The 144,179-nt window shown below is 42.5% G+C and overlaps 1 protein-coding gene across 2 annotated transcripts; it reads left to right on the top strand.

Moving 5' to 3' along the window:
• Positions 1–32,412: 32,412 nt before the first annotated feature.
• PGR7 (proton gradient regulation 7) lies at positions 32,413–93,793 on the top strand. 2 transcript variants are annotated; one of them, XM_086505189.1, is made up of 5 exons: positions 32,413–32,908; positions 89,050–89,130; positions 89,216–89,320; positions 93,039–93,188; positions 93,367–93,793. In XM_086505189.1, exons 1-5 carry the CDS (start codon positions 32,474–32,476, stop codon positions 93,577–93,579), a joined length of 984 nt encoding a protein of 327 aa, XP_086361315.1. In that variant the 5' UTR covers positions 32,413–32,473; the 3' UTR covers positions 93,580–93,793. The 2 variants fall into 2 exon arrangements, with proteins under 2 accessions (XP_086361315.1, XP_086361317.1); XM_086505191.1 differs by lacking the exon at positions 89,216–89,320.
• The last annotated feature ends 50,386 nt before the right edge of the window (positions 93,794–144,179 follow it).

Genomic DNA, 144,179 nt, shown 5'->3' on the forward strand with positions numbered 1-144,179 from the left:
TCATGTTAAAATCGAATGGAGTATTAAGACTATCACTAAAAGTCTAGGACTAATGAGAAATGAACCTACATTAACCTAAGGTCAAGGCCAATTGCCTATGATTAGCACACATCAAACCAAATTTTTTCATGAGTCAATATTCACAAAGCAAAGTGTTGAAACTTTAGTATGCTTAGCTTTTGAACATGAAAGAACCATAGCTTAGAAGCAAAATTTCACTTAAGCCAAGCATAGAGAATGGAGATTTGAACAAAAGAGCAAAAACATGGAAGGATTACACCTATTCATGCTCTTTGTGCAGCCTTTGATCAATCATCCACATTGTGTAGAGAAGTCTCTTGATCTTTTTATTACAATCCAAGCTTTTTGAAGCTAGGTGTAACCACAAGCTACAAAAGCCTTTTATTGAAAGCCAAAAGCACACAAAACCATTAATGAAAACCTAACGCTAGGGTCTTGCATACCCAAATTTGCCAAAGGGAAAAAAGTCCCTTTGGTTATGCACATGATTCTCTTTGATAGCAAATTTATACATACATAACAACCATGAGAGATAAAATGCTTGCAAATAATCAGATTTTGCAATTTTTACAACCTCTCATGCATGATTCCAAGTTGATTAGTTGTTAGCTCACTTGAAATATGGAATTTAAAACAAGCAAAGAGCTAGAAATAATGCAACTTTGATGAAATGAAGTGACTCTTGAAAGCCAAATTTTGCATTTTTAAAGCTTTCCAAAAAGTTGGCTAACACTAGCTCACATGAAATTTTACAATTTTAGAGAAATCTATGAGCTAGAGATGACTTCAACTTGATGTAATGAAAATGAATGGCTCTCAATAGCCTGTTGGCGGATACGTCGCGACGGACGTCAGCACAGCGAGAACTCACTTAACACGATTTGTCAGCTAAGGACAAAGCTCGACCTGCAGGCGTGTGGAAGCAAGCATAGGGTGTCAACCTACACTCGACCGGCTATTGACTACTTCCTATAGAGGTCTCTACCCAATGTCTAAATTACAGCCTTCAAGAGTACACAAGAGGAGATTTCCTATAACTCTTTCAAGAGCCAAATACCCATCAAACGTTCTCGAAACACTACGGAACTTGAGGAAAATCCTATTAACACCAATAGGTCACTCTCCCTAAGGTCCATGAACCAAAACCCCAACCCTAAACACCCGGTGCAGAATCACGTAGGATGGCTGGTCGAAATTTACAGGTTGGCGTTTTTGAAAACTAAAGTGCCTAATGTGTAGCTCTACTCATTGCGAACGCGTGGATATGCTGAAATGCAAAAACGGACAACATATGCTCATCGAATCACCAGATATAGCTCGTGGATCGATCTCACAAAGCCGGGTCGTACACCTGCAATTTAGGTGTTGGCGCGTAGCTCTCTCCGAGGGCAACACGCTGCACTTCTTCGCACTCGATTCCGACCACGAGTGTGCGAGTAGCGTAAAGATAAACTCTCAATTCTCTCTCGTACACAGAGTACGCTCAACTCACACAGACAAAAACTTATAAAAATGACAAAAGGTTTTTTGCATTATACTGCTTTCCTTAGTCTTGCCTTCTTCCAACTTCTTGTCTTACCTTTCTCTTGTTTCCACTTTCGACAGTTTTTCTTCATATGACCCTTTTTGTGACAATGATAGCACTCAATGTCTTTTCGGCCACGTGACTTGCTACGAGATTTTCCTCTCTGATAACCTCTTCAGTAAGCAGACTGCCCTCAACATCAGCACATGTTAAACCATCAGGAGGTGTTGAGTTACATATGCCTATGTGAAAAGTATCCCAACTTTCTTGCACCATAACTAGCAAGAACATTGCTTTGATTGAATTGTCAAAATTGACTCCCTGCACAGAAAGCTAACTGAAAATTATGTTGAACTCATTGAGATGGTTGCACACGGGTGTGCCCTCATCCATCTTCAAATCAACAAACTTTTTCAACCAATAAACCTGTGATGCTGCACTTTGCTTCTCATATAGGTCACATAACTTCTTCCACAGCTCATAACTAGTCTTTTCCATGTTCACATTGAAGTACACGTTCTTTGACAAAGTCAGCATGATGGTGGACCTGGAAATCTCATTTAACTCCTGCTAATCATACTCATCCATATCCTCAGGCTTTATCCCTTTCATCTTTATCGTCCGGATCTGCTTCTTCTGTACTAGGACATTGTAAATTTGTTCCTTCCAAAATGGGAAGTTAGTGCCATCTAACTTCTCAATGTTGAACAAAGAGTTCTCCGATGATGAAGCCATCACTCGACAAGGAACAAAAGTGATAGATCCGCTGCACTAAAGAAGATGATAGAAAACTTGAACAAAATTTCAACAGAGTTTCCCCTGCAAAACTGACTTCTAAACCCAAAACAAATGTGTACAATGACTGAAATGCTGATCAAAGTGGCTAAACCAGCAAGATAAAATCTCAAAGAACTATCATTGTCAATGTCTCCAACTCTAGAAGAGTGTCTCTGACCAACTGAACATTGTCAAAGGCATACACATAAAGATGACAGCAATGCCAACAATGGTGGGTCAGCAGATGCACACCAATATTGCACTAACCGCATAAACATACATCCTATGTCAATGCCGAAACTATGGGGATGTCGGCGGCTCACTCCAAAACCTATATCACCGAAAGGATCTCCACATTTGAGAATCCCCCAGTTCAATAAAACCTTACCACGACCCTCAACAATAGACTTTGCATATTTCCATCACAATACATAAACTGCATAAGATCTTACATTAACCACAAAAACCCTTTTCTGCAACCGCTGCGGCAGTTTGTCTGATATAACAGACCCTCAAGACCTTACATCAAATATGGATGTGACAGACATTGCAGAAAGAGTCTGCAATGAAAACCTATACGCAAAAGAACCAATGAGGATAGACCACCCTGCTGTCTGAACTAAATATCTCTCAAACTGTGCAAAATTTGCAGAAACTTCCTTCTACAAAGTTGTAGACCACGTGAAAACGGTTGGGGAGCAAAGAATGGACTTGAAATAAGCTGCTTTTATAGATCAAAACAGATCTGTAAAAATCTGCATCTTCTACTTCACAACCTACAGGCAGTCTAAGTGACGTATCTCAAAATTGGTGAAGATTTTGAGAGAACTTTCTTCTGCAAAGTTGAAGAGGACAAAAAACCAATCGGGAGTGCACAAAATCGGCTTTAATGAAGACATATTAGTAGGCCAAAACAGATCTGTAAAAACGTGCTGTAGTTTTTGCTGCTTCTCCGCTTGCCTCCCCGCTGAGCTCGAATGGTGCTCCCAATCCCTGAGCTCTGATACCAATTGAAATGAGTCCTTATTCTTTTATTATAGAATGAATGGTCAGTGTTAGTTCACGGTAGTCTTTGACCGCCCAACACTTAGGCACGGCACATTGGGCTTTACCACCCAACAAGCCTTAGGACAAGTGTCCCCCTTTCCCCTTTGAGCGAGAGGACTTGATAAATGCATAAACAATTAATTCAATTAGCTAAATTATCATTGGACCCCTTTTGAGGCCAACCAATAGGCTTTTAGGCATCTTATGATGGAAACATGGAGAGGAACTTGAAATGTGTCCTTGTTGCTTCTTTAGACTAGGCTTGCCTTGTGTGAGGTGTGTGTGTTCTCTCTCATGCCCCTACAATTAGGGCTCGCCCCCCCATGAGTAGGGATCTTGGTTGACTTTTGGAACACCTTAAGCCTCTCAAGCACCTTAGTCATGGAGTATCTTAAGCACCTTAGTCTTCAAGCACCTCAAGAACCTTAGTCAGCAAGCACGTCAAGCACCTTAGCCAGCAAGCACGACAAGCACCTCGAGCACCTTAATCAACAAGTACCTCAAGCTTGGGCCGCGTTCCCACCTCAAGCACAACCCTAGCTTGCCTAAATTCTAAGTGTTGGGGTATAAAGCCCAATGTGGTCGCCCAGGTAAGTGGGCGGGCCGCCAGGTATGTACACATATTCTTTTGTTAAAACCTAATAAGAACTCACTATGCTCTACACATTACAGTAGAGCGAGTTCACCATATCGTCGTGCTCTTCTTCTCGCACTCTCTCTCGCGTCGCACTTCCGCTCGTACTCCTTCAACTGGTATCAGAGCTTAGATTGAAGCTCGGGGCAGCACTGCAGGAGGCTAGAGTCACCAGCTCAGATTGGAGTGAAATTGGACAGGTGAAGACATGGCCCAAAATCCTGTGGGAAAGCCCGATGGGCTTGGTGTTCTCAGAATTTCATTCTGAGGTCATCTCGACCACCGTTCGGCTTCGACAAAGGTCTGCGCAGGCCATTTTCGACTACATGGTCTCGGCGGGTGCAGATCCGACTCTGCAAATTTGGGGTTTTCAGCCTACGACTACAGGTGTTGAGGATATCGACACTCCCAGAGTGATGATTTGTGGCTGTCTACACATCGAAGGACGGCTCATAGTTCTTGGAGGCGTGTCACATACGACACGGGCGCATCTACACACAGACTGTAGGCGACATCCACTAGTTCACCAGGTAGCTTGTGTTTGCTGCTTGATATTCCAGATTTCATCCTGACATTGCAGGTACTTCCACATGGGATGTATTGTCAGAGATGATGTATGTCTGTTGAGGGTTTGTTGGCTGTGAGTCACGCAGCAAACAACCGCCGCAGGGGTTATAGCATACAGTGGGAAATTTGTGGATGTATGACTTTGTGGGAAGTCTATGTACTGTCAGATTTACTGCAGCCTTTGTTGAGGGTCGAGTGAGGTTTTATTGAGCTGGGGGATTCTCGAATGTTAAGATCCTTTCGGTGATACAGGTCTTGGAGCAATCCCTCGAGCACCCTTAGATAGGCAACTAGGATGTATTGATTGTGAGTTAGACAGTTGGGATTGCATCTTTTCTTTACTGCCGTTGAGGCATTGTCGCAGTCTATGCTTATAGGACAGTGACAGAACAGTCAGAGACAGTACAGGTGCAGGACAGGTTTACCCACAGCTTACAGTGTCAGAGAGACAGTGTTTTTGAGCTGTTTTTTGGTCTGTTTTTTAGTACACCAGAGCCATTTTACAAAGGAAACTCTGCCAAAATTTATGCAGAATCTGAAGCTTTCTTGGTTCATTTGATAGGTTGATATTGGTTCAGAGGTCAGTTTACAGGGGAAACTCCGCCGAACTTTTCCCAGGAAAGTAAACTACTGTAAAGCGTAGCTATGGCTGGATCACAGGACACTGCTCTTTACAATATCAAGAAGCTGGATGGAACCAATTTCCCATTGTGGAAGCAGCAGATTTGACACGTGTTGGTACAAAAGAAGCAGATAAAACCTATAAAGCTCAAGGGGATAAAACCAGAAGATATGGACGAAGATGAATGGAGCGAAATGGATGAATTGGCACTTTCTACCATTATGCTGACTTTGGCAGAAAGCGTTTACTTCAATGTAGCAGACAAGATGTCGGCTTATCAAGCATGGTTAAAGCTGAGTGATCTTTATGAGAAGCAGAGTGCAGCTTCACAGGTATACTGGCTTAAGAAGCTTGTTGACTTGAAGATGAAAGAAGGGACACCTATGTCCAATCATCTGAATGAATTCAACACAATCTACAGTCAGTTGTCAGCTCAAGGTGTCAAGTTTGATGAACCAGTTAGAGCTATGTTCATGTTGATCACATTGCCGGAAAGTTGGGACACTTTTCGCACAGCTTTGAGTAATTCTGCACCTCCAGATGGTTTGAACATAGCAGGCGTAGAAGGAAGTCTGCTTACTGAAGAAACCAATAGAAAGACAATGGACAAAGGCAAAGGAATAGCCTTAGTTGTCAGGGGAAGGACCAAAGAAAAGTACAAAGGTGGAAAGAGGAATAAGTCTCGTAGCAAGTCCCGCAGTGCTAAAGGCAAGAGTGACATAGAATGCTACCATTGTGGCAAGAAGGGTCACATGAAAAGAGACTGCAGAGAATGGAAAGCAGAAAAAGGAAATGAGAAATCTGAAGACCATGGTGAGAAGAACAAGTCCTCAGTGAAGATTCAAGAAATAAATGTGACAAACACTGTTGCAGAGGATGACAGTCTAGTGTCAGGAGACATCTACTTCTTGAAGAATGCAATGGACTCAGCTCTTCTTACAGCATCTGATGGAAATGCACTGAGTGACTGGATTATAGACTCAGGGGCATCACTTCATGTGTCTCCAAACAAGGAGTGATTTACCTCTTATGTGACCACTAAAGATCATGTTCGGCTAGGCAATGGGCAGACATGTGAGATCTTAGGTGTTGGAGATGTACAATTGAAGTTTCAGAATGGCTCTTCTTTCACGTTGAAGAATGTGAGACAGGTTCCCGCAATTACAAAGAGCTTGATCAGCACAGGTTTACTTGATGATGCTGGCTACGTCACCACTTTTGGACAGAACATGTGGAAGATATCCAAGGGTTCTATGACAGTAGCACATGGAGTAAAGTCTGGAGGACTTTACATGATTTATGTATCAAATGTATCTAAAAATGTAATCAATGTAACCGAGCAGCCGAACGTTTCTTTGTGGCATAGCCGGTTAGGACATATGTCCAAGAAGGGAATGGAAATCTTGTCTCGTTCTGGTTATTTGCCTGGCTTTTCATTTAATGATTTTGAATTCTGTGAACATTGTCTGTATGGTAAGCAAACACAGCAGCCACATAAGCATGGAAGCAGTAGAAGAGATACACAGTTGGCACTTGTTCATAGTGATTTGTGTGGACCTATGCCTAACCTATCTCTAGGGGGAGCTTCTTACTTTATGACATTTATAGATGATTACTCGAGGAAAGTATGGGTTCACTTTCTCAAGCACAAGGATGAAGCGTTTAGTGTTTTCAAAACGTTTGTGACACTTGTGGAGAATCAGAGTGGCAAGAAGCTTAAATGCTTACGCACTGACAATGGTGGAGAGTATGTTTCAAAGGCCTTTCAGGACTTTTGTGAGTCAAAAGGTATAAAACGTGAACTTACTGCTCCATACAATCCTCCTCAAAATGGTGTTGCTGAGAGGATGAATAGGACCATACAAGAGAAGGTCAGAAGTATGTTGTCTAATGCACATCTGCCAAATGGGTTTTGGGTTGAAGCTGTATCAACAGCTATTCATCTTGTAAATAGATCTCCTAGCAAGGTTTTGCAGAAGGATTCAGTGCCAGAGATGGTATGGTCAGGCAAAATGCCCTCATACAAGCATCTCAGAGTCTTTGGTTGTGAGGCATATACTCACGTTCCAAAGGAATTTAGGAACAAACTTGAGCCAAAGAGTAGAAAGTGCATCTTTCTAGGCTATGGTAATTTTGGTGAGATGGGGTACAGACTTTGGGATCCCGAATCCAGAAAGGTTGTCCGCAGCAATGATGTTCACTTTAATGAATCCAAATATCATTCTAAACTAGAGAGGGTTGAGGAGATTAGAAGATTTGTCTTCCAAGAAGATGGACCTACACGTGAAAGACAAAATGTCAGGGCTGAAGAGGAGCAAGGACAGGATAGATTGGAACCACAGGTTGTGGCTGAGCCTAAGCCACCTATTGTGCGTAGATCTGGATGTGTCACGCGACCTCCTGATAGGTTTGTTCCATCTATGAATTATGTCATGTTGACTGATTGCAATGAGCCTTCATGTTACAAGGAAGCAGTGCAAATGAAGGACTCTGGGAATTGGCAATTGGCCATGCAGTCAAAGATGACAGCTCTGCATAAAAACAAGACATGGAAGCTAGTTAAATTACCACAGGGCAAAAAGGCTCTACCTTGTAAATGGGTTTACAGGTATATGATCACCGCTCATGATAGTCAGCCAAAGTACAAAGCAAGGCTTGTTGCCAAGGGCTTTAAGCAAGAACAAGGTATTGACTTTGATGAAGTCTTCTCTCCGGTGGTCAAGATGACTACATTGAGATGCTTTTTTGCATTGGTTGCCATATTAGATTTGGTGTTGCACCAAATGGATGTCAAGACAGCGTTCTTGCATGGTGATTTAGATGTGGAAATTTACATGCAGCAGCCAGAAGGGTTTGTTGAGAAAGGCAAGGAAGATTGGGTATGCCAGTTGTTAAAGAGTCTTTATGGCTTAAAACAATCACCGAGGGAATGGTACCATAAATTCCACAAGTTTATGCTTTCTCAAGGCTACAAACGTAGTGAGTTCGATCACTATCTATATACAAAGAAGGCTAAGGATGGTAGTTGGCTGATCCTTATTTTGTATGTGGATGACATGTTGATTGTTGGCAAGCACTTGGAAGAAATTTCAGCTTTGAAGTCAAAGATGGCAAAATCGTTTGACATGAAAGACATGGGTGAGGCAAGTCATATACTTGGTATGCGCATTGAGAGAGACAGATCAAAGAAGTTGATTTGGTTATCTCAAACAGAGTATATTGACAAGGTTTTGCAACGTTTCAATATGGAGAAGGGAAAGGCACTGAGTGTTCCATTGCCACCATATGTGAAACTTAGCAAACAAGATTGTCCTGTGTCTGAGGAAGAACATGCTGAAATGGATAAGATTCCATATGCGTCTGCAGTGGGTAGTTTGATGTATGCAATTATTGCTACTCGCCCAGACATTGCATTTGCAGTGGGAGTAGTAAGTCGATACATGTCAAACCCAGGCAAGAAACATTGGGAGGCAGTGAAAGGAATATTGAGATACCTGAAAGCTACAAAGAGTATGCGTATATGCTATGGGAGTCAGGAGCTAAGTGTAAAGGGTTTTACAGACTCAGATTATGTAGGTGACTTAGACAACCGAAGGTCTACGTCAGGGTATGTCTTTACATTGGCTGGTGGAGCAGTATCATGGCGTTCTAGATTACAAGATTGTGTTACTCAGTCTACTACAGAGGCTGAATATGTTGCAGCATCAGAGGCATGCAAAGAATCAATTTGGCTTAATCGACTAGTAACAGATTTGGGAATCAAAGAAGAGATGCCTGTGTTATATTGTGATAGTCAAAGTGCTATACAATTGGCTCGCAATCCAGTTTATCACTCAAAGACAAAGCATGTGGATGTGAAGTATCATTTCATCAGGGAAATGCTCGAGGATAAGCAACTTCAGCTTGTCAAAGTTCACACCACAGAAAATCCTGTTGATCTACTTACAAAAGGACTTCCCTCAGAGAGCTTTGCGCATTTTCGCAAGCAGTTAGGTGTAGGGTAGTACATCACTTCTCTACATCTCTTGTATATTAGCTTGTATAGTAGCTTCTCTCACACTTAAAGTACCACATTGGACTTTAAGTGGGAGGTTGTTGGGGTATAAAGCCCAATGTGGTCGCCCAGGTAAGTGGGCGGGCCGCCAGGTATGTACACATATTCTTTTGTTAAAACCTAATAAGAACTCACTATGCTCTACACATTACAGTAGAGCGAGTTCACCATATCGTCGTGCTCTTCTTCTTGCACTCTCTCTCGCGTCGCACTTCCGCTCGTACTCCTTCACTAAGGACTTTTAAATAATCATTGGAGGTCTTTAATGAAGCTAACCCTAAGGTCTTTCAAATTCCATTAGCTAGCATTGCTCTTTGACAGACCATCTCTCATTTGGACCCATTAACTTCGGCCCCGTGTCGAGATAGATCCATAAGCACATGTCTATATTCTAACTCTTGTTCCCATTTATTCTCCCACATTAAATGATCAGTTTAATATGAGAAAATCATTTGGGTAAGTTAGATATTAGGCTTTATGACACTTACTACCATGAGTGATATTTATCATGTGGCCTTCACATCATAAGGGTGGAATTCCATGAGGAAAATCATGCATAAATCAAACCCTAGCTTGAAAAAAACAACTTGGTATGAGCTATCTGGAGGTGGGTGTAGTTTGGCAGATACTTCATCAAGAAGGACAAGGTATGTTCTATTTTGCTTTTTGATAGATTTCTTAGCTTGTGCTTGTGAAAAAAGTGGAAATTTTTCATGTTCAATTAAGATGAATGCAAAAATATTTATTATTATGCGTGAGAATGAGTGAACGTGTTTTACAATCAATTGGTGGATTGAATTCATGCCGAAATGAAATACCCAAGATCACATCAATTCCATACAAAGATGCAACTACGAATGTGCATTTTTGTGAAAAGCTCCAATAGAAATTTCAACTTGCACTTGATTCTTACAATTATTCTATTGATTTTTGAAGACACTGTTAACCTTAAAATGTGATGAGACATGATATAGAGTTGCTCTATAAGTTGTGAAAGAAGGAAATTATGACTAAGACAATCATTAAGCAAAATTGTGACATCCTTTCTTTGCACTGTGCCCTTCAATTTAAACAAATTTTGAGGAGAGATAAAGGTACCTCGAGAATGTCTATCATTACTATCATTGTCAGGATCGTACCCCTCACCATAGTCAGCTTCATCTTCTTTGTCAGTTAAAGGAGTTTTTTCAATTAATCTTAGTGTTGCACCATTGTTATGGTTGTTTTTGTAGCCTTGTTGGTTGTTGTTTGTGATTACCCCCATTTGATTGACTATTACCTTTGCATTTGTTGGTTGGACATTTATGGACATAATGACCAAATTGTAAACATTTAAAACGTTTGATCTTCTTTGCGCCATTGGAAACTTGATTACATGTTGCACTTACTAGGAATTGGGATTAGCATGTTGAGAGTTGTTGTGGTTGTTTTTCTTGATGACAAAATTATCAAATTGATGTCTCTCAAAGAAAGCACAACTTTGGTTCTCATTCTTGTCAAAGTTAGAAAGAAAAGTAGGGCATGTTGTTCTTGTTAGTGATTGAGAAGTCAATGTTTTATCATCACTATCCAATATTCTTCTCATCATACATTTCCAAGTTAATAGACTTAGATAGATTTGCATCCTCAAACATGTTAACCTCAACACAAAGGTGGGATGCTAAACTAGAGATGAATCTATGCTTCAGTTTCCTCTTGCACCTTGTTGTATGAAATCCCATTGCCTACAAGCCTTTAATTTATACTCTGATTGGAAAAAAATGTGACAAAAAAGCTTTTGAAATGTAGACCATGTGCATGGACACCATAACGTAGCACTACCAGTAAGATGAGTGGATGCACATTTACCTTTTTCATACTCTGACTGAATTTATTACAATGCAAAATAAAAATCTGTCTATCAATGATTATTCATTGAACATATGTGTGTCCCTTAAATTGATGTTATAATTTCTAATGATGATAAGGTGGAATTATACCAGTGAGATTTAAGCCCAGAATAAAAACAATTTTAAGACTGTCATCCACCTTTGAGAGAACATTCCCTCCCTTACAAATTTAGTATCCTTGTTGATTATGGAAGAGAAGGAACTTGAGAAATAGTCCTCTACGTAGGAAGAGGACGCAACACAAGTCATCAAGGTGGTCAAGGAAGAGGCAACCACCAAGTGCAGAATTAAAATAATTATTAGAGATAGAACACAAATGGTCGATAAAATTTTTCATGAAGGGGGAGCCAAAGAGGTCATCGAAATGCACAATGTAAAAATACGAGTCAATATGAGAATGTTGTATAATGAAATTGTGGGAGACAAAGTCACTTTGAATGTGGTTGTCTAGACAATAGACAACAAAATAACCATGGAGCCACTAGCAAGAATGTAGATATTGAGAGCTATTTGTGGTACAACACATGCTAGGTACTATGATTGTAAATGTAGCAAAGTCTGGTGATAGTATCTAGTATGTAAATTCAAGTGCATGAAATCACATGACCAATCATGGTCAATGGTTCAAGGAAATACAAACTTTGGTTGCATAGAGAGTAGGGATGATGATGCACATCCGCTTATGCATGCAAAAATGTACTTGTATATGATCGATGGTGAAGTAAATTATCTCACTAATGCATTGCATGGACCTAATATCACAAAGAATATGGTTTCTATTGTGTAAATGCTTGAGCGGGGTTTGTAGGTTAGATTTAATTCTGATGGTCTCTATGTTGAGGAGTTCAAGAAGAATGGGAAGTTGGTTGCACGGAAAGAAAGTGGACCATTAGGGAAAATTTGGACTCTCAAAGGGGCTCTATAAGGACTTTGACTTTCTCTCTCTTGTCCAAAATGGACGCACGGTAATTTTTTTACAAATGAAATCAAAACTTATCAAACCTTTTGGATTTAGAATGTACTCATCGAGATCTATAACATGACATTAGATTTCTTATATTCTAGAAGTTTCCATTTTTTGATGTAACAACTCCGTCTTATAAATGGAATCTCTCTCCACATTTTGACTTTAGTGGGGAGGTCATAACTTCTACAAATCAACTCCAAATTTGTCGGAGTTTGGGGATTTAGAACCTACTTTCTAAGATCTTTCCAATGATATGCTGGTTGATAAGGTTTTGACAAAGCGTTGATGTACTTACCGGGTTGCCCACTTTGGACAAGAGAGGCAAAGTGAAACCTCCTATAGGGCCCCTTTGAGAGTCCAATTTTTTTCTAATGAAAATGTTTATTCTAAATCTAAATACGACCAAGGTGAATTCTCTCATGTTTGAACAAGGTATAGAGTTGTTGTAGATAGAAATATGGCACAAGAAAATTTTTCATGTGAATGTATAATGATTGAGATCTCGATTGAGATGGTTATAGGTTTGCCAACAATTAAATTCGCTAAAATGCAAAAAACATATGAAGCATGTTAGTTTGGAAAGTAGGAAAAATAATTCTCCTCATTATAAGCATGCTATCATGCATGCATTGGAATTAGTGCATATATGTGTATGGGGTTTGAAAAGGACTACGTCTATGGGTGGATGCAAACACTATGTGAGATTCATTGATGACCATACGAGAAAGGTATGGGTCTATTTCATGAAGTAGAAAAGTGAGATGTTTATGCACTTTCAAAATTTCAAGGCTATGGTTGAAAAACATATTGGGAGACATATAAAATTCTTGAGGTCAAATGAGGGGGATAATACTTCTCAATGAGTTAAACAATTTCATAAAAAAAGCATGGAATTTAGAGGTAGTCTTCATGTCGGTATACTTTGTAGCAAAACAATGTTTCTAAGTGAAATAGTAGGCACATAACAAAAGTTTCTTGAGAAATAATGAATGAGAAGGACATGCCCCATTGTTATTGGATTGAGGTTGTTGTCACAAGTGTGTATTACAAACATGGCCCCTATTGTTGTAATGTATGATATGACACCCGAAGAGGTTTAGTGGTGAGAAACCTGATGTGTTAGGATTTAGTGTTTGGTTGTACTTCTTAATATGTATGTTCCAGATGATCTAAGAAGCAAGCTTGATCCAAAGGTAGAAAAATGTGTGCACATTGGTTATTCCCTTGAGTAGGAAGGGTATAAGTGCTACAATCCCATCATAGGGAAAGTGAGGGTGGCAAAGATGTTTGTAATGGGGTCGCCTAGTGCAAGTTATGGTAAGAAGCCATGGAATGGCAGGTTGTATGAGAAAGTGAGTCCTACTAGATCAAGAAAAGGAAAGAAAAATATTGATGATAAACCTAAGCGGCCAAATTTGAGTGCATGTCATGATGATGGTGACAACAATGGTTTTGTGCAGTGTTCAGATGAGGAGTTTGGTATACACTTTGTGAAGACTCTAGATGCAAGAAGGATGCAAGCAGGGAATAAGGAACCTAGAAGTGACCCCGGACCATGCATACCTAAGAGAGTAAGATTTTCTAGTGCAAATGTTTTACTTATAATCTCAAGCTTATGAGGGTTATGTGGCTCATCGTTGTGTAGAGAAGATTCAAGGGAGGTAGAATCCACTTGTTTAAGGATTTTAAGGATGCAAGACAGTGGCAATCTATGGATGTGAAGATGGCCACCCTTGATGCAAATGGAACATGGGAGTTAGTGCCATTGCTAGAGGGAAAGAATGCAATTGGATGTAAGTGTGTCTACAAGGAAAAGCACAACTCTCATGGTAGCATGAGCAGGTACAAAGCAAGGCTAGTGGCCAAGGGTTATGCATAGACATATGGGATTGATTATTAGGAGACATTCAACCTTGTAGCTAAGATCCTTACTGTTCATGTGTTTTTTGTAGTGGTTGCATCTTTATAATGGAGGATGTCAAGAATGCTTTCTTGAATGGAGACTTGGATGAAGTTGTGTATATGATGCAGTCACATGGTTATGTGAGTATGATTCTATGTGACCCTGCATAAGATTTATGGGTTGAAGCAAGCATATAGAGTTTGGTATGAGAGGATTATGGTGTTCCTCATGTGTTTGGATTTTAAATATCTAATGCAGATCATTATTTGTATGTGTTGAAGAATAATGAAAGATTTGTGATTATTTGCATTTATGTAGATGACTAGATCATTGGTGGTCATAATGTGGCAGTAGAGGGTTTGCATGCTCTACTTATGCAGGAATTGGGATGAAAAATCTAGGAGAATCGTGTTACTTTTTAGCATTGAGATTATTTGCATACCAGAGAATGTATGATTGTCATAGAGGAAGTATGTTTTGAACATGTGACAAAGTATGGTATGGTTGATTTTAAGCCTATTAAAATGCCCTTATATTAGAATTTGAAGCTAGGATATGATACGGGTTAAGTACTTGAGAAATCTACCATGCACATGAAGATTGTGGTAGCTTAATCTCCTTGGCTATCTCACATCTAGACTTGAGTTACACAGCTGGATTGGTGAGTCACTTTATGCAAATTCCTAGGAGTCACACTTGGATGCACTAAGGTACACATTGGATCGTGCACTCTTTTATAGTGTTGATATGGAGTTGCACCTATATGGTTACACACATGCAGATTGGTCTGGAAGCATATATGATCGTAGGTCTACCAGAAGATTCATGTTTCTACTTGAGAGTAATGCTACCACATGGAGAAATGGCTGCTTTATTGAGTACAGAAGCAGAGTAGATCAATGCTACAGTCGTAGCATAGCTGCGATTGCTATTTCAAGACTTTGGAGTACACATATAGAGGTCGATTTTCATCTACTATGACAACCTTAGAATTATACAACTTGCTTGGAACCCAATGTTTCATGCACAGATGAAGCTCATTGAGGTGCATTACCATCTCATAAGAGAGAGGGTCTTGGAAGAAGGCGACATCGACCTTGAGTATGTGGAGACGGATGAGTAGGTTTCAAATAATTTTCATGAAAGCCCTTGGAGTAGAAAAGCTACGACAATTTCACTCAATGCTTGAGGTACTAGAATGGCGTTGGGCTTGAGGGAGAGTGTTGATATGTCAAGCTCATACTCATGGATGAATATCATCGATAGTCATCATCAAAGGCACTCATTGATGGACACCCATTTCTTTACTAGTAATATTATAGCTAGACTAAACTGACTTGGTCTACATACCAGAGTGATGGAACACTTACCAAGCTAGCTCATTAATTGGCAGTTCATACAATACCATTGCACTACTTTCCCCTTATGTTATTTAATCTCTTTAATGCATTGTAGACTTCGTATCTTGTTTTAGAGAATAAGCAAAAGAAGATGGTTCAACCTCCATCTCTGTGCTCTCTTCTCTCTCTACGTGTGTGTGTCTATGTACGTGCTTGCAAGAACTCTAGCTCTATTCTTATGTATCTCTTAACAAAAATGTTGCCACAAGATTTTAAGATGTATGAAAAGGCTTTTGCACTATAGTCCCTCTAATAGATCTTGCTCTTCATCCTCTTCAACAATATAAAAAATTGGCAAAAAAGTTATCCTCAAGAACATTGGGTTCTTTGAAAGCACACCACAATTTGCATACATTTTCATCCACGTAAATGTCCAACCTAGCAGCATTTGTGCCCTCCATAGCTCATCAACGTCAATGGGCTTTCAAGATGAAAATGTACCATTGTACAATGGGAGAGACATCCAAACTATACTAATTGTAAAGCATTGGTCCCACACCTTGTGATCAGCTACTCAAAAAAATTTGCTTGTACAAATAGCCTTACACACACACACTCACTCACTCAATTACTTACTCAATGACGAGGATGGTGATGTCACCTATGTGACGTTCTTTCCTCTCCTCTTAATGTTTGCTCTAAGAGACTATCAAAATAATCTCCAACCCGTTGACTAGCTTTGCCTTTTCTTGTAAAGACACTCTTGAAGGCAAACGACTCGTATGATGTAGGGCACTAAAAAATTAGACTCCTCACAAAAGTTACAAATAGGTTTCCATTGTAACTATCCTTGAGAACTACCACTTTGTCCTTAGCCTTTGATTACAAAGTCAAAGCCTCAAAGTATCCCTCAAGTATGCATAACATTAGATACCATCCCTATTGATAGAAACCTTCTTTCAACCTCTAAAACTACTAAGAAGCACTTGCGGGCCACCATTGTTCTTGAGAAATCTTAGCCTCACAAGCAATCCTACTAATAGCAACCTTATTTACCTCTAAAACTACTAAGAAACAATTGAGGCCACCATTGTTCTTGAGAGATCTTATGCTTATGAATTAACCTCACTTCCCCACCAAAGACCTATACCTTGTTCATGAGGAAACATAAGATAAAAGAGAAATTTTTAATTAACAAAAAAACCTAAATCTAGGGACCCCATTTTTTTTTATGTTTTAATCCTAAATATTGGAGCCATGTATCTTAGTTTTTATCAACAATCCATGTGAGCCTGCATGAAACCCTGATCACCGAAACAAAATTGCAACAAGAACCTTCGATATCCTTGTGAGTCTGCATGAAACCCTGATCGCCTCAACAATATTGCAACAAGAGCCTTCGATTCCAATTTTTCAATACAGAACCCCCACAATGGTTGGCAATGGTTAGAATTATGCTTTTCTAGTTTGAACCTCAACCAACTATTGAAACACTTGGATGTAGTGAGGTGCACATTGTGCTATGTGAGTGTTCCTTTTGATCATGCACTCTATTATAGTGCTCATGTGGAGTTGTAGATCGATGATTACATACATGTGGATTGTGATGGTAGTGACCACGAGTCTACCAATGGATTCATCATTTGGGAGTAATGCTATCACATGGAGCAGCAAGAAACAACCTATGGTTGCTCCATCGAGTACATAAGCGAAGTACATCGATGCTTCAATGGCTGCATGAGAGGTAGCATGGTTGCAATTGTGCTACTTAAGGACTTTGGAGTACACATATAGAGGTTGATTTTCATCTACTGTGACAACCTTCACAACATAAATCTCGCTTGGAACCCAATGTTTCATGCACATAAAAGTTCGATGAGATACATTACCACCTCATAAGAGAAAGGGTCTTGGAAGGTGACATCAACCTTGAGTATGTGAGGAGTAGATGAGTAGGTTACATATATCTTCATGAAGGCCCTTGGAGCAGAGAAGCTACGAAAAATTTTGAGCAATGCTTGTGGTACAAGAATGGTACTGGGCTTGAAGGGGAGTGCTTAGATGTTAAAGCCATACTCTTGGATGACTATCATCAATAGTCATCATCACATACACTCCTTGGTGGATACTCATATCATTGTCAATGATATTACAGCTAGACTACACTAACTTGCTCTACCTATGGCACACTTAAACAGTCAACTCATTCACTAATAGTTCATATTAGACCATTGCACTAGTTTCCCCTTATGTCGTATAATCTCTTTCATGCATTATAGACTTCTTATCTTGTTTTAGTGCAGAAGCAGAAGAAGAAGGTTCAACCTCCATCTCTGTGCTCTCTTTAATGTGTGTGTGTGTGTGTGTGTGTGTGTGTGTGTGTGTGTGTGTGTGTGTGTGTGTGTGTGTGTGTGTGTGTGTAAGTGCACATGCACAGGCTTGCAAGAGCTTAAGATCTCTTCTTTTGCATCTCTTAACACAAATATTTCTTGGTTGGATTTGCATTCCGTAGCCAAGAGTTGTTGGTGTAGGCCTCTACTTCTCAATGCTTAGAGAAGGAGATGGAGTTCTTCTTGCACACATGAGTTGTGTGTGTGTATGTAGCATAAAAGATAGACTAAAATGCCAAACTCCCTCTCTCTTGGTCAACCCCTCTTGCTTTTTGCTCATGCTGGCATCCTATTGGCTCCTACAAAGCTTAGCCAATCACAAATTAGAAGCATAATTGATAGCCTTGTGACATGTGTCCCCCTTTTCCCTTTTGTGAGAGCTTTAGGAATTAAATAATTCAATTAAACTCTCATTGGACCTCTTAGTCTTTTGGTCAATAGGAATCAGGCAAGCCATTGGGCTGCTGGATGCTCATTAGACCCCTTGGTAGACTGTCCAATAGTCTTCTAGGGAGCTTAATTTCTATGGTTCTTTTATCAAGCATTGTAAATTGATTAGACTAATTTTACTCTAGCCTAATTCTCATTGGTCGCCTCTGATTTTAGGGGAGATTAGGGGCAATTGGCCTATGAGCCTCTGACCTGTGTCTAGTATTCCCTTTGTGTAAAGGGGGAGCTTTGGAGAGTGTGTGTGTGTGTGTGTGTGTGTGTGTGTGTGTGTGTTTCTCTCTCATCCCCTACTATTAGGGCTCGCCCCCTCCTTCCTAGGGATGTGGGAAGACTTTTGTCTTCCCATGACCATCCAACTTTCCCTAACTTTGGCCATTGAACAATTGAGTTAATTTTAGGAACTTTAGTCTATGGAAGTCTTAATGGAGCTGAACCTTGAGTGTTTTAAGCCCCATTTAAGCACATTCCTCTTTTGTAAATTGTCCCCCTTTGGATCCCTGCAGAGACCGGTCTGGCCGCCTTACCAATATTCTAGCTTTCACTCCCCTAGTACTTCCCCATATTAAATGATCACTTTAACATGAGAAAATCATTTGGGCGAATTAGATATTAGTTTTTATGACGTTATCTCTCTCTTGAAATCATAGTCATCCTCGACTATGAGGTAGAGAAGATAAATCCTAGTCATTAGTCCGTTTGCTAGCGAGGTAGAGGATCCCTATTTTACCCTACGACACCATTCCAGAATGGATGACTAGTCCATTTGGTGCTTGAGAGCCTTAGTTGCTGCAAGCATGTCTGCACTTTAGTCCATATCAATCTTCTATAGTAGACTGACAAGCTCTACTTGGTGTTTGGGAGACGTCGTCTCCAGAAACATGTCACCACATGTCAATCACGGCACTTCATCAATAGCTACACACACGAGGTGAATGGTGCTAGAGTTTCATAAAACCTATCTACACACAAGCAAACAATAGGGCACACACACTAATTACAAGATTAAGATCCAACTTAATCAACCTAATTAATGATGCTAAATATCACAAATCGAATGCTTATAGAATAATAGGAGTGGTTAATAGCAAGAAGTACATACCTCTCTCAAATCTAGAATAATGAGAGTGTAATACTACTTCATGACATAATGAAATGTAGAGAAGAAGTAGACTAATGAGAAAATAGGGATTAGATTAATCAAGAAGAGCTTACAATGATTAGCACTAGCCTCTTAAGCATGGACATTAGGCTCAACGCTAGGCCATAGAGTGAACACTCAAGAGAGAGGGAGCTCTCAAAAGTGGATCCTCAAGAGTGGATACTCAAGAATGAAGCCTCCTTGCATAATGGCTTCCTTTTAAAGGCTTTCACCACAATCCCTTCTACTATGGGTTTAAACTTGAGCCCTCTAACTAGCATATAAAACTTTGGAACTCCCAATGAGCCCAAGACTTATACAAAGTGAGTGGGAAATATTGTGACATCCATAGCATATCTCCCGCTTGATGCATAATCGGTGTAGCATGTGTTAGCCGTTGCTAGTAGAATCCCATGCTCCTTCCTATGCGGGACATAGAGGCATTCAACCTACTCTTCGAGAAGTAGAGACGTACTTCTATTGGCCTACCATGAAAGTGGACATACAAGACTATGTTTCAAAATGTGTGGTATGCCAAAAGACCAAGTATGATAGAGGTAAGCAACCTAGATTAATCCAGCCCTTGCTAATCCCTAATTCACCATGGGAAAGTATATCCATGGATTTTATCTTTGGATTACCCAAGTCTATCCATGGGGATACAGGAATATGGACAATAGTCAATAGGTTAAGCAAGCAAGCACACTTTATTCCTATCAAAAATACTATTAAGATACACCAAATGGCAACTCTCTTCATATCTCAAAGTTTCAAACACCATGGATTACCAACATCCATTGTGTCATATAGAGATCCTTTATGGAAAGGTCTCTTTGAAAATCTAGGTACAAGATTGAATTTCTCTTTGGTCTATCACCCACAAACGGCTGAGATAGCCAATCTTACGATTCTCGATTCTACTAAAACTTATGTTATAGAAGTAGACCAACGCTCACAATGGGAGAAGTAATTACCCCATGTAGAGTATGCGTACAATACTATTGTCCATACTACTACGAGAAAGGCACCTTTTGAGATTATAGAGGGAAGACCTAAAAGTCCATTGCTACTTGAAGTACATGGAAAGGTCTTCGTTGTTGATGAATATAGCCATGACCTACAAGAATCTTTCCAAAAGATTAAGGAGGCTATATCCATCTTTCAACAAAGGCAAAAGGATGTTGTTGATAAGCACGGGAGGGCCTTAACGTTCAAAGAAAATGATTGGAGCCTACTCAACTTTCCCAAGGCTCGATTAAGGCAAACCATGGGCAAAAATCCTACGGGCCACCAAAAGTATTATGCTAAAGTAGCAAAAAGATACTATTGTACTTTTCAAATCTTGAAGCCAATCAATGACATAGCTTATCAACTCAAGTTTCCCAACCATTGGCTCATACACAATGCTTTTCGTGTGAGCCTACTTAAGCCCTACAAAGGAGAGCCACCAAGAGAACCAATTATTGAAGACCCCCAGAAATCAAACACCAAGAAGAGGTGCTACAACCCAAAGCTATCCTTCGCCATGAGGACAAGGTACTACAACATGGTCAGATTATCCGACAGTATCTTATTAAGTTCAAAAATAATCCTTTTGAAGATGCTAGATGGATGCAAGGAATATAGCTTAAGGATAGTATGAACCTTGTCAATGCTTACAATACTACGTTAGAGTAAGCAAATGTACATGTTTCTTTTAAATGATCATGTTTTTGTCTTATAAGACTAATTCTCTTTTTCTTGTGCACAAATTTAAGTAGTATGCAGACTTAGAATCATGTTTGTGATGACGACGTCTCTCAAACACCAAGTAGAATTTGTCACTCTACTTTGGGAGAATGAAATGGACTCAAGAGCAGACATCTTGCGGAAGCTAAGTCTCCCAAGTCCCAAATGGATTAGTCATCCATCTTGGAATGATGTCGTAGGGTAAAAAGGGATCCTCTACCCGCTAAGAAACATCAACTAATGACTAATGCTTTATGTTTTCTACCTCATAGTCGAAGACGACTATGATTTCAAGAGAGAGGTAATGTCATAAAATCTAGTATCTAACTAACCCAGATGATTTTTTCATATTAAATTGATCATTTAATGTGGGAGAATAAACGAGAACAAGAGTTAGAATATAGATATGTGCTTATGGATCTATCTCAACACGGAGCTAAAGTTAATGGGTCCAAATGAGAGATGGTCTATCAAAGAGCAATGCTAGTTAATGGAGCTTGAAAGACCTTAGGGTTAGCTTCATTAAAGACCTCCAATGGTTAGTGTAAAATTTTTAAGACCTTAGGCAAGCTAGGGTTGTGCTTGAGGTTGGAACCCGATCCAAGCTTGAGGTGCTTGTCGTGCTTGAGGTGCTTTATGGCTAAGGTTCTTAAGGTGCTCCATGACTAAGGTGCTTGAGGGGCTTAAGGTGTTCCAAAAGTCAACCAAGATCCCTACTCATGGAGGGGCAAGCCCTAATTGTAGGGGCATGAGAGAGAACACACACACCCTCACACAAGGCAAGCCTATTCTAAAGAAGCAACAAGGACACATCTCAAGTTGCTCTCCATGCTGCCCTCATAACGTGAGTAAAGCCTATTGGTTGGCCTATAAAGGGTTCCAATGATAATTTAGCTAAGTAAAATTACGTTGTGAGCATAGTGGGTGAACATAATTGATGGTAGCAACATAAGCATAGCATTTAGCTAACTTGGCATGAACGATACTCTTGCAAAAGAGAGAATTTAGAGAACATGACAACAATTGAGGACCGGATTCATGTGGAGTCGGCCCCCCCTCCAATAGGCATTTGTATTATGGTTTCTTCCATCAAGAGAGACTTGTTACAATACAATCTTTGTGTTCCTTGTGACCTAGGTGATGCAATGAAGATGGAAAGCTTCATGCATCACAAGCATAACATAAACTTTGTGGAAAGCATTAACTATCCCAAGACCTCAAACACCTTCGAAGGTGGAGAGAGCTAGCAGGGAATGAGGGTAGGGAAGAGGAAGAAGAAACATTTCATAGGAGAAAGAACTAGTTCCTCACTTATCATCACTCTCCTTGCTAGCATACATAATAGCATAGTAATGAAGATGGAAAAGATGGCAAGCTTAAGCATTGAAGCATGGCTCTTGGTTGGATTTGCATTCCATAGCCAAGAGTGTTGGTGTCGGCTCTCAACCTCTCTACTTGCTTGGAGAAGGAGAGGGAGCTCTTGCACTTTTCACTTCACACAATGAGAGTGTGTGTGAGTGTATGTGGGAGAGTATATCCCCTAAGCAGGTCCCCCTACTTGCTTTGGTCGACCCCCCCCCCCCCCCCCCCCCCCCCCCCTTCTTGTAGCTCATGCTTGAAGCTCATTGGACCCCTCCAGGCTTAGCCAATCACAAGCAAGAGTCATACCAAGCAACAAGGGTAGCCTTGGGACAAGTGTACCCCTTTCCCCTTTGAGAGAGAAGGATTGATAAATTCTAAAGCAATTAATTAAATTTGCTAAATTATCATTGAACCCCTTGGAAGGCCAACCAATAGTCTTTAGGCACACCATGAGGGTAACCTAGCTAGGGGATTGACATGTGTTCTACTTTCCCCTTGGGCAAGGGGTGCCATTTTGGTGGGAGAGTGGTCAAGAAACCACCCCCCCTTCTTGCATGGCTCGCCCCCTTCTTGTAGGGATTCACTTTGACTTTTGTGCCACCTAAAGCCCCTCAACCTTGGGCCTAGTTCTCACCACAAGCTTGGCCCTTAAGCCCCTCAAGCTTGGGCTGGGTTCTCACCCCAAGTACATCCCTAGCATCTCAAGAATGACAATCACTTCAAGCATCTCAATCATCAAGCACCTCAAGCATCTCAGTCATCAGGCATGTCAAGCACCTTAAGCTTGGGCCGGGTTCCCACCTGAAGCACAGCCATAGCTTACCTTAGGTCAAAGGACTTTTAACACTAACTATTGGAGGTCTTCAATGAAGCTAACCCTAAGGTCTTTATGCTCCACTAGTTAGCCTTGCTCTTTGATAGACCATCTCTCATTTGGGCTCCATTGCCATTGGCCCCGTGTTGAGATAAATCTATAAGCACATGTCTATATCCTAACCCTTGTTCCCATTTATTCTCCCACATTAAATGATCAGTTTAATATAAGAAAATCATTTGGGTTGGTTAGATATTAGATTTTATGACATTACCTCTCTCTTGAAATCATACTCGACTATGAGGTAAAAGAGATAAAGCCTTAGTCATTAGTCAATCTTACTTAGTGGGTAGAGGATCCCTTTTTACCCTACGACATCTTTCCAAGATGGATGACCAATCCATTTGGTGCTTGGGAGACATAGCTGCTGCAAGCATGTATGCTCTTTAGTCCATTTATTCTCCGAAAGTAGAGTGACAAATTCTACTTGGTGTTTGAGAGACACCGTCATCACAAACATGATTCTAAGCATGCATACTATTAAAATTTGTGCACAATTAAAAAGAGAGCTAGTCTTATAAGACAAAAACATTGGTCATTTAAAAGAAATTTGTACATTTGCTTACTCTAATGTAGCATTGTAAGCATTGACAAGGTTCATACTATCATGAATCTCTATTCCTTGCATCCATCTAGCATCTTCAAAAGGATAATTTTTGAACTTAATAAGATACTGTCGGATAATCTTCCCATGTTGTAGTACCTTGTCTTCATGCCGAAGAATAGCTTCACGTTGTAGCTCCTCTTCTTGGTCTTCAACTTCGGGAGGGTCTTCAATAATTGGTTCACTTGGTGGCTCTCCTTTGTAGGGCTTGAGTAGGCTCACATTAAAAGCATTGTGTATGAGCCAATGGTTGGGCAACTTGAGTTGGTAAGCCATCTCATTGATAGGTTTCAAGATTTGGAAAGGACCATAGTATCTTTTGCTAGCTTAGCATAACACTTTTGATGGCCCGTATAGGATTTTTTCCCGTCGTTTGCCTTAATCGAGCCTTAGGAAACTTAAGTAAGACCCAATCATTTTTTTTGAATGTTAAGGCCCTTTTGGTGCTTGTCAGCAGCAGCTTTTTGTCTTTGTTGAGGGATAGATATAGCCTCCTTAATCTTTTGAAAAGATTCTTGTAGGTCATGCTTTTTTCCGTAGAGGTATGTACAGTATTATTGTAGGCATCCTCTACAAGAGGTAAGTAATTTTCCCATTGTGATCGTTGATCTACTTCTGTAACATAAGTCTTTAGTAGATCGAGTATCGTAAGATTGCCTATCTCACTTTGGCCGTCCGTTTGTGGGTGATAGGCCGAAGTGAAATTCAATCTTGTTCCTAGATTTTCAAAAAGACCCTTCCAAACATTACTGGTCATTCTAGGATCTCTATCTGACACGATGGATGTTGGTAATCCATGGTGTTTGAAGATCTGTGATATAAAGAGAGTTTCCATTTGGTGTGCCTTAATAGTTTTTTTTACAGGAATAAAGTGTACTTGCTTGCTAAACCAGTCCACTATTGTCCATATTCCTGTATTTCCATGGATAGACTTGGGTAATCCAAAGATGAAATCCATGGATATACTCTCCCATGATGAATTTGGGATAGGCAATGGCTGGAGTAATCCAAGTTGCTTCCCTCTGTCATACTTAGTCTTTTGGCATACTACACATTTTGAAACATACTCTTGTATGTCCAGTTTCATGGTAGGCCAATAGAAGTATGTTTTTACATCTTGGAGAGTAGGTTGAATGCCTCTATGCCCCGCATAGGGAGGAGCATGGGATTCATACATAACTTTCTCACGAAGGGAATGAGTAATACATAGCCTATTTTCGTGGAGAAGATAATCGTCTTGCAAGGTGAATGGTTCCTCTTTCTTCCCCAAAGCAAGGGCTGGAATTATGTCTCTAAAGTTAGGGTCAGTAGCATACTCATCTATCATAAAAGATAGGTCATTGTGAGTAGCTATAGACACTGCATTAACTTTTGGTCGTCGTAAATGTGCATTGGCCACTTGATTGTGCTTACCAGCAATGTGAGCAATATGGAAATTAAATTACAAAAGAAAATTTGCCCACCTCATTTGTTTGTCAAAAAGCTTGGTTTGCGTCATAAAATACTTGAGACTTTGGTGGTTGGTTTGTAGAATAAATGGAGTCCCCAATAAGTAGTGCTTCCATGTGTGTCGAGGGCATGTAGAACAGCTAAAAGCTCTTTCTCATAAATGCCCAAGACTCGTTGATCAATATTGAGCCTTCAGCTCTCATATGTTATGGCATGCCCTTCTTGAAGGAAAACTGCTCCAAGGCAATCACCACAAGCATCACATTGGACCTCAAATGGCTTTGAGAGATCTGAAAGCATGAGGACTGGTTGGGAGGTAAGCTTTCCTTTGAGCTTGTCAAAATCATTTTTTTCTTTAGCAGTCCATACATACTTAATGTTCTTCTTAGTTAAGTCATGTAGTGGTCCTGCTATTTGAGAGAATTTTGCTATGAAGCATCTATAGTATGCGCACATAGCAATAAAGCTTCTTAGCTCATGTAGATTCCTTGGATTAGGCCATGCTTTCTTTACCTCTAACTTTGATGGATCCATATGGATACCATCTTGAGAGATAATATGACCTAGGTATTGAATCTCTTGAAGGTAGAATTCTCTTTTCTTTTGGTTGAGAAAAAGCTTGTTCTCCCTCAATGCTTAAAAAAATCACTTGGAGATGTTGCTTATGTTCCTCCAAAGACTTGGAGTAGATGATGATATCATCAAAGAACACTCCAGTGAAATTGCAGGAAGGTCTAAAAATTTTCTCCATTAGGCGATTGAACGTAGCTGGTGCATTAGTTAAGCCAAAAGGCATGCCTAGATACCCATAAAGACCAAACGTTGTGCGAAATGCGGTCTTTAGGATATCTTCATCCACTATCATTATTTGATGATAGCCAACTTTAAGGTCAATCCTACTGAAGTAGGTAGCACCTTGTAGCTTATCAGACACATCTTCTACCCAAGGCATGGGAAATCTGTTTTTGATAGTGATATGGTTTAGTGCTCGATAGTCCACACACATACGGTATGTACCATCTTTCTTTTTCATTAAAAGCACCATCCCTTTGTCTACCAATTACTGTACTTGCCTCATGATATCCTCTTGTTGAGCTTGAGAGACTCGATAAGGAGGCTTGTTAGGCGGTGAGCTTCCTGAAAGGAGCTCAATTCGATGGTCATCATCCCCTCGTTTTGGAGGTAAATCCATAGGGATATCATTGATGAACACATCTTGAAATCCTTTTAAAAAATTAGGCAAGTCTAACTCTTCTTGATTCCTACCATTTACATATGTTGAAACATTAGGATCTTTTAGAGACTCTTTGACAAAAATCATGTACGCAGAAACTGAGCTCTTCATTGATTTATCAAAGGCGGGAGGATTTACAAGTGGAATAGTGCAACCACGCTCACTAGCATGTATATACATGTTCTTTCCCATGTAGGTGAAGTAGATTCTCCTTTCAGAGAACTTCATATTGGCATCATGCGACAAACCATGGTGCCCCTAGGATAGCATCATCATGTTGGAGAGGAGAGATGAAAAAGTCTTATTTGTTGACATACCTTTGGACATGAAGCCTCAACTTCCTAATCAAGGGAGTAAGGGAGGCTTGCTGTCCCTTGAAAGCTGTGTCAGCTGTTACAATATCTCCCATCTCAAAATCTTGAATGCCCAACTTGGTGGCCAACTCCGTCGATATGAAGTTGTGAGTAGAGCCAGGGTCAAACAAGATGAAGACATCATGCTCTCTTACCTTTCCCCAAGCATAGGAAAGTGATGATCCTTTGCAATGAGTATCCTCTTTTGGAGCTTTGATGGTGGAAGCCCTAAGAGTCTCATTGCGAGCATTCTCCTTGGGGAAAGAATGATAGCCATGTCCTTGCTCCCCACCCTTGAAACACTTATGGTCCTTGCGAAAAGCTTCAAGCTCTTTAGGAGAGAGTTTGTTTTTGCCTTTGTAAACTCCCTTCTCCTTGGACCGATTGTTGTTGTTGTTGTTAGAAGTGCCTTGGGAAGAATTTTGAGCATTGGTTTTCCCCTTTGCATCATTTTTATTTTTGTTTTCCATGGGCTTGACATTCCGTCTAGCCCCTTGTTGGAAATTGACGCGTGAAGCAACCATGGTGTGATGGATTACTTCAGTGATAGAACCAGGCCGTTGAGAGTTGACATACTCGGCCATCTCTTCAAGTAATCCCGCACAAAACTGTTGCTTTTGCTCGACAAAGTCTATCTTTTGAAAGACTGTAGCCTTGAGATGTAAATCCCAAAACTTGTCTATATACTTGTGGATAGACTCATGAGAGAGAAGCTTCAAGCTGCGCCATTGGGTAAGCACTTTGTCCTTTGCATCGCTTGCAAGGAATTGATATATGATGGAAACTCATAGAGTTTTCCATGTCTTTGGGGCTTCACCATTGCCACAAAGGCTAGCCCACCATTGACGAGCTGATCTTTGGAAGTGCATAGCTAATGGAGTAGCTTGGAGGACTCCGTGAACCCCTCGTCTCCAAAGGCCGCATCAAATTGCTGGATGAAGGCCAACACTTTGTCAATAGCACCAAAGGTGCCATCATACGTGAGAAAGAGATACTCTTTCCTCCCTCTTTGAACTTCTTTAGCTTTCGTGACCTTCTCCATGCAGAGTAGGATTTGTGATGTCCTCCCCTTCTATATTCTCTAGGAGAATAGCTATAGCTTTCATTAGAAGAGGAGAACGGTGAAGAAGAAGGAGAAGAGGGTGACCTCTTTCTTGCCCTTTTCTTCCTTTGTTTCCTCTCTTCCCTTTCGGAACGACAAGGAGAAGGACTATGTGTTGATCTTTTCCTCTTGGGAGGAGTTGGTGATCCTCTAGACCGCCGTCTTCATGGAGCCACATCTTCAGAGGAGCTTAAAGTTTCATTGCTTTCTTGCTCTTTGGATTCCTCCTCTCGTATGGGAGAGAGTCTTCTTTTGGAGGTCTCTTCAAGAGGCCTCCTAAGCTCTCTCTCCTCTTGGAGAGGAAGGGGAATTCCATAAGCACGAAGTTTTTGAGTAACTTTGAGTATAAGTTCTCATATAAATCATAAATTTTGTTCCTATGCCTGATACTATGCACATGATGAAGACTTTCAAACCACATGGCTGCATATGACCGAATATGCCACTCATTCATTCTCGAACTACACAAATTCACAATCATTTTCTTGATTTCAAGCATAGCTAGTGTGCTATTGTACTTTGTTTGAAGAGTTTAATAGAATGCTCTATGCTAGTAATATAAGTTTTGCATGTACATTTCAAAATTTATGTCGCGATTTTTGTTGGTCAATTATGTGTATTTATGAAAAGACGTATGTTACAACTTGTTTGGTATGTCAAAATTAAGTCTATCACATGTAAGAATATAGGGTTTTTTGTATCCACTTTTCATTCTTGATGAACCTGGGGAACACATTTCAATAGATTTTGTTACAAGTTTTCCACTAACTATTCATAAGCGTGATATGGTCTACAAAGTTATTGATCATTTTTCTAAACAAGCATTTTTATTCCTTACAAGAAAACTCTCACATCACATCAAGCTCAATTATGTTTCTCAAATTCACATCACGGTTTGCCAAAGGTAATAATTTCATGGAGGACTTCAAAGTTTTGCAGTTCCTTTTGGACCACTTTATTTGAAAATCAAGTTTCTTGGTGAGAGAAATTTGAGCCCTGACTTGCATGAACATATGTAGGGGCAATGTGCACACATATTGCTCCATCGTCCACACATCTAGTTGTATCGTTTGATATCATAGGATTCTCTACACTCATTCATGGGCAATTATTCAAAGACTAGCATGTACCATAAAAGGAAACAACTACTAGCCGATTTTGATGGGCCAAAGAGGGAGCACTATGGTGGATGGAAGCATGTGGAGATATCCATTAGTTATCTTTATAGCACGCATGATGAGCATGAAGGCCTCAATTCCACACAAGATTATAAGAGCATAGAAGGACACAACACCTATGGTGGTTGAAATCTTGCTTTAGGTAGTGGCTTTTCTATGCAAATCATGGGATCTCCCTTGAGATAGATATTCCCAACTAAGGTTGACATCCTCCATGCAACTACTATTGAGATGCCCTCCTCATATACTCATACGAGCACTCGATTGGGTCTATATGATATGCATATCAATAGAATGTCATTGTTTGAGTGTTGGGGTCAAGGTGGCCTAGGGTGGCCAACACACCATGTGAACACCTTGTAAAGCCTATTTAAGGATCAAGATAACCTAACCAAATATCTCTTTTGATTTTTCTTATCCGCTCAAGTACTCTCTCTCTCTCTCTCTATCTCAACCTCTTCTCTCTATTGTTTGCTCCTACTCGCCATAGCCATGTTGATTAGGTATAGCATCTGCTTCCTTATAGTTGGTATCAAAGCTTCAGATCGAAGATATTGAGCCTTAGAGATCTTACAAGAGCTTGTGGAAGTGTGCAATAGCATAGGAAGTAAGAGGAAGAGGCCCGTGAGGCGGCTGCTAGGAAGAATGCAAGTACTTGAGCAAAGCAACGTGCCATAGGAAGATGTACAATCCTAATCAATAGCTTGTTCTATAAATGAGAATGGGGGCTGTGGGCATGTTGTTGTTGGTTTGCAATATGTTGGTTAGCTATTGCAAATGCACCCAAGGCAACAATAAACCTCAAGACGACCTTCAATAACAATGTGTTGGCATTGGTAAATGTCATGCTGCCGCTTCACAACTTCATGAAGGTCATTCCTAGACATCGCTTTGGAGTCACTTCCAGCTGTCATCAATCATGATGTTGAAGCCACGACGATAGCCATCCGTAATCCCTATCTCATAAGAATTCTCATGTTTTATTTTTCATTAAAGTGGTCCTTTTTTGTTTGAGTGGTGATTCACACTACTTCGCATGTGAAATCCATGGACAATGATTCTTCATTCGATATCTATGGTGTATGAAAGATTTTATTTTTGTCCAAAGCCCATCATTCCTATGTTTGTAAGGGACTAGACACTACCCCGATTGAATGAAGAGCTTGAGCTTTATGAATTGTTTTTTTCCTCCAAACTAGCAAAGAACGTTAAACTTTGGCATTATAGTTGGAGACAACTATTGAATGCCCTTGAAATTTAACCATGCATGCAACAAGGTAGACACCAAAATAATTGTAAACTTATAAATTTACATAGGATAAAAGTAAATTCTTAATACAACTCCACTCTTGTGCATATTCCATGTTCATATTTTGTAATACACTAGCGTCATGATGAAACCTGAAAGATCTTTGCAATAAACATGCAATTCCTTCTCCTCACACTAAACATCTTACCTTTTTGGTTTTTTCATCAGATTTTCCTTTTGACTAAGAGACCCAACTAAACTATTCTCTCATGCCTATGTTGATTCTTGATTCAAGGTAAGAATTAAAGGCATCAACCAAAGCTCGTTTTTTAAATTTCATTATGTAGTAGTCGTTGTTACTCTAGAAAAAAAAACTGAGAAAGTAGTTTTTGCTAATAACATACAATAACATACAAACTTCTGTCATTCAACTTTGTAAGATTTAGTGATAATATTGGTTTTACTTTGATTGGTGTATGTAATAGATATTTCCTTCTTTCTCTTTGAAATTTCTTCATCCTTTGGAGGGACAAGGAGAAGAGGTAGATTATATGCCTCGATGTTTGCAAGTAGTATGGTTGAAAGCAGGAATCAGATAACCTCAAGTTTTATCTTTGTAATTGATTTTATCGACTGAGTTGCCACTTAAGAGAAGGATCATGCACGAGCGGGGTTTCAACATTGAATTTATCTTTTAAGGGTTGTTTTTGGTAAAGAGTAGCAAATGTATTAGAAAGGTATCGTCATTGTTTCTATGTATGGGAGTGCAAAAACAAGGAGATTTTTGTGATAGGTATATGTGATTATATATCCAAGGTTTTTGTTGATGATATGTGTGAATCTAGCTAGAGATATTGTTTTCACTTTGTGGCAAGAAATGAGACCATTTGTCGACAATGTTGGCAACATTCTTGGATGATTTTGTGCAAATTTATACAGGTGCCACTTCTCCTGCTTAAGTCGTGCTTTTGTACAGCTTTACTAATGTGGATTCACATGAAATGAGGCACATGCCAATGAAATCAATCACTTTATCTTTTCTTAGCGCTAAGGAAGTTGCTTGGTTTTTTCCTCGCTTCAAAGCATTTACTCGAACTTACTGGCACATATTAAAAGAAACCCCATTACTCAATGGGATCCCAATGGATATCCCCCCCTTTCCACGTCAGCATCCGCGAGAGAGAGAGAGAGAGAGAGAGAGAGAGAGAGAGAGAGAGAGAGAGAGAGAGAGAGAGAGAGAGAGAGCTCTATGCAGGGACACATCATCAGTAACTCTTAGGACCTCCTCTTCTGAGACCCTGTTGATGCCATTTGCAATCGTGCCCTTGCCCTTGAGGGTGATGATGCATTTCTCATTGGGAATCTGCGCTATAGAAGCATTGACACAACACCTCCCTTTTCCCTCAGGGTGGGCCCCAGCTGCCCCTTCCCCAACTCCTCTTCTCTCCGCCCTCTTCTACAGCTTGCTGATCACGAGAGAGAGAGAGAGAGAGAGAGAGAGAGAGAGAGAGAGAGAGAGAGAGAGAGAGAGAGAGAGAGGCGCTCTCAGAGAGAGAGAGAGAGAGAGGCGCTCTCCCTGTCAGCGTGGCCCACCTCCCCTCTGTCGCCCTCCCTCGCCATGTTCCTGTACCCTCCCAAAAGCCACTACTTTGCGCTCGACCAATCTGTGAAGCAGGAAACTTCTCAAGCGCTTGTTTATGAAGGAGAGGTCGGTGAGCGGTAGCGAGAGCCTTCTGGAAACAATGCAAAGAAGGTCGGTGAAGGGGAGCGAGAGGGTTCTCGAATGAGCTGGCCAATGCACTAGGAAGTGAGAGAGCTTCTGGTGTGTGAGAGAGAGAGAGAGAGAGAGAGAGAGAGAGAGACGTTGCCTCAATTCCAAAGAATGAATCAACTTCGCCTTTTTCCATGGTCAATTCTCGCCGGTAAATATTTTACAGGCCATTTTGGTGGGACTACCTTGCAGCTCGCTCTCAACTCTGGATAACATTTTTGAATGCGCCTGTTCGAAGGAGCAGAATGAACGCTCTGCAGCGAGCGGGAGGGTCCGTTAAGCAGCCTTTCTTCCTCTCTGCCGCCTCCGCTTCTTCTGCGGGACAGGGACCATCGGTGGTACGCTGCGTCAGCTTCGGAAGCTGCAAATGGGCATCTCTGAGGTGGGTCTGCAGACGAGAGCTGCAACGTTCCCGGTATGCCCCTCTTTGTGTGGCTGCTTCTTCTGTTGATGCAGCAGCTTCTGCAAGGCCATCTCCTGCGGAAGCGGCACGAACTCTGGCCGATGTATGCAACGAGGGTGTTCTATGCACTTCCTCTGCCTCTGATGGTTGGCCCATTGGTTCTGCTGTTCGTTTTGCTGTTGATCAGGCGGATGGATCACCTGTCTTTTACCTCCCCCCTTCTGCCTTCCATAGCCATCACCTTCAAGGGGATAGCAGATGCAGCTTGCATATCCAGGTCACATTCTCACTGCATCTTTGTTTGGCATACTGTATTTTATCTGTGTCACCTAAATAAAACAGGAGTTCCAGTGAAATCGCACCCCTCCAATGTGTTGATGGTGGGACAGAAGCTTTTGGTATGCTTCCTTCCTTGTTTCACAGGGGCGACAAACATTTCGGAACATTGGCATATCAGAGTTAGGAAAATTTTCTTTTATTTGCCTTCTGTGTTTCTAGTTAGAGGAGTGATATGGCAATTTTTAGGCACCATCACACTCCACCCTTCCACCATGGCTGGAAAGGAAAATCTCGTTCTTCCTCACCTTCTTGCACGCATGCACGCGTACACAAATAGACACATACACACACATTTTTAAGCATGTCCATACACTGCCACTTTTTAACAATGCAAAAATAATGTGTGAGACCCCCTTAACCATAGCTATTCGCAAACTCCTTAGCCACAACCTCCCTAGAGCTGTGCTTTGTTGAATGTGAGGGCTACCAACTGTTTCAATACCATGCCAATCACTACAAAGGATAAGATAACCTTGGATCACAAGCGCTTGTGAGAAAGTCCACTAGCTTTTACGTTTGAGATGGCACTCTTAATGAGCCTAAAGATAAGGTTTGGTGCCCAAGTATCCCCTTGGCCCCCTATATAGGCCCATCTACAAGCTGCCCGACCCAGCCTCCAAGCTCCACGACTAGAAAAAGGGTCCCAATGGGAATACCTAGATGTTGAAGCTATCGACCCAAAGGGCCCTAGGACAACAAGGGAAAAATACCCTAAGGCAAGAGGAACCTACCCTCGCCATGGAACAAAGCCAAAACCCGAGCTAAATATGGCTAAATACCCTCAAGGCAACCCATCGTGTGGACATCCCCAGTTAGAGGCAAAGCACCATCCCTTGTGTGCCGGCCTAGGAGAGCAGAGATCAAGTATTGTCTCTCTCTAGTTCTTCCTTGATGCCAGGAGGTGGATCAGCGTTGGGGTTGTAGCCCATGTTGTGGATGTGTATCACAAACTGCTAAGGTGTCAAGCCACCGAAGAACGGAGCCAACCTGCAAATCCCGGCAAAGGGACGTAAACCCTAAGAAGTAAGAAGAAGCAGCTAAAGAAGAAGCAACAACAAAAGAAGTTTTCACCAACTTACAAGTCCTCGTCAACTTTAAAGAATGTCCCACCAGCTTATGGGACCCTGTCCGACGGTGCCCAAGTGTCTAGAGCTATTTTAAATAAGCAAGACCACACACAACAAAATCTTTGCGAAACTGCTGATGATGTGGCAACTACATGGACGCTCGTGTTTTACGTTGATGACGTGGCACACAATACGGACTTTCGAGAATTGCAATGGTAGGTGCCGACGTAGCAAAGTTGTACGGAATTCCGCAAATGGCGTTGGCTGCTTTTGAGAGGCAAGATGTTTTTAGAATTGAATGCTTTTCGTGTAAATTGCTTATAGAGGCCAAGGGCCTTGAAACATGACCCAAGGGCTCTCACTCTGGCAGTCTGCTTGCAGGATATGCAGAGCAGAGCCATGGGAGTTGTACCTTGTTGATGCAATATAAAGAAATACCTAAAGGGGTGCCAAGGTTTGGGGTCAGTGCTCTCTTGGGGTGGAACTCCGCCACTCCTTGTCTCGTGTGTTGTGCATCTTTTCCAGTTCCGATGTTATTTAAAGTGTTCAGCCTATTCTTGTTCGTTGGCACGTGATGCCTGTTCCCGTTACAGTGGTATCAGAGCTTCAGGTGTGTGCTATTCTGAAAGCATACCGCTACCGAAGAGCAAACGACGCAGATGCCGCTTCTAAGTTTTACAGGTTATTTTATCAAAGAATGATCGTGTCTCGATTGCGGACTTATTAGCCACTCCCACCCTTATTCCATCGCGCATTAGGTGCGCTTCCGTTTTCATCACTGTGTCTTAGTTGTAACACATAGATACAAATAACTTAATGAGACCTTCATACTTTTGTCATTTCCATCTATTACACTGAATTTTTGATGTGCTAGCTCTATCATTACCCCTCCTTTGCACACGTTGGGTTGGGGCATAAGTAGGTTGTGACCCAAAGGCTTCAATGTAAAGCTGCAATACATTTGGTGACTTTGACAGTTCATGCTCTTCCATCCACTTTGCATCCATAGACGGATAGCTCTTGAACTTCACCAAATAGCATCTTGCAACCTGTCGTTTTAACTTTTCTGTCCTTATGTGCCAAAACTTGCTCAAGTACTAGGATCTCAACAAGTTCCTCAACTTCTGGCTGATTCTCATATGGCATATCTTCTGGCACATCACCCACGAAGGGTCTTAGAAGACTGACGTGAAACGCATTATGAATCTTCCACGCATCAGGCAATTTCAGCATGTTAGCCACATGGCTGATCTTGTCAAGCACTCGAAAAGGCCCATAGTAATGCATAATGAGCTAAGAAAACAACCGTTGCTTGCCCTTCATCTTCTTTAACCTTGCCTTTTTGAACCTTAACAAAACCGAATCACCAGGTGATAACAACAATTCACGACGGTGACGATCAGCAGCCTTTTTCTGTTTTGCCTGAGTCTTCTTCAAGGCAACTTTAATTTTCTTATACATTTCATCCATGTTTTCAACATATCGACCTGCCTCAAAGATCTTGTCCTTTGTATGCAAAATGGGAATTTTTTTGCCGCCTTCAATAATCCCAAAAGGTGCTTTGCCAGTCGACGAATGCACGATATTATTGTATGCATACTCAAGCATAGGCAAATACTGTTCCCTCTTGCCCTCATTATCTGACACATAGCATTTCAGTAGATCTAAGATAGTGGAATTAGCCTCTTCTGACTATCCATCAGTTTGTGGATGAAACGAAGACGAGAACTTGAGCGTAGTGCCCATGTTCTCAAACAATCCTCTCCAGAACAAACTGGTCATGCGAGGATCACGATCACTGACATTCGATTGTGGCATACCATGGTACTTATCCACATTGTACATAACAAGCGTGCCATCTGATCAGATTTTATCTTCTCCCTAACAGGGATAAAATGGGCCTGCTTGCTAAACCTGCAGATAATGGTCCATATACCATCATTCCGTGTTGGCGTTCTTGGAAGATCAAAGATAAAGTCCATAGCAATGCTTTCCCATGGCTTATCCGGAATCGGCAGTGGTTGTAACAACCCTGGTGCCTTTTGCCTGTCAAACTTGACCTTTTGGCAAATCAGCATGCTCGCACAAAGGCATCTAGATCTCTTCTCAAAGTAGGCCAATAGAAGAATGTCCCTACCCCTTTAACTGTCTCATCAATACCACGATGCCCTGCATATGGTGGAACATGACTTTCTTCCTTGACCTTATGTCCCAATGGCCTAGTGACACAGTCTGCCATGCATCATCATAAAACCATCTCTGAGGAGGCAGTGCTCATGATGTTGCCCATCCTTGCAAAATCTTCATCAGTAGCATACTGTCCCTTCATGTCATCTAAGTCACGATGATAAGGAATTGACACAGCTGAAATTTGTGGCTTCCTTGATAACGCATCAGCCGCAACATTCTTGCCTTCCACAACTGAGTGTAGGTAGTGGGGTATCTGAGGAGGGATGGAGCTCTATCTCTAGGGGTATATGCATGTCTATATGCTCAAGGTAGTACAATCATGAGAATGCATCAAGCTATCTAGCTCCATCCTGTACTAATGGGGGGATGTAAGATGTGGTACATGGGCGGGTCTGGTGCCAAGGCTGCCCGGATGAAAGCTGTCGGGTCGGCCCTCATCCGGGCCACTCGCTCCTCAGTGGCATGGCGCTCCCGGGCTCGGATCTCCTCGATCTGTCGGTGGTGGGAGCTCGCGCCCCTGTAGCCTGTGACTCGTGGTCGTCGTCTAGCTCGGCTCACCTCCGCCTGTGGGAGTGTCACTCCCCTCTGAGTGTCTGGTGGGGGAGGGGCGGTAATCCTCTGAAAGAAGTCTGTGAGCTGCGACTGTCTCCCCTCTGTCTGTGTAGCTGTGTGTGGCTGTAGTAGTGTGTCCCGATGGCTCTGTATCTCTAGTAAGAACCGTCCGAGCTGTCTCTGATCTCGAGAGTCCATGATCTCTCGGAGAGTGGGCTGTCCTCTGAATAGGGCCTCATACCTGCCTCTGATCTCAGTGTATGCTCTGCATCTACATACAAAGTGCTCCTCACTCTCCACCTCCTCTGTGCAGGCTCTGCAGACGCGCTCCTCCCTGGGAACACCAGTATGTCTCCCGATCTCAATCTCTCACCTGTGTGAAGCCACTCTCAGCTGACCAATCGCCACCTGTGAGCTATGTGGCATATATGTGTCCATGTAGCGTGGTCTATGTATGAACCCCCCGGACAATATGGTGAGAAACTGGTCTCTGTAATCTGACATCCTCGTCCCCAAGCCAGGTGACTCCCAGACTCTCCTAGTGTATAGCTGCCACAGATCCTGTCTCAGTACCAAGTTCCTCTCACTGCGAGAGAGGTGAACATATGGTGAGTGGGGGTCGTACTGGAATGGTGGTAGGCTCTCCATGTCAAGACCGTGTCCCTCAAACCATGCTCTGACCTGTGAGTACCATGCTCTCTCATGCCCACTCTCTGATAGCTGTATAGCTGCCTCAAATGCTCTACGAGTAAGTCTGTCAGGAGGTAGCTCTCTCATCCTCTGGATGAAGCAGACTGTCTGGAATAGTGCCTCTACCACCATGGGTGGTGTGGCGAGCTCGGCTCTAATAATGTCATGTGGCACTGTCTTCTTGCTGCGGAGCAAGCGTGAGATCATACATACCTGTGGCCTCTCAAGCTGTGTCCAATGGTCAGCTGTCAATCCTGGTGCCCATACTGCCGCCGAGTACATCAAGGCCGGGGTGACTAAGGTGTCGAAAAGCCACCCCTTCGTGCGGGGTTCCTGAAAGTGTGCCTGGTGGCATCTCCGCTCTAGCATGGCCAGAGCTGCATATCCTCGGGTGAGCCTGTCAGCAGCAGCCTGCCTCATAGTGAAGGGTCCTGGTAGGCTGGTGAATGTGATGCCAAGGTAGACATAGGAGGTGACTACATCAACCTTTCCTCCTGCTGCTGTGAAGGTGGCAGCGCTCCTCACTGCACTGGATGTGTGAAAGATCATAACCTTGGTTTTGCCAAGGTTCACAGTCAACCCCCTGTGTGTGCTGAATTCGTCCAAGGCCTCAAGATGGCGTTGCAAGCCCTCGGGTGACTCTGAAATCAACACAATATCATCAGCATATAGCATGATGTGGACCGGAGTACCTGCCAAGTCGCTCCCCTCTCCCCCTGCTCGCAGTATGTAGTCGGAGATCTCGTCGATGTAGAGCCCAAAGAGTGTCGGGGAGAGTGGGCATCCTTGCTTAACACCAATGGTGCTAGCAATGGCCTCTGAAAAACCGCCTGGGCAACGAACTCGACCCGTCACCTTCTTGTAGAGAGCATATATGGCCCAAATCATCTCTGTTGGTACCCCAATGCTGTGAAGGCGTTGGAAGAGTCTCTGAAACCGGCCTGTAAGATCCAAAAAGGGCGGTAGACTTTATTTTAAACCTTGATTTAGCTTTCACCCATTATTAGTCGTCTATTTTACTTGTATTTTCAAGACACAACAAAGGGGAGAGGGATACAGGCTGCTAGATTGCACCTGTATGAGTAGACGGACACCAGATTGGCCCCTAACTTAGGCGCCCCTTTCGGTATTTCTTTATTATTCAAAAGAGGGAATAAACGCTGTGGTTCCTACAAGCTGCCCCGCACAAACTCGGCTGAATTTCCACTGTTCCAGCCCGATTTCGGCAGCATAACTGTACTAGAACCCTTCACGGTCAGTATTCCCACGCATTGACTGACTTTCCCGACGCATACGGGCACTTTGCAAAACCTGGCGAGAATCTGCAGCACGCTGAATTCTCTGTTTTCAGCCCTGAAAATGCTCCAGATCGCCTGTACAGCGGTCCCCTTGCGTCCCCGAACCTCCTGGGGGTATTAGGGTCCGTTTAGGGCCAAAACCCTAAACCTGCAAAAATACACAGCAGGCTGTAATTCACTGTTTCGGGCTCCGTTCCGCGTGCCGGTCGCATCCCTAGCAAGTCCTCGAGCTCCCGCACCTGTAGGGCTACTTGCCCTTTGAATCGGACGAGATTTCTGGCGTGAAACCTCTCCGAATTCACCTGTACCTGCGGGGGGATTAGCCGCTAGCTAATCCAGTACCTGTGCAAGAGGCTCTTGCCTCGGCAATCGCGCATGAACCCACACAACTGTACATTGGTCAAATGAAGAGCCCACTAGAGGGGCATAACATACTGCCAAAGGGGAGAGAGAGGGCAGTGCGTAGCGTGCAGGGCATCACTCCTGGCACCGCACTGTGCATAAGAGGGAAAGCAAGCACTCCATAGCTCTTAACCTGTGACAAATCTGAAAATGAGGCTCTCCCCCTCCTAAATTCAGCGCCACTTCTTGTTGCATGAGGCAAGTGCACCAGAAGGTGCCACTTGGCACTTTTACAAGCATTTTCCCGTTTCGGGGTTGCCGCCTAAAAATATCCCAACCGGTTGCCCAGTTGACTTCACGGCAGAGTAAGAAAATGTTCCCTTTGTCATTCCGGAGGTAATGACGCCAACACATTTTCAGGTCCCAAAATAGCAGTTCCCTAAATTTTAGGAGATGCTGCCATTGTATCTTTCTAGGTCATCCGACCCTCTTTGTACACTGCGGCCACATCCAGAACTGAAATGTAGCCTCTGTAGCAAAGGATTCCACTTTGGCTAGTCAATGACCCCACTTGGCTAACCATAGTCCTTGTCCAACCTTAGTGCTCTCTTGCCCTCAGGCCTGGACTCCCTCTGGACAGTTCCACACTAGCTATGCAATGCAGGGCAGTTAGATTTCCCGAGGGGTGTTTCCAAAAAGTGAAAGTAAATAGATAATAAGAAAGAAATCAACAAAAAGGATAGATAGTAGTCACACGCTGGTGACATACCCCCCTCTTGAAATCTCAAACGTCCTCGTTTGCATCTATGTCGTACATGCTTACTGTCAACACTGATGTATTCAACACCTGTCGACACATATACGACACATACATGCTCATTGTCAACCCTGGTGTATTCAACACCTCGTCGACTCATGTATTGCCTGCGTGTGAACCCTGTCCCAATGACATAGTGGTAGCTTCGCACTCTGCCATTGTTTTGAGTCACTAACTTTCCAATGACAAAATGGTAGCTGCACATTTTGCCACTGTCTTATAGTACACGTTGGATCCCGTAACACTTTCGAGCATACCCAAACCGACAGTTTAAGAATGCAGTTACACATGTACTCTTCAATAGAAGCAATCACTGTATCCTTGACAAACTGACAAGAAATACTCACTTCTATAGCACTAACCAAACTTTTGGACATTCCATAAGAGCAATTGCCAAACTGACAATCTGTACAGCTCTAACATTCATGTAACAGGTATTTCATTTGAGCTCACTTTAAATACCATGTACATCATTTGTTTCAGAAGCCATTGTCACACTGACAATCCATGTAGCTTTGAAACTCAAGGGGTCAAGGTAGGTTGCAAATCGAAGGCTTCCAAGTAGAGTGATAACACAGTTGGTGACTCTGCAAGTTCACCTTCTTCCATCCACTTAGCATCCATTGGTGGATAGTTTCTGAACTTTACCAAGTAACGCCTAGCAACCTTGCCTTTCACTTTCCTTTCTTTGTGTGCCAAAATCTGTTCAGGGAGCAAGATCTCGTCAAGTTCCTCGACTTCCGGCTGATCTTCAGCTGGCATATCTTCTGGCACATCACCCACATAGGGTCTGAGAAGACTCACATGAAACGCATTGTGAATCTTCCAACTGTCAGGCAATTTCAGCCTATATGCAACATCACTGATTATGTCGCACACTTGAAAAGGCCCATAGTAACGCATGCTGAGCTTTGGAAACAGTCTTTCCTTGCCCTTCATCTTCTTTAACCTTGCCTTTTCAAACCGTAGAAGCACCCAATCACCAAGTGAATATACCACTTCACGACGGTGACGATCAGCTGCTTTCTTTTGCTTTGCCTGAGTCCTTTCTAAGGCCACTTTGACCTTCTTGTACATTTCATCCATGTCTTGAACATACTTATCTGCTTCAAATATCTTGTCCTTTGTATGCAGTATGGGAGGAACTTTCTTGCTACCTTCAACTATCTCAAAAGGTGCCTTGCCAGTTGATGAATGCACTGTATTATTGTATGCATACTCCACCAATGGCAAATACTGCTCCCACTTTCCTTTATGCTCTGACACATAGCACTTCAGCAGATCTAGGACAGTAGAATTTGCCTCTTCTGACTGCCCATCTGTTTGAGGATGAAATGACGAAGAGAATTTGAGCGTGGTGCCCATATTCTCAAACAAGCCTCTCCAGAACAAACTTGTCATGCGTGGATCACGGTCGCTGACAATCGACTGTGGCATGCCATGATACTTGAAAATATTGCTCATAAACAAGCGTGCCATCTGATCTGGCTTTATCTTCTTCCTGACAGGAATAAAATGAGCCTGTTTGCTGAATCTGCAAATAATGGTCCAAATACCATCGTTTCCTGTCTGCGTTTTCGGAAGATCAAAGATAAAATCCATAGCAATACTTTCCCATGGTTTATCTGGAATAGGTAGTGGTTGCAATAACCCTGGTGCCTTTTGCCTGTCAAACTTGACCTTTTGGCATATTAGGCATTCTCGCACAAAGGCATCCACATCTCTTCTCAATGTAGGCCAATAGAAGAATGTCTCAACCGCTTTAACTGTAGCATCGATACCACGATGCCCTGCATACGGTGGGACATGACTCTCTTCCATAACTTTGCGTCGCAATGGCTTTGTGACACACAATCTGCCATGCATCATCATGAACCCGTCTTTAAGAAGATAGTGTTCATGACGTTGTCCATCCATTAGTTGCTCGAAGACCCTTGCAAAATCTTCATCATTTGCATACTGTTCTCTCATATCATCAAGTTCATGATGATAAGGAATCGACACAGCTGAAATTTGTGGCTTTCTTGACAAGGCATCAGCCACAACGTTCTTCTTGCCTTCCACATGCACAATCTGAAAATGGAACATGGACAAGATATTTGCCCATCGCATATGCTTCTCAGATAACTTTGTCTGTGTCAAGAAGTATCGCAAGGTCTGATGATCCGTTTGGACAACGAAATCTGCACCTAGCAGGTAGTGTTTCCAACTTAAGAGCGCATGAATCACAGCCAGTAACTCTTTCTCATAGACCTGCATGGTCATCTCTGGCCCTTGCAAAATTCTGCTCTCATAGGCTACTACCCTGCCATCTTGCATTAGCACAGCACCAATGCTACTACCGCAGGCATCACATTGGACCACAAATGACTTCCTAAGATCTGGCAACACAATGACTGGATCCGAAGTCATCTTTTCCTTTAAGAGATTAAAAGCTGAAATCTCTTTTTGTGTCCATCTAAAGGTGACTGCCTTCTTTTGAAGAGCATGTAAAGGTGAAGCAATCTCAGCGAAATTTCGAATAAACCTTCTGTAATAGGAGCATAGTCCCAAAAAGCTTCGGACATCATGCACCGTCTTCAAATTTGGCCATGACTTGATCGCTTCGACTTTTGCAGGATCCATTCTGACACCGTCCTTTGAGACAATGTGTCCCAGAAAGTGAATCTCTTCCAGAAAAAACTCACTTTTCTTTGCATTGATGAGCAACCTATGACTGCGTAGCTCTTTGAACACAATGGCTAAGTGATGCCTATGCTCCTCTTCATTCTTTGAGTAGACTATCATGTCATCAAAGAATGTACCAACAAACTGCTGGTGTGGACGGAAAATTCTGTCCATCATCCTATTAAACGTAGCAGGAGCATTTGTGAGACCAAAGGGCATCACTAAAAATTCGTAAAGGCCAAACGTTGTTCTAAAAGCAGTCTTGTGCACATCCTCTGATCTAATGCGGATCTGATGATACCCACTCTTTAGATCTATCCTGCTAAACATAGCTGCTCCTTCTAATTTGTCCATAATATCATCAATTCTAGGTATAGGAAACCTATTCTTGATGGTATTCTTGTTCAGTGCACGGTAGTCGATGCACATACGCCATGAGCCATCCTTTTTCTGCACCAACAACACTGGAGAACAGAATGGAGATGAACTGGGCTGAATCAGCCCCTTTTCTAACAACTCCTGTACTTGGCCCATTATCTCTTTCTGCTGAGCCGCACTAACCCTGTACGGAGGCTTATTTGGTGGGCTACAGCCTGGCACCAAATCTATCGCATGGTCCTCGGGTCTCTCTGGCGGTAATTGAGACGGTAATGAATCGGAAAAACAGTCACTATACTGTTGTAAAAACATTGACCTTTCTTTATCTAGCACAGATAAATTTGATTCATCACAATCTGACACTTCACGTGCAAAAACCAAGTACGCAGAAAGATGCTTTTTCATTACAGAAGTAATAGCAGAAGCTGATACAGTGGGAATAGACTCCCCTTTAAGCTTTACATCCAGAATGTGAGTCTTTCCCCTGCTCTGTACAGTGATCTTTTTGTTGTAGGCATCCATGATTCCCTGTACACGAAATAACCAAGGAATACCTAACAACACATCACATCCGTCCAGTGGCATGATGTAAAATTCTTCAGCATCTACATAGGACTGGATATGTAGACGCAACTTTCCAATGATGGGTGTCACAGCCTCTGTATGGCCAGGACATGCCAAACCTGCCTCTGCTGTATACCCCATCTCTTCAGGTCTGATTCCCAACTTTGAAGCCAATTCTGGGGAAATAAAGTTGGCTTTGGCACCTGGATCAAAGAAGATAAGCACTGTTTGATCCCTAACCTTTCCCCATGCTCTGCAAAGCTCACTTGCATCTGAATTTGGCTTGTCGCCCACCATATCTGGCACTAGACCAGCCATGGGCTTCTTTCCCTTCCTGTCCTCCTTGTCTTCAGAATCAGCTGGCCTTTTCTTTGTAGGACAGTTGTAAGCAATGTGGCCAGGCTGCTCACATATAAAGCATTTGTTCTCTGTCCTCAGGACCTTCTTTTGCTCTTCTGACTTGCGAGGAAAACGTCTTTTCCATTTCTTTGCTGGTCCTTTTTCTGATTCAGCCGTAGCTTTGTCTTTCCCTGCGTTGGCGGACTCCTGAGTCCCTTTAGGAGCCTCATTGGGAACGTGCTTCTTGGCTGAATTTTTCTTGCCTGATCCTGCCTTGACGCCAGTGTTAAATTCACAATCTTCTCCCTTGAGCAAACCATTGCCAGTGTTTGCTACCTCGATGAGCTGCGTCAAAGTAGTGACTTTTGTCTTCGTGCAGTATTTTCTCAATCCTTTGGGTAGGCCACAACAGTATTTTTCAATCTGTTCTGTCAATGGCACAAACCTATAGGAAGTTACTGGAAGTAGAGCTTTCCAAAACTTCCGATTGTAATCATCCAGATTTCTGCAAGTGGCAGCATTAAGCTGGTGCCATTCTGTCATGACATCTGCTTCGAAATCATCAGATAACCATGCTGCTGCAAAAATCTGCTTGAAGTAAATCCATGTGGACGGAGCTTGCCCTTGAAGCAATAAAGTTGTCCACCATTGTCCCGCATTCCCTGTCAAGAAAGTGGCTGCCTTGCGGACCTTTGAAGCCTCTGTAAAGTTTCCCCCTGCATAGGCCTTGTCAAATTGCTGGAGGAATGAAAGAGCCTTCTTCCTGTCATCAAACCCTGTAAAGGTCGTGAATGTCACATCTTTGCCACCTTCTTTGTACGGAGTTGGCCTCTCCAGCGGCGTTAGATTGTCATATGGAAGTGACTGAAACATGGGAACACTATTAGGGTTCATCTGTGTTCCTTGGCCGCTATTAACTTGACCTGGAAATGCCATATTTGGCTGCTGATTTGTAATTCCAGCCATACCAAAATTTGCTTGTGGCATCCCAAATTGTCCCTGAGTGCTTTGAAACCCTGGTTGCATACCCATGACACTGTACATGGGGTTAGGCATCATCGTTTGAGCACCCGCAAACACTGTTCCTGGCGTATAAAACTGGTTTCCAGGTGCATGACCAGCCATGCTTTGGAATACGGATCCACCTCCAAAATAGCCAGGGTGTACTGAAGGTGGTGGGAAGACCTGTTGCATAGCCTGTAAGTTGCTTCCCTGCCCATTAGAACCAGCTATAGGCTGCTGAAAGGTGGCGGGCTGAATTGGTACAGCTTGAAAAACTGGCATCTCAGCCACCTGTTCTTGCACCTTAGGCATACGTTGTGGAGACTGCATGTTCTCCGTCAAGTGTACAGGTGTTTCCATTGACTGTGCGGTATGAATCACCTGTGTTCGAGTCTTAACAGGCTTTTGAATATGATCCAGTGACCCAACTTGCTGAGACGGAACAGGAGGTTGCAGAAAGGCTAAAAACCTCGGATTCTGCATTACTTGTGTGAACATAGCCACAGCAGTAACCAACTGGGTCCTGAATATATCATCATCAGTCTGTGGTGGTCTTGAGGACTCACCCACTTCATGTGTCTGTTGACCCTGTGAAGAGGAAACCTCTTCAGTCACATCATCTGGTCTGTCAGCCATAATTGCAATTCCCTGTGTCTGGTCTATGATCCCCTGTGTCTTCAAGCCCAAAAACTGACCAAGGCTCACTTCTATGGAAAAAAGTGATTTAATCCCGTCGATGGAACCATGAAACCGGCCTGTAAGATCCAAAAAGGGCGGTAGACTTTATTTTAAACCTTGATTTAGCTTTCACCCATTATTAGTCGTCTATTTTACTTGTATTTTCAAGACACAACAAAGGGGAGAGGGATACAGGCTGCTAGATTGCACCTGTATGAGTAGACGGACACCAGATTGGCCCCTAACTTAGGCGCCCCTTTCGGTATTTCTTTATTATTCAAAAGAGGGAATAAACGCTGTGGTTCCTACAAGCTGCCCCGCACAAACTCGGCTGAATTTCCACTGTTCCAGCCCGATTTCGGCAGCATAACTGTACTAGAACCCTTCACGGTCAGTATTCCCACGCATTGACTGACTTTCCCGACGCATACGGGCACTTTGCAAAACCTGGCGAGAATCTGCAGCACGCTGAATTCTCTGTTTTCAGCCCTGAAAATGCTCCAGATCGCCTGTACAGCGGTCCCCTTGCGTCCCCGAACCTCCTGGGGGTATTAGGGTCCGTTTAGGGCCAAAACCCTAAACCTGCAAAAATACACAGCAGGCTGTAATTCACTGTTTCGGGCTCCGTTCCGCGTGCCGGTCGCATCCCTAGCAAGTCCTCGAGCTCCCGCACCTGTAGGGCTACTTGCCCTTTGAATCGGACGAGATTTCTGGCGTGAAACCTCTCCGAATTCACCTGTACCTGCGGGGGGATTAGCCGCTAGCTAATCCAGTACCTGTGCAAGAGGCTCTTGCCTCGGCAATCGCGCATGAACCCACACAACTGTACATTGGTCAAATGAAGAGCCCACTAGAGGGGCATAACATACTGCCAAAGGGGAGAGAGAGGGCAGTGCGTAGCGTGCAGGGCATCACTCCTGGCACCGCACTGTGCATAAGAGGGAAAGCAAGCACTCCATAGCTCTTAACCTGTGACAAATCTGAAAATGAGGCTCTCCCCCTCCTAAATTCAGCGCCACTTCTTGTTGCATGAGGCAAGTGCACCAGAAGGTGCCACTTGGCACTTTTACAAGCATTTTCCCGTTTCGGGGTTGCCGCCTAAAAATATCCCAACCGGTTGCCCAGTTGACTTCACGGCAGAGTAAGAAAATGTTCCCTTTGTCATTCCGGAGGTAATGACGCCAACACATTTTCAGGTCCCAAAATAGCAGTTCCCTAAATTTTAGGAGATGCTGCCATTGTATCTTTCTAGGTCATCCGACCCTCTTTGTACACTGCGGCCACATCCAGAACTGAAATGTAGCCTCTGTAGCAAAGGATTCCACTTTGGCTAGTCAATGACCCCACTTGGCTAACCATAGTCCTTGTCCAACCTTAGTGCTCTCTTGCCCTCAGGCCTGGACTCCCTCTGGACAGTTCCACACTAGCTATGCAATGCAGGGCAGTTAGATTTCCCGAGGGGTGTTTCCAAAAAGTGAAAGTAAATAGATAATAAGAAAGAAATCAACAAAAAGGATAGATAGTAGTCACACGCTGGTGACAGTCTCTCGCGTGGGACTGTGTCAAAGGCCTTGCGGAAATCCACAAAGCAGCAGTAAAGCCTCTTCTTCCGCGCCTTTGCCCCATCAATGAGGCAGCGCAGAACGAAGATGTGATCAGTGGTGGAGAAAGCTCGTCTGAAACCTGCCTGGCCTGGAGCTCGTAAACCCTCGATCTCTGCGTAGCAGCTGAGCTGTGCCTCAAGTACTGCTCCATATAGCTTGGCCATCGTGTGGCCAATCATGATAGTCCTGTAGTTCCCTGGATCCAGGGTGTCGCCAGATTTGTGGATAGGCACTATGGTGTGCTGTGTCCACTCCTCTGGGAAGCCCTCCCCTATAGCCCGGTTGAAGACATGTGCAATCAACGGGGCTATAGTGGAGGCCGCATAAATGATGTGCTCACTCTGTAATCCAGTATGGTCAGCTGATCGTCTGTGCTGCATGCGGCGTATGGCCCTCTCTACCATCTGTGTTGTAAAGAAGGAGGAGCACGTGGGGCGTGGCTCGTGTGGCTGTGGGATAGGAGGCTGTCCTGGCACCTCGTAAAGTCGCTCTGCATAATCATGCCATATCGGTGGATCCTCAATAGCTGTAGTCGGACGTGGCTCGCGCAGGGTGCGCCATGCTGTCGCGCTATCCATGCTCATGAATAGGTGGTATAGCTCAAGCTCCTGTGCCTCTTCGAATGCTCGCCGCTTTTGGCGTGTCAGCGTCTTCATATGCCGTCTGGCCTCTCTCTCTGTGATCTCTCCTAAGGCTCGCTGTGCGCGGAGGCGTCGGTATAGCTCTCTGCACTCATCATCATACCAGCGGTTCTGAGGCATAGTCCCGGGGGGGGGAGTGCGTCCTGTGTGAGTGGTGTGTGGAAAGGAGCTAATAGCTGAAGTGTGGAGAATGGAAGAGATATGTGATGTGAGAACTGAGAGTGGTGTGGATGGGTGGAGGAGGCATAGGCCATGCTCGACCTCGGCCGAGTAAAGAGAGGCTAGCTCATGTGTGAAATGGATGGTGGTGTGTGGAGTGTGTGCTGTGGAGCTGTGTGGGATGGTATCTCCGGTGATGGAGAAAGAGAGGTATGTGTGGTCGGCTCCGATGGGTATGGGTGGAATGGTGAAGGATGTGATAAGGTGTGTAGCCTCCCTGGTCCCAGAATATAGTCGACTGTACTCCCCCCTCCCTCTGCAACTCCATGTGGCATACAAGTCAGGCCCCCTGAGGTGGGCCACTGGACCATCCCGTTATAAATAACGAGACGGTGCTGGGAGCCAAGTCGAAGTAGATGTCGTCCGTAGGCTGTGACTGGAGCTCTGTCTGCTGTATCTCTCATAGTAGCCTCCTCATCTAGAGTGTGTAGTGCCTCTGCGTCCTCGTGGTCATATGCCTCACACTGCTCACTGCGCGTACGAGCATTGAAGCCCCTGTCTAAAGAGTATGGCCACTCCTCCTGAGCCACGAGTGGTGTGCTGGTGCATACACCCCCGATGTAGAGACTCCCACTGGAATCCATGTATCCGTGGTAGCCCTCTCTCTGGGCTCTCGTGTGTCTCTGTAAGTAGAATGATGTCTCGACCTCTCATCACCTCCTCAAGTCTCTCTGGGTGTGTCCATAGGTCTCCATTGCAATTCCAAACCGTGACATGAATCTCCTCGTGTGTCCCACAGGCCGCGAGTCCCTATGCGATGGTCTTGCCATCAATGATAACCCTACCATCTCGATATACTGCCTTCTTCCCTTCTTTGCGGGCTTGGTAGACTCTAGGCATGCACGCGCGACGGTGATCTTGTTGCATCTTTGTGAGGTCATCATCAAGATAAATCGGGGGGCCTTCTAGCCCTCTCAAGATGACCCTCTTTCGGAGGAAAGAAGTTCGAGACTCCTCGGAGGCGAATTGGAGGATGAGAGCTCTCTTCTTTGGATCTTTGCCGGCTCTCCAAACTTTGGAGAAAGGGATCTCTTCTTCCTTGTATCCCACTTTCTTGCATAAAGCTTTCCCATCGCTCTCGGGTGTAGACCCTTCTTCTTCTTTGATGCCGGTCACTCGCACATTGAGACGGCGAGCTTGTCGCATCTTCTCCTCCTCGATGGTTGTGTGTACGATGAGTACCTCATCTTTTTGGGCTTCCTCTCTGTGGGGGAGCAGGAGAGAGAGCCCACTTGCTGTCCTATGCAATGAGAGTGAAGGAGGAGAGGAGATTGGCGCAGAAAGAGCACACGCAGAGAAGAACGTGAGAGAGAGAGAGAGGGCTCGTTGGATTTTGGGAAAAAGCCACGCTATGTATTATTTGGGCTTCACCTTTGAGTATATGAGTAAGTGACTAGGGGGCCATTCACACTTGGGCCCCCTCACTTATAAGTCTTTTTAACTTATAAGTTATAAGTACAAGGCACTTAGGCCTTTATTCCCTAACAACCTCCCACCTAAAGGCAATGTGACTTGGGAGATCAAAGAATCAGCTAACTATGATACAACAGCTGATCATGCACTTACTCATCCAACACCCATCATCTGACGGCAATATGCAAACCGCTCTGCTGGAAGACTCTTGGTCAAAAGATCTGCAGGATTGTCATCTGTGTGCACCTTGACAAGTGTAATGCTCTTGTCATCAAGCACACTCCTGATAAAATGATACTTCACCTCTATGTGCTTTGTCTTGGCATGAAAAACAGGATTCCTTGCAAGCATAATAGCACTCTGACTATCACAGTGTAGCACAGGAACCGGTGACTTAATGCCAAGCTCTTCTACCAAACGCATGAGCTACAAAGCTTCTTTGCATGCCTCAGTGGCAACCACATACTCAGCCTCAGTGGTAGACAAAGCAACACATTTTTGCAGTCTGGAAATCCAAGAAACTGCACCTCCTGTGAAAGTAAACACATATCCAGAGGTAGACTTCCTGCAATCTGGATGTCCAGCAAAATCTGCATCTGTAAAGCCATGCACAGATGTCTCACTCTTCCCAAAACAAATGCACAAGTCTTTAGTGCCTTTCAAGTATCTCAAGATACACTTCACTGCTTCCCAATGCTTTTTGCCAGGATTGCTCATGTACCTGCTTACTACTCCCACCGCAAATGCAATGTCCGGACGTGTAGCAACCATAGCATACATCAAACTGCCAACGGCTGATGCATAAGGAACCTTGGCCATTTCAGCCCGCATATCATCTGTGTTTGGGCAGTCATGTGCAGTCACTTTTACATATGGAGGCAGCGGAGTACCAAGTGCCTTTCCCCCATCCATATGAAAACGATGTAGCACCTTATTGACATAATCTCGTTGAGATAGATACAGACGCCTGTTGATCCTATCTCGAGAGATACGCATGCCCAAAATATGATTAGCATTACCAAGATCCTTCATGTCAAAGCGATTCTTTAAGCTTTGCTGTAGTGCATCCAACTCCGTGATATTGTTACCCGCAATAAGCATGTCATCAACATACAAAATCAGCAATAGAAGAGATCCATCACTTGCCGTTTTGATATACAAACAGTGATCAGAATTACTTCTTTTGTATCCTTGAGACCTCATGAATGTATCAAACTTGTGATACCATGCACGGGGAGACTGTTTCAAACCATACAAGCTCTTCAAGAGTCTACATACTTTCTTCTCTTGCCCCTTTGACACAAAACCTTCTGGCTGCATCATATAGATCATCTCAAGCAAATCGCCATGCAAAAACGCTGTTTTGACATCCATTTGCTTTAACTCCATATCTTCAGAAGCAACCAGGCTTAGAACAAGACGTAATGTGGCAAGCTTTACAACAGGAGAAAAAATCTCATCAAAATCAACACCATGCTTTTGCTTGTACCCTTTAGCAACCAAACGTGCCTTGTACTTAGAAGAAGCATCAGATGTGACCTTGGTCTTGTAAACCCATTTACATGGCAGAGCCTTATGCCCTTTAGGCAAATCAACCAAGTCCCATGTATGGTTTTTCTCCAAAGACTGCATTTCCGAAACCATTGCTTTGAACCATTTCTTACTGTCTTCCCGTTGCATAGCCTCTTTATAGCAAGACGGCTCACCACAATCAGTAAGCATGACATAGTCCAAAGACGGTTCATATCTATCGGGGGGCCTTGTCACCCGAGTAGACCTACGCACCCAATGATCCATAACAGGTGGATTTTCAGCCTGTAAACCATCAAAAACAGCAGGCTGTTCAGCCGGTTGTATCGCAACAACGGGCGGTCTAGGAGCATCAACCTGTTCCCCTACCTGTGGTGCATCAATGGCAACTTGTTGGGGCTGATTTTTAGCAGCTAATGGCTGATTTTCAGCACCATTTTCAGCATGTAAAGGCTGCTGAACATTGGGCCTTCTTGGCTGTCCATATGTAACATCTTCACGAAAAACAACCCGGCGCACTTCCTCGACCTTTGTGGGCTGTTTGTGCATGCAATTCTCATTGAAGATGACATCATTGCTGCGTATGATTTTCCGTAATGCGGGATCCCATAATCTATACCCCATTTCACCATCCTCACCATATCCTAGGAAAATGCATTTATGAGACTTTGGTTCTAGTTTGGTGCGCAGTTCACTCCGGATGTGAACATAGGCCTCACAACCAAACACTCTTAAATGTGCATATGAGGGTGGCTTGCCAGACCACACTTCCTCAGGCACCTTTCCACCCAAAGCCTTGCTAGGTGAGCGATTAATCAAGTGAATAGCTGTTTGCACAGCTTCTGCCCAAAAACCATGAGGTAATGCAGCATGTGACAGCATACTCCGAACTTTCTCTTGGATAGTCCGGTTCAACCTCTCTGCAACTCCATTCTGAGAGGGATTAAAAGGAGCCGTGAGCTCTCTTTTAATACCTTTAGTAGCACAAAAGTCAATAAATGCTTTTGATACATACTCCCTCCCATTGTCTGAGCGCAAAGACCTAAGCTTCTTGTCAGTTTGATTCTCAACAAACGCAAGAAACTTCTTGAAAGTATCCAAAACATCGCTTTTAGCACGTATTGGATACACCCACACCTTACGTGTAGCATCATCGATAAACGAGACAAAATATTTCTTTCCCCCTAAGGACAACTGTGGCATTTCACATACATCGGAATGCACTAAGTCTAACCTGTCAGACTTCAAAGAAAGTGACCTTTTGTGCGGTGTTTGACTGTGCTTACCATAAATACAGTGCTCACAATGAGAAAAATCAGCATACCTCAAACACGGCAAATAACCACAACGAGACAGAGTTTCCATTCCTCTTTTACTCATGTGTCCCAACCGGCCATGCCACAAAGAAACACTTGGCTGCTCGGTTACGGCGACAACATGGTCACGCACACTAGATATATGCAAAGGATACAAAGTGTCCGATTTACAACCCTTGGCTACAATCCGGGCCCCTTTACAAATTTTCCACTTACTATCACCAAAAGTGGTGTGATAGCCTGCATCATCTAGCTGCCCTGTACTAATCAAACTCTTCTTGAGTTGTGGCACATGACGCACTTTGTGCAAAACAAAAGTCATACCATCAGCAAAAGAAAACTGGACACTGCCAATACCTGCAATGTCACATGCATAGTTATCTCCCAAATAAACAGTGCCCTGCACCTCACCTGAGTACTGTGTAAACCAATCCCTATGAGGTGTTACATGAAAGGAGGCACCTGAATCAAGAATCCAAGTATGCATGTCCACATCAGAACCCATAGCAAGGGTATGTGCATCCACAGAAGAGGCATTGAGTACATCAGTGCTGCTGTCACTGTCACAACTACTAGCAACATTGATTTCCTCAATCAACACAGTGCTCTTCTTGGCATTTCCCTTGTCCTTTGCATCAGTTTCAGCACCCTTGTTCTTCTCTTTCTTCCACTCATAGCATTCCCGTTTATAATGCCCTTTCTTTCCACAATGATGACACAAAACATCTTTCCTACGAGATTTGCTGCGTGCCCTGTCCTTACTGTTAGATTTCTCCCTCTGTTGAGACCTGCCTCTCAAGTGCAATGCATTAGAAGACCCACCTGTGGTGTTCTTCCTGTTCATCTCTTCCATCAGGAGAGAACTCTCTACATCTGCATACTTAAGTGACGCACTTGAGTTACTAAGAGCTGTCCGGAATACATCCCAACTCTCGGGCAATGTGCATAGCAGAAAAGTAGCTTTGAACTCCTCATCAATCGTGAATTTCAGCTTTGTTAGTTGGCTGAAAATAGAATTGAATTCATTGAGGTGCACCGACATGTGCGTGCCCTCCTTCATGCGGAGATCCATAAGCTTCTTGAGCCAATACACTTTACTGGCAGCACTCTGCTGTGCATACAACTCGTCTAAACGCTTCCACATGCCCCATGCTGTCTGCTCATTCTCTACATTGAAGAGTAAATTGTCAGACACCGAAAGCATGATCGTGGAGCGAGCCAACTCGTCCACTTCTTCCCATTCTTCAACCTCCATATCGACCGGTTTCACACCCTGTAACTTAATAGGTTTCGCCTGTTTCTTCTGCAACATCACATTATAACATTGCTTCTTCCATATAGCAAAGTTATGGGCACCTTCAAGCTTGCGAATGTGCAACAAATTGCCACTTTCACTGCTAGAAGCCATTCTGAGTGATTGCAAACACTGAAACCCTGTTTTGCCGACCTAAACACGCCCAAATGTGCGCAATCGGGCAAAAAACAGCTTGCTGTTACAGAAAAACAGCGAGCAAATTTCACGCGAAATCACCCCAAAACAGCGTACATTCACTGCCAAACCCTTACCAAAGGTTTCCACAAGGTGTATACATCATTTGCTTGCTGAAATTCCCTGTTTTAGGGCAAAAATCAGACCTGTAAACACCTGTTTTGCTGAATTTTCAGAATCTCGTTGGTGGAAACACCTGTAAGATTGACGTGTGAGACTTGCCCTAATGAAATTACATCAAATTGACCCCGAAATTGGTCAATTTCAGCAGAAATAGGCTGCTGTTCGCCAGTTTTTGAAACCCTAATTTTGGGGAAACTGTCACCGGAGGTCGATTCTACACGGTGAGAGGATCCCTTCGCGACAGAGTTGATCGAAAACGGTTGAGTATCCTTCCTGCAGCGAGCAAAAACAGAATTCTGATCTGTGTTGCGAAGATGGCTCTCTTGGAAACCCTAAAGCTCTGATACCATGTGTGGGGGAGCAGGAGAGAGAGCCCACTTGCTGTCCTATGCAATGAGAGTGAAGGAGGAGAGGAGATTGGCACAGAAAGAGCACACGCAGAGAAGAACGTGAGAGAGAGAGAGAGGGCTCGTTGGATTTTGGGAAAAAGCCACGCTATGTATTATTTGGGCTTCACCTTTGAGTATATGAGTAAGTGACTAGGGGGCCATTCACACTTGGGCCCCCTCACTTATAAGTCTTTTTAACTTATAAGTTATAAGTACAAGGCACTTAGGCCTTTATTCCCTAACACTCTCTTGCAACCTTCTTGATGTTCTTTTTGACCACTTCGACCCATCCTTCTTTGGTGGCCTCTAATTTGTCCTCAATGCTTGCGGTGAGGGCTTTGGTGATCTCCTCCTTGAGGGCTTCCTTAGCCTCCTCTTTAATCTCTCCTTCTTCGGGGGTGAGGGATGTGATGGAAGCATGAAGGAGATCGATTTGTGCCTTCATCTCTTCTTGCTCTTTCCTCCATCTCTCCCTCTCCTTCCGGTTCTCCCGTTCCCTTCTCTCCTTCTCCTCTTTGAGATTTTGGATTTCCGCTCTCATGTCCTCCTTCTCTTCGTTCCATAGCTTGATGAGGGTGGCTTTCTCCTCCTCCCATATCTCTCTCTCCATCCGCCATTCTTTCATGTCCTTCTCCAATTGTGCAAGCCTCTTGTTCGTGAGTATGAACGTTGTCTTCATTGTCGATGCCGGCGTCTTGATGATGCGGGAAGACATGGCTATCTTCGTAACTACCCTCTCTTCATATTGTGAAGAAGAGGGGAGAAGGGGAAGAGAGGGAGTACTTGTGTGTATGCGTGTATGTGTGTAGTGTGTGTGTGTGGGTATGTATCCGTGTGTGAGAGATTGGGGGCAGCGGGCCTGGTGCACTTGGTAATGCTGCCACAGTGAGGCAGCGGCAAGTGCTACAGCCTTGGCAGCGTGCAATCGCAACAGGTCAGCTACAACGGGTTCAGCAGCAGCAGCAGTGGCGCGCGCAGGGGGTGAAACAGCAGCAGCAGTGGCGCGCCCAGGGGGCAGCAGCAGTGGCGCGTGCAGGAGCAACAGCAGTGGCGCGCAGAGAGAGAGAGAGAGAGAGAGAGAGAGAGAGAGAGAGAGAGAGAGAGAGAGAGAGAGAGAGAGAGAGAGAGAGAGAGAGAGAGAGAGAGAGTACTCTGCAAAAAGAACCTGCGACGGAAATTTACACTTAAGTACACACACGGCGCGCAAGCTAGAATGCCCCGAGCAGACGCCGACAAGGCGCCCCTATCGGTATTTCTTTATACTTTGAGAGGGTAAATTACAAAGTAGAGTCGTGGGAATTCTTTACCTGTATCCAACTAGATACCACCTGTTTTGGCCAAATTTCGGCAGCATAACAGCCCCAAAACTTGCGTGAAACCATTTCCTATGCTGAAACTCATTTCCACCCTCTGATTTCTGCCCAAAAAACAGTAAATACAGCTTGCTGTATTTACTGGTTTTTGCCCTGTTTTCAGCCCTAAATGGTCCCCGAATTGTTCTCTGTCAGTGGGGCACTGTTCCCAATGGATCTAGCATCCGTATGGCTGAAAAACAATCAGTATACAGCGCATAACCAGTGCTGAAAACGCACCTCATTGGTGAGGTTATGACCCTCGCCGGTGCCTGCTTTGGAGTACCAATTAGCTACTCCTGTTCTTGCTCAATGAGGCTCTTGCCTCAGCACAAAACCATGAAACTACACAACTTTACATCAGTCAAATGAAGAGCCCTCTTGTGGGGCATCACATAACTGCACGTAGGGGGGGGGAGAGAGTAGTGTGCAGTGTGCAGGTCATCACTCCTAGCACCACACTATACATAGAGAGGAAAGGAAGCACTCCATAGCTCTTAACCTGTGACGTTTCACAAATGAGCCTTCCCAGTTACAAAATTCAGGGCCCATTTTTCTACAAGAGGAAAGTGCACAGAGATGTGCCACTTGGCGTGATTACAAGCATTTTCCTGTCTTGGTGTTGCCGCCTAAAAATCTCCCGACTGGTTGCCCAGTTGACTTTGCGGCAGAGTTCTAAAATGTTCCCCTTCTCGTTCCAAAGGTAATGATGCGAACACATTTCATGGCCCATGTTATGTCCCACTCACCAGAGAGGGGATCTAGCCCAGATGCCGTCGGGATGGGCGTCCAGTGTCCGGGCGGACGTAGTGTGAACACGGGCAGTGTGGCCGGCCATTATTATAAAAGGGAGGCCAAGGCCTCATTTGAAGTTATCGATCCCCAGTGGCAGAGTGCCAGTGGTTAGCCCGCGAGGCTAGGAGTGCGCGAGGTCACCTCGAGGAGGTGAGGCCGGGTGGTATGGGACGTCGGGTCTTACAGGTGCACGCCTACGTCCTCGGACGTTGGCCCCACCGCGGGGGAGCTGCCGGATGGTGGCTATGGTCGGGTGGTTTGTCCGACCCATGTCTGTAGGCGGTCCTTGTAGCCGGGAGATCCACTCTCCGCTTGCGTTTCATGGTATTAGAGCCGGCTTGGCTGCAGGAAGGACTATGTGCACACGTATAGACTGGTTCGAGCCGGATAATACTTGTTTCATGCAATTTTTAATGAAATGGTTATTTAATTAATCGTTTTTTTTTTCTCATAAGTGTGGGTGCAGGTGAAAGTTAATGTGTGTTTTGCTGATTTTTGATAAACTTCAGCAATTTAGCGGGCAAAAAAGCTGGAAGTGCAAGTTTCTCATTAAATTTATTGATTTTTGACAAAATTAGTGAATTTCTTATTGGATTGCTGATTTTACATTAAAATTCAGCATACAGTTAAAACTCTCTCTTTGTAATGTTCTTTGTGCGAAGCGAAGAGAGAGAGAGAGAGAGTGAAAGAGAGACACAAAAGAAGTTTGGCTCTCCTTCTGTGTTGCCTCCAGCGTGGAGCAAAGAGAGCGGGCTGCTCTCTGTATGCAGTGAAGAGGTCTTGCGCTAAAGAGAGAGAGAGAGAGAGAAAGCGTAAGAGGAGAGAGAAAGCGCAAGAAGAGAGAGAAAGCCAACGTGGCTTTTCTCGCGTGGTTTGCACAAGCGGGCACACGCCAAGATTTTTCCCTCTCTCCTCCCACGTGTCATCTGCTGCTTGCGTTCGATTTCCCTTATCGCCGGTAGCTTGGTGCTGGAGTTAATTTAACGCTATGTGATGGGAAGTTTAATAAGTGGCTCTTTTATTTTAAGTGGCTTGGACACTTTGAGTTTTTCTAAAGAAGTATGAAACCTGAGTTTATTAAAAAACTCACTTACAGAGACTCATAAGTTACAGAAAACTGACTTTTTGGCTCTGCTGCTTCTCTCCCACTGCTCCTCTCTCTCACCTGCTTGCACTCCCGCACTCCCGCTATCACATGCTCGCCTTCAGACGCTCACGCTGACGCGTAGAGCTCCTCGAACTTCAACTTTTCGCGAACGCAAAGTGCAGAAAAGGCCGAGTTTCGCGTGAAATTTTCAGTTTTTCACGCACTTTGCCATGGATTCCTCCAACTCAGATGTGCAGCATGACGACGCACCAGGTAATATCCAAATTCCATCCACGCATGCTCTCTACACATGGATTACAAGTACTTTCCAGAGTTTCGACCATCATGTTACCGCTCTGGAAAACGCGAACGTTCAGACGAACCTTCGCTTGGCCTCTCTCGAAGGGGTCGTGCAAGGGCTTAGTTCCCGACTCTCTACTCTCGAAAATATGGCTCAGTCAACGACTGCGGGTATTTCCGAGGGCGAAACCCATCTCCAACAATTGCGGATGCAGATTGCTGCTTTTGGGCGTTCACAGGGTGGTCCGACTACCACGATTCCGTACAAAACTACAAATTTCTCAGGGGAAGAGAAGGAGTGTACGGAACTGGCCGTAAATAACTGGCTGCACCAGTGGACCATATACTTTGATCTCCATGGGGAGCATGATGAACGGAGGATTCAGACGATTCCTCTCTATTTGCGTAGTAAGGCGCTTACCTGGTGACGCGACATGACAGAGAAGCCTACGACGTGGGCTGATTTTTGTGTGAAATTCAAGAGGGATTTCACCAAAATAGATCCTTTGAAAGCCTATGCCAATCTGCAGAGTCTTTCGATGAAAACTCTGTCTTTTGATAAGTATACGGCAGCTTTCAAGGAGGCGCTCACCTTCTGCAAGGTGGATTATACTCACGCTGTGCACATGTACCTGTTGGGATTGCATGAGGATTACCGTTGGGCCTTAATCAAGGACAAAGCCCCGATTGATGTCGAGGATGAAGTGACAAAGGCCAGGACGTTCCATTTAATAAATGGAGCGAATTATGAGAAGAAAAGAACTGCAGACCATTAATCCGGTGAGGGTGCTTCGAGGAAGTGACCCCGATTCCAACATAAGTCCAAATCATCGCCAAGATCTTCTCAGGAGAAGTAGAAAGCCAAAAATGCTTCAGTTGCTGATGCAATGAAGAAGGGGCCTTGCTTTGGATGTGGCCAGATGGGTCACCAAATTAAAGATTGCCCCAAGAAGAAGACGAAGAAACCGCAAGGCCGACCTTCGGTTCTGATTCATGATATCTCAGGTAACTCTGATGTTGTTCAAGTTGAAATCCATCATTTAGCGCACAGTTCATGGTCTAACTGTACTTTTAGCACCAAAGTGTTTGATAAGCACGATCTTCTTCGTTTCCCCGGGAAGATCAATCGTCACGACGTGATCGTACTCCTTGATAATGGAAGCTCACATAATTTTGTGGATGCAAAATTGGTGTAGAAAATGAGCCTGCGGACGCGGGACACTGACCATGAGTATCGTGTGAAGATTGCTCGTGGCGAGGATACGGATGTATGGAATCGGATGGTTCTAGATTTGTCGCTCGAGCTGACTGATTACAAAGAGAACCTGGATTTCCACATCATGCGCCTGGACAGAGCAAATGTTATTTTATGAATTCCATGGTTTTATGATAAACAAGACTCATTGTATATAGACTATGTACATCACTCTCTTGTTTTTGTTAAGCAAAACATGCCTCATGTATCTGTGTCGCTTTGTAATCAGAAGTCTGTAAATAATAGTTTTGCAATACGAGTTGTTACTGCTTTGAAATGTATAAAGAAATAAAGTCTTATGATGTTGACTTTTACCAATGTGTACCATCTCTTTGGTTTGATTCATTAGTGCTTGGTACTTCTGTCACTGAATTTCGTAAAAATATTTCATGTTCTTCTGTTGAACTTGGGGATTCTGACGAATCCAACCTTATCCGAGAAATCATGAGTGATTTCTAGGATGTTTTTCCTGATCATCTACCTCTTGGCTTGCCGCCTTCGAGAGGTGTAGATCATGGCATTGAGTTGGTGGCTGGTAGCCAGTCCTTCTCAAAGCAACCCTATTGGTTTAGTAAAACCGAGGAGGACGAGATTCAACGACAACTGAAAGATTATCTCGACAGGGGTTTTGTTCGACCAAGTAAATCTCCGTGGGGAGCGTCAGTGTTACTTTCTCGAAAGAAGGATAACACTATGCGCTTCTGCGTCGATTACAAAGGGTTGAACAAGCTCACTGTCAAGAACAAGTATCCACTCCTGCGCATGGACGATCTGATAGATCGGCTCCATGGAGCGTTCTATTTTACGAAGATAGACCTGGATCAGGCTATCATCAGATACGGATCAAACTGGAAGATATTCCTAAGACAGGCTTCCATACGCGTTATGGTCACTACCAGTTTTTGGTCTTGCCTTTTGGTTTGACCAATGCTCCAGCTACGTTCCAGCAACAGATGATGAATGATCTGCTTAGACCATTTCTAGTCAACTTCATTGTTGTATTTCTCGATGATATCTTGATCTACAGCCGAAGTTTGTCTAACCACCTAGTGTGTATACGCACTGTTCTCGAAGTACTAAGAACTGAGAAGCTTTATGCTAAGGCTTCTAAGTGTAAATTCTTTAGGAAAGAGCTTCTGTACTTGGGTCACATCATTACTTGCGATGGGATTCACGTCGACCTTGAAAAATTAGATAAAGTGTGAAATTGGTCCATTCTGAAGAATGTATGCCAAGTAAAGTCCTTTTTAGGCTTTATTGGATTTTTTCGCAAGCTTATCAAGGATTACTCTAAAGTTGTTGCTCCGCTTACGCAACTTTTAAAAGGAGGGGTGAAAGAGCCAAAGACTTCGGGTCCTCATCGTAAAGGTAATCCCCCTGTTGTCTGGAATGAGCGTCTCGACGAGAGCCTTCGGACACTAAAGCACTTGGTGACTACTGCGCCAATATTGTAGATCCTACCAAACCGTTTGTGGTTGAAACGGATGCTAGTGATTATGCTATTGGTGCGGCATTATACCAGGATCGACGTCGTGTTGCGTTTGAAAGTAAGAAGCTTTGTGATGCTGAGATGCGTTATCCAACGTATGAAAAGGAGCTTTACGCCGTAGTCCATGCCTTGAGGAAATGGCGGCACTACTTGTATGGCTCTATGTTTGTTGCATGGGCAGATCATCATTCCTTGCGCTATATCTGTGATCAGGGTGATCTCAGAGGCGGGAAGGCCAGATGGGTTGAGCTTATGCAAGAGCTTGACTTTGAGATCCGTTATAGAAAAGGATCGAGCAATGGAGTTGCCGATGCGCTCAGCAGGATTCCTGAGGTCAATGCTGAAATCTCGACGGATTTCTCTCTCTCTCTCTCTCCGAGGGCTATGTCGTTCCGATTGCCATTTTGGCAAGATATGGAACGAGGTCGAAGCGGGGCGTGACTCGCATACAGGCTTGGGTGGTCCAGAGACCCAAGTGAGTCGTGCTGGAGAGACGAGACAGCGACAATATTCCATTAGAGGTTGACTATTGTTTAGAAATGGTAGAGTCTGCGTGTCGGAAGTCTGTAACAAACTTGGACACTCCAAGTCAAGAATCAACCGCGACAGCACCAAATAACCACTTCAAAACAATTCACAGATCACAATAGATTTGCACTGGCCCGACGGAGTTCCGTGCCTAGAGATATTGGCCCCAAAGACTGGCGCCCCTTTCGGTATTTCTTTTTGTATTAATCAATCATCAAAGTACAAGAGAGCGGTTAGGGTTTCACTCTCAGACTCTGCGTCCAGATGCTCTGAGAAGTGAGGCCCTCACCACTAATTTAAAGGTTACAAGGGATGCCCAAAAGCAGAGCCCCAAAAGCTTTTAAAATCAAAAGCATCAGTTCTCTCTCTCTCTTAGAGAGTCTTTTCTCTTTTTTTATAAAAAAAAGCAAAAGCAAAATTCGCGTCGCTCATCATTTTTCAAAAAAAAGAAATAATTTTTTTTTTAATAATCCGTCTCCGCGATTTCTGGAATTTAGGGTTTTTGGCAAAAATTAGGGTTTGCAGGAATTTTAGGGTTTCTAGCAGAAATTAGGGTTTCTGCTGTCCGCCACGTCATCACTTTGTGACATACCCCCCTCTTGAAAGCATTGTAATCGACCGCGATTACGCCTGCAAAACCGACAAAAGCCATAAACCGTCTTAGCAGACACTGACTGTTAGTACCTACGTACTAGGAACACACATCTAGCACATGTACAAAATCGACAGTCACATCACACGACATCACAGGACATCACCAGACATCACAGGACATCACATGACATTCAACATTCATTCGGATCTTAGACCATGATTTATCGGCAATGTAGCTAGCAATCACATCTAGGTCCAATCGGGACCTCATCGATGTCCGATTGACTAACCCCTATTGCAACCATGTCTATTCGAGATCAAGTAGACCAAAATGCTGCAGTCATTTCGTCTATCAGTTCCTGCACTCACAAGAAGTCAAGAACAAATCAGTATCATAATCAGGAATTCCATTTCATAAAGTCATCCAGCAGAATACTGTCAGCTCTCAGTATCCCTGAAGCTCAAAGAGACATCAGTGACTTTAGTATCAAAATCGAGGCATCTGTTGACAAAGGAGCGGAGTAACTCCCCTCTTGTGCATCCCACTGCACCAGATCTTCGGCCAAGCTGAGTTTCTGGGTTCCGTTTGGAGTAGACTATGCTAAACCAAAACATCGAGGTAAAGTTTCACAATCCGAGGAGTATCTGCTAGGTCCTCCTCCTCCATCCACTTCGCATCAAATGCAGGAAAGTTCTTGAACTTAACCAAGAACCGCCTTCAGACTTTACCTTTCTTCGTATCATTATGTGCCAAAATCTGTTCAGGAACAAGGATCTCCTCGTTTTCTTCCACTTTGGGTTGCTCATCAGGCTCCCCATCATCAGGCACATCACCCTTAACAGGGTTCAAGAGACTCACATGCAATGCATTGTGAATCCTCCAAGTATTTAGCAGTTTCAATCGGAAGGAGACATCATTTATCTTGTCAGTAATCTGGAAAGATCCGTAGTATCACATACTAAGCTTTGGAAAAAGCCTCTCCTTTCCCTGTTTCTTTCTTAGGCGTGCCTTCTGTCCCTGCACATGGACAATCTGGAAGTGGAACTGTGACAAGATGTTCACCCACCGCATCTGCTTTTCCGGAAGCTGCTTCTGTGACAAGAAGTAGCGCAAACTCTGATGGTCTATAAAGACAGTAAAATCCGCTCCGAGTAGGTAATTCCGCCACTGAGTAAGAGCGTGGATTACCGCCAAAAGCTCTTTCCCATAGATCTGTGCTGTCATCTGCGGCCTAGAGAACAAACGGCTCTCGTAAGCTATGACATGGCCTTCTTGCATCAAGACCGCACCCAAACTACGACCACAAGCATCACAATATACTTCAAATGACTTCTGCAAGTCCGGCAAAGTCAAAATAGGTCCCATAGTCAATTTCTCTTTCAACGTCTGAAAGGCAGTCACCTCTGGGGGTCCCCACGAAAAAGGTACTCTTTTCTGTGTCAAGATATGCAAAGGGGAAGCAACCTCTGCAAACTTTCGTATGAACCGCCTGTAGTACGAACACAGTCCCAAGAAGCTTCTAACTTCATGGACATTCCTCAAATCGGGCCAATCACGGATAGTCTCTATCTTGGCCGGGTCCATTCGCACTCCTGCTGCTGACACAATGTGTCCCAAAAAGTGTATCTCTAGTAGGCTCTGATACCACTGTAACAAACTTGGACACTCCAAGTCAAGAATCAACCGCGACAGCACCAAATAACCACTTCAAAACAATTTACAGATCACAATAGATTTGCACTGGCCCGGCGGAGTTCCGTGCCTAGAGATATTGGCCCCAAAGACTGGCGCCCCTTTCGGTATTTCTTTTTGTATTAATCAATCATCAAAGTACAAGAGAGCGGTTAGGGTTTCACTCTCAGACTCTGCGTCCAGATGCTCTGAGAAGTGAGGCCCTCACCACTAATTTAAAGGTTACAAGGGATGCCCAAAAGCAGAGCCCCAAAAGCTTTTAAAATCAAAAGCATCAGTTCTCTCTCTCTCTTAGAGAGTCTTTTCTCTTTTTTTATAAAAAAAAGCAAAAGCAAAATTCGCGTCGCTCAATTTTTTTTTAAAAATAATACTTCTCCGCGATTTCCGGAATTTAGGGTTTTTGGCAAAAATTAGGGTTTGCAGGAATTTTAGGGTTTCTGGCAGAAATTAGGGTTTCTGCTGTCCGCCACGTCATCACTTTGTGACAAAGTCGATGAGATTCGACAAAGGATTTTGTGCGAATGCCACGATGTTCCTAGCGCTGGGCACACAGGCATCTAGAGAACTTTGGCTTTGGTCAAGGGATATTTCTATTGGCCAAGGATGCGCTCTTACATAGAGAGCTATGTGAAGAGATGCGCTCAATGTCAGGTCAATAAGGCAGAGCGCCTTAGGAAAGCTGGCTTGCTACACCCATTGGAAATCCCAGATGCCAAGTGGCAAAGTATTTCCATGGACTTCATCGTTGGTTTGCCAAATACTAGTCGGGGCAATGTCTATTTGGGTTGTGGTCGATAGACTCACAAAAATGGCGAAGTTTATACCAACGAAGTCAACAGTAAAAAGCCATGAGTTGGCGGTTTTATTTGTCGATCAGCTTTATAAGCTATATGGTTTGCCAGAGGATATCGTCAGTGATCGAGATACAAAGTTCACTGGCCGATTTTTGCGAGATGTGTTCGCTCATCTTCAGACGAAGTTGAGTATGTTGTCTTCTGACCATCCTGAGTCCGACGGACAAACTGAGAGGATGAATCACACGTTAGAGGACATGTTGAGAGCCTATGTCTCTCTTAGGCAGTATGACTGGGAAAGGTATCTTCCACAATTAGAGTTATCGTTGGTTTGCCAAATACTAGTCGGGGCAATGTCTCTATTTGGGTTGTGGTCGATAGACTCACAAAAATGGCGAAGTTTATACCAACGAAGTCAACAGTAAAAAGCCATGAGTTGGCGGTTTTATTTGTCGATCAGCTTTATAAGCTATATGGTTTGCCAGAGGATATCGTCAGTGATCGAGATACAAAGTTCATTGGCCGATTTTTGCGAGATGTGTTCGCTCATCTTCAGACAAAGTTGAGTATGTTGTCTTCTGACCATCCTGAGTTCGACGGACAAACTGAGAGGATGAATCACACGTTAGAGGACATGTTGAGAGCCTATGTCTCTCGTAGGCAGTATGACTGGGAAAGGTATCTTCCACAATTAGAGTTTGCCTATAATAGTAGCAAGCATTGTGATACTGGATTTAGGCCATTCATGCTGATGTATGGATTTGAGCCTAAATCCCCAATTGCTATTGGCTTAGAGAAAGTCCAGGAACGCAAAACTCGTGATTTCTTGTATGACATGCAAGAAATACTCGAATTGGCTAAGGATAGTATAAGAACGGCTCGTGATCGAGTCACTACTTATGCTAATCAAAAGAGATCTCCAAGGACTCTATATGTGGGACAATGGGTCTATCTGAAGATACCCAAGGATTCCAAGACTATGCGAACAGGAAAGCATTATAAGCTTTCAGCTAGATATTGTTGTCCATTCTTGATCATAAAGAAAATTGGCCAAGTTGCCTACAAATTGGCTCTTCCTTCGGATGTTAGTGTACACCTAGTGTTTCATGTCAGCCGTCTTAAAGTAAAATTGGGCGAAGCCGATGTTGTTGTGTCTATCGAGGAAAATGTATGGCAAGATATGCAAACTGAGTACATTCCTCGAGAACCAGAGGCAGTTTTAGATCATCGTACCCGTCATTCACGTCAAAAGGCTTATGGCGAGTACTTAATTAAATGGAAGGGTCAATCTGAAAGGTTTGCTACTTGGGAACCTGTTAGAGCTTTGAAGGCTCAGTATCCCCACTTCATTGATGAGGACATCAATGGTTTTTAAGGGGGGAAGTATGTTATGTCCCGCTAACCGGAGAGAGGATCTGGCCCAGATGCCGTCGGGATGGGCGTCCAGTGTCCGGGTGGACGTAGTGTGAACACGGCCAGTGTGGCTGGCCATTATTATAAAAGGGAGGCCAAGGCCTATTTGCAGTTATTCACCACCACTGGCAGAGTGCCAGTGGTTAGCCCACGAGGCTAGGCGTACGCGAGGTCACCTCGAGGAGGTGAGGCCGGGTGGTATGGGACGCCGGGTTTTATAGGTGCACGCCTACGTCCTCGGACGCTGTCCCCAGTGCGGGAGCTGTCGGATGGTGGTTATGGTCGGGTGGTTTGTCCGACACGTGAGGGTGGTGGCCACACGCATGCACGTTGGGTGCATGGGGGCTCGATTCCTCTCCACGCGTCCACAGCTTACGGTTGATTTTTCCCAACTCTCCCAGCGTTGGAATTTTTACGGTCCCCTCTCTCTTCGTTACATTTTATTAAGTGACTTTCATTTTAAGTGGGCCTTTTAATTTAAAGTGGCCAAGACACTTTGTTTTTTTTTCAATAAGTATGAAACGTGAGTTTTATTAAAACTCACTTACAGAGACTTGTAAGTTGTAGAGAATTGAGTTTTTAGACTCTACTGCTTCTCTTCCCGAGCCTGCTCTGTCTCACCTGCTCGTGCTCCCCAGCTCTGCCATGGATTCCTCAAGCTCAAATGTATAGCGTGACGACGCGCCACGTAATGTTTAAATTCCATTCACGCATGCTCTCTACACATGGATTACAAGTACTTTCGAGAGTTTCGACCAGCGTGTTACCGCTCTGGAAAACGCGAACGTTTAGACAAACCTTCGCTTGGCCTCTCTCGAAGGGATCGTGCAAGGGCTCAGTTCCCGACTCTCTACTCTCGAAAATATGGCTCAGTCGACAACTGCGCGTATTTCGAGGGCGAAACCCATCTCCAGCAATTGCAGATGCAGATTGTTGCTTTTGGAAGGCTTTTCATGCAGTTGATGATGCCACAAATTCTTATTCAATGCCATGTATGAGCGTGGTGAAAATCTCATCGTAAAGGTAATTCCCCTGTTGTCTGGAATGAGCGTCTCGACGAGAGCTTTCGGACACTAAAGCACTTGGTGACTACTGCGCCAATATTGCACATTGTAGATCCTACCAAACCGTTTGTGGTTGAAATGGATGCTAGTGATTATGCTATTGGTGCGGCATTATACCAGGATCGACGTCGTGTTGCGTTTGAAAGTAAGAAGCTTTCTGACGCTGAGATGCGTTATCCAACAAATGAAAAGGCTTTACGCCATAGTCCACGCCTTGAGGAAACGGCGGCACTATTTGTATTGCTCTATGTTTGTTGCATGGGCAGATCATCATTCCTTGCGCTATATGTGTGATCGGGGTGATCTCAGAGGCCGGAAGGCCAGATGGGTTGAGCTTATGCAAGAGCTTGACTTTGAGATCCGTTATAGAAAAGGATCGAGCAATGGAGTTGTCGATGCGCTCAGCAGGATTCTTGAGATCAATGCCTTGTCTATGGATGAAATCTCGACGGATTTCTATCTCTCTCTCCGAGGGCTATGTCGTTCCGATTGCCATTTTGGCAAGATATGGAACGAGGTCGAAGCGGGGCGTGACTCGCATACAGGCGTGGGTGGTCCGGAGACCCAAGTGAGTCGTGCTGGAGAGACGAGACAGCGACAATATTCCATTAGAGGTGGACTATTGTTCAGAAATAGTATAGTCTGCGTGCCGGAAATCGATGAGATTCGACAAAGGATTTTGTGCGAATGCCATGATGTTCCTAACGCTGGGCACCCAGGCATCCAGAGAACTTTGGCTTTGGTCAAGCGATATTTCTATTGGCCAAGGATGCGCTCTTACATAGAGAGCTATGTGAAGAGATGCGCTTAGTGTCAGGTCAATAAGGTAGAGCGCCTTAGGAAAGCTTGCTTGCTACACCCATTGGAAATCCTAGATGCCAAGTGGCAAAGTATTTCCATGGACTTCATCGTTGGTTTGCCAAATACTAGTCGGGGCAATGTCTCTATTTGGGTTGTGATCGATAGACTCGTAAAAATGGCGAAGTTTATACCAACGAAGTCAACAATAAAAAGCCATGAGTTGGCGGTTTTATTTGTCGATCAGCTTTTTAAGCTGTATGGTCTGCCAGAGGATATCATCAGTGATCGAGATACTAAGTTCACTGGCCGATTTTGGCGAGGTGTTCGTTCATCTTCAGACGAAGTTGAGTATGTCGTCTTTTGATCATCCCGAGTCCGACGGACAGACTAAGAGGATGAATCACACGTTAGAGGACATGTTGAGAGCCTATGTCTCTCACAGGCAGTCTGATTGGGAATGGTAACTCCCACAATTAGAGTTTGCCTAGAATAGTAGCAAGCATTCTGCTAGTGGATTTAGCCCGTTCATGCTGATGTATGGATTTGAGCCTAAATCCCCAATTGCTATTGGCTTAGAGAAAGTCAAGGAACGCCAAGCTTGTAATTTCTTGTATGACATTCAAGAAATGCTCGAACTGTTGCTAAATTGGCTTTATCTTACAGAAAAATAATTCTAAATGAATAATTGGATTTATAAGTGAGAGGGTTTTCTCGCTTGGAACACCAGGAAAAATAATTCTAAATGAATTATTGGAATTTTAAGTGAGAGGGTTTTTCTCACTGGAGACATCCGAGTACAAAATATTCCTAGTGCGTCATTTAAAGTAATGACGGGAACACTCAGAACGGGAATATCTGTAAGGCCACCAAGAACGGGTACTTCTGATGCGTCACATCGGATGGGTGACAGGGAGCATCGGAAAGAAGTATCTGACCATCCGGGAACGGACATCTCTGATGCGTCATAGGATGGGTGACATAGAGCATCGTGAAGGAGATTGTACCGTAAATTCGGTAAGAAAGGACTAGGTGATGGGTATTCCTGATGCGTCACAAGGTGGGTGACGGGTGCATTGGAAAGGGAATATCCATAGTCGGGAGGAAATTCCGAACTGTGTTAGAATTGTGCACAAGGAAAAGCAAGCACTTGAATGAAGATGGGTTCAGAGGAAACTTTGAGGAAAAACAGATGCTTTCCCGCGAGGAAGTCTATGTCTGCATTGCAACTGTGCATGTGATTGCATCCAGGGACGCCTAAAAAGTCCTGTGAAAGCATTGTTTTTAACTTATAAGGTTTTATTGAGTTTTTGGGCAAGTTCAGATTATTTTTAAAATACGCCGGTCGTCCACTTATTAAGTGGGCAGCCATCTGATAAATAAGGCAACAGATCAGCCAGCGTTTTCTCTCTCTCTTTTTCTGGCAGAACAGAAAAAAGAAAAAAGGGAAAAAAAATTCTGGAAAAAAAAAAAAAACTGCCGCGATCTCTACGCGAGCAGCTATTCGTGCCCGTGGCTAGGAGCTATAAAAGCATCACATGCCCTCACTCAGAGAGGAGGACCAATCTTTGCAAGGAGGAGATGCTACTGCAGATTTCAGCCATAAAGAAGACGTTGCCAGTGATGCTCATGGCTGCCCCAAGTGTACCAGATGTCGCCAAGACCCAGTGCGCGAGTTCCCTCGCGAAGAAGTGCCTACGAAGTGTGTTTCCATCGCGACAAGTTGCTGTTTTTCTCTGTTTTCAGCCCGTAAACGTCGTAAACGGGGCTGATTTACGAGAAGGAACCCGAGAACACACCTCTTTTGTGTGTAGGATTGGAAGAGAGGATTTTTCTATGTAAAGATCTCTTCCGGGGAATTGCTTTTCGAGAACGGAGGTGCGTTTCGAGCGTCGAGACTTTGAAGGTAACGTTTTTCATGTTATGATCTTTGAGTATTTGATTGCAGGTGTAATTCCTCTTCGTGAGGGAGTAGGAGCAGAGGAAGGCATGAGCCTCTGCAGGAGAAAAGCGCTCTGAGGAACTAGAGCCAGATCAGCCCAAGGGTTTCGTACCCGAGTTTGGGAAGAAGATCCACGGATCGGAGAGAGGTAGTCTCTCAAGTTGCGATCCGGAAGTTGGGATTCCCAAGTAAGGACTTCGTGTCCGGGAAAGCAGAGTTGTTCTGCGGGAAGAGGACTCTGGAAAGAGAGTTAGAAAGAGTTACAGGGATGTCATGCCTTGAGTCTGGAAGGTGAGATCCAGAGGCGAGAACCTTGGTTCTCAAGGATTTGGAATAAGGAACGGAAGTTCCTTGGAATAGGGTTTTGCCCTAGGAATCGGAAGCTGAGGCTTCCGGGAACCATCAAGTCATTCTAGAACGAACGTGGTAATTCGTTCGGTTCAAGTGCTTGTATAGACTTCTCCTCAGTAATAAAGATACTATTACGGGGGGGGGGGGACCAGCCCATCTTCTGGTCCCCAGTACTGTGTCGATCTTCTCACTCTCTATCTCTCTCTCTCTATTTATTTCTCTCTATATCCTCTGGCTTCAGTAATAAGTGATAAATCCTATTTATCCGAATGTATTTTATATTGTTATGCGCTCCCGTTTGTGACAGTGGTATCAGAGCATGGTCTCCTCTCTTTCTCTGTAAAGGAGGACGACTCTGGGAAGATACGGGAAGAAGCCATGACAAGCCAAGAGAGAAGTAAGCAGGCGGAACCCTAAGTCCTGCAAGGAAAAGCTCGCAGAGTTGGAAATTTTTTTCTCTCTGCAAGAAGTCGACACAAGGCTTGGGATTCTCTGAGAAGGCGACAAGAGCATGATGCTCAAGAACCTAGAGAATCCAAGGAGCGGAATGCTCGAGATTCTTCAGAATCCAGAAAATATCCATGAACGTCAATCCAGAACTATAGCCATGAAATCCCGTCATTCCGGGAAGGATATGAAGAAGGTCTCTAGACCTAGGAACACTTCCAGTCAAGTTTGATGCTTTTGACAGAAGGGAAGATGCCCCGAAAGCTACCGCTTACAGTCGATAGTTTGAAGTTGCCTTTGCATACGGCAATTTCTGAGAAGCGTCGAAGATGAGGCATGTGATTAAACACCTCAAGGGGATTGCAAGTACTTGGTGGTATACCAAAGCTCTGCAAGGAACTTATAACAAGACTTCGATTCAATTCAAGGCTGAATTTTCCGACAAATTTTTTTCCTCTACGCTTTGAGGAAGGCATTCAAGAAGATTGGGATTGGTTTGCCGAATAGGAACACGAGCGAGTCAAAGCAAGTAGTGGTTCACTCTTGCCAAGGTAGGCCCATTCTTGATCTTCTCTGAGGAAGGAAAGATGAACAAATTTAATGAAGGACTTTTGTCCGAATTTTGTAAACCCATCTGCAAGATACTTTGCAGCAGATGGTGGAGTCAGCAATAAAAGCTGAAAGTGTACACCTTAGTGTACATAGAATCCAATCCCCGTAGTGGGACGGGAATCATTGAACACAGAAAGTTTGGAGTAAGGGAATTCAATCTAACTCTTGAGTTCTTGAATAGAAGACCCTCGAACTTTAAGTGAGAGGGCAGGTTTTCAATCAAAGTTACATCTTTGAGGAAATCATAAAGTGCATTGTGCTTGTTTGCTCTTTTGCACAAGATATGGTTATGTCTAACCTGGACTACCACTCTCGAGTGTTTATGAGAGCAGGATCAAAGTGAACCATTGTTTTGTCTTCTGAGATGAATTGGTTTGCTTAACTAGCCGGAAGGTCAACTATTGATCTAGTATCCGGTAATTCTCGAACAGATTACCTGCTACTGCGGGTAGGAAATTATGAAGGAACCATTCTGAGCTTTCAAGCAAAGAAAATCTTTCATGAAGCTTGAGTACTCTTTAAGCCCACACCCCCTACATGGTAAGGGAAGATATGGTAGTGCTTTTTGCACAAGTGAATGAACACTATCTTTAGGAGGGAAGGAACAAGCGACGACTACGGCCTGTGCTAGAGGAATCCAAGGATTAAAATCCTAGATTATTTGATGAGCGGGTTTTGCTCTAAGATCGAGCCAAGTGATCGTCAAGTTGAGCGTCTTCGCTCTAAGGATTTTACGAAGGGAAGGTAATTTCCCAGGTTCACCGAAACTCTAACACAGCTTAAGAATTATGTACACTTTTGAGTACATGGATAACACACGAAGATGCAGACCTATGCCAAGGAACTCGACGAGAGTTTGTTATACTCTCTTGAGCGCCTTTTTGCGCAAGAATATTCCGACACGAGAATCTCTATTTGAGATGTGTTTGGTAGAAGGAATTTGAGTTTCTCTACGGAGAAGAGGTTTTCCGATGGTCGTTGATCATTGAGTACGCTATGTGCCTTTACCATTACAGTAGCAACTTTTGGTTGCGGTATATGTTTCTCCATGAGAAGGTCAAGTAGCATTTACACGTTGCTGGAATAAATTTGAACTATTATGTTCGTAAGAATATAGCTCGCCAACCGTTTCAAAATGGTAAGAATTACATATGGGAGAACATCCCTGAGAATCAAAGAAGGTTCGCTCTATTGTGAACCGGGTTTGAACGTACGTTCAGAAAATGCTATGGCTAGAATCCTATCTGCCTGAGATTTTGCAAATCGTCATTGATGCTCGCAAGGTGAATCATTTTTTATGATTTTGTAAGGAAGAGACGCTAATGGGCGTCGGGAAATCAATGCTGGTGGTAATAACTCGCAGGAGGAAAAGATTGGAAGGAAGTGCCGCCGTGCACAAAGAATCTTCGGATTGGCACCGTCCGCCTACGTTGGGCGACGGCCCGGAACAAAGAACCTTCTTTAAGGTGATCTCAAACTTTGTTTGTGAAAGAAAGACGTCGAGCTTAATGCTCTATGACTTGGGCATTCCCTATGTGGGAGGACACAAGAGGTTTAATACCCTCTGGACTAAAAGCGCAGGATTATGCGCAAGGACAGATACCTAGATTGATCTCTAGGAAGATTATTCTTCTCGAATTTGAGAAGACGGAATCAAGTTAACAGAGTCTCGGATAAGGAAACTTTGGATCAGAACAATTGGCCTACCCAAAGCAAAGGCTCCGGAATAAGAACTTACTTTGGTAAGATAGCACACTTTGTCTGCCTCAGGAAGATTCACATGAGCTTAATGCTCTCGACATGTCCTATGTGAGAGGACACAAGAGGTTTAATATCCTCAAGACTAATAGCGCAAGGTTATGCGCAAGGACAGATACCTAGATTGATTTCTAGGAGGATTATTCTTTTCGGATTGAGAAGGTGGAATTGAGTTAACAGACTCTGGAATGAGGAAACTTCCGATCTGTTGGAAAGACGCGAATGACGAGTTCTTCCACGGCTCGTAAATTTGATGATTAGTGAAGGATATCCTCGAGGTACTAGAGGAAGGACATGAACCGGTAAGGTAAGTATTGAATTATTGAATTTTTGTTTAATTTAATTTTTAAGTTCTCTTTTGAGAAAGGACTAGCTCAACTCACCATTGAGCAAGATTTGGAATCTTTCCGGTTTCTCCCCGGCAGTTCAGTTGGACCTCTACAGTTGAGGACAACTGTTTATAAGTGAGAGGGATGTTGCTAAATTGGCTTTATCTTACAGAAAAATAATTCTAAATGAATTATTGGATTTATAAGTGAGAGGGTTTTCTCGCTTGGAACACCAGGAAAAATAATTCTAAATGAATTATTGGAATTTTAAGTGAGAGGGATTTTCTCACTGGAGACATCCGAGTACAAAGTATTCCTAGTGCGTCATTTAAAGTAATGACGGGAACACTCAGAACGGGAATATCTGTAAGGACACCAAGAACGGGTACTTTTGATGCGTCACATCGGATGGGTGACAGGGAGCATCGGAAAGAAGTATCTGACGATCCGGGAACGGACATCTTTGATGCGTCATAGGATGGGTGACATAGAGCATCGTGAAGGAGATTGTACCGTAAGTTCGGTAGGAAAGGACTAGGTGATGGGTATTCTTGATGCGTCACAAGGTGGGTGACGGGTGCATCGGAAGGGAATATCCATAGTCGGGAGGAAATTCCGAACTGTGTTAGAATTGTGCACAATGAAAAGCAAGCACTTGAATGAAGATGGGTTCAGAGGAAACTTTGAGGAAAAACAGATGCTTTCTGAGAAAGCGGGATTGCTTTTCGGGAAAGCAGATGCTTTCCCGCGAGGAAGTCTATGTCTGCATTGCAACTGTGCATGTGATTGCATCCAGGGACGCCTGGAAAGTGCTATGAAAGCATTGTTTTTAACTTATAAGGTTTTATTGAGTTTTTGGGCAGGTTCAGATTATTTTTAAAATACGCCGGCCGTCCACTTATTAAGTGGGCAGCCATCTGATAAATAAGGCAACAGATCAGCCAGCGTTTTCTCTCTCTCTTTTTCTGGCAGAACAGAAAAAAGAAAAAAGGGAAAAAAAATTCTGGAAAAAAAAAAAACTGCCGCGATCTCTACACGAGCAGCTATTCGTGCCCGTGGCTAGGAGCTATAAAAGCATCACATGCCCTCACTCAGAGAGGAGGACCAATCTTTGCAAGGAGGAGATGCTACTGCAGATTTCAGCCATAAAGAAGACGTTGCCAGTGATGCTCATGGCTGCCCCAAGTGTACCAGATGTCGCCAAGACCCAGTGCGCGAGTTCCCTCGCGAAGAAGTGCCTACGAAGTGTGTTTCCATCGCGACAAGTTGCTGTTTTTCTCTGTTTTCAGCCCGTAAACGTCGTAAACGGGGCTGATTTACGAGAAGGAACCCGAGAACACACCTCTTTTGTGTGTAGGATTGGAAGAGAGGATTTTTCTATGTAAAGATCTCTTCCGGGGAATTGCTTTTCGAGAACGGAGGTGCGTTTCGAGCGTCGAGACTTTGAAGGTAACGTTTTTCATGTTATGATCTTTGAGTATTTGATTGCAGGTGTAATTCCTCTTCGTGAGGGAGTAGGAGCAGAGGAAGGCATGAGCCTCTGCAGGAGAAAAGCGCTCTGAGGAACTAGAGCTAGATCAGCCCAAGGGTTTCGTACCCGAGTTTGGGAAGAAGATCCACGGATCGGAGAGAGGTAGTCTCTCAAGTTGCGATCCGGAAGTTGGGATTCCCAAGTAAGGACTTCGTGTCCGGGAAAGCAGAGTTGTTCTGCGGGAAGAGGACTCTGGAAAGAGAGTTAGAAAGAGTTACAGGGATGTCATGCCCTGAGTCTGGAAGGTGAGATCCAGAGGCGAGAACCTTGGTTCTCAAGGATTTGGAATAAGGAACGGAAGTTCCTTGGAATAGGGTTTTGCCCTAGGAATCGGAAGCTGAGGCTTCCGGGAACCATCAAGTCATTCTAGAACGAACGTGGTAATACGTTCGGTTCAAGTGCTTGTATAGACTTCTCCTCAGTAATAAAGATACTTTTACGGGGGGGGGGGGACCAGCCCATCTTCTGGTCCCCAGTACTGTGTCGATCTTCTCACTCTCTATCTCTCTCTCTCTATTTATTTCTCTCTATATCCTCTGGCTTCAGTAATAAGTGATAAATCCTATTTATCCGAATGTATTTTATATTGTTATGCGCTCCCGTTTGTGACACGAACTGGCTAAAGATAGTATAAGAGCGGCTTGTGACCGAGTCACTACTTATTCTAATCAAAAGAGATCTCCAAGGACTCTAGATGTGGGACAATGGGTCTATCTGAAGATACCCAAGGATTCCAAGACTATGCGAACAGGAAAGCATGATAAGCTTTCAGCTAGATATGTGGTCCATTCTTGATCACAAAGAAAACTGTCCAAGGTACCTACAAACTAGCTCTTCCTTCGGATGTTAGTGTACACCTAGTGTTTCATGTCAGCCGCCTTAAAGTAAAATTGGGCGAAGCCGACGTTGTTGTGCCTATCGAGGAAAATGTATGGCAAGATATGCAAACTGAGTATATTCCTCGAGAACGAGAGGCAGTTTTAGATCATCGTACCTGTCATTCACGTCAAAAGGCTTATGACGAGTTCTTAATTAAATGGAAGTGTCAATCTGAAAGGTTTGCTACTTGGGAACCCATTAGAGCTTTGAAGGCTCAATATCCCCACTTCATTGATGAGGACATCAATGGTTCTGAAGGGGGGAAGTATGTTATGTCCCGCTCACAGGAGATGCGATCTAGCTCACAAGAGATGGGATCCAGCCTAGATGCCGTCGGGATTGGCATCCAATGTCCAGGCGGACGTAGTGTGAACACGGCCAGTGTGGCCGGCCATTATTATAAAAGGGAGGCCAAGGCCTCATTTGCAGTTATCGACCCCCACTGGCAGAGTGCCAGTGGTTAGCCCGCGTGTCTAGGAGTGTGGGAGTTCACCTCGAGGAGGTGAGGCCGGGTGGATAGGACCCTCGGTCGTACAGGTGCACGCCTACATCCTCGGACGCTGGCCCCAGCATTGGGGAGCTGTCGGATGGTGGCTATGGTCGGGTGGTTCGTCCGACGCGTATCTGTAGGCGTTCTGTGTAGTTTGGAGATCCATCTCCTCGTTCATTTCACCCGCCTCGGCCTACTCAGGCGGAGCGACGAGAGATGAAGCGTCGTCAATTGATTGGCAATGCAACAAAGATGATGCTCAATTTTGCGATGGACCCAAAATTTGCGAAGTATATGAGCGAGACTTCTTATCAGGAAGTGCACGAGCAGTGACAGAAAACCACTAAACCACCCCCGAAACTCGCTCTCAAGAAACCTTCTGCTCACAAGAAATATTCACAGAAGGAATTAGAAGAGGTCGTTGATGCAGGGATTGCTCAACTTTTTGACGCGCAAAGGAAAGCCAAAAAGCACGGCAAAAAGCAAGAAGAAAAGCACTGACTTCCCGGGTTATTTGGGTCGACAGTCGACATTTGACAAAGCAAAGAAACAGAAGAAGCGTGTTCACTTTGAAGGAGTACCCAGTTCTTCTTCTTCTTCTTCTGACAGTTCTTCTAGCTCTTTAGATTCGAGCGAAGAAGACAGAAAAGGTAAAAAGCGAAGCAAGAAACAACGATTCAGAAAGGGCAAGAAAAAGGCAAAGAAGGCTAAATCTCCCCCAGAGACTGACAGTTCTACTGAGGACTCGTCTACAGACAGCTCAGATTCCGATGACGGAAACTTTTATGCGAACAAGAAGAATTTTTATAAAGCCAACCAGTATGACTTTCTGGAAGATAAAAGCAAGAAAGTCCGAGAGTGTAAGGAAGGTGGACACTCGATTAAATTTGATACTTTTTTAGGATACTCAGATGCTTTGAAGGCTTTGTCTTTTATACAGCAGTTTGACATCGCTTTCGTGGGAGGACGCTACTCAAAGCACTCCAAAATTCGGAGGGTTGCCTCTTACTTTAAGGGTAATGCTCGCATTTGGTGGTCCACACTTCTTCTAAACAAGACTGCGCGAGTTAAATGACTGAAATTTAAGAAGCTTTTTATTTCTTCTTGGTTGACGCAAGAGTATGAACGAGATATACAAGCTGCTTGGAACCATCTTCGGATGACCAAGAAAGATACAATCAATGCTTACTGTGAAAGATTGTGGAGCTCTTTTCTACCCGCCTCTTCATTCAAGAAGAACTCAGGAGTTGATGAGTCATGCAAAGCGGGGCTTTGCTATTCACTCTGGCAGTCTGACCTACCTCACAGATGAGGCCATGACACAACGAGCCGAACAAACTTCTGGGAATGAAAGTAGAAAGAAAAAGAGCAACCCGAAGAAAAAGGATGCACGACCCAAGCTTACTCCTCAGGAGCGAGCTCGATTCATCAAGGAGGGGAAGTGCTTTGGATGCGGGGAACATGGACATATCTCCGCAAAGTGCCCTAAAAAGGCACAGAAAGAAGACAATGATAAGGACTACGACAGGCCTGAGAGTTCGAGAGCAGCTGAGGAACGTGGATGAAAAGACAAGATGAAAACAGGACTGGTTCCACATTGTGTGGGTACCGATCCTGACACCATGGACGAGAGTACAGAACTTTGCCGAGCTTGGGGCAAAGTGAAAGATCAAGAGGCCCTGATCTTCTTTGATGAAGGAGCCAAGGCCAACTTCATTTCACCGGAATTGGCGGCGCGGCTCGAGATCACTCCCGATCATATGGGACCACTTGCGGAGGCAGTTCTAGCGGCATCCGGCAGGAATGTAGCCATTACACCTGTCATTGGCAAACTTCGGTTGCATTGTCAGGGGTATTTGGGGCATGAGGACTTCTTCATAATGCCTTTAGAGGGTTGTGATGTTCTCTTAGGAATTCCCTGTATCCACAAGAACAACACCGTGGTCGATTATCGGGCGAGAAAAGCGACTTTGACTACAAAGAAGGGCAGAACCATTGTACTTGATATTAAACTGAAGGGTGAGTCTGTCCCTATTGTATCGGCTTCGGCCATTTCAAAATTAATGAAATCCAGTCTGTTTATTTACTCGATCTTTATGAAAGAATTGAGTGATAAGGATAGGACAAATATGTCTAAACTTGATAAGGAACGCAAAGTTTTTCTCCACTCTCACGCCGATTGCTTCTCAGAGGGCCTACCAGGCGAGTTGTCACCTTCTCGTCCTGAAGATCATACCATTGATCTATCTTCAGTAACATTGATCTGATACTTGGAAGCACACCACCGAACCGGCCACCTTATCGTGTGAGCTGAGCACAGAATGAAGAGATTATGCACCAAGTGAAAGACCTCTTGGAAAAGGGTCTTGTCCAGGCTAGTACTTCACCGTATTGCTCTCCAGTGTTGTTGGTTTTGAAGAAAGACGGATCTTGGAGAATGTGCATCGATTATAGAGCTCTCAACAAAATCACCATCAAGAACAAATTTCCGATTCCTAGGATCGATGATATACTCGATAGTTTACAGGGATCCTCGTGCTTTAGCAGGATTGATCTGAAGAGTGGATATCATTAGATTCGAATCGTGCCGGGAGACGTCTATAAGACAGTCTTTCAGACTACTTTTGGGTTATTTGAGTTTTTGGTGATGCCTTTTGGCTTAACCAATGCTCTTGCGACATTTAATCGGATGATGGACAGGATTTTTCGAGAGTACAGGCTATTTGTTGACACTTTCTTTGACGACATCATTGTTTTCTCCAAGAATGAGGCAGAACATAGAGATCATCTGCTTCAGGTCTTTCAGGCATTACGAGATCTCAAGTTAGTGATTAATGCAGAGAAAAGTGAATTTTTCCTACCAGAGATACACTTATTGGGACACATTGTCTCAGCAGCAGGAGTGCAAATGGATCCGGTCAAGATAGAGACTATACGTGATTGGCCCGATTTGAAGAATGTCCATGAAGTTAGAAGCTTCTTGGGACTGTGTTCATACTACAGGCGGTTCATACGAAAGTTTACAGATGTTGTTTCTCCTATGCATATCTTGACACAGAAAGGAGTCCCTTTCTCGTGGGGATCTACTACAAAGGTGACTGCCTTTCAGACATTGAAAGAGAAATTGACTACGGGACCAGTTTTGACTTTGCCGGACTTGCAAAAGTCATTTGAAGTATATTGTGATGCTTGTGGTCGTAGTCTGGGTGCGGTCTTAATGCAAGAAGGCCATGTCATTGCTTACGAGAGCCGATTGTTATCTAGACCGGAGATGACATCACAGATTTATGAGAGAGCTTTTGGCGGTTATCCATGCTCTTACTCAGTGGCGGCATTACCTACTCGGAGCGGATTTTACTGTCTTTACAGACCATCAGAGTTTGCACTACTTCTTGTCACAAAAGCAGCTTTTGGAAAAGCAGATGCGGTGGGCGAACATCTTGTCACAGTTTCACTTTCAGATTGTCCATGTGCAGGGATAGAAGAATGTGGTGGCAGATGCTTTGTCTCGGAAGCCGTTGGTTATGGCTATTTCCGCGATACATCTAGGAGCTTCGAGGATATGGTCGACCAGTATACCACAGATACAGATTTTGCGGATATTTTCACACGGATACGGGATAAGGAGACAGTAGCAGGATACTCCATTCGGGAAGGCTACTTGATGAGAAAAACCATGTTGTGCGTTACACAGCCGTTGAGGGAAAAGGTGATGACTAAATGCCACTGTCCACTTTTTACGGGTCACCGCGGCATTGCTACCACCATGAAGGGGGTAGAGAGATACTTCTCTTGGTCGAGACTCAAAAAGGATGTGGAAGAGTTTGTGCGCAGTTGCTTAGTATGCCAGAAGATCAAGTTTTATAGGCATAAGGCACAGGGATTGTTACAGCCTTTACCCATACCCACCCGCCCCTGGGAAAGTATTACAATGGATTTCATTTTTGATCTCCCAAGAACACATAGTGGTTACGATGGTATCTGGACTGTTATTGACATATTTAGCAAACTGGCTCATTTCATTCCAGTGAAGAAAACTGTCAAGCCGAATCACTTAGCGAGACTGTTTGTGGCCCTGATCTTCAGATTACATGGCATGCATGAGACGATTGTCTCTGACAGAGACCCCAGATTTACGAGTTTGTTTTGGAAGGCAATTTGGGAGAACATTGGCACGCGGTTGCAGTTCTCGTCATCGTTCCATCCGCAGACTGATGGGCAATCTGAGATTGCAAATTCAGTGGTTCTAGATTTATTAAAGTCTTATATCTTAGATCAGAAGACTCAATGGGAAAAGTATTTACCTTTGGTGGAATTTGCCTACAAAAACACGATACACTCTTCGACAGGGAAGACGCCATTTGAGATTGTTGAAGGTGTTGCGAAGGTTCTGCCCTTCCTAAGCACGAAAGATAAGATCTTTGAAGCGGATGAATATACGCGAGATTTGGATACGGCTTTTGCCAAGGTTCGCGAGACTTTGCAGAAGTCTCAAGAAGGATAGAAAAAGGCAGCGGATCGCCATCGTCGCGACTTGAAATTGAAGGAGGATGATTGGGTGCTCTTACGCACTGAAAAGATAAATGATGTCTCCTTCCGATTGAAACTGCTAGATACTTGGAGGATTCACAATGCATTCCATGTGAGTCTCTTGAAACCTTTTAAGGGTGATGTGCCTGATGATGGGGAGCCTGATAAGCAACCCGAAGTGGAAAAAATGAGGAGATCCTTGTTCCTGAACAAAGTTTGGCACATAAGGATACAAAGAATAAAGGTAAAGTCCGAAGGCGGTTCTTGGTTAAGTTCAAGAACTATCCTGCATTGGATGCGAAGTGGATGGAGGAGGAGAACCTAGCACATACTGCTCAGATTGTGAAACTTTACCTCGATAGTTTTGGTTAGCATAGTCTATTCCAAACGGAACCCAGAATTCAGCTTGGCCGGAGATCTGCTGCAGTGGGATGCACAAGAGGGGAGTCACTCCACTCCCTTGTCAACAGATGCCTTGATTTAGATACTAGTCACTGATGTCTCTTTGAGCTTCAGGGATACTGAAAGCTGACAGTATTCTGCTGTATGACTTTAATGAAATAAAATTCCTAATTATGATACTGATTTGTTCTTGACTTCTCCAAGTGCAGGAATTGATAGACGAAATGACTGCAGCATTTTGGTCTGATTGATCTCGAATAGACATGGTTGCAATAGGGGTTAGTCAATCGGACATCGATGAGGTCCTGATTGGACCTAAATGCGATTGCTAGCTACTTTGCCGATAAATCATGCTCTAAGATCCGAATGAATGTTGAATGTCATGTGATGTCCTGTGATGTCTAGTGATGTCCTGTGATGTCGTGTGATGTGGCTGTCGATTTGGTACATGTGTTAGATGTGTGTTCCTAGTACGTAGGTACTAACAGTCAGTGTCTGCTAAGATGGTTTATGGCTTCTGTCGGTTTTGCAGGCGTAATCGCGGTCAATTACAATGCTTTCAAGAGCGGGGTATGTCACAAAGTGATGACGTGGCTACCGATAACAGAAATCCTAATTTTTGCCAGAAACCCTAATTCCTTCAAACCTAATCTCTGCCAAAAACCCGAATTTACAGAAACCCTAATTTTTGGAAACCCTAACCCTAACTGCTAGCTGAAACCCTAAAGTGGTTGGAAACCCTAAAACAGGCGGCAAATGCCACGTGGCAGCAGTACGATATTTTTGGAAATTGCGTTGGAATTTGTGGAGCTGGAAAAAAGCAGCAAGCAACGCAATTTTCTTGAGGCTTTTTGGCTACGCTTTGGAGATAGAGAGAGAAAGGGAATACTTGCTTTATTTTACTCTCTTGAGATAGAGAGAGAGAAGTTTTGCTTTTGAACTAGAAGCTTTTGGGGCTCTGCTTTTGGGCATCCCTTGTAATCTTTAAATACGCAGATTAGGGCTCACTCTGCAGAGCATCTGGACGTAGAGTCTGAGAGTGAAACCCTAACCGCTTTTTGTACTCTGACATTGATTTAATACATAAAGAAATACCGAAAGAGGCGCCAGTCTTTGGGGCCAATATCTCTAGGCACGGAATTCCACCGGGCCAATGCAAATCTATTGTGATCTTAGAATTGTTTTGAAGTGGTTATTTGGTGGTGTCGCGATTGATTCTTGACTTGGAATGTCCAAGTCTGTTACATCATCTTCTTTAACCTTGTCTTTTCGAACCTTAACAGAACCCAATCACGAGGTGATAACAACAATTCACGACGATGACGATGAACAACCTTTTTTTGTTTTGTCTGAGTCTTGTCCAAGGCAACTTTAATTTTCTTATACATTTCATCTATGTTTCCAAGATATCAATCTGCCTCAAAGATCTTGTCCTTTGTATGCAAAATGGGAGGAATTTTTTTGCTGCCTTCAACAATCTCAAAAGGTGCTTTGCCAATCGACAAATGCACGGTATTATTGTACGCATACTCAAGCATAGGCAGATACTGTTCCGATTTGTCCTTATTATCTGACACATAGCATTTCAATAGATCTAAGATAATAGAATTAGCCTCTTCTTACTGTCCATCAGTTTGTGGATGAAATGAAGATGAGAACTTGAGCGTAGTGTCCATGTTCTCAAACAATCCTCTCCAGAACAACTGGTCATGCGAGGATGACGATCACTGACAATCGATTATGGCATACCATGGTTCTTAAACACATTGTACATAAACAAGCGTGCCATCTGATCAGATTTTATCTTCTTCCTAACAGGGATAAAACGAGCCTGCTTGCTAAACCTGCAGATAATGGTCCATATATCATCATTCCTTGTTGGTGTTCTTGGAAGATCAAAGATAAAGTCCATAGCAATGCTTTCCCATGGCTTATCCGGAATCGGCAGTGGTTGTAACAGCCCTGGTGCCTTTTGCCTGTCAAACTTGACCTTTTGGCAAATCACGTTGTTAGGTGCAGCGGAATGAATGTTTGTGCTTTGCTCAAGATGAGTGCTCCGAACTGTGCTCAAGGTTCCTTTTTGTTCTTATGGAAGAGAGATCCTTCCGTTCTTAATGAGAGAATGCTATGATCACAAACAAAGTGAATGGACACTGTGCGTGCAAGTGTATGAGACTGAGAAAAAATGCTATGTATACTCGGTCTCTGCTGGCGATGGTGGCTGATGCAAAACGCTAGGCAAGGCTCTGCAAAAAACGCTATCCGATGGGGGTTTTGGCGATGGTATTTGGATGTGAAAACGCCAAGGGATGTTGGTTCTTCTGGCGATAATCTCCTTGATGAGAAAACTCTAGGGAGAGAGGTGGTCTTGCTTGGAGGGAAAGCTCACCACGGTCTTGCTTGAGAAGTTGCCTGCTGAGCTTGGCTCCTGTTGCCTCTTCTTCCATTTAGTGCTAGTCTAGGTTTGCTTATATACAAACTTACTCAATTTGCCCTACCTACTTTCCAACAAAAGTCACTTAAAAGTAATAAGTGAAAAATTGTCAAAAATAGGTAAAATAAGCTAAATGTACTGGAAAATTCCCTTGAAGGATTCTGATGGATTCTGATGGGAATGCTTATGATCATGCTGTGTGCAACCGGAGGATATGCATCTACACTAAGTGTCTGGACATACACGGTCTACGAACAAACTCACAATAGTGCCAGATCACTTCCTATTACAGACTGACTTGATTGAACTGAACCCTGATCATGCTGTAGCTTGTCCACGGACAGATAGGGTTGGATTTGTCATGTGACATCTCCTCCTTTTCAAAGTGAGGTACTGGTACCGAACTATATGGCGCCGAGGGAGATCGCCAATAGCATCGAGAATCTTGGAAGGGACTCTTCGCCGGCCCACTGTGATGTGTGGGTCGTACGGTACTTGAACTTCATAAAGGTCTGCAACGCTTGCTTCTTTGGGCCGCGCCGAAAGCGACACAAAGGCTTCTGTGGCTCTTTCAATGCTTCAACTTTGTCTAGAGTCATGCTTCTTTCTTCGTCAAGAATCTCCATGGCTGAAAATTCCTGAATCCATTTCCAACACAAAACCATGAATATACCTATTCCATGTAAAGTGAGTGGAAAAAATCTTGTTGTCCTAATAGACTGTGCATGCAATGTAGATAAACAAAGAGACGGAGTGCCAAACCGTTCACCACACACACACTACCAATTAGATCGAATCTCTCTCTTTTGATCTAAAGCAATCAACTGTGGCAATTCACGCCCATGCTTGGTACTCATACTGTCATGTGCTCTTTCTACAAGTGTGTCATGCAAAGGAAGAGACATGGAATGTGACTTCCTTGAATGCATACTTTTCAGCTTTTCATGAACAATCCACATACATTTGTGCTCATCCATGAGTGAAACGTTCTCAACATACAATATGTCATGCCTAGGAAAAGGGATCACATAAAGACGCTGACTAAAATACAGGAAATGATCACGAATGAAACACTCGAATAATTCTTTGTCTTCCAAGTCGTACTTACGCTCTATGGCTGCCATGCTTTCTTCGTATTCACGATCTATGGCTGCCATTTCTTCTTCGTAGGCCTTTCTTTCTCCTCCTCTTTCTTCGCGTTCTAACTTTCTTTCCATAAACAATTGCTTCAAAGCCTCCATAGCAGTTAGTGCAATCCTTGGCGTAGATGGGGAAGGCGGAGGGTCGGAAAAACCTCCTCGTGGGGAAAATTCTTCTTTGCCTCTCTCATGCTCATCACCTGTATGCGAAGTATCCATTCCGCTTCGGGTGACGACCATGCACTATGATCTTTGGTTCTTAAGTCCACGAGGAACTTGGATTCTTGAGGATCTTGAGGTTCTTGAATTTTTCTTTCGCTTGCAAACCGTGTTTGAGAAGGATCTTCTCTTCACCCAAGTTGTACTCCTTTCCGCGGGCGCACCCCTTAGCGGCCTTGCGCTCACACCAAGGTTGCTTTTTCCCACCTCACATCGATTGGCCGGCCGCTAAGTGCACGGTCCGCTTTCAATGAGTGAAAAGAGACACAAGGGGAGGTTGGACAAGCCCTTCTTTGTTGGGATTCCTGTCACTCTTCAAAAACACGATTAGGAATCGACACGCCCAAGCGAACTTGGGTTCGTGCGACCGCAACAAGCAAAAAAAAATTCTTGTGATTCTTGTGGTTCTTTCCTTGAGTGATACAGAACACTACCAAAGCTCTGATACCAATGTAAGGTGCAGCGGAATGAATGTTTGTGCTTTGCTCAAGACGACTGCTCCGAATTGTGCTCAAAAGTTTCTTTTTGTTCTTATGGAAGGGAGAGCCTTCCGTTCTTAATGAGAGAATGCTATGATCACAAACAAAGTGAATGGGCACTGTGCGTGCAAGTGTATGAGACTGAGAGATAGAGAGAGAAGAGAGATACAACACCAGAGACGTTGTAAAACCCTCCTCCGAAGGCCCCACTCTCGTCAGCGAGAGTGGTCTACTTATGATTGCACAATCTGGTACAATGGTGATGCATGAGACTGATGCAAGTCTAGACTATGTCGGCGATGACGACGGTGACGACGAGACTGACCTAAGGGTTGAAATCTGCAATCTTGTATCGGCTGTCCAAAAAACGCTAACCGTTGAAAACTGCTACAATCCAAAAACGCTGATTTGGGGGGCTGTTTCTGTGGGTCTTTGTCGTTGAAAACCTGCAGGTTTAGGGCTGAAAACTGAGGTTTCTTTAGGCTGAAAACTAATGGTCTTTCCGGGCTGAATTTGCTACTTCTTAGGGCTGAATTTGCTGGTCTTTCTACCGCTGGAAATCGCCAGGGCTGAATGCTTGTAAAGGCTGGAATCTGCAAACGCTGGAAGATGCAAAAACGCTAGGTATACTGGGTCTCTGCTGGCGATGGTGGTTGATGCAAAACACTAGGCAAGGCTTTGCAAAAATGCTATTTGATGGGGGTTCTGGCGATGGTATCTGGATGTGAAAACACTAAGGGATGCTGCTTCTTCTAACGATAATCTCCTTGATGAGAAAACGCTAGGGAGAGGTGGTCTTCCTTGGAGGGAAAGCCCACCACTGTCTTGCTTGAGAAGTTACTTGCTGAGCTTGGCTCCTGTTGCCTCTTCTGCCATTGAGTGCTAGTCTAGGGTTGCTTATATACAAACTTACTCAATTTGCCCTACCTACTTTCCAACAAAAGTCACTTAAAAAGAATAAGTGAAAAATGTCAAAATTAGGTTAAATAGGCTAAATGCACTGGAAAATTCCCTTGAAGGATTCTGATGGGAATGCTTATGATCATGCTGTGTGCAACCAGAGGATATGCATCTACACTAAGTGTCTGGACATGCACGGTTTGCGAACAGACTCACAAGAGTGCCAGATCACTTCCTATTCTAGACTGACTTGACTGAACTAAACCTTGATCATGCTGTAGCTTGTCCACGGACACATAGGGTTGGATGTGTCACGTGACACACGCATGCTCGCACAAAGGCATCCACATCTCTCCTCAAGGTAGGCCAATAGAAGAATGTCTCTACCGCTTTAACTGTCGCATCAATACCACGATGTCCTGCATACGGTGGGACATGACTCTCTTCCATGACCTTATGTCGCAATGGCCTAGTGACACAAAGTCTGCCATGCATCATCATAAAACCATCTCTGAGGAGGTAGTGCTCATGGTGTTACCCCTCTTGCAACTGCTCAAAGATCCTTTGCAAAATCTTCATCAGCAGCATACTGTTCCTTCATGTCATGATTCATCTAAGTCATGATGATAAGGAATTGACTCAGCTGAATTTTGTGGCTTCCTTGATAACGTATCAGCCACAACATTCTTCTTGCCTTTCATATGCATAATCTGGAAGTGGAACATAGAAAGAATGTTTGCCCATCGCATATGCTTTTTGGATAACTTTGACTGTGCTAAGAAGTATCGCAAGGCCTGATGGTCTGTCTGGACAACAAAATCAGCACCTAAAGGTAGTGCTTTTAGCTAGCAAGCGCATGAATCACGGCCAAGAGCTTTTTCTCATAGACTAGCATAGTCCTCTCTGGCAATAACAACTGAACTGAGCGAGAGAGGCGACACATGACACGGAGTGGCAGAATTCCACCCCAGAGAGTATTGGCCCCAAACCTTGGCGCCGCTTTAGGTATTTCTTTATATTGCATCATCTCAGTACAAGCCGGTACTCCAGACTCTGCACCTTCTCCAGGAAGCATGCCAGAGAATGAGCCCTTAGCACATATTTAAAGGCCCTTGGCCTATGAAAAGCCTTCAAACTCAAAAGCTTCTGGTCCAAAAGCAATGCCAAAAAGCTGCCAGCGTAAATCACGAAAATCTGTAGAACTGCCACGTCAGCAGTCATGGCAAAACACAGAGATCCATACAGTCAGCCACGTCATCAACCATCGAAAAATCCGCAGTGTCCGTACAGATGCCCGTCATTAGCTCATGCGCAAGCATTTGTGTATAGGTCCTGCTTTATTTTAATCTTTTATGTCACTTGGGCCCCATGGAACGGGGTCCCCATAAGTTGGTAGGACTTCTTCTTCTGCTACTTGTTCTTCTTAGGGTTTAGGCTCCTTCGTCGGCATGTGTACCATTCTTCAAGGCTTTGACACGTCAGCAGCTTGTGACAAAAGGTGCCAAATTCTTCGGAAGTTAGCAGTTTCATGTTCGCCATGGCGACGAGACATTGCATTTGCAGTGGGAGTGGTCGGCAGGTATATGGCAAATCCGGGCAGAAAGCATTGGGAAGCAGTAAAGATTGTGAAGTATATCTTGAGATACATCAAGGGTTCAATCAGCAAGTGCTTACGCTTTGGGAACAATGATGCATATATAGTTGGATATACTTATTCTGATTATGCGGGTTGTGTGGACACTAGGAGATTCACATCTGGCTACGTTTTCTTGTTTGCTGGAGCGGCAATCTCTTGGAGATCGTGTCTCCAAAATTGCACTTCTTCTTCCACCACTGAGGCTGAGTAAGTTGCAATTTCCAGGGCCATCAAGGAGGTTGTATGGTTATCTCGTCTAGTGGGAGACCTTGGTATACACCAGACCCCAGTGCTACACTGTGACAGCCAGAGTGCGATTGCGTTAGCAAAGAACCCCGTTTTTCATTCTAAATCGAAACACATCGAGGTCAGGTATCATGTGATACAGGATATCTTGGCTAACAAACGCATTGAGTTAGCCAAAGTCCACACGAACAAGAACCCAGTTAATGCTCTGACAAAGAGCCGATCCTCATAGCGGTTTGCACATTGCATAGAGATGATGGGCGTAGGGTGAAGCTATGGTCATGCTTCACGCTCGTATAGTTGTATACACTAACCCTTACACTAACAGCCACTTGGGCCATGTTGGACTTCAAGTGGGAGATTGTTGGGTTTCAAGCCAAATGGTCGGTCGGGTGCCCGCCCATCATTTGTTTCACCTTATTCTTTAATACATGAAGTAATAAGGAGTTGTGTGGTGTTATCCACACTCTGAGCTCCACCAAGCTGGCGTGTCTACTTCTCTTGTATATCTGCGCGCACACACACACACACACTCCCACACTCACACGCTCCCATCACTCTTCAATCTACAACAACTCATTAATGCCAAGCGGACGGTCCAACTACACATCACTGAAGAAGATAATCCAGCCTAGGTCAATGTCGAGGCTTTGAAAGACAATCTCCACGATTGCAGATGATGGGACGACATTCTAAGCTGATTGACCATCCTCAATGTGGTTTGTGTTCCGTTCATAGTCACAAGGGATGCATTCCGGGATGGGGAATAGGGGATGGGGCTCAAATGGATTTTTAGTGTAAAAAAGAGGGCGGGACGGCAAGTGGTTCGGAAAAGTGGGGACGGGAAGCCAGAAAAAGGGCGTCCCTTGTTACTATGGTTCTATTTGTGCTTGGAATCAAAAGCTTGTATTTTTCAAATTACTTCGTCAAAGCGTAGGGGGTGAATTTTTCGGATTATCCTTGGCCTTGAGATCTGCACCTTTGATGCATTCTTTGAACACATTACTTTATTTATTGAGGAAAGCATCCTAGCCAGCCTTAAAATGATCCACCTGTTCCTTCAAATGGTTAGTTGATGCTTGCCTACAAGATCTATGGCTGGTAATTTTTTATCTGAACCTCAGGCTTCGCTTACTCGCTACTCTTATGCATGTTAAGTGATTTGTGTCGAAATTGCGGATTGTTAACTTATGGACATTGCATCATTTGATGTTTAGGAGCATCTATTTCATGCTTTACAAGATTGCTTCATGTGTCTCAACATTATTGTTGGTTGTATTGACAGCTGGAGCAGCCTGGACATCGAAAGCCTCAATGTACATTTAAAGGTCGTGTATCAAGGGTGGAGGGTGCACAGCTGATACAGGTGGTTGGACTTTCGGCTCCTTATATATTTTTGTTGTGTGTTTTGTTCAATGTAGAGGATTGACTTGTAAATTCAATTGTCTTAGAAACTTAGGACTTTCTGGTGTAGAAGATTTAGAGAGGAGCCCAAAGATGATGACTTGTACTTGATGAATATTGAAAGCATTCTCCAGTCGTTAGATATTGGCGAGGTAATTCGTGTGCCCTACTACTACCTATGTGATTCTTAATTTAAGAGGAGCAGTTATTTGGCATTTTTGCAAGCATCAAACGGGATTTTGGGTTTTTTTGTTATTCCTTGGTTTTTGCCTTTATGACCTTGACTTATGGTTGAGTTAACCCTTCATCGAATGCTTTTGTCTAATGCTACTCTTCATAACGATTGGGTGTGCTTTCCATCTTCGAGGTAGCGACAAAACCTCATCACCCAGACCTTTGTGTATGTTCATGTGTGTGTATTTTGTTGGAGGACATGTTAGTACCCAGCTGTACATCTACTATTGGGCACCTATGACAATAGGGTTGTTGTCGTATTTAGTCAATACTCTGCATGATATAGCTTAAGTTTATGTTGTTTTGTGGATGACTATTGTGAGTCTGTAGCTTGCACTTTAGATTAAAGGCGGGTCTGGGCTTTTCTGGATTCATCTAGGTCAATGTCCAACCTATATTTGTGGACGCACAGATTTGATATTGTGAAGTTTCCTTTCATGTTACAACCAGTGGATATTGTGGAAATGGGTTTTTTCTTTAGTGATGTCTGCACCTTATCAACTATCTTCTGGTTGTAATAGTTTTGTTTGAATGTTTCCTTACTGTATTTGCCTTACCCTGATCTCTCATGACACAAATTTAGCTTGCTTATTTTTTGTAGATATATGGTTGCGTTTGCACTGTGTGTGAGTGTGTGTGGGCTATTGAGACCATTAGTTGATACCTAGTTCTGCCTGCACTATTGGGAACTAATAATCCATGCTCGAGTATGCATGTGGTACTGGGAGCGTAAGTTGTGATACCCAGTTCTAAATCTACCCACTCACTATTGGGCACTAAGGATGTTCGTCCTTGAGTTGGTGTATTCAATCAATGCTGATAGTCAGAGATGTCATAGTTATAGTTAGTACTATTCATGATGGAGCTGATAGATGTATTGATTATATTGTCGTAGAACACCAGCCTTGATGCTGACTCTGCCTTGCGAGCAAGTACTACCACTTGAATAGTCCTTTCGTGAAAACATTGCGGGTGAAGATTAAAGGTAAGGGTGCTTGGAGATATTTCCAAGAGTTGCTTGTCGATGGAAGTGCATGCATGCTACATGCGAATGCGAATGCGAATGCAAATGCAGAAGAGGGTTACAGGTTCTTGCACCAACTCCTTTCATATCCGCATACAAGGCAAGCAAATGTTGGCATTCAAGATCTGGATTTCCGTGCATCCGATGTTGATCTTCGTTCAAAGACATAGATGAAGATGGGAGCGTGCCTGATGCGCGATGGACTAAGGGTGGGAGTGCCTGTTGATCAGGACGTGAAGCTTCTTTGAGAAAAAAAAATTGAGAGAGATTCTTTGGGTTCTTGGTTCTGCTTGGGTTCTTGGTTCTTCCCGTGAATTCGCGAAGCCGAAGCACGCACAGAGCTTCAATACCAATGTCAAGTGTAGCGGAAGTGTTTAAGGATTTAGCTCGGATCTAGTACTCCACTCAAACACAAGGTTGCTTACTTTACTTGAAAGAGAAACTGAACTGAACACAAAGGAGTGAGATGCAGAGAGAGAGAAAAGAGAGACGAAGCGGCATGTCAGGTCCCAGACACCCTCAAGGGCCCCCTTGCTCTGTTTCTAGAGCAAGTACTTTCTTTTTTACTTGCACAAATCGTAATACAATGACGAAACGCTGAGATGCTAATGAGTACTTGATGCTTCTGATGTTGGATATTGCCGAGGTGCTAAGGGGTACTGCGTAGATGCTTGATACTGTGACTGCGACGAGGCTATGGGCTGATCTGCTATTGGCGATGGCTGAAAACTGAAAATGCAGAAGTAGATGACGGCTGAAATCTGAAATTGTTGATGCTGCTGCTGAATTTGAAAATGTTGATGCTCCTGCTGAATCTGAAAACGCTGATGTTGGTGCTGAATCTGAATTTTGAAAACGCTGATGCTGGTGCTGGAACTGAAATTGGAACCGCTGATGTTGGAGCTGAATCTGAATCTGAAAATGCTGATGCTGGTGCTTGTGCTGAAACTGGAAAACGTTGGGGCTGAAGATGTTGATACTGATCTGCTGGTACTTGTCCTGCAATGCTGCGGGTCTTCGAGCGATCTCAATAATAATAAGTGTAATGCTTAGAGGTGGTTCACACGCGGTAAATGCTTATGCTCGAATGGGTGTAGTGTGCTAGAGAAGGTATGCACCTATGACCAGCCTGGGCATGCACGTCTTGCTAGAGGCTGACAAAGTGTTAGGCTAGGTCCTATGCTAGACTATGACTGACGCTAGACTGTAGCAGAAGCTCTCCATGTGGCGCAAGTGCACTGCACACGTGACAACTTAGAGGTGGTTTTTTGATAATAGTAAGAAAAGCCAGCATAAAATAAATGGATCTTTCTTATATATGACCAGCAGAGATTCTGCAAGCTCCATTCTGTGTATCGTGCTCCATTAGATGGATGGAAGTGGAAGTAGAAATGTATCCAAAATCAATTTATTCAGCAAAACGAGAAGCAAAGTAGCTTTGATAAGCCTAAGACAGTTTTAGCTACTGCCTCTATTGAACATCATCAATCCAACAAAACCTTCTGGAGATTGATGGTAGTAATAAGGCCATTGATGCTGTTCTACTTCAAGATGGTAGACCGGTTGCCTTTGGAAGTAAGAAGTTGGACAGTGCTCAAGAGAATTATTCTACATACAAGCGCGAGCTATAGGAAATTTCACAAATAGGAAATATTGTTTGAAAGATAGTCTTTTTGGGAAAATGCCAGGAGAAATGTTATTGGCATGAAGAGATTTGTTCGCTATTTTGAAATGAAAATTTCGTAGAGATTTCAAAACTCTTGGGATTTCGTGCCCATGTTCAATTGGAGTCCTTGGAAAACTGTGCCCAGACGCAGCATACCTATGGCTAGGGGGAGAAAACATGTGCAAAGATCTTGAAGTGAGTGTACGAACATCTGTGAAGGAAACATGATTTGATACTTGCAAGTGACACAAGGCTTGAGAACTAACAAAAAGTTTCAAATGCACAACTTGGCAGAGCGGTAGAGTGTGAAAAGTGGTTTGAGGATAGCGATGGTTGCTTTGATATTCATTCAGTCACAAGATTGTCTTTTACCCTTGCCTTAGCTATCATTGCAGGTTGCTAGGCTCTACAAGGGGATTTTAATACTGGATAGTTTGATGTTGCGTCAGTTTCCAACTATTCATTTTTTAAAGCCTGCGTTTTTTCAAAACCAAAAATTCTCTAAAAAAGTCCTTCTGGACCAGAAGTGTAGGAAGGAGGTTAAGGGTAAGAAACTTTCCTTTAGTTTTTGTGTCATTATATCTATATCATCTCATTAGCATATACCTTAGATGGCCTTCAAGCTTCCTCGGCAACATATGACCTGACTATGTCCTACAGTATAGGCCCACCAATCACTGCCTTTTTTGTGTCTATTTTGAATTTCTTTTGTATTCAATGATAGGTTTGATTGGTCTATTACACTTCTTGTGCAATACAGATTACCTGAATATTTTGAACGCTTGTTATCATAGTGTGCAAGTAGTGAATTCGTTTGCAACAGAATTGCTGAAGCTCGCGCTCACCTCTTTTTATGATATTTTATGGCGTAAATGTGAACTACAATGTATAATAATTTGCTTTGCACATACATGCTTTTACTTGTATGAGTTATTTTGTATTGCAGGACAGTGTCTTGGTGTCTGATGTGGACTACAGAGAAGCTTCTCCTGATCCACTCAGAGAATGTGCCGCAAAGATTGTGGAGGATATGAATAGGAACCATTGGGAGGACTTACGCCGCTTTTGCAAGGTTTATGGCCATCTGGACCTCTCGGTACAAACAGCTGCTGTAGCCTTTTCTCAAGTTCCATTTGAAGATATTTTCATTTATTTAAAAAGCCATGCATCTTAGTGGTTTGATTGATTTGTTGTGTCATACGTGTATGTTCGCATTGTTGATCATGGTCTGCAGTCTCTCACATGTAAAGCATTTTTGTATCTGATGAACGTAGGTGGAGGAAGCACGCTTATCATGGGTCGATCGGCTTGGATTTGACATGCGTGTTCTCACAAGCTCTCAAGATCTTGTTGAGGTTCGCATCCCATTCTCAAGAGAAGTTGTAGACGAGAGGGATGCACGATCGTCCTTAACTATGATGGCTCAAATATCTTGGGAGTATGAGCGAAACTACAACCCTCCTGAAATTCAGCTGGTTAAAAGCTAAAATTTTGCAGTGGAGACATTTTTGCCTTAGTTTTCGCTTCATTATCATGTGAGTCTCTTCATATGTATTTCAAAAGAAATCGACCAGTGCAGGAGACGAGCATGACAGGGGCTATTTTGGAGAAGCTGTAGCTCATTTTGTAATAACATAAAAGTGTTATGACAAAAGCTATTTTGTAGTGTAGTTCACCTGGTAATGCAATAAATTATTCGCAGATTGCTCACTTAATCATACACCTGCCTGTATGAATGCATTTGATTGGCTCTAATTTTGTGAAATGTGATGTCTCATGGAATGTGTGTGTCATTGGAGACGTTGATTCCTTTTTCCAATAACCTTCTTAATCTGTGGGGGTTCACTTTCTTTCCAGAGTTGCTTCCCTCATTACTAACACCTTGCACGATCCTAGGTAGTCACCTGCTCAAGCTAGAAAAAGGGATCAATTTTGATGAATCTTATCATAAGGCTCACACTGGAAGGGAAAAAGTGGATAATAGTGCGCTCACATGCTGAACATGTGTCCATTATGGTGTCTGCATTCTTAGTATATCATAGAATCCGTTATTACACAGGACAACTTGGTTACTTGGTTGGCCTAAGAGCCTTTTCTGTAGTGAGGCTAGAGGATGCTCCACTTGGTGTAATTGCTGTCATCGGGTAATCAGAAGACAATCGGATGACGCAGGTGCTCCATGCTTTTTTGATCACCTGCGTCGACTATGCCAAAAACATCGCATGGCTGAAAACTTGGCAAAAATAATGATGAGCAGCGCAGCGTTTTCCAGTAGACATGATCAAAGTATAAAGACGAAGAGACCGTGGCAAAGAGGATGAATCGTGACCACAGTGACGGTGATCGAAGGACTCGCAAAGAGCATGATGATTGCAGGGATGGATACAATAGATATGCTGGCAGTGAGGATGATGATGAACGCAGAGACCGGAGCATGAGGGATTGAGATGATAGAAAGCCTAGGGCTGCTTTGTGTAGCCAAAACCAGCCTTCTTAAGAGGGCAAACAAGGTACTCCATTGATCTGTCACCTGTTAAAATTGTAAAAAATCCAGATGGTTCACTTTAGTGAGCTGCAATGACACAATCCTCTTGGGGGGAGAGTTGCGAGAGCATCAGCAATGGACCATGCTTGATTCATCCTAAAGGACCTGAATTGTCCTTGGGAAGCTTCCATTGGGTGAGAAGCATCTCACTCAAGAACTTCCTCCTGGTGTATAGGACTCTCTGGGTGTGACATGCTGGAGTGGAAGAAGGATACATTTGGCACATTTGTCAAAAGTACAATTTATCCAGATGGTTCACTTTAGAGAGCTGCAATGACACAATCTGCTTGGGGAGACGGTTGCGAGAGCAGCAGTAATGGACCATGCTTGATTCATCCCAAAGGTTCTGAACCGTCCTTGGGAAGCTTCCATTGGGGGAGAAGCATCTCGCTCAAGAGCTTCGTGGTGTAGGACTCTCTGCGTATGACATATTTGTTAAGGCACCCATATTTGTCAAAATTGTAATTTATCCAGATGGTTCACTTTAGAGAGCTACAATGACACAATCTGCTCGGGGAGAGAGTTGTGAGAGCAGCAGCAATGGACCATGCTTGATTCTTCCCAAAGGATCTGAACCGTCCTTGGGAAGCTTCCATTGGGAGAGAAGCATCTCGCTCAAGAACTTCGTGGTGTAGGACTCTCTGCGTATGACATGCTGGAGTGGAAGAAGGATACGTTTGGTAAGGCACCCGCACCCACATTTGTCAAAATTGTAATTTATCTAGATGGTTCACTTTAGAGAGCTGCAATGACACGATCTGCTTGGGGAGAGAGTTGCGAGAGCAGCAGCAATGGACCATGCTTGATTCATCTCAAAGGATCCGAACCGTCCTTGCGAAGCTTCCATTGGGAGAGAAGCGTCTCGCTCAAGAACTTTGCGGTGTAGGACTCTATGCGTATCACTCCAACATTTGTTAAGGCACCCACATTTGGCCAGCAGTCCAAGGTATTAGTACAGGAGCGAAGACAAAGTTTTCCCATTTACACATTGAAAAATGAGTTGGTTAGAGCTGTGCATGAGAATCAGGTTTTGGTTGTGATTGAAGAAACTGGGTCAGAGAAACAACACAGGTTACACTTTTTTCTTTGTAAATCGATTTGATTAATTTACTAGTGGGAAACCTTGCAGCGAGGAAAACCCATTGAAAGGATCATATACAAGGGGAAGAACACATATCTGCTCAGCTATTCAATGTAGCTAGAAATATTCATAGGAAAGTTGATGTATCTTTGCGGTGATAACACCAACTTCCAAGGCAATCCATAACGATTGCCTAAGAGAGCTTGAAGAGCGGGAACGGGTCTGCACGAGTATGATGGAACATGTAAATATTACGTTGGTGCCACAAGGTCCAATAAGCTCATTATTTGACCCACATAAAGAAAACCGCAAAACGTTGTAGTGTCGGTGAGAAAATGCGAAATGCCCAGAACCTTTTGTGGAAGACAATCCCTAGAAAAAGTGAGAAAATGTGAAATGCCCAGAATCTTTTGTGGAAGACAATCCCTAGAAAATGGAGCCACATACAGGCCGATACACGGCGAAGGAAATTTCTAGTAATGCAACAATCCCACAACAAGTGACATACATTCTCTTCTGCAGTTGAGCAATGGACACAAGAAGAAGGGTGAATATGATGTGCCCTAAGAAAAGTGCTGACTGGGAGCACTCCAAGCAAACAACGCCAAAGAAACAATCGCTCCTTCAAAGGAAAACAGCTTCTCCACAAGGCAAAGAGAAGCTTCCTCCACCAGAGATCAGATTTGTGCATGTGCCAAAGGGCATCACAATGATCAGCAAGCCAAGGTTGTGGTAGAAGAAGAGCATAATTCCAACTGGCAAAAATATCTCGAAAAGGCGTTTCCCGAAGATTCCAATCAGATATGCGATCGCCATCATGCAAAGGTACAACTGGCAAAAAATCAAGCAACATGTGTTGAAGCTCTCTCCAAAAGTGACGGTAATGCATGCCCAATCCAAAACTACAAGCGGCGAATGGAATTCCAAAGTATATCCGGCCTCATCGACCACATCCTCAATCACATGAATGCCACAACCAGAGAGAAAGTAAGCCTGGCGAGGTAAGCGGTCGACCAAAGTAAAAGAGAATGCCCGGCCTCAATGGAGACTCTCCAAACGAAGCGAATCACCTTCTTGTTGAGCATTCCATGATAGATGAATAGTAACCTCTTTTTAGGCAGATATCAAAGTGGAAGCAAGAGGACATCTAGGAATGTGCCCTTCCATCTTGCCAAATACCACCCCTAGCAGAAGCAGGGTACGCAACAAAACGAAAGATTTGCTGCACAGCTTCAAAGAGTGGCCACACATGGACACACATGGGAAGTTTGTGTGTGTGCATGAAGAAGAGAGAACTAGGAACGTACTTTTGATACAACGTACTTGCAATCAGCTTGAGTTTGTTGGTCATATCTTATGATCTCTCTCTGTTTACCATATCACTTTGTGTCGTATTGTCTATCACTCTTCTTTTATATTTATACAAAGGGACAAATCAAAAGCTGAAGGTCGGTTTTGGGGATTTCTATCTTTGCCTAAATCTAGAGTTTTATGAATTTTTTTATAGCTTTTTTTAAATCTGGATCAGTTGGCTCTCGCATGCAATTAAGTATGTGTTTCTCAACCAAACATAGAGAATATACATCCATAGCTTTAGAAAAAGGAGAAGGGTTGGTGGAGATGCACTAAGGAACAGCCCACCGGTAGTCTTGAAGGTGATTGTTTCGACACTCCAAAGATAGACCTGTTAGCTTTGGAAATGTCTTTGTAGTTGGGAACAAACTAGAAGTGTCTCAATCTGTAATGCCACAATAAACACCCTTGTTAGCAAAATGCAACATAATGTTGCAAGGATGTCATAAAATCTAATATCTAACCAACCCAAATAATTTTTCTCATATTAAACTAATCATTCAATGTGGGAGAATAAACAGGAACAAGGATTAGAATATAGATATGTGCTTATGGATCTCAATACTGGGCCAAGATTGAAGGGGTCAAAATGAGAGATGACATGTTAAAGAGCAATGCTACCTAATGGAGCTTAAAGACCTTAGGGTTAGCTTCATTAAAGACCTCCAAAAGTTAGTGTTAAAAAGTCCTTTGACTTTAGGCAAGCTAGGGTTGACCTTGAGGTGGGAATCCTACCCAAGCATGAGGTGCTTGTCAGCTTGCTAACTAAAGTGCTTAAATTGTTTGTGGGAACCTTGCTTAAAGCTTGAGGTGATTTTTATGCTTAAAATGACTAAGGTTCTTGAAGTGTTCAATTCAAAGATAAACTCTCAAGAGGCATAAACGGTTTCCATGCTTGATTGACTAAATGCTTGAAGTGTTCAATTCAAACCAAATGACGTAAGAAGCATAAAAGACACATGGCAAAATTCTCCACATGTGGTCCTCATGATGTGCTTGAATTCTATTGGAGGCTTTAAAAGGGTCCAATGAGAATTTCGATGCATAAAAATAAATAATTAAGTTCTTTCTCTCAAAGAGGAAAAAGATGACACATGTCCCAAATGGTATAATTAAATATTACGAGAGAGAGAGAGAGAGAGAGAGAGAGAGAGAGAGAGAGAGAGAGAACCAAGCATGAGAGGGGGGTATACTCTCCCACATACACGCACAAATTCTCTCATTGTGTGGAGTGCAAAGTACAGGAGTTCCATCTCCTTCTCCAAGCCTGTTGAGAAGTGGAGAGTATACACCAACACTCTTGGCTTGGAATGCAAATCCAACCAAGAGTTGTGCTTTAATGCTTAAGCTTGCCAACTTCTTCATCTTTATTACTATGATATTATGCTATGCTAAGCAAGAAGAGTGATGATAAGTGAGGAACTATTTCTTTCTCCTATGAATGATTCTTCTTCCTCTTCTCTATCCTCATTGTCTGCTAACTCTCTCCACCTTCAAAGGTATTTGATGTCTTGGGACTGAGGCTTGAGATAGTTAATGCTTTTTGCAAAGTTTATGTTATGCTCGTGATGTATGAAGCTTTCCATCTTCATAGCATCACCAAGGTGACGAGGAACACAAAGATTGTATTGTAACAACTCTCTCTTGATGAAAGAATGTATAATACAAATGCCTTTTGGAGAGGGGACCGCCGGCTCCAAGTAAATCCGATCCTTAACTATTGTCATGTTCTCTAATACTCTCTCTCTCTCTCTCTCTCTCTCGCAAAATTATTGTTCATGCCAAGTTAATTAAGTATCATGTTTATGTTGCTACCATCAATTAAGTTCACCCCCTATGTTCTCAAAGTAAATCACAAAAATGCTCACTCTAATTCTCTTAATTTCGCTAATATCAAAGTTCATAAGCCATTTACATTACAGAGGATGAAGATCATTGTGCAAAAAATCATGGTAATGTAAGTACTTCAACGTTTGCAGAAGAGCATTAAAAATGTGTAAAATATTGTCTTGAAAGCGCTTTATACTATCAGCTGTCTGCAAAAACTCTTTGATGGAAAGCTTACTTCCATCCGAGTGACATGCTTGTATCCACTGCTCCACATGACCGTCGTTCCAATATCTGAAGATAAGCATTGGCCGTGGGGAGTGTCGCACGATGCCAAGTGGCAGGATTATGTCTCAGTGTTAGATATTTAAAGTTGTGGCTTCTTTCATGGCTTGTTGTGCAGCAATTGGCCTGTGTGGCTGGATCTTGAATACTTTAGCTGCATACACAAGGTCCGAGAAGGCAGGATGTAGTACACGAACTTGCTTGACATATGCCCATCTGCCTTCTCCGAGTTGGGGTGCTTGCCAGTGGAAAACATATCGGTCATGTAGGAGGTGCAACTTTAATGGATCATTGGCTTGGGCTAGTGCTTCCACGACGGTAGGCTGAGCCCTTTGCCTTACCATTACACCTCTGATGATATAGCATGGATTTCTAGTGCTTAAGTGAAAATATCTCAGTCAGTATCTGAATTGTTTTATTTATGAAGTGTGTACCGTAATCTAAGATAATTTCAATAGGAAATCTAAATATGTAGATGATATTTTCATACAAGAATATTGTTGTTGATCTGGCAATATTATTTGTTGGTAGTTCCTTGGCTTCAATCCACTTGATCACATAAAAAGTAGCCATTATGATGTGCCTATTTTTCTAGGAGTAATCTTTTTGAATGGCCCCATAAAGTCACTCTGTCTCAGTGGCTAGCTCGGGAGAATCAGCCACTCTCAATCTTTTGCTAGGGCTTTCTAGCTTACTTTTTCCTTTCATTTTTGCATACAATTGATGAACCAATTACGTTATTTTGTGTACTAGAGGGAGAGAGTGGACTTGATGGTTTTGCAGAGCATCAAAAGCAACCAAGATTTCTTCCAAGGCTTGTTTGACAAGTCCCCACACTTGACCGCCATTGAAAATTGCACTATCAAATGATATTGTGGGGAATGATTGTTGTAAGTGCTCAAGCAATGTTTTGTCAACGTTGTCAAGAAGTAGGCGGTCTTGCCAGGAAGGCACCGAGCTTCTTGCTGTGAGAGTTTGTGAGGAAGATCAAGGGTTATGAGAAAGAGCTAAGATGTAGATAACATAGCTTCTAGAGCTAAAGAAGAAATGTAGCCAAAGAAGCCGCTCACTTTTCCTTACAAACACACACGTGATGGAGAGAACTCATGAAAGATAGTCAGAACAAAACAAAAATGAAAACATCGAGATTACGATCATATCGTATCATGGGTAGGATAAAAGGGTTAATGGATGAGTTAATGATATTTAATCTTTGTTGTCCAAATAAGCTGCGGATTGCTCTTTGGAACTGTAGCTTTGTGCTTACTATAATGTATATGTTTTGTCTAGCGATTGGGATTAGTTGTGAGTACAAATCCTCTTGATTCATAATAAAATAACCACATTCACATCAAAAGAGAATTCATAGTCAATAATAGGTAGTATGATGGGATCTGGTGAGAGAAGTATTTCGTTGAGCCTTTCAGGACCAAATAGAAACACTATGCGTTGCTGAAAGTGAATCTTTCGACTAATCCAAATGTTGACCCTACTAGATTGCACTGAATGGAATTGAAAGAAATTACCTCTATGTGGATTATGGTTATTCATCAATGATATACTTAGTATGTTCAAAGATAAAGGTGTGAAAGAAGTGAAAGGAGAAGAAGAAGAGAGTTTCTCTCCCAAACCCTATTGTTGCGCAATAAGGATACTACGAGGAGAGAAGTACCTGTAGCAAGGAGATTCTAGAGTTTGTGGAAGAGAATGAGAACCTTAAGAGAGAGAGAGATGCTTGTGGAAGATGAAGATATAGTTACTAACCTTGTACTCACAATTGTTTCCCGTAAGAAGGTTGTACCCATTACATTGACAAGGTTGCTGCTTGAATACCTTCCAGTGAAACAATTAGGACACAACAAGAGAAATCAAAGGAGGAGTAAGATAGAATTAGAGATAGATCTAAGTGTGGTGGTGGTATTAAAGATAGATAATGAGAGATAGAGATAGAGTTAGAGACAAGTATTGGACTAGATATGCAAATGAAAGTAAAACTAGCAACATATATCTTACATGAGAGCAATCGCCACCACCTTAATGGAGAGAGAAGATGAGGCAAGACTTCAGCCTTTCTTCAAGAGAAAGTGTGGCACTAAGATGAGTGTGTCACTATGGAATTGAGCTATTCTCACTCACTCATAACTTACCCCAATGAAGAGGGTGCATGATGTATGTGGGCCCCACCTAGGCATCATCTTTTGTGTGGCTCCAACAGGGGGTCTCAACTTGTGTGTCTTGTCCTTCAAGGCATCTTTGAGGTGTCATATTCACATGCTTATGTCTTTTATCCTCCAAATATCTTATTTTATGGAAAAAGACCAAGATTACCTCTTTTCACTTGATTCACCTGTTTACCATCTCTTCTTGCAGTGTAGTTGTGAGAGGGTTTTTCAATGGTTTCCCTGTAACTTTTGACATGTAACTTGGATTGACATGCTTCAAAAGGCAAAATTGGCCTACTAAAAGAGCTTGACTTGGTTTTGTCCTTTTCTCTACGCCCTTAGGTCGGGATTTGCAAATTGGGATGGTCCAAAAAGCTTTGGATCTTCCTTTTCATAAAGTCTTCTAGTAGGCCCTTCCCTCTTGTATGTATCCAAGAAGGTATGCATTATTGAAGGGTTATATTATTAAATAAATGTGAAAAGAAGAAAATAATTTATATATGGTAGGGTATAGCTGAGATATTAGAAGAAATATACAAATGCTTTTTCCCTAGACAAAAAGAGGCACAATCATTGATACTTCTCTTACAGTACTTTCTAATAGTAATGTACATTTATATTACTTCAAAGGTAATACTAAGGTATGGTAGAAAGCTTTTATTTATGCATATGATTATTGTATGAAGTATACTTATGCGTCAAAAAGTCACAAGATAAATCGTTTAATGCCCGTTCCCACTATATACGTGCCACAACACGACATCCACCCCCTCTAAACCTGCACATCCTCCGGTATGTGCCACATTGTCTCTTTGTAAGATCAGACCTCTTGTACATCTTCCCTGCTTTCTTCTTCACTGGATGATTCCAGAGCTTCATGTTCACTTTGATCTTCACCTGTGTTTTGCTCTTCTTTCTCATCAATATCTTCTAGATCATTGTCTCCTCTTCTCTTAAACATTTTAATCCTTTTTCTTGCAATGGAATCTTTACTTCTGTACCATCTAGTTCAGACAAGCTGTAAGTAGCATTTTCATGCACATGCTTTACAACATACGGTCCAAACCATCTTTTTGAGAACTTACGTATGACTGTGTGCTGGTTATCAAGGCTACTATCATACACTAAAACCCAGTCACCTTTGTCAATTGCTTTGCTCCTGAGTCGATGTCGCTTATCAAAGTAGTCCTTGTTTTTCAACCTTGCATTTTTGAGTCGTTCTTTTGCAGCTTCAATGTCTACCGGTCTTCTCTCTAGTTGCCTTATACGCAGTGCAAGGAGATCTTCCCTGCTAAGCCCCTCTTGCCAAGGTAGTACATTCCATGTGGGAATTGTATCTTCAATCGGCATCACTGGCTTTTGACCATACATTAGCTCCGCAGGCATGTAGCCAGTTACTGAGCTATGTGTTGTACGATCAGCCCATAAAGCATATGGTAACAGTTTTGGCCACTCACCAACTCTTCCTTCATAAGCCTTGGCCAAAGCTTTGATGATAGGAGGATGCCCTCTTTCACTCTTTCCATTGCTTTCAGGGTTGTAAGCTGTAGTAAGAGAAAGCTTGATTCCTAATCTAAAAAAGAACTCCCTTGCTTCTTCGGCATCCAGTTCACCTCTATCTGCAGTGATTTTTCCCCCACAACCATAACGGCAAATCACCTCATCAAGAAGGAATTTGCACACAACTTCTGTGGTTTTAGATCTTAATGCTCTTCCTTCAACTTGGTTAGTTAGGTCCTCTCGTACAAGAACCAAGTATCTCATCTGCCAGAGTCCTAAAGGCATTGTGACTAGATCCACAACCCATTTATAGTGCATGGCTAGTGGATATGTAGGGTGCAATCCATCACGATGTCGGACATTTGAATACATTTGACAAGTTACACACGACTCTACAAACTGAGATACATCTTTATACATACCCTTCCACCAGTATTTTTCTTTCAACTTGGAGAAGGTTGCCCACACACCTCTGTGTCGAGCCCATAGACTCTCATGAAACTCTTGCATAAGCTTTACTTGAGTCTCTTTTTTACATATAACCCTTTGTGGTGTAGCACTCTTTTGTTTAATATGCTTCCACAAGTAACCATCCCTCAAAAAGTACCCATATGCTTTCCTGCGTATCCTCTTGAATTCTTGTTCAGATCAATCATCCATTTTTGTTAGAGTACTCAAGTAGCTTCCAATAAGAAGCCAATCACCCTTATAAAGATCTTTCAAGAACAATTCAAGTGAATTAGTCATGCAGACATTGTTACCTTTGACATGAGAGATAGAATGGAACTTTGTGCCTACATCATCTCTCTCATCAATCATTTGTGACTCATCTTCATACCTTGCCCTTGATAGCATATCTGCCACTGTATTGTCTTTACCTGCAATGTGCTTAAACTCACGATTTAAGGACTTAATGTAGGCAATCCACTGCAACATAGCAATGTTTGGTGTTGAGCAGCTTGTAATCATCCCAAGAAGTGGTAGACAATCTGTTTCTACAACCACACATGCACCAATTAGGTACTCTTTCCCATTTTTCAAGGCTGTAACATACCCCATAGCTCTCTCTTTATTTGTGGATAATTTCTTTGACGATCACTTAGTACCTTTGCTCCAAATCTTACCACATACCTGCGTCCTTCTTCGTTTTCTTGCCCTATTGCCCATCCAATCCCTGTAGGACTGGTGTCTACTGTCACAATTACTAGCCTTTGACACTCATAGTCTACCTTTCTCAAAGTTGGTGCTGACTGGAGCAACTCCTTTAGCTTTTTCATGGATTTTACATGTGCTTCTGTCCATTTAAACTTTTGATTCTTTCTAAGCAACTAATAAAGAGGATCAGCTACTTATGCATAATGTGGAATCCAAATAACATAGAAGACACATGCTCCCAGAAACCTTCTAACCTCAGTGATGCTAGTGCATGTTTCTTTAATTCTTTGGATGGCATCTACCTTTGATGGACAAGGTTTCCTACCATATGGCCCGCACATGTGCCCCACAATGAGCACTTATTTGACACCAAACATAGACTTTTTCCCTGACAATGTAAGATTCACTTCTTCTAACCTAGACAAAATTTTATCACAATCATTTATGTGATTTACCACAAACCTGCGACATCCCTTGAGATCCAAAGCTTCATCTTTGTCACTTTCTTCACATCCTTTGATAGGCAAATCATCAATGAAAGGCATTGTGATTTGAGGAATAAAGTCACGTAAGACCTTATTCATCCCATTCATCATATATGCAACCGAGTTGGTTGCTCCCTGTGGCAAGGTACACATCCTTACCAAACCCAAAGGTGTCCTCATGGTTGTCAAGTCTCTGCTTTCAATTGCAAGCTGAAATTGATCATACCCTGAGTAGAGATCCACCATTGAGTAGATTGCCCTCCTTGCAAACGCCTCTGAAAACTCATCCACAATTGGACCTATACCTACATTTCTAATTGTCACCTTGTTCACTAGTTGCATATCTTGGATGAAGCGTAGAGAACCATTCTTCTTTGGAACTGTGAACCACCTGTTTGAATATGGAGCACAAGAAGGCTCCAAGATTCCCATTTTGATTTTCTCATTCAGTAGCTCTACTAACTTTGGCAAATAAGCCTTTGGAACTGGAATAGGCCGCAGATTCCAAGGCACATGAGGTATTGTGAAAATTACTTTAGGAGCTACAATAGAAGGATCAACACATCCTATCTCATGTGGCTCAAATGCAAAATCCTTACCATGCTTTGAAAGCATTTCTTTGAAGCACTTTGTCTCCTCCTATGCTAGAAACTCCTCGCGACCAATCTACAACTCTTGGAAAGACTCCTTTGTGAAGGTATGCCCAATCTTTTTAGGATTCCTCAAACTTGGTTGTAAAGAAGCCTGCTCGATCTTTTCCCTATTGTTGGGTGGTAAGGGTGAAGCTACTGGTTTCACCTTCTTTGCTACACTCTTGTATTTAGTTTCAACATGGACTTATGGGCCAACTGTTTGATTTTCTTTAAAGGCTTCTATTACTTGATATATTTTCATAGAGCAAACTTCCACAACTTCATTTTCAAGATGCAAACTAGACCCCATTATAGCATCAAGCTCACCCATAGTATCTACAAAAGAAACTTGTTCACACAAACCCATAATATTTTCAGTAGGCTCTAGCAACCCACTCTTTTTCATGTCTATTTATACATTATGCACATATTGCCTCTCACATCTTTTCAAATCTTCAAATTTTGTAAAACATACTGATCCATTCCTTGTTACCAAGGATCTCGTTGAAAAAGTTTCACCTATTTTTGGATCAAGCGAGACCCTTTTTCTTTCTGTACCACTGCAATCCCGCTTTACAATGGTACTTTGCCAAAACCCATCATTTCCCTATGGTCATGAAACTCTTTGCTCACCTTTGGTAGAGGATGTTCTCTGAGGTTGTCACGAGTTCTTTCATGGTTCACACAAACTGTGGGAAATTGGACAGCTCGTTTACCATCTTTGCTACGTATCCTAGCATATGTTGAACCATCATCCATTACCTTTGTTTCCATTCGAACTCCCACAATGTAGGGTTGTCCAAGGATGAGATGATATGAAGATGTATCCTGTACAAAGAAGTTTTGGTCAATCTTTACATCACCTATTGTCACCTGCACACCTGGACATGCTGCATACAATTCACTGGATGAATTGTTTGCCACTTTTACCATCCAACCATGATCTGTGTCCATTGGCCATTTGCACTTGTTGTAGAGACTCTTTGACATTATGTTTATTTCTGAACCATGGTCAATCAAGGCAACAAATGGCTCTTCAAGATCACCTACCTTGACCAAAGTTTCTGTAGTAGCTCTTGCCCAGTGACTTCGTGAATAGTAGCTCCTAGGAATATCTTCAACTTCTTCATCATCATTTGAGAAATGCACTTGCTTCACTCTCCCACTAGATTGGTAGCATCCTACCATAGTTCCATCATCCTCCTCCTTATTTTGCAGCTGTATCCCTTGTGTCTTTGAGGTTTTTCCTTCAACCTATGGACGAGAAACTTCAGCAAGAGTTTGCCTCTTCCTCTTGATGATGTCAATGATCTCCTCATGGAATTCACGCTTTGCAATGCCAAGAACTTCTCCTAGAGTAAACTCAATCTTGCTATTTAAGATCCTTTCCTCCAAGACTTTCTTTAAATCTGTAGCAACCTTAATATCAGATTGTAGTTTATAAGTTGGGCCTTTTGTCTTACCTTTTGCTGGCTCTTTCTTCTTTCCTGTTTTAGACTCCTCCATGAGTACTTCAAGTGGAGATGCTCCTTGTGTTGAGGGTGTTTGAGAAGGCATTGAGTCGCTTCTTCCCCCACTTCTAGAAGCTCTTTTTGATGGTCCTTCATCAGCATTCTTATGCCTGCGCTTCTCTTCTACAATCACCTCATTTTGTTGGCATTTTGTAATGTAGGCATACACTGACAATGAGTCCACTAGATCATTCCATCCTGTTTCTAGATGTATGCAATCACCTGCTTCATGTAGAATCTCTTTTATAAGCTTTCCCTTTTTAGCTAATTGCATGACATTTGGCCAAATTTGACCATGATGGTCACTCAACTCTTCATCAGTAAGATGCTCAATTTTTACTCCATAAGTAGCTGCCTCAATTGAAGAGGTGGCATGGTTAGTTGCCATATCTTCAACTAAGGTTTGCATTCCCCCCCTTCCCAAAGTTAGTTTTCAAGGGTAGACCTGTCTCTCTTAAGTGGATTTTACCATCCTTAAAAAAGACAATGTCTTTTGACAAAGCATCACGAAAATCATCACAATCCCTTCTTACATGGTATGTACTATCACACCAAATACATCTATTAACAAACCCTTCCTTGGGCTGTTGTCTTTGCCTAAGAAGTGACCCTGATGGTGTGCCTTTTTCTTCAAGATTTGCAAGTTTCACCTTCAAGTCACGCATTCCCTTCACAATTTCATCTAGCATAGACTCATCAAACTTAGGAGCTATATAAGTAGGCTTTACCATTTTGTCAGAAGTTGAGGTTGAAGGACTTGTAGTGTTTACTACCATCTTGTCCCTTCTTCTTTGTCGTTTGGCAAGCAACGAGACAGCACCTTCAACTTCATTCCAGTCCGTTTTTAGTCCTTGCTCAGCATCTTTATCTTCAAGGAGAAGCTCCAAATTTTCTTGAAACTCTTTACCTGCGTATTGTAAGAAAAGATCTGTCTTCTCTGCATCTAGTGTGGCCCTTTCTGCCCTGGTGAGTTGTGCATAGCGCCACTCAAATTCCCTAAGTAGCTCTGTTATTTATAGTCCTTGCTCTCGCTTGACTACCCATTCTAAGAATGTCCTTTTGGTCACTCTCTCCGAGTCCTCCATGAAATATTCCTCCTTTAAAGCTACTTTGAGCTCTTTCCAATTTCTCCCATGCCCATCTTTAATTGCCCTAACATGCTCCCTAATTTCTGGAGCAACAACTAGCTCAAAGCTTTGAATCATCTCACCTTCTGACACGCGATGCAGCTCCATCTCTTTCACATACTCGCGTAAGTACTTGGTTACATCTTTGCCATTGAACTGATCCATTCTGTTGACGACCGCTTGTATGGCCTTCGTTGCTGAAATCTCCCTTCTTTCAGAAGCATGTTGTTGTTGCATGAACATTGCAAATGCTTGAAACATTTGCATTGTTGCTGGGTCAAAATGCATACCCTATTGCTCAACATGATCACCCATGGTTACGCACAAACTCTCACCCTGGCAGTTTCGCGTCGGGTTCACCAAAAATATGTCAAGAAGTAGGCGGTCTTGCCAGGAAGGCACCGGGCCTCTTGCTGTGAGAGTTTGTGAGGAAGATCAAGGGTTATGAGAAAGAGCTAAGATGTAGATAACATAGCTTCTAGAGCTAAAGAAGAAATGTAGCCAAAGAAGCCGCTCACTTTTCCTTACAAACACACACGTGATGGAGAGAACTCATGAAAGATAGTCAGAACAAAACAAAAATGAAAACATCGAGATTACGATCATATCGTATCATGGGTAGGATAAAAGGGTTAATGGATGAGTTAATGATATTTAATCTTTGTTGTTCAAATAAGCTACGGATTGCTCTTTGGAACTGTAGCTTTGTGCTTACTATAATGTATATGTTTTGTCTAGCGATTGGGATTAGTTGTGAGTACAAATCCTCTTGATTCATAATAAAATAACCACATTCACATCAAAAGAGAAGTCATAGTCAATAATAGGTAGTATGATGGGATCTGGTGAGAGAAGTATTTCGTTGAGCCTTTCAGGACCAAATAGAAACACTATGCGTTGCTAAAAGTGAATCTTTCGACTAATCCAAATGTTGACCCTAATAGATTGCACTGAATGGAATTGAAAGAAATTACCTCTATGTGGATTATGGTTATTCATCAATGATATACTTAGTATGTTCAAAGATAAAGGTGTGAAAGAAGTGAAAGGAGAAAAAGAAGAGAGTTTCTCTCCCAAGCCCTATTGTTGCCCTTGGGCAATAAGGATACTGCCGGGAGAGAAGTACCTGTAGCAAGGAGATTCTAGAGTTTGTGGAAGAGAATGAGAACCTTAAGAGAGAGAGAGAGATGTTTGTGGAAGATGAAGATATGGTTACTAACCTTGTGCTCATAATTGTTTCCCGCAAGAAGGTTGTACCCATTACATTGACAAGGTTGCTACTTGAATACCTTCCAATAAAACAATTAGGACACAACAAGAGAGATCAAAGGAGGAGTAAGATAGAATTAGAGATAGATCTAAGTGTGGTGGTGGTATTAAAGATAGATAATGAGAGATAGAGATAGAGTTAGAGACAAGTATTGGACTAGATATGCAAATGAAAGTAAAACTAGCAATATATATCTTGCATGAGAGCAATCGCCACCACCTTAATGGAGAGAGAAGATGAGGCAAGACTTCAGCCTTTCTTCAAGAGAAAGTGTGGCACTAAGATGAGTGTGTCACTATGGAAGTGTGCCCAAATCAAATGTTCTTTGGATATTTCTTAAAATGGGCAATATTCGGACTCAAAACATCATGAAATTCAGCATTTTTGGTCGTTGAGGCTCCATGTGGGTGCATGATGTATGTGGGCCCCACCTAGACATCTTCTGTGTGGCTCCAGCAGGGGGTCCCAACTTGTGTGTTTTGTCCTTCAAGGCATCTTTGAGGTGTCACATTCACATGCTTATGTCTTTTATCCTCCAAATATCTTATTTTATGGAAAAAGACCAAGATTACCTCTTTTCACTTGTTCACCCTTGATTCACCTGTTTACCATCTCTTCTTGCAGTGTAGTTGTGAGAGGGTTTTTCACTTGTTTCCCTGTAACTTTTGACCTGTAACTCGGATTGACATGCTTCAAGAGGAAAAATTGGCCTACTAAAAGAGCTTGACTTGGTTTTGTCCTTTTCTCCAGGCCCTTAGGTCGGGATTTTCAAATTGGGATGGTCCAAGAAGCTTTGGATCTTCCTTTTCGTAAAGTCTTCTAGTAGGCCCTTCCCTCTTGTATGTATCCAAGAAGGTATGCATTATTGAAGGGTTATATTATTAAATAAATGTGAAAAGAAGAAAATAATTTATACATAGTAGGGTATAGCTGAGATATTAGAAGAAATATAGAAATGCTTTTCCCCCATACAAAAAGAGGCACAATCATTGATACTTCTCTTGCAATACTTTCTAATAGTAATGTACATTTATATTACTTCAAAGGTAATACTAAGGTATGATAGAAAGCTTTTATTTATGCATATGAGTATTATATGAAGTATACTTATGCGTCAAAAAGTCACAAGATAAATCGTTTAATGCCCGTTCCCACTATATACGTGCCACAGTACGACAACGTATTGACAAAATCTTTGAAAATGGAAGGCTCTACAATTTCAAAACATCACGTGTTTTATCATTAATTGAATAAATGTACAATCAATTTAATTGTGATGTAATGGAAGATAAATTTTAAAAACAGATTACTAAAAGTTTACGTTATGAAAAAGTAGCCCAACTATGTGAACAACTCTAACACAAGAGTGGACACTACTAAATACAGATTACTAGAAGTTTACGTCACATGAAAGTAGTCTATTAGACTACAAAAGTGTACGTTACACACAAGTAGCCCAACTGTGTGAGCTAATAGCTCTAACACAAGAGTAGTCAGTACTATTTAAACGATTGAACAATTAATATGGTCACAATTGAAGTGTGAGAAAATCTCTAACACAACGCAACAGTTAAACCATTAATCATCACATCTAAAAAAAAGCTACCTGTCATAGTTACAAATAACACGTGGAGTATATCTTTACTCACCTATTGTGAGTAGCAGACAATGATGAAAAGAGACGCAAAGCTTCAACTTAGCACTCAATATTTGTTACTATTGTTTACGTGAGTTGGATACGTAAAAGGAAAGCATAAACAATATAGTGAAAATAAAATATAAACCTTGATACATTTGTAGATGAAGAGAAAGTTAGGTTTAAGTCCACTCTACAAATGTGTCGATGCGTATTCTTTATTTATACTATAGTTTAGCTTTGTCTCTAGCGTGTAAAGTAAACTATACTGGATAGCAATACTCTAGAAACGTTTGTATATCTTGTCAACTTCTGAAGTGTGAGTATTTTCATACACAGCACGAAGTGACAAACCTCTAAAGTGTGAGGAAGTAACATCTACACATCACCAGTGGGATTCTATACTCCCTACACAACCATGAGATAAAGTGCTAGTGTCTATCTATTCCAAGATTGTACTATGTCAACACAACCTTGGAATAGTCCTACGCACTTGCAAACTAATTCTTTGTGCAAGGAGAACCTCTAGTACAACATAAATTAGTAGAAAAAAAAGTTAAAAACAACATTGGAAGAAATTTTTTACTTGCTTGCTCCTTTTTCTCCAATCACTTTGTTGCCATGGAGTGTTGTGCGCTCTTTCGATCAAAAGACGTATATATCAAACGTTCTTCGATCGAAGAAATATTCTGATTATACGTTTTACAAGATATCGTTAAAAAACACACCGTATAATCTAAATAATACGTATGACTTTCATTATACAGCTGTATGAATGCAACCCAACACACACACACACACACACACACACACAACTCATTTGTAGTTGCGAGCCCACATCATTAATTCTCTAGGACTCCCTTATCGAGTTTTGCTTCCAACGTCCATAAACTTCATAGTGGTAAGCAACATTGTTTATCTTATATGAGGAGATTTAGTTCATCAATACCGACAAAAATATCTTATTGGACTTTTCTTTAATTTCAATAACTCGTTCACTTGAACTGACTCTGTTGCTAATATTAATCCTTGGCTCTCTCTTTAATGGATTTAGGCCGGGTTCCCACTTGTAAAGAAGCGTAATAGATCTCCCCATTTTTTAACTCTAGTAGATCTCCCATTGTTAGATATATAAACCAATATGATTCAAAAAAGCATAATTTTTTGCGCTTTGTGTTCTTCAATGGTAAAAAAACCAAGCTTACATATTGAATTTATAATGTATTAAGTTGAAGACTCTATTTACTTGGTGAACCTTAAAGTCAAAAGTATTGGTTGACCTTTACTAAACAAAAAAAAAAGACTTTGTAAGGTGCTTGTTAAAAGTAACACATTCTTAATGGTTCTAAATCCAGCACATGGCTTCTTGTAAAACGTAGTGATTCTTTCTCCCTTTTCTCTAGAGTGTACCTATCCTTGGAAAAGGTTTTTATATCAAAATGTAAGCAACTTGTTTAGCAAAATGGGTGGAATCTGACCTTTTTTTAAAAAAAATTAAAAAAATCACATAATGCCCTTTCATTCCTTATCAAAATACTTACTCTGCGAAACAGCGAGACCTATCCTTTCTCAATTTGATGCATGCTTTTTGCCTTTGTAAAGAGCCTGGCGCTCTTGAGCTTTTATTTACACATTGGCATCCCTCTCTCTCTCTCTCTCTATATATATATATATATATATATATGTGTGTGTGTGTGTGTGTGTGCGCTAGGATCACTCTTGAACTCTTATACACATCATACTACGAGCTTCTCTTGGACTCTTTTGAACTCCCTCACTCAATTGTGTGATGCTTACCCTTCGGGGTGATACCTTTTCGCACGTATGATTGACATCCGCATTAGCCTTATGTGGCCCTTCATCCTCGATATTGTCAAAGATGCTTTCTACCCATGTATGAGCTTTTGTAAACACACACACACACACACACACACACACACACACACACACACAAGAAAACCTACACTCAGACACGCACATATGGATCTACAAACATATACTTACATAATCAATAAAAACTTGAACTCGGATACATGTATTTATCAAACTATATTGTCAACACTACTTATTGAACTATATTATGGCTAACACATACGCTTTCTCACATGTGTACTTAGTAAAGTATATACACATACACATGTCCATATTTACACATACATGAGATTTTAAATATGCACATACATAGATAAAGGTGTTTTCAAGGAGAACTGGTAATTTTACGCTCAATCATGAAGGTGATTCATAAACATCAGTTCCTTCTTGGCATGATATACACTAAAAGGTGTGAGTAATTTGCAAGCTAGAGCTAGAAGAGGGGGTTGACCCAAGCAAGGAGGGGGTTAGCTTGACCATATACCCTCTCTCTCACACTCACACACACTCTTATTCTCATGGTGTGTTGTGCAAGAACTCCATCTCTCTCTCCAAGCTTGAGAAGTTGAGAGCCTACACCAACAACTCTTGACTATGGAATGCAAATCCAACCAAGAGCCATGCTTCAATGCTATACTAGCCATCTTCTTCATCTCCATTACTATGGTATGGTAAGCTTTATAAGTAATGTTATGAGAGGATACTACTTCTTTCGCGTATGTTACTTCTTCTTCCTCTTCCCTTCCCTCACTCTCTGCTAGCTATCTCCACCTTTGAAGGTGTTTGAGGTCTTGGGATTGAGGCCGGGGATATGTTAAGGCTTTGCAAGTTAATTAATGGAAAAATCTTGGTGTATAAAGTCTACGATCTTCATTATACCAACGAGGTCTCAAGGAACACAAGCTTGTATTGTACCAAGTCTCTCTTTATGGGGGAATCTATAATAGAAAAGCCTTTTGGAGGGGGGACCAGCTCCACATAAATCTGGTCCTCAACTGTTGTCAATTTTTCTATTCTTTTCTCTCTCTCTTTTACAAGTATTGTTCATGCCAAGCTAATTAGGTTTAATGTTCATTTTACTACCTTCAATCAATTACTCTACTTTTGCTCTTTAAGAATCCTCTTAAAGAAAATGCTCACTATTGTTATTTCATTTTTGATACAATCAATGTTATAGCCTTATTCCATTACTCTGATCTGCCTACTTGACCTTCACTCTTAGAGCTCTCCTAGATGGATGATTGAAGACCACCATTGGCTTTAGCTCCCTATCCACAATTGAGAGGATACCATTGGGTGCTAGCTAGCATGTGCCAGCAAGCATATCTTGTAAGCATAAGGACAGTGATGTCTTTCAAGTGTGTGGGCCTCCATCATGAACTATATAAAGTGTATAAATACTTTTGAAATTTTGAACCGAAGTGTATTGTGCTTTCAAATGAGCTTGAAAATTTACGCCGAAACATTACTTTGAAGGTGTGGGCAATCATGATGGATGGAAGGAAGCATGGCACAAGGGCCATAGGTAGGGGAGAGGGGGGAAGGCAATTTCAAGTTGCAAGTACTCCCTCAATCAGATCTCACTAGGCTACCCATGTGGAGAATCGCTTGGCACACCAGACAACCACCTCCGATGACTCTCCACCAAGAAGGAAGTTGAGGACGAAGGCTTCTCTTGCTTCTCCTTTGCCCTGCAAAAGGGTGAAGTTTTTTCCTAAGGATCCCAAATGCCAAACTAACATGCATGTAGGGAAGGGAAGCACACGACTAGTACTCTCTCTCTCTCTCTCTCTCTCTCTCTCTCTCTCTCTCTCTCTCCCCCCCAACCGAATGACACCGACTACCTCTCACATTACACCAGGCATGTGTGTGTGTGTGTGTGTGTGTGTGTGTGTGTGTGGGAAATGAGCAGTTGCACAACTTGTGTCTCAAATACAGTTCAAGCCTATGCACAAATTACTTGAGAGTTATTTTCTAGTGGGGTTGCTTAAAGAAGCTCTGTAAGGTATTAATTGTTTCTTTGTGTTTTGGTATTTCCTATATGCATGAAATGTGAGATACATTTATCAATAAATAGAAAATTTTCCCTTTGCCATGAATAGTCTTGCATCATATTATCTTGTGACATTGGGAGTGTGCAAGCCAATGGAAGCTCCCAAGCTCAACATCCTAGTGCATGAAAAAAATTTGTATTATAGTAGAAGATTTCAATGTTGTGCATGGCCTCTCCATGGATGGTGCCAACCCAAAATTGGTGAAGTGGGATGAAATCATTGATGTGGAGTGGTTCAGTGTATTCAATGAGCTGAAGGATCACAACCGATATTGCATTAAATGCAATTGCATATATATCAATATGTATGAATAGACGATACAATTGCATTATAGGGTGTACTACAAGGCCCCAACCAACATGGAGATCAACTTTGCATTCGCGAAGGGGTTTGTGAAAGAATTTTGTCCGACAGAAATTGCATGTGGTTCATCCATGTAGTTCAAATGGGTTGAATTTTTTGTCCACAACATTTGCAAGGCCTTTGAGAAAAAGGATACTACAAGGCCCATGTCGAAAGTGGAGGATATGAAATTCCCATTGTTCACGTCAAAAACACTGAGGAGGGGTTTGCTAAAATGAAGGAGGATTACTTGGGCCAAGTAGCTACAAATATTGCCAAAGCTACCAAGTTGTCACCCCTCTCCCACCACAACACTCACCAATGGATAGAAAGCCTATCATATTTTGGCCTTGAGGATTTGCAGCACATAAAGGTTTCCAGTGATCATCTCAAAAAACAAATGCAGGATGCTAAACAGCATCTTGTGAATGCAAGATAGGATTTCAAAGCTACGAGGGTTTTGAAAGCAAGTAGTGTTGGGGTTAGCCTAGTTGTGGTTGCTATGAGACAGAAGCTTTGTGATGCTAACGATGAATTGCAATGTTTACTACCAATCCACAATGTATCCGGATGTAAAGAGGGAAAGCACCCAGGATGACATATTTAAACTTACCAAAGGTGAAGAGAAAGCCATTTGCTCATGCGCTTGCAAGAAACTATGTTGAACATGTTCTTTGTTGTGACCAAATTTTGTACTACTAGCAAGATGCACATCTTATGGCTTGTAGCTCTCTGAATATTTATAATGGAGAAACTCTTGTTGGCATAATTATGTATGTATGCAACAGTTCATTAGTTTTTTCTTGTCCTTTATAATGTTTTTATTTGATACCTTTACGGCGTCACAAAGAAAGAGAAATTATTGCATTGAAAAAGGCGTATCATTGCATTGAAAAAGGCGCATCGCTAAGGCCAAACAACTAAGAAAAGAAAAAGATGAGATTGAGAAGCACCTAGACCGCTACCTTAAACATAGTAGGAAAATTAATGAGTACTTGAATTTTGTTCATCCCTCAGATGAATTTTGTTCATCCCTCAGAGGAAGTTATTTTTGCCAAGTGGTATCCGCTGTCCAACCCAATATAGGTGCCCAAGTTGTTGGTTGACAAGAAGCACACTCTAGTTCTTCATTTGAATGTAGAGTCAAAGCATGGTGAAATTCTTTCTGAATATATAGGAGAACTAATTTAAGTATTGTTTGCAAGATAGGCGGTATGTATTTTGTCGCAAAGAGATCCAAAGATTTTTTGATTGGTGCCTCTAGTTTTTCCATGTGTACATATGGAGCACTAGCCAGTAGTGTAAAGTAAATGCAATGTTAGTAGATATAGTATTCAAACTACAAAAAGCAAGGATGGTAGGTGTTCTTGCATAGGAGCATTGTAGTGGCAAGCCTTGGCTGATATGTAATAAGCCTATGTTTATCAAGAACTTGAGCATGTTTTGGAGTGGCTTAACGCAGTTTGGGCCCCAAAACACTCTGATCATTGACGATAGTAAGTACAAAGTGTGCCAAAACACTGAAGGAACTTTGGCTTATTACCTCCAAGTTAGAGGACTAGAATTTTGAATAGCTACGACAATTCCTGGTAGACACTAAATGTCTCCCTGGTTGCTTCTATGGTTGCAATTGGAGGATCGTGCAACATATATAGCCAATAATGGGTTTGATACTAGCCCATAATTTTTTTCTGATGTAGTCCTTAGCAAGCTAGAAGCAGATCTAGGAGCAAGTGATGAGGCTGAGTGGAGGGCAGAGAAGCGTCGGAGACAAAGGGAGGCTAATGAAGAAGCTGAAAGGCATGAGAGGGAAAGGCTCAAGAGGGAAAAATTAGAGAAGTAGTAGCAACTTGAAGTGGAAAGGCAAATGCACGAACTAGAAGCTCAAAAAATACAGGAGCACAAGCGCATTGGGTACTATAAGTATAAGCACCCTAGGTACCACATGCAGTTTTCAAGAGTAGAAGACAATTTACATACTTGTTAAATTATGTACTATGATGGAAAGTTGCAATATTGTGATGAGATTACCATTTCAATGTCCATACCTATTCTAATTTTCATTTTAGATAATAAGGATCAAATTTTGTACTATTGTACTTTTTGGGGCCATACCTTGTGCATTGTTGGCATACTTTTTGGTCTTGTAAACATTATATGAATGCAATGGTAGCATATTGAGTGTTGCTTTTCACACTTAGTAAGCTAGTAACCCTAAGCAATAAGCTAGTTGGCTTACCTAGTTTTCTAATAGTAAAGATAGTTGTAACCAACATACAATGTAGTTATTGACTCTTGGTTCTGATAAACACCAAAGCCACGTAATCACAGTGCGCACAAGAGACACAGAACCAGCTTTATCATAAAACTGCATTATTTGCAACAAGAAGTATATTGAAAATTTAGTGGTTACAACTTTAAAGTTGAGTGGCATGCTATAATAGATTGCTTCATAGCTTTCTGGGGTGATTGTGTACACCTTCATACTCCTAGAGATGTGCTCCATAGGTATTTTGATATATCGCACTAGATGTGAAAGTAGGTGGACAATAGGTTACTTGTGGTCTAGCTTAAAGGTGTATGCATCCAATTGCTTGTAATACATTCCCTACACAACATATGAGCCTCTATCAATTACATTGCTCCATTTGTCAATGTGCCCCTTTTTCACCTTCTCCTTTGTTGCAATACACTTGACCAGGTAGAAATCCACATCTTCGGCATTGGCTGAAGCATCTAGATTACACCAAATGTGTCACCAACACATAGAGTGCTACTCAACACATCATGATGACTTTGTATGTGAAGTCATCATAGCCAACAACTTCCTCTGTCATAACTTCATTTGTTGGCTCAGAATCCACCACAACCTCATCATGTAATGGCAATAGAACATGATAATACCAAGCCTGCACGTGAGCTTTATTGATGCAGTGATTCTAGCTTCTATGCATGTATGCATCACACAAGCATGCCAAGTTTCTTGTTGCAAGGACAATTGGATCCTGCGGGTTGTGACCACTAAAATCAAGTAAACAGCGATATTTTTCCTTTGTTCCACAATTCCACTTGACTTCCGTGTTTACATCCCCCTCTTTAACCTCCACGAACACATGAGCACATTCCATTTCTTTTGAAGATATGATGTAGGTGCTCCCTGTGACATGTTGGCTTGGCAATAAGCAACCACATTTGTTGCACACTGCAAGATAGATCCGTTAGGTTATATATTTTCATGTGTCAAGATTCTTTTCACAATTGCTCTTGCGCCATCATGCTCGCCCTTGTCAAACCGCCCTGATTTAAAGAAAAACCAGCTCACCCAATCCATGTGACTCCACCATATCTTGCAGCAAAATAGAAATGCATGGCTCCCTTGAACTACAAGGCCACACCACTGGACCACACCCAATGTTGTTTAGGAGTGACACACTCTTGTTGTAGCCAGTCATAGTGTAGCATGAAGCAATGTTTCACAAACAATGTGACATGCACCTTTTCATCTGATATGAAGATTGTTTTTACTACCTCCCCTGCCTTGTGGTAGTACATTATGTATAAACTTATGGTCACCTAACTAGAGTGTTGTAACATTTAATGCACTCTTAACTTGTGTGTAGCATAAATTCATAACATAGTGAGCATTTCATTAAGAACAAGTTCCTAATGAGCATAGAGAGAGTACTTAATTTGAGAAACCAACCTAGCAATTTACACCTAGCTAATTTGGCATTGAAAATACTCGAAAAGAGGGAGAAATAGAACAATTGACAACAGTTGAGGACCGGATTTACATTGAGTCGGTCCTCCTTCCATAAAGGCTTTGTATTACAGCTTCTCCCATCAAAGGAAACTTTTGTACAATATAATTAATGTGTTCCTTGACAAAAATCATTGGTGCAATGAAGATGGAAGCTTCATGCACCAAATTATGCTTGAAAAACACACTTAGTGTCCCTAGCCTCGGTCCTAAGACCTCACACACCTTTCAAAATGGTGAGAGCTAGCAAGGAATGAGGATAGACAGAGAGGAAGAAGAGGTACCTTGCGAGAAATAAGTATTCTCCTCACATAATCACTCTAATAGCATAGCTTAGCTTAGTAATTAGCATGGTAGAGGAGATTACCTTGCCATTGAAGCTTGGCTCTTGGTTGGATTTGCATTCCGTAGCCAAGTTTTATGTAGCTTTTCCTTCCCACTCTCTTTCATCAAACATCCTTCTTGTTGAGTGAAACATGAGTCTCCTCTCTCCAAAATGTGCAAACCAATTCCTTAATTTCATATGTGATAGGGCTAAGATGGTGTTGCTTGTGACATGCAGTCAATGAAAATGATCGACCATCAACACCAGGCTTTACCTTCATGATTTCTTCTTCAACAAGGTGTGATGGCCGACTTTTAAAACCCTAGAGAATTTTACAATAGACACGTTTTCCTTTGAATTCAACATCATTTGCAATGCTGCATTCTTCAAAAAAAACTTATGCTTAGAAGGTGGCTCCTTGACAGTAGCCAGTGTGTTGCAGACATAGGAGACAATTGCTCTCTGTACAACAGCCTCCTCCACTAAAGATTGATCATGAATTTCCCAAACAAGCGAATGTTGAGCAACAAGATTCCAAACTTTCCACTTCTCTTTTGTACTAAAACCTTCAGTCCTACTCTTGACAGCTCTCATAATCTCAAAAGATATTTTCTTTTTCTCCTCATCGTCAATGGCATGATGTCCTCACTCAACTTTCATCTGTTTGTGCTTTCTTTCTCTTTCATATTTCTTGATAATAGAAAGAGCTAGATCTTGGAAGTTGTGATTCATTGCCTACAATTTCTCCCTTTTGCTTTCTCTTGAACATGCATAATATACTACTTACTTGAAATCACTTAATTGAATAGCTGTCAACACTTGATGTTGTAATTCCAAACATGCCAGGTCCAAACATGCAATGATGTGACCAACTAAACCAATGACTTTATTTGGAGTGAGTGGGCTACCCACAAGATTTTCTTACCATCATATTATAGCGCACCTCCATTTCTAGCATTGGAGCTAGTGGCAATAATGTTGTGTTTTATCTATAGGTCTGTGCCAAAGCAGGGAAAAGAGATCAGCTCTGACAATGCAACTCCAATGTAGGATGCTCGGTGCAAGGAATAAACACAACACACATACACACACACACACACACACACACACACACACACAAATAGGAACTCACCAAACCGCCTACTAGTTTGTATGTGTTTGTGTGTGTGTGTGTGTGTGTGTGTGTGTGTGTGTGTGTGTGTGTGTGTGTGTGTGTGTGAGAGAGAGAGAGAGAGAGAGAGTCTCCAATGCACGCACGCACACACACACACACACACACACACACACACACACATAGACAGAGTCCAGTACCCTATGTCATATTTAATAACTAAAAACAAGGCCACGCCCCAAATGAGGGGGAATGATAAATAATGTTTTTTATGGACATTTTAAATTCAAAATGCACTTGCTCTTGGTTTTCAATATATACTAACGAGCACAAGTAACTAGCTTCTTCCCCACTGCTTTCTTTCTTTTGCTAGAAGCATTCATGTGGTGCTCTTGGGATGGCCCAACAATTGATTTTTTTGCATTTTATAACTTTCTCCCAGAAGAGGGATCTCTTCTTCCGGGGTTTTATCCCTTTCATGTTCCATAACTAGATAGCAATCTCTTCCATTACTGAGATAAGGGTATGAACTCCTCAACCTCAAGGAACTCTCTTTCCTACTATCCTTTTTCATTGGTACCATTCACAATTTGTGTACTAAAAAGTTTAGTTATGAGATTCTCAGGGTTGGATTCCCGCAAAACCTCAAAGATGTTGTTGTAGAGGAAGGGAGTTTTTGAAAGATCCAATGGGGCTTCTGTCAATTATCCAACCGCCCTTGCTTGGGATTTAAAGTGCTTGCACAAGATGTTGGGATATTTGTTGCAATCCTTCGTCCTTCTTCCAATAGATGGTGATAGCAGAATATTTTGAAACACTAGGTTTGTCATTTTTTGTTGGGCAGCAGACGAGAATCGGTATCAAGAGGCAACCTTTCAATTGCTAGGATGGGCTTGGACGACGGGCTTCTCTAATTTCACTAGGGTTTTAGTGTTCACATTGAGCTTCCCATCTTCTCATGATTATCTATGTGGGGTGCGGATGGCACATCTTTATCCCAGACAATAGATTCTCTAGCCATGACCGAGGGAACGAGACAAGACCTAGCAAAGTACGCAAATTTGTTACACTTAGATCATGCACCAAAGAAGGTGCCAGATTTTAGTGGGATGACTTCAAACCGGCCCCAACATTCACTACCAGATTCTTGGGACGTGGCTTTCTGAGATCCCACCATATACACACCTTATTTGTTGTAGTACCTACTGCTCTTCTAGATGGTGTTTTGGGGTACCATCGTAGCATAGCACCAATGACCAACAATAATTGTTGATTTGGAGTGATGAGCTACTCAGCTAGGACATAAAAAAACTCACAAGAATAGTGAGCTAATCATGGCAACACGAGCGGTGACTTTACGAGTTTTGCCACAAAGATTGGCAATATCCATATCCACTTCTCTTCACCTCAAATCAACCCAATCACACACACTAACTATTGAAACAATGCACACATCACTAATCCCATCATGCATCACACTAATCACAAGCACACACACATAGATCTATTGATCATCCACACTCCAATCAAACACACTCAAAGAATAGAGGGAAATCACATAAGATTAGAACATGATTAATCATTGATTAGTTACAATCTAGCTAATCAAAGTATCATAGACAATCATAGAGCATATGAGAGAGGCATAGTGAAAGAGAATTAAGCATCGATTAGTGTTAATCAAGTCACATGAGAAAGAAGAAGTTCAAGACTCCATAGCCACGCACCTCATGAGCTCTCAGCAAATATTGGTTTCAACAAATGAGGCTGAGATCTCTAAGTCCATTTACACATTGCCTTATATACCTAGGGTAAAGTATGCAATGTCCGGGTGCCCAAGGCATTTAGGGCTCCACATCTCACTGAATCTACAACTAGGTATACTAATTGACATTTTCTTTATAGCTTGGAACTCTCATCAAGCCTGTAAAACATTACAAATATTACAATGGCTTGAAATAAATTTGGAAATTACAATACATGACCATTTTGGAAAATGTAAAAAATATGTAGCTCCAATCTTTACAGCTTCTTCGTATATGTCTTTGATGTGCATTTGTACGGCTTGGACCTTTAAAAGCTCTTATTAATTGATGTCAGCTTAGTTAACATTTTCCCCCTTCCAATTTTAATGTTCGTGTTCAAGCACTATTGGGAAGTGTCTGTGGAGGCTATGGGAGGTTGTTGATTGGTTGTCTTCAACTTTTCACCTTGACTTGTGGAAGTCAATTGAAATTGTTGTCCTTGATTATCTTCATAGAAGCACTTGGTAGCAGATTTTGAGGGAATCTGGGTCAACGGGGAACTTCCAACAACCATATGATCCTTTGATGGCTTCTGCTTTGAAGGGGGCTGGCCATTTCCTAGTACAAGAGCTGAGTTTGATGGGTTTGCAAATTCCCCCTTCCTAGGGTGATCACTATGAAGGAATACTGTGTGTAGCACTGTTGATGTTTTGCATCTGCAAACCTTCTGTATAGTTGCCTATGTACCTCTATAAAACATGAAAAATGGTTCCCCAAATCAAGATGTGGATAGCATTAACTTTGCCCTAATATTGTCTAGCATGTGGGTCTCCTATGATATGAGATTCTGTGGTTTTAGGACTCAAGGCATCATAAATTATAATATCTTGTCTCTATCTATGTGCATTTTGTCATAATATACGCTCATCTGATCACAACATTGAAGCTCAACTTTTGATGGATGAGAGTTTGGCTCTGAACAGATTTCTGGGTTCACTCATTTTATGTCATTCAGCTATAGAGAGAGGATGGGCTATAATAGATTCTTTCTTCTCAAATGCACAAAATCAAAAGCTCAAAATCACCAATTTGTAACAATGATGCATACCGCAAAAATGTTGAATCCAATGCAATCATCCAATTGCCGATTACACAATGTGTAGGCCGATTCCGTCGATGCTCCAAAGCCCTAATCTTGCATTACGAAATTCAAGCCTCTAATTAGGCAAATACCAAAGCATAAGCACAAAATCTTAGTACAATTAGTAGAAAATTAGTGTATAAGTTACCATAAAATTAGTGAAATTAGCAAGGGGTAAGTGTGAAATTAGAGTGTGTAGGCACACAATTAGCAAGATTTGGTATCAAATTAGGGAAAATTGAACATAATTCCATATGCACACACATCCAAAATCTACAAAACAACCAACACACAAGTGAAATTAGTGAAGAAATTATTGAGGAAACCTATCCAATTATGCCATATTTACACTAGTGTAGGCCATCGCTTCTCGACAATGGTGCCAAATGTTGGGGTACCATCGTAGCATAGCTCCAAGGACCAATAATAATTGTCAATCCGGAGTGATGAGCTACCTAGCTAGGGCATGGAAACACTCACAAGATTAGTGAGTTAATCATGGCAACACGAACGGCGAATCTATGAGGTGAGCTTATTGGCCTATGGAGGAGCTTATCCACAAAGATTGGTGATCTCCACATTGACTTTGCTTCACCTCAAATCAACCCAATCACGCACACTAACAATTTCAACAATGCATACATAACTATTCCCATCATGCATTCACCCAATCACAAGCACACACATATAGATCTATTTGTTACCATATACATGTGGTAGTGATGTGTGTGAACACACCTAAGACCGTTGGGCCATTTTTTCCCTCTCTAGAAGGTTTTCCCCCCCATGCATTGTATATACACCCATCATTCTAGGGCTATCTATCTTTTCCATTGCACACTAAGTTATACACTCTTGGTTGTGTACCTTGAGCTTCCTTCATGTTCTCCAAGCTGTGTGTGTTTTCCTGCAACCCTAATTCCAACAATTGGTATCAGAGCAGGTTACATCATCTCAGGCTTAGTCGCCAGCAGCTCCAGCACACGCTTGCTCACTTTCTCCAATTTTTGTGAGATTTGGCAAGCTTTGACAGGTCGACAAAAATTTCGGGCTCATTTTGGCCTCTGTTTCCACTACAGGCAGAATTGTGTATCCTATTTTGTCATTTTGTGCAAATTTTTTGTCAATGCCGTTTTTTGCATAACAGGTCCTTACAGTCTTCTACGGTTTGTGCTATATAGCACATGTTGTTTTTGCTTTGTTTCTCCTCTTTTTGGATAGTTTTCACATCAAGTGCAGCATTTACCATGGCTAACAACAACACAGATGTGTTCAAGATGTTTGCTGCTGAGGACAGATTGGATGGGGACAATTACCCTATATGTGCTTATATGATGAGAACAGATTGGATGGGGGCAATTACCCTATGTGGGCTTATATGATACAACATGTTCTTGTGTCAAAGGGCATCTAGAATATTGTGCAGGGCATTGATGTACGTCTTGGTTCTGAGGATGTAGGCAATGTTGAGGATGTTGCAAGTCTTGCTGCAAGAATTGCTGCTATTAGAATTGTTTTGCCTACGGCAAAACAAGCTCGTTGGGATGTAAAAAATACCTAGGCTCATGCATTGCTTGCGTTGTCTGTGAAGTGCACTATTACTCCTCACATTCATTCAGCAAAATCTACCAAATTGGCTTGGGATATTATGGCTAATCTTTATGCAAGTCGCAATGAGGCTAAAATTGCATTGCTGTGTAAAGAGCTGGAGTCGAAGATTATGCATGAGGAAGATGATATGGACACTTTCCTTGCTGGTGTCAAGGATATCAATGAGTAACGTATTTCTGCAGGTGAAGTCATTTTAGACAGCTCCCTTGTGCAGACTATTCTTGATGCCTTGCCAGATTCTTACCAGACTTTTGCTAGGATTGGAGACTTATGACCCAAGGAAATTCTAAAGTTATCAAGTTTGATGCATTATGCACATTGTTGTTGCAAGAGTCACTTTCCAAAAAAAATAGGACTAGACAACGTGCAGTTAAAACAAGCCTTTATGTGCTGCTCAAAGAAAATGTGGTAACAGTAATGCAGCCACTTCTCATGGTTCTTCTGCGAGTTGAAAATCACCTATTCCTAATGCTTTTGATGGCAACAATTTGTCTGGAAATTCTAGTGATAAGGGAAAAATGAAGATGCGTTGCCATTATTGTAAAGCTAATGATCACTTGATGAAGCAGTGTCCTAAGTTGAAGGCCATAGAGGCTAAGAAGAAAAACTGTGGTTCCACTGCAAATGCTGGTCCCACTACAAATGCAGCTATTGTTGATTCTTATGTGGAAGGAGACTGTGATGCTGATGTTGATGTAGATTGGGCTTTTAGTACAGAGTGTACCTATAATCCTGTTGTCCATGATGCATGCATGCCAGTTGCTGCAGATACACATGTGTGGTATTTTGATCGTGGTGCTACAAAGCACATTACCTCACATCATGATTGTTTGTTGGAATTAGGGTTGCAGAGAAACACACACAACTTGGAGAAGAAAAAGGAAGCTCAAGGCACACAATAGAGAGTGTGTTACTTAGTGTGAAATGGAAAAGATAGATAGCCCTAGAGTGATGGGCATATATACAATGCACGGGGAAAAAAAACTCCTAAAGAGGGAAAAAATGCCTCGGCGGTCCTAGTGTGTTCACATACATCACTACCACATGTATATGGTAACACATCCCCCCTGGAGTGATGCGGTGAACGAGAGCTGGCACATGAGTACAGGAAAGTGCCATGCCCTGAGGACATGATCATTCCACAAAGGGGAGTAAGCCCAAAGCTTTGCGGAAAGCTTCAAGCTTCTCACGAGACAATGCCTTTGTGAAAAGATCTGCAAGGTTGTCCTGTGTTGGCACATAAGCCAAGCTGATCTCTCCTACTGAGAGCCTCTCCCTGACATAGTGGTAATGCACCTCAATGTGCTTTGTGCGAGCATGAAAAACTGGGTTCCTCGCAACTGCCAATGCGCTCTGACTGTCAGTGTAGATAGTGTTGGCAGTGTCCTGTCCAACACAACCCAAATCAGCCATAAGGCATCTGAGCCATACACACTCAACCGTAGCTGTGAAGACTGCCATGTACTCAGCCTCACAATGCAAAGGGGCCACAGTAGGTTGCTTCTTGCTCAACCATGATATATATGAACTTCCAAGCATGAAACAAAAACCACTTGTGGACACTCGCGTGTCAAAACAACCAGCCGAATCTGAGTCCGAAAAAGCATGTAAGTCTGGCGGCAATGATCCCCCCTTGGGATAAAACAAGCCAAGATGTAAAGTGCCACTACGGTAGCGGAAAATCCTCTTGACATCCTGCCAATGCTTAGACCCTGGGCTATGCATAAATCTGCTAACCTGTGAGACTGCAAACTGAATACCTGGCCTCGTGTTGCATACATAAATGAGGCACCCAGCAACAGTTTGGTAAAGAGTGACATTAGTAGGATCGATAGCATCATGTAGACTCAACTTCAAACCTGTTTCCATGGGAGTGGCAATAGGTTTGCAATCCTCAAGTCCAAACTTACATAGCAATGTCTCTATGTAACTTTTCTGACACAAGGCAATACCACCATCACACTGCTTAAACTGTATACCAAAGTAATGATGCAACAGTCCCAAATATTTCATCTTGAAAGTAGCATTCAAATCAGCCTTAAATTCAGCAATATATCTCTCATTTGGTCGAGTGATCAGCAAATCATCAACATAAAGAACCACAATGAGAAGTACATCATCCTCAGGCTTTACATACAATGTGCTTTCTGTTGGACTGTTACGAAAGCCTCGTTTAACCAAATGAGTGTCAACTTTCTCATACCAAGCACGAGGAGATTGAGTCCACCCATACAAAGCCTTCTTACATCTGCACACTTTGTCCTCTTGTCCTTTTATGACAAAACCACGAGGCTGCGTTACACAAAATTCCTCAAATATGTCACCATTCAAGAAAGCAGTAACAATGTCTGATTGATGTACATCCCAACCAAAATGAGCTGCCAATGCACATAGAAAAAGCACAGTAGTCATATGACAAGTGGGAGCAAAAGTCTCTTCATAATCTATGCCTTTTTGCTGTGCATAACCCTTTGCAACAAGTCGAGCCTTATGGCGATCAATCTCACCATCCGGCTTGCGTTTCAACTTGTAAACCCACTTCGTACCAATGGCCTTTTTGCCAGGAGGAAAATCACATAAAGTCCATGTGTCATTTTCTATAAGTGGATCATATTTTGAATGCATGGCAGCCATCCAATTTTTTGAATTCTGTGCTTCATCAAAAGACAGAGGCTCCTCAACATCATGTAAGCTAGACACAGCCAAAGCATAACAATCTGATGCATAAGATGCATGGCGAGAGCCTGAACGAGTATGACTAGACAAAGGTGCATCCAATTTACTGTCACGCAAAGTGTGCACCAGCCATTTTGGCATACCTCTAGCCTGAACGAGTACGACTAGACAAAGGTGCATCCAATTTACTGTCACGCAAAGTGTGCACCAGCCATTTTGGCATACTTCTAGCCTGCTCATTTTCAGCCCTTTCCTCATCAAGTATATCATGTACATCTACATCGGTAATCGGCTGATCTGTAACATTTTCAGAAACCCCCATAGGCTGTACATTTGCCTCATTGGAACTTACATTCGTATTTCCACCACTGAAAAGAGGCAACAAAGTGTCATAAATGTCCTGTGAGCTTACATTACTGTCTCTAGTACATGACAGCAAGGGCTAAACAGAATCTTCCACAAACACTATATCCCGTGAAACCAGAATACGTTTTGTTTGCGGAGTGATACAACATGTAACCTTTGCTTTCAGCACTATAACCAACAAAAAAATACATTTGACAGCCTTATCATCCAATTTTCTGCGCTGTGTTTGTGGCACCAAAGCATATGCCAAACAGCCAAAAACACGCATGTGCTCAATAGAAGGCTTTCTATCATGCCATGCTTCATATGGAGTAATAGATTGCAAAGCTTTTGTAGGACACCTGTTTAGTACATAAGTGGCACACATGATGGCCTCAAGCCAAAAAGAATGCGGCAAAGCTTGACTTTTGACCATACATCGTGCCATTTTCGTCAGTGACCTGTTTTTCCTCTCAGCAACACCATTTTGCTGAGGTGTATAAGGCACTGTACTTTGGTGTTTTATTCCACGACTAGCAAGAAATGCATTGAATTCATGAGACATATACTCCCCCCCTCGATTGGAACGGAGGGTGCCCATAGTACATTTCGAGACATTTTCGGCCATAGCCAGAAATTGTTTGAAGCACATAAAAACTTTGGACTTCGCTTTAGACGGAAATACCCATGTATGCCTGGAGTAATCATCAATGAAAGTCACGAAGTACAGGTAATTGCCCAAATACGGAGTTTGCATGGGCCCACAAACATCACTATGCACAAGCTGCAACCTGCATGTGGCCCAAACTGAATCATCCTTTGGAAACGTAGAACGCTGCATCTTACCTAAAATACAACCTTCACAAACATGTTTGATAGGTGCTTCAAGGGGCGGCAAAGAAGCAACCATATCAGACTTTTGCAAACGCAGCAAACTGGCAAAATTCAGATGACCAAAACGTGCATGCCAAAGTTTTGCATCTGAAAGAGCCCTTGAATCTGCAACAGCATTTGCAAAAAAATTTCCACACTTGTCATACAAAGTGAGCTTATATAGCCCACGGGTCAAAAGGCCAGATGCAACAATTTCATCATCAAAATTGAGATCATGAACTGCACATCTGTCATCCACAAATTTGACTACAAGTCCAAGTCTAGCAAGTGCGGATACAGACAAGAGATTCTTCTTGATCCCAGGTACATAAAGTGCATCAACAAGTGTGAAAGAACTGCCATTAGCAGTAGTAAGCACAATCTTTCCAACTCCCTGAACTGGATAAGAGGCATTGTTGGCACAAGTGACAGAATTTCCATGAGGGACAGACTCGAGAGAGGTGAACAATTCACGATGTGAGGTTATGTGCTTTGTAGCACCACTATCGAAATACCACACATGTGAATCTGTAGCAGCAACTGACAAGCATGCATCATGGACAGCAGGATTGTAAGTACACTCTACACTAAAAGCCCATTCTGCATCAACATCAACATCAACATTACAGTCTCCTTTTACAGAAGACTCAACAATGGTTGCATTTGTAGTGGAACCAGCATTTGCAATGGAACCACCCTCTTTTTCTTAGCCTCTTTGGCCTTCAACTTAGGACACAACTTGATTAAGTGATCATTAGCTTTACAATAATGGCAACGCATTTTCTTTTTGCCCTTATCACCAAAGATTCCAGACAAATTGCTGCCAGCAGAAGCATTAGGAACAATATTTTTGCCACTTTACATCCCAACCATAAGCAGCAGTAAGCACAATCTTTCCAACTCCCCAAAGAAAGGGTGGTAATAGCAATGCAGCCACTTTACATCCCAACGAGCTTGTTCTGCCGTAGGCAAAACAACTCTAATAGCAGCAATCCTTGCAGCAAGACCTGAAACATCCTCAACATCGCTTGCATCCTCAGAACCACGACGTACATCAATGCCCTGCACAATATTCCAAACGCCCTTTGACACAAGAACGTGTTGCATCATATAAGCCCACATAGGGTAATTGTCCCCATCCAACCTGTCTTCAGCAGCAAACATCTTGAACACATCTGTGTTGTTGTTGTCAGCCATGGTAAATGTTGCACTTGATGTGAAAACTACTCAAAAATAGGAGAAACAGAGCGGGAACAACACGTGCTATATAGCACAAACCGTAGAAGACTGTAAGGCACCTGTTATGCAGAAAACGGCACTGACAGAAATTCTGCACAAAGTGACGAAATTGCCTGTACAGACCTGCCTGTAGTGAAAACGGAGGCCGAAATGAACCCGAATCGAAAATCTGAGCAGACTGATCTCTACGAGTTTGCCCTAAACTTTTGTCGACCTACAAACGCTTGCCAAAGCTCACTGAAATCGGAGAAAGTGAGCAGGCGTGTACTGGAGCAGCTGGCGACTAAGCCCATGAGGACGTAACCTGCTCTGATACCAATTGTTGGAATCAAGGTTGCAGAGAAACGCACACTGCTTGGAGAAGATGAAGGAAGATCAAGGCACACAATAGAGAGTGTGTTACTTAGTGTGCAATGGAAAAGATAGATAGCCCTAGAGTGATGGGCGTATATATAATGCACGGGGGGAAAAACCTCCTAAAGAGGGAAAAAATCCCCCGGCGGTCCTAGTGTGTTCAGAGTTGAAAAGATTTTTCTTACTATTGCAACTGGCAGTTCTTTCACACTTGTTGATGCACTTTATGTACCTGGGATCAAGAAGAATATTTTGTCTGTTTCTGCACTTGCTAGACTTGGACTTGTAGTCAAATTTGTGGATGACAGATGTACGGTACATGATCTCAGTTTTGGTGATGAAATTGCTGCATCTGGCATATTATGTCGTGGATGTATAAGCTCACTTTGTACGACAAGTGTGGGAAAAATCTTGCAAATGCAGTTATGGATTATAAAGCTATTTCAAATGCTAAACTTTGGCATGCATATTTTGGGCATCTGAATTTTGTCAGTTTTATTGCGTTTGTAAAAATATGATATGGTTGCTTCTTTGCCGCCTCTTGAAGCACCTGTCAAACATGTTTTGAAGGCTGTATTTTGGGTAAGATGCCGCATTTGAAGTTTCCAAAGGATGGTTCATTCAGAGCCACATGCAGGTTGCAGCTTGTGCATGGTGATGTTTGTGGGCCCATGCAAACTCCGTCCTTGGGTAATTACCTTTACTTCGTGACTTTTATTGATGATTACTCTAGGCATACATGGTTGTATCCACTTAAACAAAAGTTCAAAGTTTTTATGTGCTTCAAACAATTTCTGGCTATGGCTAAAAATGTCTCAAAATGTATTATGGGCACCCTGCGTTCTGATCGACGGGGGGAGTATATGTCTCATGAATTTAATGCATTTATGGATAGTCATGGGATAAGCACCAATGTTCAATGCTTATACGCCTCAACAAAATGGTGTTACTGAGAGGAAAAATAGGTCACTTACAGAAATGGCACGATGTATGGTCAAAAGTCAAGCTTTGTGGCATTCTTTTTGGCTTGAGGCCATCATGTGTGCCACTTATGTACTAAATAGGTGTCCTATGAAAGCTTTGCAGTCTAATACTGCATATGAAGCATGGCATGATAGAAAGCCTTCTATTAAGCACATGCGTGTTTTTGGCCGTTTGGCATATGCTTTGGTGCCACAAACACAGCACAGAAAACTGGATTATTAAGCTGTAAAATGTAATTTTTTTTGTTATAGTGCTGAAAGCAGAGGTTACAAGTTGTATCATCCACAGACAAAGCGTATTCTGGTTTCACGGGATGTTATGTTTGTGGAAGATTCTATTCAGTCCTTGATGTCATGTACTAGGGACAATAATGTAATCTCACATGAAATTTATGACACTTTGTTGCCTCTTTTTAGTGGTGGAAGTATGAATGTAAATTCCAATGAGGCAATTGTATAGCCTATGGGATTTTTTGGAAATATTACAGATCAGCCTACTACTTATGCAAATGTACATGATGTACTTGATGAGGAAAGGGCTGAGAATGAGCACGCTAGAGGTATGCCTAAATGGCCGGTGCATACTTTGCGTGATAGTAAATTGAATGCACCTTTGTCTAGTCGTACTCGTTCAGGTTCTCACCATGCATCTTATGCATCAAATTGTTATGCTTTGGCTATGTCTAGCTTACATGATGTTGAGGAACCTCTGTCTTTTGATGAAGCACAGAATTCAAAAAATTGGATGGCTGCCATGCAATCAGAATATGATGCACTTATAGAAAATGACACATGGACTTTATGTGATTTGCCTCTGGCAAAAAGGCCATTGGTACGAAGTGGGTTTACAATTTGAAACGCAAGCCGGATGGTGAGATCAATCGCCATAAGGCTCGACTTGTTGCAAAAGGTTATGCAAAGCAAAAAGGCATAGATTATAAAGAGACTTTTGATCCCACTTGTCGTATGACTAGTGTGCATTTTCTATGTGCATTGGCAGCTCATTTTGGTTGGAACGTACATCAATCAGACATTGTTACTGCTTTCTTGAATGATGACATATTTGAGGAAGTTTATGTAACGCAGCCTCATGGTTTTGTCAAGAAAGGACAAGAGGATAAGGTGTGCAAATGTAGCAAAGCTTTGTAGGGGTTGAAGCAATCTCATCATGCTTGGTATGAGAAGGCTAACACTCATTTGGTCAAACGAGGCTTTTGTAACAGTAAAGCACATTGCATGTAAAGCGTGAGGGTGATGTACTTCTCATTGTGGTTCTTTATGTAGATGATTTTTTGACCACTAGACCAAATGAAATACATTATTGAATTTAAGGCTGATTTGAATGCTACTTTCAAGATGAAAGATTTGGAGCTATTGCATGGAATACAATTTAAGCAATGTGATGATGGTATTGCCTTGTGTCATAAAAGTTACATAGAGACATTGCTATGTAAGTTTGGACTTGAGGATTATAAACCTATTCCCATGGAAACAAGTTTGAAATTGAGTCTTCATGATGCCGGTGATCCTGCAGATGTCACTCTTTACCAAACTAATGTTGGATGCCTCATTTATGTATGCAACACAAGGCTGGATATTCAGTTTGCAGTCTCACAGGTCATCAAATTTATGCATAGCCCAAGGTCTAAGCATTGGTAGACTGTCAAGGGGATTTTCCACTACTTGAGTGGCACTTTACATGTTGGATTGTTTTATCCCAATGGGGGATCATCACCGCCAGACTTACATGCTTTTTTGGATTCAAATTGGGCTGGTTGTTTTGACACACGAGTGTCCACAAGTGGTTTTTGTTTCATGCTTGGAATTTTATGTATAGCATGGTTGAGCAAGAAGAAACCTAATTTTTCCACTTCTAGTTGTGAGACTGAGTACAAGGTACTCTTCACAGCTACGGTTGAGTATGTATGGCCCAGATGCCTTATGGCTGATTTGGGTGTTGGACATGACATTACCAACACTATCTACACTGAAAATTAGAGCGCATTGGCAGTTGCGAGGAACCCAATTTTTCATGCTCGTACAAAGCACATTGAGGTGCATCACCAATATGCCAGGGAGAGGCACTCAGCAAGAGAGATCAGCTTGGCTTATGTGCCAACACAGGACAACCTTGCAAATCTTTTCACAAAGGCATTGTCTCATGAGAAGTTTGAAGCTTTCAGCAAAGCTTTGGGCTTACTCCCCTTTGTGGATTGATCATGTCCTCAGGGCATGTCACTTCCCTTTACTCATGTGCCAACTGTCGTTCATTGCATCACTCCAGGGGGATTTTTTAGTAGTGATGTGTGTGAACACACTTAGGACCGTCGAGGTATTTTTCCCCTCTCTAGGAGATTTTTCCCCCGTGCAGTGTATATACATCCATCATTCTAGGTCTATCTATCTTTTCCATTGCACACTAAGTTATACACTCTTAGTTGTGTGCCTTGAGCTTCCTTCGTCTTCTCTAAGATGTGTGTGTTTTCTTGCAACCCTAATTCCAACATTATTGAGCATCCACACTCCAATCAAGCCTACATGCACACTCAAAGAATAGTCCACAAGATAAGAGCAAGTTTAACCACTTATTAGTTACAATCTAGCTAGTCAAAGCATCATAGACAATCATAGAGAGTATGAGAGAGGCATAGTGAACGAGAATTGCGCATTGATTAGCGTTAATCAAGTCACATGAGCAAGAGAAGCTCAAGGACTCCATAGCCACACACCTCATGATCTCTCACTAAAAAGTGGTCTCAACAATGTTAGAAAATAAGACGTAGCTAAATAGATTTTTGAGTAGATTACTTAATGGAGAGAGATAGATTTCACACACAAGAGATTATAGAGTAGAGAGAAAGAGAGAGTACACACGATATACGTGGTTCACCCAATGTGGGCTACGTCCACGAGAAAGCAGCCACTCAATGGCTTTAGCACTTCAAAAGAAGAAGTAGTTTACAAAGGGATTATACCCTTAATGGAGCTCCGCCTTGCTTCACTCTCACCACCTCACACTCACCTTGTTGCATCAACTTCACACTATGAAATGTGTGTAGAAATGGCCTCCTTTTATAGGCCAAAAGGGTTGTCCTCTCTTATGAGAGACAGCCATGTGTAGCCACCCTTGTGCGAATAAGTCCAAATCGGACCCTCCAATCCGCCCATGTGTGGCCGCCCTTGAGAAGACAAGTCCGCTTTTGAATTCGGCCACCGGCCACCGGCCATTGACTTCCGGCCACCGGCCACCGGCCACCGGCTATTGACTTCCGACCACCGGCCATCGGCCATTGACTACCGGCCACCGGCCAACCGACTGGTTGTTTTCCGACCGCCGTCCGGCCATAATATTCCGGCGAAAAGAAATATTCCAGCGGAAAAAAAAATATCGGGGGCCTCTAAAGTTGCCCCTGATTCTTGTCCGTGGAAATTTTGGTTTTCGGTGAGTGATTTTCCTTCACGCACGATGTCTTCTCCTCATAATGGGGGCCTTACAAATGTGCGCTTTTACCACAGAAAATTACAAGGGTAAATCAAGCTCCATACTTAACAATCTCCCACTTGTAGACTGATCTCCAAACCAAACCTGTGACTGCTTTCCATTCTGGCTTCTTATCCTTGAATGCCGATTGAAGATGAGCAAAAGCTCAACTTCTCCTTGCTGACCACCTTTGTAAACATGTCTGCAGGATTTTCACTTGTATGCACCTTTCCTAGCTTTAGCTGTCCCTCTTCCAAAAGAGTGCGTATGAAGTGATATCTCACCTCAATGTGCTTTGTCCTTGAATGAAAGGTTGAGTTCTTCGCAAGATGGATAGCGCTTTGGCTATCACTGTACAAGACACAATTGTCTTGTTTGAATCCAAGCTCTTCTAAGAATCTGTGAAGCCACAGAATTTCTTTGCTTGCCTCCGTCATTGCTACATACTCTGCTTCCGTGGTAGAAAGTGAAACCACTTTCTGCAAATTTGAAGCCCAGCTTATTGTTGTGCCTCCAACCGTGAACACATAGCCAGTAGTGCTCCTTCGAGTATCTTTGTCACCTGCCATAACTGCATCAGGATACCCTTCTAGAAAAATATCAGTTCCTCCAAAATACAAAGCATCTGTTCTTGTTCCTTTTAGATACCTAAGTATCCACTTCACAGCTTGCCAATGCTCTTTACCTGGGTTGTCCATGAACCTACTCACGACTCCCACTGCATGTGCAATGTCTAGCCTTGTCCAGACCATAGCATACATTAGAGAACCTACCGCTGTAGCATATGGAACTTTAGACATATAGGCTATCTCCTCTTGCGTCTTTGCACACATATCCTTCGTTAGTTTAAAATGACTAGCCAAAGGTGTAGAAACTGGTTTTGCATTTTGCATTGCAAACCTTTCTAATACCTTCTTGATGTAATCTTCTTGAGATATCTTTATTGTCTTCTTCGTCCTGTCCCTTGATATTTTCATACCAAGTATCCTCTTTGCAGCACCTAAATCTTTCATTGAAAAAGATTTGGACAGCTCCTCTTTTAGGTCTTTGATGTCCTGCATGTTAGCACTTGCAATCAACATGTCATCAACATACAACATTAGGATGATGAATTTCCCATCTCCCAAATTCTTCGTGTAGACGCAGTGATCCGAGTTGCATCTTGTGAATCCATGATCCAACATCCATCGATCAAACTTCAAGTACCATTGTCTTGATGCTTGCTTTAAACCATACAAGCTCTTCTTTAATCTGCAAACCATTTTCTCCTTACCTTTTACTTCATACCCCTTTGGTTGAAGCATGTAGATTTCCTCCTCTAAGTCACCGTGAGGGAATGCCGTATTTACATCCATTTGCTCGAGATTTAAATCATGAGCAGCCACAAGGCTTAAGACAAGCCTAATTGAGTTCATTTTTACAACAGGAGAAAATATTTCATTGAAGTCAATACCTTTCTTTTGAGAAAACCCTTTTACCACAAGCCTAGACTTGTACCTTTTCTTCCCACCTTCTTCTTCCTTCAGCTTGTACACCCATTTGTTTTGAAGTGCCCGCTTACCTTTAGGCAACTCAACCTACTCCCATGTTTGGTTGCGATGTAGTGAGTCCATCTCCACTTGCATGCTCTTCGTCCATTCTTCTTTGGATTCATGTTGCATAGCTTCTTCGTATGATTCCGGCTCTCCAAAATCTGAGATCAAGAGATGGTTGAAGGAAGGAACAAACCTTTCTGGAGGTCTACTTGCTCTTGTAGATCTTCAGGTAATAGGTTGAGGCTCCTCATTTGGCTGACGTTGTTGCACATTGTCACCGTTTGCAGTCCTTGAGTCTTCACCGTCCTCAAGCTCCATGTACTCATCACCTGTTTCTTTTGTTTTTTTTCTTTCCAAGTAATCTTTGTACATATTTTGTTCGTTAAAAATTACATCCCTACTCCTTAAGATTTTACCATCTTCAGGATTCCATAGGCGATACCCAAAGTCACCTTCTCCATAGCCAATGAAGAAACACTTTTTGGACTTTGCATCTAGCTTTGATCTTAGGCTTCTATCTATGTGCATGAAAGCCTCACACCCAAACACTTTGAGAAATGCATAATTCACCGGTTTACATGTCCATGCCGTTGAGGGTGACCGGTTGATTAAGTACACAGACATACTTACAGCTTTCGCCCAAAGCTCAAGCGGTAGGCCTGCATGTAGCCGCATGCTTCGTGCTCGCTCCATGATTGTCATGTTCATCCTTTCCGAAATCCCATTTTGTTGAGGTGTCCTTGGGGTTGTCCTTTGCATCCGAATGCCATTGCTAGTACAAAAGCTTTCAAAAGCTTGGCTGCAATATTCACCTCCATTGTCGGATCTGAGGCATTTAACCTTGGTACCTGTTTCATTCTCCACAAAGGCTTTCCACCTTTGAAATATGGAAAATACATCGGATTTATTCTTCATGACATAAACCCATGTTTTTCTAGTCGCATCGTCTATGAATGTTACATAGTACAATGAGCCACCAAGTGATGGTGTACTTGCAAGACCCCAAACATCAGAATGAACCAACTCAAGTTTTTTATTTTTTCTTTCATTTCCTGATTTTTGAAATTTTACCCTCTTTTGTTTACCATAAACACAATCTTCACAGAACTCTAAGTCCACTTCTTTCAAACCTGGTAGAAGCTTCTTTGTTTGAAGGATTTGCATTCCTTTGGCACTCATATACCCAAGTCGGTAGTGCCACACTGCACTGTCAACTTCTGTCGTTGCTGCACAAGCTGAAGGTTGCGTGCTAACAATACACAAGTAAAGTGTACCGACTTTTTCTCCCTTGGCAACCACCAAAGATCCCTTTGAGATCTTCCACCATTTGTTTCCGAATGCAATGTTGTGACCTTCATCGTCCAATTGTCCTGTAGAGATCAAATTTTTGCGAAGAGAAGGAACATGCCTAACATCTTTAAGCTTCCATTCATTTCCGTTAGCAGTTTTGACAGAAACTGTACCTTTGCCGACAATCTCACAAGCTTCATCATCTCCCAAGTATACATACCCAAAATTACCTTTGGTGTAGTCTTGGAAATGTTGCTTGTGTGGTGTCGCATGGAATGAAGCCCCGGAATCTACTATCCAGGAATTAGACACATTGTCTAATGAGAGAATTAGAGCATCTTGCTCTACTTTACCTGCCACATTGGCCTCCGATGTTGGCTTGTTGTCTTGAGACTCTGTCTCCTTCTTCTTCTTGGACCAGCAATCCTTCTTGACGTGGCCCTTCTTGCCGCAGCTCCAACATTCAAGAACTGACTTTGTGCGTGACTTGCTCCGTCTTGAGCGATCACGACCCTTTTGGCTTTTGAACCTCTCCTTAGGCCTTCCTCTTGTTTCCATTGACAATGCAGCACTTGATGATTCTCCTGTGCTTCTCCTTCGTATTTCCTCGCTTAGGAGAACACCCACAACATCATCAAACTTAAGAGTATTTGTGACAGAGATAGAATTACTTACAGCCATCACAAGGCTGTCCCAACTATCCGGTAGAGATGATAGTATAAGGAGAGCTCGCACTTCGTCATCGAAATTGATTTTCACTGATCGAAGTTGACTTATGTTTGTGTTAAATTCATTTAGGTGTTCTGCAACTGAACCATTCTCTACCATCTTTAGATTGAACAAGCGCTTCATAAGAAACACCTTATTGGATGCCGATGGTTTCTCGTAGAAGTCGTCAAGTGACTTCATCAAGTCCTTCGTGGTCTTCATCTCCGAAACATTGAAGGCCACCGTTGACGCCAAGCTTAACCGGATTGTTCCCAGTGCCTTTTGATCAAGGACAATCCATGCTTCATCTGCCATTGTTGCGGGCTTCTTCGCAAGACCGCCTAGTGGCAAATAGAGGTCCTTCTGGTAGAGATAGTCTTCAATCTGCATCTTCCAATGTTGGTAGTTTTTGCCGTTGAACTTCTCAATCTTGAGCTTCCCTTCCTCCGCCATAACTCCCACTCAATTCAAGGAATCCTTTCCTTGAGATAATTTAGCTACGAGCAAACCTTGCTCTGATACCAGTTGTTAGAAAATAAGACGTAGCTAAATAGATTTTTGAGTAGATTACTTAATGGAGAGAGATAAATTTCACACACAAGAGATTATAGAGTAGAGAGAAAGAGAGAGTACACACGATATACGTGGTTCACCCAATGTGGGCTACGTCCACGGGAAAGCAGCCACTCAATGGCTTTAGCACTTCAAAAGAAGAAGTAGTTTACAAAGGGATTATACCCTTAATGGAGCTCCCGCCTTGCTTCACTCTCACCACCTCACACTCACCTTGTTGCATCAACTTCACACTATGAAATGTGTGTAGAAATGGCCTCCTTTTATAGGCCAAAAAGGCTGCCCTCTCTTATGAGAGACAGCCATGTGTAGCCGCCCTTGTGCGAATAAGTCCAAATCTGACCCTCCAATCCGCCCATGTGTGGCCGTCCTTGAGAAGACAAGTCCACTTTTGAATTCGGCCACCGGCCACCGGCCATTGACTTCCAGCCACCGGCCACCGGCCATTAACTTCCGACCACCGGCCATCGGCCATTGACTACCGGCCACCGGCCAACCGACCGGTTGTTTTCCGACCGCCGTCCGGCCATAATATTCCGGCGAAAAAAAAGTATCGGGGGCCTCTAAAGTTGCCCCTGATTCTTGTCCGTGAAAATTTTGGTTTCCAGTGAGTGATTTTCCTTCACGCACGATGGCTTCTCCTCATAATGGGGGCCTTTCAAATGTGCGCTTTTACCACAGAAAATTACAAGGGTAAATCAGGCTCCATACTTAACAAACAAATGAGACTCAGAACCCTAATTCCATTTACACATTGCCTTCTATATCTAGGGTAAAAATATGCAAATGTCTGGGTGCGAAGGCCTTTAGGGCTCCACATCTCAGTGAATCTGTAATGTAGACACACTAACCGTACCTTTTCTTTACAGCTTGGAACTCTCGTCAAGCCCGTAACACATTACAAATATTACAATGGCTTGAAATAAATTGCAAAATAACAATACATGACCATTTTGGAAAATCTAAAAGATGTGTAACTCCAATCTTTAGTGCTTCTTCGTATATGTATTTGATGTGCACTGGTAAGGCTTGGGCCTTTAGTAGCTCTTGTTAACTGAGTCGGCTCAGTTAACATGGTGCAAACAACGGGGTACCAAGCACTGCTACCAAGTCTTTTAAGTTGCTTCTCAGCCATACTGAGAGGTTGACAAATTCCACCCATACTGGGAACATATCTTGGAATGCATCAATGGATTCAAAAGAGGGATCCCAAGGGAGTATGCCCAACCGTGACCGGTTGAAGAACAGTGGGCTTTTGGCTAATATTTTGGTCCCACTCTCACGTCCTTGAATTGACAGAGAAAAACTTTATAACTTGGTTCTTAGACTAATTTTTTTATATAATAGACAAACCCAAATCATGAAAATGTTGACAAAGAGGGAAATTTTGGTCTTTCAAAGCCTCTTTGATTAGCATGTGAGATTATGGGACAAAACTTAAGGTCTATACTGTATGTATAGGCCAACACCCATCAACAAAGCACTTTTAAAGGTTTCAAACTCATAAGAATATTGTAATTTAAGCTCATTTAAGAAAATTTATAGTCCATAATTTCTTGAAAAATAACCATTGCTATGAAAAATCAAAGAAAATGTACATATGCTATTCTTGAACTATGGCCATATGAGGGATTTGTATACAAATAGATGAGATGAATGAAGAAAATCCAAAAGTGGACGTTATTTTAAGGATAATATTTGATAAATAAAAAATAAGAATTTCAACTTGTGCAATTTTTGAAATATGAAATAGATAACCAAACGTGGCTTGCATAATCATCAAATAGTACCACCTTAAGCAATGGAGCGATAGACCTAGTATATATGCCGCATAAGACAATGCAAATTTAGATGAACTAAATGTTTTATGTGATCATTAGTTGAATTCACAAATGTTGCATATATGACCCACACAAATTTCTATATTTAATTCTAGTTACAAAGAATTTTATTTTCACATGAGAGTCCCAGAAATTTCAAGCACATATATAAGTAGTTACCATAGTTTATTGTATGCACCACTGCTCTTTTTTTCTTAGACTAGGGTATGCCTTTTAGTGAGAAATCAACTACCATTTTGTCTCGGTGCTTTTCATGAGTATAGTTACTATTGATTTTCTGTACAAAAGTGGGGGATTATAATTTTTATAATTACTTTGGTTAAACATTTTTTAAGTTTTTAGAATCATTTCTTGAGATCTTTTCTAGATTTCATCTACCAATTTTCTTGAACTCTTAAAAAAGGACGCTAAAGTGTCCTTTTTGGTACCAAACTAGTGTTAAGAGTCAGTGCGCTTACGATATCAGCCAGTTCTTTCTCAATTTGTACCTTACACACTCTTAAGTTCTTCCTTCATCATCCTAAGAATACTATTTTGGATGCACCCATTTTTGAATGTTCCCTCGGGTCGTGATACGCCGACTTTCGATCCTTTATCTACCCGGTCGGTCTGGGGATCCCTAGACGGACCAAGCGACCCCACAACTACCTTGCATAAGACGGCTTTGAAGCTTTTCCCATTACCTTCCAAGGTAATACCCACAAGACGGCTTTGAAGCTTTCCCCATTACCTTCCAAGGTAATACCCACAAGCGACAAGACACGATGGTAATAGACACCTTAAGTGAGAACGAGACCCAGTGGGTCAACAAAAATCAAAACAAGGGAGCTTCTGTGTTGAGCGATAATAAGCACACAAAGAGAACGCGCTATGTAGATTAATATATCGCAAATAAAAAAGATAATAAGTGCACATTGAGAAACCCTAGGAGATGATGTGCACCAAAGAAAAGCCAAATGGTTGTGCAAAAAATCAAAGGCTATGGAAGCTGCGAGTGTGTGTGTGTGTGGGGGGGAGGGGGGAAGGGGAGGGGAGGGAGCTAATCTCTATTAGGAAACATGACATAGCTAAGTAGATAATTGAGTAGATTACTTAATGGAGAGATATAATTTACACACACAAGAGATTATAGAGTAGAGAGAGGGAGAGAGAGTACACACGATATACGTGGTTCACCCAATGTGGGCTACGTCCACAAGAAAGCAGCCACTCAATGGCTTTAGTACTTCAAAACAAAAAGTAGGTTACAAAGGGTTTTTACCCTTTTGGAGCTCCCGCCTTGCTTCACTCTCACCACCTCACACCCAGCTTGTTGCATCAACTTCACACTATAAAATGTGTGTAGAAATGGCCTCCTTTTATAGGACAAAAGGGGTGCTCTCTCTCATGAGAGGCAGTCATGTGTAGCTGCCCTTGTGTAGATAAGTCCAAATCGGACCCTCCAATCCGCCCATGTGTGGCCGCCCTTGAGAAGACAAATCCGCTTTTGAATTCGGCCACCGGCCATTGACTTCCGACCACCGTCCACCAGCCATTGACTACCGGCCACCGATAACCAACCGATCGTTTTTCGACCACTTTCCGGCCACCGTCCGACCATAATATTCCGGCGAAAAGGAATATTTCGGCGGCTCGAGACTGGTCGTTAAAAATTTTGGTTTCCGACGAGTTATTTTTCTTCACGCACGATGGCTTCTCCTCATAATGGGGGCCTTACAATTGTGTGTTTTTAACACAAAAAATTACAAGAGGTAAATCAAGCTCTATACTTAACAATCTCAATACCCTACTATTGAGAGGAAACAAACAAGGCCTTGGTGGCGGGTATGGGCAGATTCAATCGGGGGATGACCCATGAAAGATCAAATGCCATCGTTGCATCTATTACCCAACTTACGACACCATCGCTTGGAGCAATCCTCCTTCTATGTGGTATCTCATTCATCTTGCTTTCCATAGGATTTATATAATAGGAGGCTCATGATCAATCGTCATCCAATGGACACTCAATGAGTATAATGAAGACATTATGCTAGGCAAGTCAATTACATACATCTTTTTGTGGATAAGTGTACACCATAAGCAAGTCCTTGAGCACCAACACTTTCCATTTTGTGTGCTCAAAGATGATCTTTAGGTTGAAACGAGTGCTCACATATCTCAGTTTGTAGTATAATTTTACCATTATAAATGAAAATCCCGATTGTAATGCAGTTGGACCTTGATTTTCAAGGTTAAAAATTGACTATTTTAGGTATAATTCTTGAACTCACGTAGATTTTGGCATAAATGCGGTTATGTGTAAGTTTTCCCTTGAAAACGATTAGCCAAGTAGTGGAAGAAACATGTTTTAAAAGGGCTTTATCTACATATATCTTTGCAAACCACTTCATCATTCAGCCTTTATGCAAATTGTCTTTCTTCGTGATTGAGAAAATTATTTTGGCCTCTTACAAATTACAAATTAGATAGGTCTAGTCATGCACTAGGATATAGAGCCGTAGTATCATAGTTCGATTGGTGTTAATGGGATATAGAGTTGTAGTACCTCAATTCTATTGATGCTAATGGAAAAGCTGATGCCAAACAAAGGCAACTTCCATTGAAACTAATGGTCTATGCATGTACACAAGTGTTAAGAAACCTATAGAGAAACAAATCATAAATAGTACACTATCAAAGTGCGTACTCAATGAACATAAGCTCCTCAATTCTATTGACGACTCAACTACAATAACATGACACATAGGGTAAATGTCTATAACTACAATACCTTGATCCTACAAAAGTATTTCCTAGCATGCAATTTGGTCACCGTCGCACTTAAGCCCAACGCGGGTAACGATCCATTATTGCAACATTGGCTAGAAGATAAGGCTTTTGATCAGTTAGACAAGATTTCAATTGGTGCTAAGTGTATGATTACAAACAACATTAATTTGTCTATAGGTGTAGCAAATGGCCCAATTTTCCAAATACTATCTATATCATGCGACAATATTGATCATATTGTTGCAATAGAGGTACAACTGCTTTCCACTAGTGCCACCCTCATTGTTCAAAGGACAAAGCATGCTACTTGGGCAATCAAGAGCAAATGGCACCACAAAAGTACATTTCCTCTAAAGCAAGCATACACATTTACTGGCCACAAAAGATAAGGAGCCATGATATTGAGAAAAGTGATGCTCATCATCAAGTATTTTCCCGAGGGGCTTAGATCATGTTCCCTTAAGTGACCAGACAAATGCCACCTCAAAATACTCAATACGACAACCCCAAGAATATTTTGGGTTACCAAGCACATCCTCGCTCCATGGTCAAAACGTTCTCTGTGACTTTAAACATACTCCTCATATTGTACATGTCTAGTTCATATCATCTACAAACTATTGGAATAAGGATTGCAAAGGCACGCGCACAACTTGGAGAAGATAAAGAAGCTCAAGGCACACAGCACACAGTGTATTGTTTAAGGGTAAAGGCATGTTAACATGACATGCTTTTTGTGCTAGTTATCATATTCAAATTAGCACCTCTAAAGAAATTTGGGCATGAAAGATAAGGTAGCCCTAGAGTGATGGGTGTATATACAATGCACGGTTGGGAAAAAATTATTGAAGATATATAGTGCCACTCACGTAGCAAAAGAACTGCAT

Source organism: Adiantum capillus-veneris, chromosome 28 (genome assembly GCF_014529385.1).
Source record: "Adiantum capillus-veneris isolate H3 chromosome 28, ASM1452938v2, whole genome shotgun sequence".
NCBI lineage: Eukaryota > Viridiplantae > Streptophyta > Polypodiopsida > Polypodiales > Pteridaceae > Adiantum > Adiantum capillus-veneris.

Coding starts and splice junctions, on each gene's coding strand:
- PGR7 (XM_086505189.1), top strand. CDS start 32,474: ATGAACGCTCTGCAGCGAGCGGGAGGGTCCGTTAAGCAGCCTTTCTTC. Junction 89,131..89,215: donor AGGGTGCACAGCTGATACAG/GTGGTTGGACTT, acceptor CAATTGTCTTAG/AAACTTAGGACTTTCTGGTG. Junction 89,321..93,038: donor AGTCGTTAGATATTGGCGAG/GTAATTCGTGTG, acceptor TTTGTATTGCAG/GACAGTGTCTTGGTGTCTGA.